Source organism: Tinamus guttatus, unplaced genomic scaffold, assembly GCF_059628265.1.
Source record: "Tinamus guttatus ecotype Peru unplaced genomic scaffold, ASM5962826v1 Tinamus_guttatus_pri_ptg000389l, whole genome shotgun sequence".
Classification (NCBI taxonomy): Eukaryota; Metazoa; Chordata; class Aves; order Tinamiformes; family Tinamidae; genus Tinamus; species Tinamus guttatus.
Genome location: NW_028288923.1, coordinates 3,896,171 through 4,040,349, shown reverse-complemented (window position 1 = coordinate 4,040,349; position 144,179 = coordinate 3,896,171). Strand labels below are relative to the sequence as shown.

General features: G+C 39.3%; 1 protein-coding gene across 1 annotated transcript; it reads right to left on the bottom strand.

Annotated features, from left to right (window-relative positions):
- Positions 1-40,312: 40,312 nt before the first annotated feature.
- CDYL2 (chromodomain Y like 2) lies at positions 40,313-95,237 on the bottom strand. Its single transcript, XM_088530883.1, has 7 exons — positions 94,802-95,237; positions 64,463-65,054; positions 55,773-55,990; positions 49,335-49,507; positions 44,559-44,769; positions 43,705-43,848; positions 40,313-41,523 (listed from the first exon to the last, which is right to left on the bottom strand). Exons 1-7 carry the CDS (start codon positions 94,823-94,825, stop codon positions 41,365-41,367), a joined length of 1,521 nt encoding a protein of 506 aa, XP_088387009.1. The 5' UTR covers positions 94,826-95,237; the 3' UTR covers positions 40,313-41,364.
- Positions 95,238-144,179: the final 48,942 nt, after the last annotated feature.

Here is a 144,179-nt window from a genome sequence, read left to right as displayed (position 1 = left end):
CTTCTAGGCATACTATTGCAAAAAGCAATGCGCCGAGTGCACTGAAATCAAATAATATGCCAGGACTCACTAGGGATGGTTGATATAATGTCTAATTGTTTGTTAGGTCTTGGCATGAATTAGAATATACTGTATGCAGGAGTTGTGTATGACACATTGCAGTGGAGAGGAAGAAAGGCCCTACCTGCAAGGAAAGTGAGAAATCTTCTAAGCAAGATGAGATGTTAATAGTTAATCATAATGTCTGTTATCTGTGGCTTTAGTCACATACAGTAGTATGTGATTATAGTTGAACTGGATGATTTTAGTGTAGTCTATTCCCATTGAGTTGAGGTCTTCTTGAGTACTTACTCCAAAAATGGTGCTCAGTGAGGTTGGCCAGGCCTGGCAAGTGTAGGTCAGTTGAGCCTAGGTCTCTGACGAGTCCTTCCCTGGGTGGTTCTCTTCCATTTTTGCAGTCAAAAAGCTTCTAAAGGTTGCACAGTAGTTTTTGTCTGTTTTATGTGAGTAACTAGGGAGTTGGGGAAGAAGGAAAAGCAGCAGTGCAGACATGTGGAAGATTTTACTAGTGTTCCAAAGCTACTTTTGAAACTGTGTTGTATATATGTTAAAAACTAGTAAAATGTGAAAAAGAAAGAAGCAAATTACAAATAGAGCCATCGTGTCGAACATGGAAGGTCTACTGTTTTTGTTTTTTCCTACAACTACTGCTGACATTGAAACCGAAAAGTAGTGTAGCAGTATGACCTCAGTGATACGGTTAAATTTTATTTTTTGAGGGTTTGATTCAGCATAAACAAGATGAAAAACATTTCTTAAAACCACGAGAGTAATCAAAATACATTACTATTCCTTTTGTCTTCTGAGACATGGCAAATAATGTACTAATTCAAGTGTGCCTGACTTGGCTTTGATAATGAAAGAAGATAAAATAGCAGTAAGTTTTGGATTATCATCTGCCTTTTTGCTATTCCTTGTACTAGAGTTATGTAAACTAAGTGCAGAATGGTGTCCTGAGTCTAAGCATCCCCAAACAAACTGAATTGCTAACGCTAAGGAAGCATGAGAATACCATATCAAAACAGCACATATGGAATTAGCCATTTTTCAGCCCAAAAGATAATGTGACTGACTAGTTGATTTGCAGGTACATATTACGGAACATATAAACTGCACAGATGCTAAGTATTTTTCTGTAAATGATTATAATAAATACCTGTATTTCATCTTGACCAGCTATGACAAGTAACACAAGTTATTTTTATTGTTTCTGTAAACTCTTTTAAGTAATTATGGGTTGCTCTCTAAAGTTAAATCACGGTATTTTCATCTTCATTTCAGATTCCTGTGAAAGTGGTGCTGAATAAATGCTTCTGTATAACCCCTTGGGGTCTGTGGTACATTATAAAAAGGCCAGAATTTAGCACATACACACAAAAATAGACTTGAGGTTTACCCAGGCTATCAAGACCCTTCATTTTAGCTAGTGATGTGCCCAAAACAAAGCTATGGAGCTACACACCTGTGAACTTAAGTTCAGAATCAGGTCTGTTTTTACTTCACTGCTTCCTCTTATCTCTGTAAGCAGAACCAAAACCACGGTTTCAAGTTGGTCTCATCCTGAGGATGAGATTTGTGGGCTTGAAATTAAAGCCAAATTTGGTCTTTTTAAACTTGTACTGGTTTCATCAATATTTTATGGAACAAAATATGAAAACCACTTTAGCAGCTGGATGTATAAGCAGCCGTTCTACCATAGCTAAATTAGGATTCTCTGTTTAAGGACAAAATACGTCCCTAGGAAAGGGTAAGACACAAAATGCTGCTCCAAGACAGTTGTGGAGGCAGATTCACATAGCACTTCGCTGCGAACCTTTGCTGGGCCCCCTCAATCTTGACTAGAAACCTAAAAGGGAATGAAAATGTATATTACTGCTGAACAGAGACTGCTTACGGCATAGGGCAATACTTACATACAAAATGCAGGAAGGAATCAGATTAGAGGCACTAGAGATTTTCTGCTACAAACAACTACTTGGACAGGGAATTTGTGATTGCGGTTGGTTTTCTGCAGGAAGGATTGTAATCTATTGCATTCTTTTAACAGCAACATTACAAAGAGTTCTTTCAATTAGATTTTTTTTTGAAACTGGTTTTAAAAAATTGAGTTTTTCAGTTTACAAATAGACATTGGAGTCAAACTAGTGGTCGTGTTTGTGTTGTTCTGGGAAATTGTTTAATTCTCTGTTCTAAGCCCTTCCTCCCTAGGTCATCAGACAGCAGTGAGGAACATTAAGTAAAAATAAAACTACTATTTTTAGTTCTGCTACATAATGTCCTATTTATAATGTTGAAATTTCAGCTAGAACCTGGCCCCTTTCAGTTCAATGAACCATATCTCCTCTGTTATCCTCCTCTGCTCTTTTTTCACCTGTCCCTTTTGATTTTATCCCTCTTTATTTTTTTTTGACGTTAGTTTTGCAGCTGCTTGACTCGGATGGCTCTGAATTCTGCATCCTGCTGGCTGCCATTGATTCAAGTAATTCAATTGCAAGCAAAGGCAAGTAGCAGCTAGTAGGGGATACTCAAAACTTGACATAACCACTCCTCAAATTTAACACTGTAAAACTATTAAAAAAATTAAAAAAGAAAGCTACACATATAACAATATGTCACCTTCTGCAATGACTACATAAATGTTTGCTTCTGGTTTAAACCCTCATGACCACGGAAAATAAGGTATTTCTCAGGATAATGGTTATTTTCTCTTTTTTTTTTTCCCTTTATTGTGTTGGTATAGATCTTAATGCAGCTAATGCACTAATGATAGACTAGCGGCTAGAGAAAAAGGAGAGCATGTATGTGTATATATATACATATATATATAAGCATCTCATGGCTTGCCTGTAAACTGGCTAATACCTGGAAGTGAAATTGTCAAAGATGTGTTGGAAACCTCTGAGTCCAGCTAAAGTCTGGCGTTCTGGCAAGTGAAAGATGCCCCTCAGCACGGGACCTTAGGAAAAATGCATTTGTGCAAAGCCGATTGTTACTCTGCCCATGGCCTTGGAGAGAAGCTGGTCACTGTAGCAATACGAATAGTACCAAAATGTATTAGGCAGCTTAAAGGGTTAGAAGAAAATGTTGAAGTGCTGTGGGCGCTGTTCTGCTTCCATCGTAGAATGGGCTACAAACCAGAAATATCACTCTGGTTAAGCAAAAACTAGTGTAGTAGAATTCCCAGTTAGGGTCTCTCTGATCTCATAGACTTCCTCTGAACTCAACGAAGGACCAGACACCAACAATAACATTTATAAAACATTTTATTTATTTCCTTCAAATGATGTATTGCGCTGAAAGTAATGAAACAATTCGTTAACCTATTGGTATTGAATAGGATGGAGTGATGCTACACACTGAGGAGTTGGCTGGGGGTGGAGTAGAAGGGAGAGTGATCCTGGTAATGTGGAGACATTTGGTAACAAAATCGGAATTTTAAAAGCTGTGGTTATTCTTGGGCAAAATTCTTGTCCCATGTGTATGATGCATGATGCCAGATGTGCTGTGCTGGGCTGTGCTGTGTTGGAAACAGAGTGGCTTGTGCAAGTGCCTTGCCAGATGCAGTAGATTTATTACAGCAGAGGTAGCAAAGTGATGGCTGGAAACAGCCATTTTGCAGGAAAATGGGGAATTGCTTTAGAAAGGCAAAAATAAGGAAACAATACAACTTGAAAAAAAATACAACCCCTCCTGCTTCCCCAGCAAATCTTGCAATTTGTGCTCCATCAGTGGCAGAGGTACAGAACATTGTGGGCATTTATATTCCATATATAAATAGCACCTTGTTCCAACCCAATTTCAGATATCTTCTGGGCAACAGTACCAAAAAACTACTGTTGTTTCTGGGAGACCTGTTTCATCTCTTTCTTTGAACAAAAGTCCAAAGAAAATCTTTTCTTTTGTTTTCTCTTTTTTCTTTTCTTTTCTTTTCTTTTCTTTTCTTTTCTTTTCTTTTCTTTTCTTTTCTTTTCTTTTCTTTTCTTTTCTTTTCTTTTCTTTTCTTTTCTTTTCTTTTCTTTTCTTTTCTTTTCTTTTCTTTTCTTTTCCTTTCCTTTCCTTTCTTTTCCTTTCCTTTCCTTTCCTTTCCTTTCCTTTCCTTTCCTTTCCTTTCCTTTCCTTTCCTTTCCTTTCCTTTCCTTTCCTTTCCTTTCCTTTCCTTTCCTTTCCTTTCCTTTCCTTTCCTTTCCTTTCCTTTCCTTTCCTTTCCTTTCCTTTCCTTTCCTTTCCTTTCCTTTCCTTTCCTTTCCTTTCTCCTTTCCTTTCCTTTCCTTCCTTTCCTTTCCTTTCCTTTCCTTTCCTTTCCTTTCCTTTCCTTTCCTTTCCTTTCCTTTCCTTTTCTTCCTTTTTAGAAATAATTCATTATATCAGAATCGCCAGCACAAAATAAAAAGTGATGTATAAATAGAGGGAAAAATATATACTATTGCTGCTTGTGTTAGTTCTGTCTCAAAACCTTCCTCTTTAGTGAGATGAAAGATTATCTTTGGAGAGAAGGCCAGGCGTTGCAATGGGGTTAGATGGGGAGAATGTGGAATTCTGTTGTATTTAGCAGAGGATCATCCGCAAGAGGAGGGAAAGGCAGCAGGCTAGAGCTCTTCAAAAGAATATTGAAGGTTGGTTAGGTGATGCTTAAAAAGAGACCACATGAGTGAATGAGGTCAACAGCAGAGTAAAGGTAGAAAATGTGGTGGGGCACACAATATACAAAGGGAGGAGGAAGAGGAGGAGACAACAGAACATCACTCTGAAAAGAAAGGTGTAGAGAAAATCCATTGACTCTATCAGCTGCTTATCACCAAAATTGAAGTTTTGGTGAGGTCTGGGTATTGGTATTTGGCATTAACTATTGGTCTTGTCAAAGGCATCACTGGCAGCTTGCAACACACAACAGGGAGATGTTGTTGTTAGATATAGAACTGAAGAAGGCCAGCAGTGATGAGCATGAGTTTGGAGCTGGAAAAGCTCCAAGAGCTCCAAGAATCTAACTCCAAGAACTAGAAAATTGATTTCTGAAAATCTTGTATCGGCTTCCTGCTGGAAGAAAACCTGTTTTTAACCTTCTTAACCTTTCCCAAGTTTTTGTCATTTCATGTCCTGTAACAAACATCCTCAAGTTATTCATTACATGACTAATATTCTTACACTTTATACAGTCATAAGTAGTGTGGTTCAGATGTGACCATTCTTGGCAAAGCTCCACACTCTGATTCTGCAAATAATTTGTCTCCTGCTTAATAAAATCAAAGGAATGAAGACATTACTGTAAGTAGTATTTTTACTATGGAGTCTTGGGAGTGTTTACTGCCATATAACATGTGTGTGTTGCATTGCATTCTCCAAAGATACGTTAAATTATAGCCCTGTTTTTCTGTTTTCTGTTTTTCTTAAGTGTTTTCTTGCTTAATGCAGACCCACCTGATATCATCTCCTTGGCTTTGTGGTGCACAGTGTATAACTATAGCATAGACTTCTTCACAGTTAATTTCAGGATCTCTTTTTGTCTTGCTTTTCATAAACAGTTCCAAACTGATGACATTTTCAAGCTTGGTGCTTGACTTGCATCTAGTGTCTTAAATGCAAACTTAGTGTAGCTACATCTGCATTTGCAATTAAATATCTTCCTTTAGAGACTGGCTTAAGATAGAAGGAAAGTAATATTGATGTGAAACTCAGAGGCAGCATGATAATCTGCTTCATTTGTGTTAAAGAACTATTTATGGAAGCAGTGATAGTTTCAAATATTTTATTTGAATTAAATGAAAAACAGCTATTGCTCCAGAGCATAAAGATGGCAATAAAATGGGTGTATATGCTACTTGCCCTGGTACATATGCATTCTGCCTATTGGGAGTGAAAGGTCATGACCAGGAGTGAAACAGGTTAAGGTGTGAGAATAGTTTGTATCCTTTTATCCTCAACTTGTTAAGGTAGTTAAAACAGTGAAGTTGTTTTAAAAAGACATTGTCCATAAGTAGAAGGATTATTTATGTATTAAAAAACCAAATGAAACCATGCTCAATAATTGCATACAGTGGTGCAAGTGTTCAAGATTGTCTATTCCTTGGATACACAGAGTAGATTGTTTTCGTTCATTGGGAACAAGTGCCATTGCATATCTGTTGAATGTTATTAATCTGTGTATCAAATTAAATTCTGGATGAAGTTCCACCTTCAGAAAATCAACTGATATAATGCTTCTGGTATATTTGAGGATATACCTGAAAAACTGCTTCAAATTTCAGTTTAAAAAAATCTTTTTTTTTTTCTAAGTGTCTAAAAAATTAGTAAGATACAGGAGAAATGCATATACTATTTGATATTTGAATATGCATGAGACAGAGAAGGCAATCTTAGCTGCAAATAAAACAGAATCTTATTCATGGCAAATTGGGAGCACAGTTCAAAGAATATATTTAAGAAAGTCAGCAGCATTGCACCAGCTAAAAGAGAATCTGTGGCAAGAGAATATTGTACTAATAATAAATAGACATACAATACTGCTGCAACCAGAAAATGTTACGTAACTGACTACCACTGAGATAAGAGAGTGTGAAGCAGAGATGAAGTAGAATTTAAGCTTGTGACTGTGACTTAAGAATGCAAAGATTGTTCGTTAAGGAATTTAAAACATGTATCTTGCAATCTGAGATCCTTCAAGATGCCTCTTCCTTAAATGTTTTGGAAAAAGTGAAACTATCAAGTTAATTAAAGACTGTTTTTTCTTTGTGTGCTTTGTCTTAAAATGATGAATCTTTAAAGTTATTTCCACACTTTTAGCCAGAAAAGCTACTATTTTTTTTCCTAAATTTGTTTCAAGAAAATGCATAGGTCAAGAAACAAGCTTATCTTGAATATACAAAAATGCAAAGCTCTTTTATGTGGACTATGCAAGTATTCCAGAATCATCATTTTTGTCCTGTGCAGATATAAACTCCAAGTACTGAACTGGTAGATATAGCAAAGATATGAGAGACGTAATTTCAATAATATGAGTGAGAGCATGTGGAGTTAGAGGTAGTATTTTGCAAAAGGTGCCAGGAAAAATCAGTATGCAAAACTAGCTAGGCTGGGTGCATAAAAATCTGAAAAGCCATAGAGACTTAATATACTTTGTAGTTGCCTTTGGTAGAGATTAAACACTCTTCTGAGGAGCCCATTCTAAAAATAAAAGGAAGGAAGATGGCAATCTCTTAGTAACTGCCATGCCCTGAGGATATTTTTGAAGGTCCATGAAAGATGGTTCGATAGTCCACAGTGAATGAGGGAACTGCTGTGGTTACAGTAGTGCAGCTCCAAACACTTCTAATGATATGTAAACACGGTAATAGAAGAGAATTTAGATGACTGCCGTAAAAATCTCATAACTCACAGTAAGGCTGATTTGAGAGACAGCTTGGATTTGAACCAGTGAAATTAGTGCAGTTTATTTGAGCTAACATTTTTATTGATGTAGAACAGCTCATTAGCTCAGTAATTGTTTAAATAAGGAAACTTTGTTAATTCTCTAGACACTTGAAGCTTCCAACCAAGTTCCTTCAGTACCCTCATGTCCGCTTTTAGCTCTGTTGAAAAAATCTTGATGCTGTATAATGATGCTGTGTAATGATTAGTACCTGTCTTACTGCTTGAAAACCACACATCTAGCATTTTTGTGTCTGTCTTGCCTGGTCTGGATGCATACTTCAGTGCAAGTGCTGAATTGGGCCCAAAACGCAGTGGTGGGAGGAGGAACGAGCTCCTGCCTGGAGCCCTTGCTAGGATACGTGAGAAGGAGCTTGTTCTTAGCCCGCTTCTTTCTGGCTGCATCCCTGCCCTCCCAGATGAGAATGGGGCATTCTCATCCCTTTTGTCAAAGATGCTCTGCTTTGCATGAGACATTCAAATGCTAATGACTACTTGCTCATTCTGCTCTGGTTTTGGTTCCGGTGAATGTTTGACACACTTTTCAATAGGTGCTGATCCTTAAAGTGGAGGGGCTGACAAGCTTGATGGTGATATGGGACCCTGTATTCTGTGCAGTGTGTCAGTCTATGTTTCTGTCTTTCTCCTCCCTCACCACTTTTCCTTTTGGTTTTCCCAAAACACTGATGGAGTGTGACCTTGCTAACAGGTGCGACAAGGGCAAATTGAGTGAGTGAAGGCAGTCAGTGCAGCCGGGTCTGAGATGCTGACCTGTGCTTATCTGTCTGTAGAAAACGGAACTAGAAACACTAATTCAAAGGAAAAGCAACAAAAACCAAAACAAACAAACAAACAAAAAGGATTTGAATGGAGAGCTGAGAGGTATCTGACTATTTGTCCTAATGATTTTGTTGATATTGGATAACTTGGCATTATTATGACTATGATGTGTTGCTGTTGTTCCAGGCATTCCAATAGTATGGTAATGAACAGCTTTGTAGCCAGCTGTAAGATGATTCCAGAACACAATAAATTCACAGATTAGTTGATATGATAAAGTGGTCTTACGGTCCACAGTCCTGGCTGTCCTGAAACAAAATGTAGCTTATTAAATTAATCTACTGAAGAAAGACACACTGACTGTCATAGCAACGTAATTGAGTTTAGTGGGGAATACACAGTAAATACTGATACCTTAAGTGTCCAATACAAATTGTTTGGAATATAGCAGGAGAATTGCATACTAGGAGTAGGTAAAAATACTTTAAGAAGGACAAATAATTTTTTTAAAAAAGCTTTGATATTCCTAGAATTCTAGAAAAGTTACACAATAAATAAAATGATAAATCTGTATATCTTCGATTTGATGATGCACAAGGAGAAAAAGAGGGGTTTGAAGTTAAAATTTAGATATACAGCTCCCACTGACTTAAAATAGTTTCTGTCTTCAGATTGTTACAATGATCCTTTGCCTTTGTTGTATACTGAGAATGATTGATGAAGAAAAATGCCAAAATTTTTGTTTTGCTTAACTACATTTATAATTTAAGTTACTGTTTTACTATATACTCTCTAGGTTTTCAATTTTCAGTTTGGCTGTCCTGACTAGCCTTGGTGTCTGAAAATATAGTGGTGGTGAGGTAGGATTTTTCTCTCAAGATAAGTTCTTAGTCTTGTGCTGGCTCTGCTGACCTTTGCTTTGCTGGTCCCTTCTATTCTGCAGATGTGTATGCAAAATTTGATCTACTTCTGGGTGTCCCAGGCTTAAATGGTCTTCTCAATTTAGTTGAATAGCAGTAAAATTACTGGGTGTACCTCTGCTTTATTCCTGCTGTGGAAAAATCTAGTTGCTCCGTCAATTTGAGTGACAACTTTGGACAAGAAATTAATCATGTTTATTTTCCTCCCAGTCATCATGTTCATTGTTAAAGGACAGGTGAGCAGACACTGCTTCTCTACTGGCAATGTTCAAAGTGACATAGAGAATTAGCTGTAAGTACAAGGAGTTTGAAATACATGTTTTTCAGTCCCTGGCTGTTGTGGTGTTGGTTGTTAGTTAGCATTTCTTTTTCCCCTTGGGACCTGTGTCACAGGTGCCTGTCAGCAGGTGCTCTGTGCATGTTTTGCATAGTGTAAGTAAATAATATGACATTTAGGCTTATACACAAACAGAATTCCGAAAACAGCTGTCCTGTTTGAAAATATTTACACCAAATTATACAATTTATTCTAAATAGAAATAAAACTAAAGTAGATAAAGATCCTCACTTCTGTCCAGTTCTCAGTTAACTGTGGCATAGGAAGTGGAGGAATGCACTCTTGATTGTTTCTTTACTTTTAATGTAAAGCAGTTACTGTCTGTTCGAATTTGGAAAAAAATGAAATTTTAACGGAATTATTCATGATATGTAGGTGCCCTCTGAACACTTTTGCAACTGCTTAGTTTTCATATATTGTCCTGAATTCTGTCTTTTCTGAATCTTAATTTTGGCCCTTTCCCCATTCTTCTGCATCTGTATTACTGCATATAAACATAAATAAATAAAGGCAAATTAAGATATTAAGTAGCATTTGATACTTGTCAGTGCAGTAGGAAAACTTCCTCTGTTGCATGGCTGTTCAGGAATTATGTGCCTTGTAATTATGGGCTGCACCAGAGTGGTGTATTTCATTTTTCGATGAGACCTTGCTGCTTTTAGCTCTTGGCATTTTGCGGTGTTTCTAGATAAGAAGGACCAGTGACCCTTTTTTGGACAGTTAGTACAATTTCCTGTGGAGATTTTTTGTCTCGTGTGTTGCTGTGCCCATGGTGGCCTCTCGCCTGCCCCCTGGCCCTTCCAGCCTGTGAGGTACATGGCCCAGCAGGATCAGGATGCTCCCTTGGATGCTCGTCCCAGTCTCAGTGCTCCCTAATTCTCCCTGTGTTGGCAAGGATTCCAGAGGCAACAAAGCAGCTCATTGACAACCATCCAGGAAGAATTGTTTTGTTTTCTCTATTAAGCTGTGAGTTTCTATGACAGAGACTGCAATGGGCTTAGTTCTAGTAAGTTAGAACAGCCTAGAGGGGTTTCTGTTCTGTACCAGCAATCTCCTGTGTACAGGGGTAACAGCCCTACTGCAGTGTAAATCGCTAGGCAGCTCAGCCTACCTTTTATTTAGCTGAAAATAAATAAACAGCAGGATACTTGAAAGAAGTAACACTCCAGAGAAAATACAATCCTAGTGCAATTAGAGCATTTCTATTTAGATAATTGCTCACTGAAATTATAAGCTTGGATCTAATCCTCAAAGGATACAGAAAATTGGCAGTTCCAGGATGATCTACTTCTCTCTCTCTCTCCTTCTTTTTCTGTTTTTCCTAATAAAGGAATATCTTTGTTTCTCAAACCCTAAACGCATTTTTTCCACATTTTTTCTGCTATAGTAAGAGTGATACTGAAAATGACAAAATAGCAAAGTACACTCTGGAAATATTTATTTGATAGAATATACGGAGAGGAGTGATGGCAAGTACAATAATTTACTGCTGCATGAAAGAAAAACATGATCTCATGCAGTTACAGAGAGGCTTGCCCTAATTATGGGTGTAGATAGGGTGGTCACTAGGGTATTGGTGAGACAGGCAGTAACCTCTAAAAACAATCATTTCCCTCAATTAAACTATTTTCTCCTGCTTTCTCCCCAGTAGGGCCTTGCTTGTTGTGATTTTTTTTATTCTTCTTCTTATTTATTTATTTTTTAGAACTGTGGCTTAGTGCTTAGATGGGGAGGTAGGAATAGGGTTGAACTTCCTGCTCTCCTGCTGACTTTGCATGTGAGTTTAGGCAAACTGACCCCACTTCTTTGCATCTTTTCCCATATCTATAAAGTGGGTATTATAAGCCATGTGCTTTGAGCTAATTTACGTGCATCATTTTGTCTCTCTCTTCTCTTCCCTTCCCTGTTTGTAGGTTTTCTTTTCCCAAAAAGCCTGTGAAATTTGAGTAAAACAGAACCAGAAAGTTGCAAATACAAAGAGTCCTCCCTGCTATGCTATGCGGCAGAGCTCTGAAACAAAAATAATTTTTGCTAGAAGAAGACTGTTTTTAAATCTTGATATGTAAAACAAATCTCCCCTATAATCCATGATACTGCTTTGTTCAGTTGCGTTTTCTTAAATCTGTCTCCTCAGTTCTTTGCTTGGAACACTTTTTATGAGAGGTTTTTGTACTTGACCTTTATAGGACAATTTGCTGCCTTCTTGGACATTTGTCAAGAGTAGAATTTAAGGGTGGAACTAGAATTGAGAGCTTAGAACCTGTTGCTCTTTCTAGGATTAAGATCATATGTTCTAAAAGTAACATTGTAACACAGATAAATTGTTGAAAACTGATTGAAGTCACTGATGAAGCAGGCTGTGAAGCCAGCAGAAGTGTGTATGAAGTGCTCTCTTCTGTATGGAAACTGGCTTTTTATTTATATGAGTTGATTCCAGGTAAGAAAAATCCTATGTTGCCTCATGTGTGGCATGGAAATCTGAATTGGCTAGAAGAGTAAAGTGTGCCTTGAAATAATTTCTTTGAACACTTTTTTTCTGTATATTCCAGCTCCTTTTTATTATTATTATTTGTTTTCACAAACACATGAAAAATGTATATGTGTTCATCTAAGCTAGAGATACACAAAGTTTCTCTGTGTTAGGCCTCTTTTTAACAGTTAAAGGATGGGAAAAAGTGGGATATGAAAGTGTGGGTGCTCACTGAGAAACTGCTCTTTAAATTGCACGGGATTGTGTCATTCTGTCTCATGAATTACATCTTCATCATTTACTTCTTAATCCTACTTTTGAATAATAATTATTAATCTAATTTGTTCTTCATTCTCCCATCACCAATTCCCATCACCAAGGACATGTTTTCACGGCCAAGGAAAGGCACGTCTCTCTCACTCCTTTTTAGTGCCATTACATTTGCCTGGCTAGCTCTGCTCTGCTCTGCTGTGCTTGGGCAAGCCTGGAAGAGCTGGGTGCGGGAGGAGAAAGGCTTGAGCTGCCTTCTTTCCTAGATTTTAATTTTGCATCATGCTGTCAGATCAGGGCACTGCAAACTTAATGGTCGATTAAGTCTTCCAGGTGTTCCAGTGTTTCTTTTGGTCTGTTGAGTGTTCACTTGTATTAGTCTAGGACACAGGCTTACGAAGTTGATGTGTTGTCATCAAAGCCTTTTACCACGGCCATTATACACCTCTTTGCCTCTTCTCTTCTGTAGTCAGGCATCTGAAAGAGCTGCTTATTGTATCCAAATGACTGGCACATCATTCAGCTGGGGTATAAACACTACTGGAGAGGGCTTCATTAGCGAACAGCATGCAAAAATCAATGTCTAGGTCTGATTCCTTCATTCTTAAACTTGTATTAGTAAAGTTCATGTTTAAGCAGTTATCTTCTGATTTACTCGAGCTCATGTGAAAGCAGATACCAGTCCAATGAATGACACTATTCATGTTGATGAAAACCATTTATATTACCACCAAATTGTTGTTTTCTATTACAGTGGCAGTGAATAAAAGCCAGGCTAAATCATAAATTTCACTACCTTTAATATGTGAGAACTTCAGACATCTTACAGTGGAAGCCCTAAATTAATTCTCAACAGTCATTTATCTTCATTATTTTCTACAGAGTTTAGCTGATTTTTTAAAATATATATAGAGATACAAGCACTGACCATAAAATATTGTTACCTTTTTTAGTGTTAAAAAGGTCTACACTGGTTAGGTGGTGTTTGTGCCAGAGAGTAAAACAGTAAAAGGGACTACCATGTTAAATTTTTATTCCTGTAGCTTTTCACAGCATGCTTTAAAGAATAAATCTCATGAATCTGAATTTAGGCTGTTAGATTTCTACATTTCTGCTGGGAATATATCACAGATGAAGCAGGTTTTCTCAGGGGAGATTATACCTCATTACTTGGGAAAGTTAATTGGTAGTGCAAACTGCACAGAAACATCCACTTCATCTGCAGACACAGGATACCTGAGCTGATCACAATAACCCAATCTTCTAGTCTTAAAAAAAAATAATAAAAAAAACAAAGAAAGAATCTTGTGCATTTAAATATATGAGTTTAACTAGGATATGTCTAAACACTGCTGAGGTAAATGATTCCCCTTGACATTACTGAATTCTGTCAGGATTCATATCTGCAGTCTCACATCATGCTACACTACTGTTCTGCCACATGGCTTTTAGATATTACGTTTTTGGGAAAGAGTCATTGTGCATGACACTGAGGAGATAATGGGTGTGTATGGATAGGAGCATGTGGTGTTCAGTGGTGGGTTTACCACCAAAACCAGCTGCAAACTTCTCATTTTTTTTGGAATTGCTAGTGAATTCTTATTGAAGACAAGAGGTTAGGGCTTGCCTATATTCAACATACATGATAATGGGAGAAAGAAAGAAAGAATTGGACACATAATTGCTTTGTTGTTTTTCAAAATATATAAAAGGGTACCTGATACAGTGTACCTGATTTTGTATTTGCATGGATTTTCCTGAACTACAGCTTATTTTTTCTTTGAAAGTCCTTTATTGAGAACCTCTGTGGGGAAGGGCCCTGATTTCTTTGGCATGCAAGCTGAATGGACATGAAAACTGAGGCTGACAGTGTCATGTCATCACTGATTCTTCAGAACAGGCTTTGAACTCATTACAGTATTTCCTAAATATTGCATTCTGAAAGGCACAAAATTACTGGTGCAGTGAAGAGACTGGATTCAAGCAAAAATAAAAGCAAGAATTTATTAAGACAATATCTAAAAAGACAGCAGAGGCTTCTCATCATTTGCTGCTGCTGCAGTTGTTGCCTGTTAGAGACAACTGGATATTACATGCCTGGAAAGCCCATAAAATTCTTCAGTGATTTTGTGAATTCTTTTTCTTGCTGCCAGTGGTTAGCGCCCAGTCCGTTCTGACTGTTTGGAAGACACCTTTTCTTGTTATAACTTGTCCAATGAAGAGACTAGCCAGGCTGATTCCTGTACTTGTAGACAGGTTTGGGGACACCCAGGGACTGCCTTTGTGACCGTCTTTGTGACCGGACAGTTTCAAGAAAAAGCAGAGGATGGGACTGAGTGCTGTCACCAGCAGCACTTGCTCTGCTTGCAATTAAAGACCTTGGTTTGTTTGTTTACCAGAGGTGTGGGGCAAGTCTAGCACTTTGCACCTGTGTAAAGTGCGTGTGAAATGTCTCTAAATCAAACAGAATACTTTCACCTGGACACATTTATTGAGATGGGGCAAAGAGCCAAGGTGGTTGTTTCTGGCCTCCTTCTGTGCTTTGTGTTGCCTGTTTTGCTGTCTCACATCCCAGTCACACAAGTGAGAGCAGCTTTCCAACACCTCCCTGTGTGTTACAGCCACTTCCAGGTTTATATCCTCTCATGCGCTTTGAAGATCACAGACTGAGGCTCATTTTGCTGATGAGCTGGTGGGAGATGAACGTGCCAGAAGTTTCTGTATTGCTAGAGAGGGAACTGTGGAGTGCTCCTAAGTAAATCTAGCTAATGGTCTTGAAGGCACCTTTGCTGGAGGTTACTAACCTGGTGGGTAGTGATGAGAAGGTGGAGGGGGGTATGGTCTTCAGCTGGATTTGGAAAAAACTGTCTGTTTCTGGTAGGCTGTGGACAGATGGCCATTTTTCAGCTGTTTCAACCTGTTTCTGTCAAATCAGAGAACTCTTCTGCAATCGTTTCACCTGGCCTGTCTGATTTGGCCCAAGCGGTTGGGGAGTGTTCAGCGGCCACATGGCTCTGTCAGCCTGTCTGAGACGGCTGCAGTGGAGGAGAGGGATGAACATGCGGCATCAGGCTCGAAGATGTAAGTTCCTTCCCTGCTATTCTCCATAATTGCCTGTTCATCTGGATAGTTGTGCAAAATTTTAGAGTTTTGGTGTTAAACTGTAAGGTCATGAACAGGCAGGATACAAGGAGGGATGATGTTGCCAAGTCACAGAGCTATTAGGGCCCAGGAGGCCTGAAAGAATGAAGAAATGCCTCACCGCCACATCGTTCCGTATGTTCCCTCCTCTCAGCTTGCTCTGACCCTCACAGAGATGGCTTCAGGGCTCCTGAGCACAGTTATCTGCTGGTAACTATAAGAAACTGTGGAGGAGTAAAGCGAGAGGAAACAGAGTGCAAAGATGGACTCTCACTGTGATCTCAGTTGGGAGGTTTCAGTATTTTTTTTGCCCCAGGAGCTGAAACAGCAGTAGCAGCAAGAGCTGAGTTTGAGCAGGAGCTGGACTACTTTGGGGGGACACAGATCAGTGACTGTGTGTTGGTAACGAAGGAGATCTGACCCTTCGGCTGGCACTTCCATCTGGCAGCTGGAGGCCAGGGAGGCTTGTCCTACAGTGGGGAAGGGACTGGTTTGCTCTGCAGAACTAATATAGGCCACTGAACTGACATCTTTTCCCAGCCGGTGTATGCTAGCTTGTCTTCCATATTGCCTTTATTGCTTCTGTGTATTGATTACAGACACGATATTTGCTCTGGTGTAAATGGCAGTGGCACTGAAGAAGTCCAGAACAGATGCATGCACACATAGAAGGACGTGGAGTCCACAGAACACGGGAGTCAGCACCAGAAAGTGGGAGAGATGTAGGAAAGAGCAGTGTCTTGAGGAAATCTTTCAGATCTTCCTTTCATCAAAAACAGGCTTCAGTGATGAAGGCTGTGAAAAGAATAGTTTTCTTATAGTAAAGAAACGGAGGAGGAGAAGTTTTAGCTAGCAAGCAAGCAATGTCTGGATGAAGTAGTCGTTTACTGTTTTGACATGATGACAGATAGTGCTCAAAGCCATGTTTGGATTAGTACTTTCGTTGCAGCCTTAGGAAATAAAAGTCTGCCCTGAAGATCTTACAATGAAGTAGATGAGGCAGAGGAATAAGGAGGCACGTGAAACAACAAAAAATTATTACCTTTTTTTTTAGAGGGACAGAACAGTCAATAATGCATGAAACAGAACGTTTTTCAGGGGGGACAAGGTGGTTATTTAAAGAGGTTAATTCCATGAAGAGCAAAGGCTTTGTTTTTTCAGGGCACTGTATTTGTGAACTGCCTAGACCAGCAGGGGTATGTAGCATATATAGTTTTCATTGATTGACAGTTAGCTCATGCAGACGAACCCTCAGGGATCTGTTTTACTCCTGTCCTCTGGATATTATTGATCCCTCTGTATTGCTACTTGTAAATGTTCTTTCAAGTTTTGTTAGACTAGCTAAATAATACTCTTCTGTCTTAATGATAATGTTTTGGCACGTACAGGATTTTATTAGCTAGCCAACTTTCAAAGTGTGGGAGCGGAATAGCGTTGACTGTGAAACACTTTTCCTAGAGCAGGATGTTACGAGGTAGGACACAATGAGTTCAGCAAACTCTGGGTATGTGGTCCCCGAGGAGAGGATTAGCATTCATGCTGCAATGGTAAGAGCTTGGATTCCAGGTACGGAGGGGAAAGGACTATGTTACGGCGTACACAGACCTCACTGCATGATAGACCTCATCCAGTGGCTTATTTGCCAGACAGAATAGCCATAGCTGCTTGAGTGGCTGACAGAGATGGGCTCTGTGGAGGACTGACCCCTGTGTAACACGTCAGTGTGCAGGGAACGGCCTTTGTTTCTCAGTTCACATCGTGCTAGCTGCAGTCAGCCCAGCGTTGTCACCCGTGCATGCTGGTGCAGGGATCATTGCTCTGGCTTGTCTTTGTAAGAAAACAAAAGTCTTGGAGTGATCTGCACAGAGCACTCTTACAGAACGGGTTAAATTCTCCAGCGTAAGATTTCTCCAGATTGCATTAAAACATTTGTTAGTTTTGGGAACAAAGAACAGAGCTGTGTGGCAAGGTTGTTATCCAGAGCAGGGGGAAACGGAAGAGCTCCGAAGGTTTTGGTCTGAGCTTGTTGCTGTTGTGTTGTGGAAGTGCAGTTCCCAGAGCTAGGGTGTAATTAGCTTTTAGGGTACTATTATAGGGCTTTTGAACCAGCTTCTGTAAAGCATGCAGCACTTCTACCTTTCTGGTTTTTGTTTCATTCATAAGACACTGTGCTTTATGGGTTAAAAACACATAAAATTTGTGCCTTTACACATGCACAATTTCTTTATTTCTTTCTTTCTTTTTTTTTTTTTTAAGAAAAAAACAACCCTGGAGCATAGACATAATCTTAAATATAGGACAAATGGTGTAGTTATCATCTGCGTAAGCAATAAGCGTAATTTTGAACATGACAGTATTATCCATTTTATTCCAAAGCTGAGAGTTTCTACACTGACAGTAGCAGTAGTAAAAGTTAAAACATCATTTCTCAGTTTCTGTAAACCAAGCTGACTGATGTGCTGTCTGCTGAAGTATACATTGCCTCAAAATTGATGCTGCTGCTATTTTTTTTTATATGTCTAAACTTTAGTGATTTGTCTTCCTCACACACAAAGAAAGACAGATTCCTTTCTTATTTCTTGATCAAACCCATGCCATTCTCTGAACTGTTTCTGGAGAAGGAAAAATATTTTTTGTCTTGGAGGCAAGAATTAATTTACCATAGGGAACTCTAAAACTAATAGCCAGGGTGAACAGCCTTGTAATTATTCATTCTGGTCCATTAGGTTTAGAAAACATAAAATAAAACAATCTGAACAGTCTTTCTAAATGGTTGCATGATAGAAGATTTTCTTGTCAGGAAAAGGACTGGAGGTCTTGATTCCGAGGGAGAAGAAGACCTGGAATGATTTTTAGCAGTTTTGCAATGTAATTAAGGTTTTTTTTCCCTGATTCTTACATCTATTTTTTAACCCTTAGAGAGGAAACATTTTAATTCTCATCAAACGAAAAAAATTAACCTGTATCCTCTCTTCAGTTTACATCCGGAAGCTGTGGAGCCATGGCTTCTTGGTTGCTTGGGTCCAGGATACACCAGGGCTGTAGCTGAAGAGGGCCCTCCTGCCTTCCTCCTTCCCCCGGGTTTTGTCCTGTTCAATAAAAAGTCATTATTTGTCTCTGTTTAGCATCCTCTGATGCCTGAAGGGGTCAATTAAGTGCTGTTGCTGACATTAGGGAGAGGAAGAGGAGTGGATTGGAGGGGGAAGGGCAGGAAGGCAAGGCCAACTTTCATCTGTCTAAGGCTTTTAAGTTTTAAAAGGCAGGTCTATGCTAATCTGGCTTGTTTTGGCTGAGGTGCTTTTGAGGCCATTTAAAACAAACAGCTGGGAGCTGCTCTGAAGAGCAGTAACCTCTGCAGCTGAGTTGGTGGTGAACACCTTGGAATAAAGCCTTTTCCGCCAGCACAGCGGTTTGCTGGGTGTTTGTCTTCACCTTTAAATACTTGTCTCTGCAGCCTTGAACTAAGAATTTAGTAGAGTTGAGTCTGCTCACTGCACACAGGCAAAAGCATTAGGGACTCTTTGCTGCTGAATTCTTCACATGTTAATTTCTTATTATCTGTAGTTATTTTCTATTCTTTCCTATTTTGCAGGTTTGGTTCTTTTTGTTGTTGTTGAATCAAATGCAGAACACACAGAAATTCTTCTATAACATGCCTGAGGAAAGCATACTATCTCTTAAACACACTGTCAGTTAAAATGTTGGCAAAGATGTATTTCATAGCTGAAAGAAATATTTTGAAAATACACTGCTTTTTATTTTCTTCTTCCCCTTTAGTTATGTGATTATTTCTTCAGGAATTAATAGTTCTATCTTCCTTCTTTTCCCCTTCTTTTGATGAAGACCTCTAAGGATGAAGCAGAGAGGACCTGGCGGGCAGAGGATGTGTTTTGCAGAGAAGACCTGGTGTGGAGAGGCTGTGTTTTACGGTACTGTCAATCCTTTGTCCTTAATTCCTAGCCAGGCACAAAAACCCCAGACATTTGTTTAACAAGCAAAGTGAATTCAAATTACAACAAAGCGTGAGCTCTTATTTCTTTTTCTCCATCCCTTTCTCCCTAAATCTTGGAGGAAGTGGGAGCATGAATGAGTACTGGTCTCTGCGCAGCACTGAGCTGTTCAGAGTGCAAGTGAAGCTGTTTTCTGCCTCTGCTCTGAAGTGGCACTGGCTGGACAGCTGGCTGCGTATCCCCAACAGCCCCGTGGCGCTTTTGCACAGAGCAATCTTGCTCCATTTTTTAAAATTGGGAGCAATGTCCTCAAGCAGGACATTTCATCTGTCCTTCCACCTGTGTGGCATGGCCTATGGAACTGTAAAGCAGACTTTTAAAACTCCGAGCTCTTGACTCTGTGAAGAGGCAAAGCCACAGCCCAGTCTGTTACAAGAATTCTTACTATGTAAACTGTCATTGCAAGAGTTCTATATGCACGGAACCTGAAACACATTTAAGACATGTTAAAAATAAAAAAAAGACAGAAAGATTTTCTCATCTTTATCACCTTCTTACATTTTTTTCCCTTTCATTGTCTTTTTCAGAAACTATTTTCCCTGAAGCTTTGAGCTTGGAATTAAATCTTGAATAAATGATTATCTAGTTAAGCAGAAATTGGCACATTAAAAAAATTATAGAAGCAAGTATATTCTACTAAAGCAGAGTCTTTTGTGCAGATTATGCTTGCTGGAATTGGATGTTTTTGTGCCATCCTTTCTGAGACTGCGTTTATATTTTTGACAGGAGATTAGTTACCAAAATGTGATAAAAATCAGTTACATGTTCTGAAATAAGCAACCTGATTTCTTCTGGCTGTTATGTTTTGTTTGGGTTCGGTGCCTTCTGCAAAGTAGCGCACACTAGAGGAGCTTTGAAAAGAAAATGTCCCAGATTTGATATTTGTATCAAGATTGAGGGGTGAAATGTTTCAATACAATTATATAATAGACAAGGTTCTCCATGGAGGTAAATTATTATAGCTCTATTGACTTTAGTAAATCACAGTACCTAGTGCACAACTTGGGAATCTTTTTCTAAATAATGATTTTTACAATATTTTATGCCATTTTTTGTCATATTTTTTGTCTACCTTTCTTGCAATGACAAACTGTACAACTAGAAAGTAATTACATTAAGAAAAAATATACCATCAGAAAAATGTTATTTGAGAGTTTGTGAGAGAAGAAATAGCAAATCCAGAGATTGTATTTCGTCTTCAGACGTTGTTCTTGCTGTGAAAATGGCAGAAGTTTTAGCCTGGATCTTATATTGATTTTAAAACTGAGAAACCTAGTCTGAGAAATTGATGTGTTCACAGCTTCCCGCTGCGTTCACTCACATCTGTAAGAGAATATTGAGTGTCAATATACCCAAATAGATTAATGTTGTTTGTGGTAGATGATACAGACTAGTAAAAATCTAGCATAGCTTCCTACAGACCAGAAGAACCAAGAAAATGGGTTAGCAAATTTTTTTATAGGATGTGCTTTTGGTTTTCATTGCATTAAAAATGTTACAACAGAGTGCTGTAGTTGGACTCAAAGACATTGTCCTTAATGGCATTTTCATCCATCGCTACAAATGCTAGAGTAAGAAGTAAAGAATTAGGTAGAATGTATTCAACTGAGCTGAATTTGGATTCTCATAAATGCTGCAAACAACAAATAGGTTTATCAGTTTGAATACTGGTGCCTCTTAGATTTGATGGACTAGAGCTGACTGTAACATGAGACTTCCAGTTAACTCTAAGTATTGCAAAAAAGACCAAAGGATCAAAATACAGGAAGCTTTAGGGCATATCAGAAAGTGAGAGTCAAAATGTTGTATTGTATGAAGACCAAGGATGGTAAATAAATAAATAAATAAATAAATAAATAATCTGTCTATGATCTGTGGTTATAGGCCTTGCTACAGAATGCCCATGTTCACGGCTGTGTTTTGGTGTACATTAGCAATGCACATATTTGTTCTGTTGTAATTTGTGCTCCTTCCTCCTCCTCTCAGCTTTAGTGAAAACCGCTCTTGCAGATGCGGGAAATACCCTACATGAAAACGTGTGTGGTGAGGAAGCTGGGGTTTCACTAGTGAGTCTGTGTGTCTCCAGGTGGGAGCATGTGTTTTCCAATATGCTTCTAACTCCAGTTGAAAAAAGGCAAGCTGGAGTTTTCAGTGTTGCTTCATAGCTAATTCTTTTTCTCTAACAGTTTGGTAACTACTTTTTCTGTAGTTGTTGCTCTGCACCTATCTGAATGAGGGGGATAGTAAAACAAGTGCAATTAAGAAAAGCCGTATCAATGGGGAAGATGTTGCTGCTGTTGTAAGGTATTTTGCAGCTTGTTTTGCAGAACTCAGAGATCAGGATTCAGAGAATATGCATGCTTCACCAAAAAGTTGTAATTTTTATTGGTGGCTTCCAATTTGCTGTGGGTTTGTACATTGGGTGAGCATACTGTTTGTGTGGTATCTCTTCTGTAAATGGATTATGTGAAATTTGAAAGAACATTGTCAGATTCAAAGCAAAGTGCCACAAGTGGAGCCAATTCATGAATGAAATTGTTGAATGATCTTTGTATATGATAACAGGGGCAGGAAGTTGTATTTTGATTTTTCAGGTGACAGACACAACATCTTGATCAATTCCGTCAGAGACTTTCTGCTCTGATACATTTGTTTTGTAATCATCAGTTATTTTCAAAACAGGCTGAGAGGTGTTTGCATCCGTGTTGTACAGGCAGTAAACAAGCACAGTGAAGTGAATGACAGCTCATACTAATTCTGGGTGCCTAACCTGTGACACACAGTGCTGAAGGGTGTTTGACCAGCCTGTCCATCTGGTATGTGATCAGGGAACATCTGCTGCTGCTGCTCATGGGTATTCAGAAATGTCCTGCCCAAACACCTCCAGTCGGTTGCTCCTAAGTTGTAGAAGTTGGATTCAAAAGATTTTCCAAGTATCATGTGAGATACTAGGATATGAAGGAGAGATGGGGTATAAATCCACACTGTGCAGTGTCCTGACGTGAGACTGTCCTCTTTTGTGCTTGCCTCCTCTTCCCAGTGCCAACCGTTTCATTTCCTATGTGCTTGTGAACTGCTTGTGATCTGCTTTTCCCTCCCATCTATGCACATCACTGGCATGAATGTTGAAGTCTGGTGAAGATATTACCAGCTGAAAGCAGAGTTGCTGTGCTGCCTTTGCCTTGGTGGCGCTGCAAAGGCAGTGAGATTTCCGTAGCATTGCTGGCCAAGCTGTGGCCCTAAGGCACCCAGTCCCTACATGGGTTCAGGAGGGAGGCTCCATCTGGCATCATGTGCAATGATTTTTTGACTTAAAGTATAAAGCAAATAACCAGGCTGGGTATCGTTCAGTTACGGAGTAACCTTGTGTAACCTCTTTTGTGATAAAAGCTGGTTAATAGACAGGCTTGCGCTGTGAGATCATGCCTCATGCTGGCGGCTGGCCCTGGAACAAGAACATTTAACTGCTTAGGAAAGCTTCTCTTAGCAAAGAGGGAGGAAGGGTTTTGTCTGTTTTTTGTTGTTGTTTCGTGGCATGAAAAGCCCAGTCTTCACTGCAGTCTGTGTGATGGTATGTTGCTGTCCATAGTCTGACATATGAAACTCTACCATGGAGACTCTATGTAATTGTATAAAATGAGAAACTTTAGTTTAAGCTTTGGCTGTATTTCTATACTTCCGCTTTCTTCAGTGCAGAGGAATAACAAAGCATCTCATCTTTTTATTGTTCAACAGTAAGTTCTCCACTCACGCAGAGGTTTCACTGTGTCCTTTATATCAAAATGTATGACTGTAAGATTCGGTTTATCTGAGGCCACTGCTCCGCATTGATCCAGGGGCTGTATTAAAGCCTCACCTCCTGACATGCAGGAGAGGATTTGTTTCGTATTAGGTTAGTATTTCAAAAATTAGCTCTTGTATTGAGTACATTGTAGCCCTAGTGATTTTCCACAGTTGTCCTCAGAACCACAATTTGCAGTGCACCCCAAAGGGATACTTAAGGTGCATTAAGCAAGAATTATTTTGTTTATTTTAAAACACTTATGAAGGGCAGAGCACAACAGAACAGAAATTTGTCCATGATCTATGGGTTTTATTCACAGCATGTTAACCTCAACAGGCAGCCTGTAGTTTGTATTTTTCTTTTATGTGACAAATTGCCCTTGCCTGTACACTTGCAAAATAGTCAAGTACAGCTAGGCATCTGTAATATTATGCTTTAACTTATGAACATTTCTATTTGTGTGCATATGCTGAGAGCTGCAAACTAAACCTTGGAGATTCATGTGCCTGGTTTTGAAGAGGTATATGTAATTTTGAGAGTATGATCAACCTGCACCTTTTAAAAGCAAGACAGGAGAGAGTAATTGAAACGTGTTCTTGAAAGGGTGGAAATGTTGAAAGCTCCTGGTAGCTTTACTTTCCTTCCCCCCTGTGAAGATGAAGAATGTGTTGGGACGAATGAATAACGAAAAACTGAATAAACTGCCCTATCCCCTTGCCACTCACCAGCCCGTGGGAGCCAGTTAGGGGCTGTTCCAGCCATGGCAGCTGCAGGGCAGTAGATAAGAAGTTCACAGCTAATCTAGCCCACTCACGGTTAAAACTGCTTCCCCGCTCTTTCAAAGGCATCACTGCAAACTCGCGTCAGGATTCCAGGAGGCCTCATAAACAGTTACTGTTTGTGAACAGGCAAACATAAGAGAAAAGAGCTCCGTAAATCAAACTGCACTTGAGTGCTGCAGATAGTTCTAGGGATGTTCACAGATATTTGATCTATCAGTTTGGTGTTTTCAGGTGTATTCTTCTCAAGTGTAACTTCCCCCATAGGTCCTCCTTCAGCACAAGAGTTAAAGTAGCTTGGTGCAGGAAAGAAGCAGAGCTTTGAGGTTTAAAATCAGAGTCTGGATGGGATACATTTCTGTTAAAGGTAACCTTTCTGGAGTGTGATGTGATTTAAAGTCTGCTTGGTAGTGAATGCTACAGTTACAGTTAAATTGATACTTGCATGTAATCCTGTTTTATAAAAATATTTCTCCTTAGCTGATTTTTTTTTTCATCTTGGAATATCATTTTGTATGATTTTAGATTCTGAGCAAGACTGAAGAAACTTTCTTTTTCTCTCTTATGTCCAGACTTCTTATCTACATTTAGTCCAAATAATAGTTTCTGAATGTTTTAATATTCATCAGAGTCACAAGCCAAACCACATGGCGGATCTCTTTGGACATTTTGTTCCCCAAAACTTCTACCTCCTTTCATTCTTCAAATCTTTTGGCCTCTCTCCTCATCCTGCTTGCATGGCTCTTTCCCAGGGGAGGCCTCTTTCTGCCTTGGATACATTTCTTCCAAGCCATTTTTGCCCTTCCGCAGGAGAAAAACTGGAGAGCTTAGAAATTCCTTAGGAATGTAGAAATGCAAGCCAAGTTCTAGAATGCCTTGAGTGATGTAAGTGATGTCATTTGATTCCCTGAACTTCGCTGAGAAGGCCAGGGAAGTAGGACTTGGTATACCTATAATAAAATAACTCATTTTAAGCAATCTTTGCTTTCCATTGTGGATTTTCTTTCTTTCAGCTAAAATTCACTCATTGAATTTTGTTGAGAAATTCTAAAGCAGCAAAAATAAATTTAGATTTTTTGGATATGTGATTCATCCTAAAAAAATCTACAGTATTTTAATTGATCATCTCTAAAAATAATCGCCACAGTCATTTAGTATTCATAAAATCACCTTGTAATGAGGGAAAAAAAGACATAGCTCTTGTATATCTCAAATAAGCATGCAGTTCATATGTTCACTACTGCATACTATGTGCATGTACATACCTAAAAAAAACCAAAAAGAACATTAAAACATGAATACTGTATGTAAAATATTTCATAAACAGAAGTTAGATTAATATTTTCTAATTTCCTGCTTTTTCTCTGACAATCTCTTTTAACAGGATATTGATTCTGTTTACAAAAAAGAACCAATTTATTAATATAAAATTGGAATTGTGCCAAGATGAAAATACTGCCATGCATTAGGAAATAGGCAGCTATCTGCTTTCTATTGGAGCCATTCTATTCAGCCACCTTTCACAAATGGTATCTAACTTAATAGTAAAGATATTCTGCAACCTTTTTTCCTTCCTCTTAAGTTTTTCTTAGATATATTTTCTTGGATATTTTTCTTAATAAACATAAAAGGCTGATCACTGCTTAGCTCATACTAAAAAAGTCTGATCTTTCATAGTACCTACATCACAGTCTTGGAAGCTACCAGTTATTCAGAAATGAAGTCAATGTTTGGATAAATTGTATTGGAAGGTTTCCTGTGGAGATAACATGATTGGCATCTGCTGAGCATGTGGTCAAGGGCAAGTGAAAATGTTGTGCTTCTTCATGTGGGGTCTGAGGCTGCAACACTGACCTGTGGGAATCAGCCTGTGCTTTTGCCCTGAGCTCAGTCCATGCCCCAAAGAGATGAGGAGGTTCCAGTCATGCAATAAGTACTATTGTTTGCAAACGTAGTTATTCAGTGATGAATTTTTAGCCACTTTGCTTTGCATTAACTTAGCTGGAGATTAGAGTTTATTTCAAGTGTGGATGAATGGCTAGTGTGCTTGATGTGCTTCAGTGTTTACTTTTCAGAGGAACTTGGTATCCCACAAGGAGACTGTGCTGCAGAGTGATGAGTTTGGAATGTCTCCATTCCTCTCTGCTCCTTGAGCTCTTCAGAAGCTTTACAGAATTACTGTCTGTCTTTAGACTTGATCAATTCTTGGCTTCATGCATTAATTTGGGTAGAAAAAGAAACATATGGTGAAGTACTTTATTGAAACAATTCAGTTTAGGCAATTTTGGTGACAGGTACCTAAATATCTTTGCTGACTTAGACCAAAACCAGTTCCTAGGTGACACTGGCCAGTTGTGCTGGAGCAGAAAATTGGATTTTTTGTAGCTAAGGGCAACCCTAACTAGTTACTGCCTTTTTTTTTTTTCCTGTGTAAGATTTCACATACAATTTTACTGATTTAGAAATGCACATATAAGCAGAAGAAAAGTAGATAGATTGTAACTAACACATAATGCAAACAAGGGAGAGCAAATGACTTCTGCCCTGACGTGTGAGTTCAGCTATCTCAGCTGGAGCTTGGTTTGGAGGAAAAGTAAATTTATCATAAATATGATGAAATGATGTAATAAAGTATCTGATGCTGTTGTGGTAAATGCCTGGTAATGTCGCAAAAGTTCCTAGTCTTCCACCCTCGCATCATTCGAATGCCGTCAGTCCCTGAGACTTTACGATTGCCTCTAGCGCTTTTACAGGAGCTGTTTGGGAGGCAAGGCTGCTCTGGAGATAAAACCAGCTCTTCAGCTTGCAGCCCCTATTTGTTTGTCTTTATATCAGTCACTGTGCAAGTATAAGTATATTTTGCATACTCTGAATCAAATATAGTTCATAACACTGAACAGGAAGATCGATCGCGTGAAACCCACTTACTGCTCATTTGCTTGCTCGTGTCCTTGTGCACTCAGGCAACACTCAGTTTTCTATGTCCATAGAAAGTAAGGACTTTTCTGTGGACATTTACTTTTCTATGGAAATTTCCACAACAGTTATTAACCAATTTCAAAATACTGTGTAAATTAATGAGTTCACTACTCTGCCCCTCATGTTTAGACTAGTTTCTACTTCCATTCAAATCACTAAAAACTCTCTTCTGATATGTCCCACCATGAAGGCTGACAACAAATCCATAAATGCAGTAATAGAAAGTCTAAATTTTGAGAGAAACATTTTATTTCCCCTTAGAACCTTTAGAAAAAATACACACAGCTGCCTATTCTTGTAACAAAGCTCAACTTTTGATTTCTTCACTTATTTTTATTTGCTTTGCCCTGTTGGATTTAACTCCATGTTCATGAAGTTGTTTCTCTATTCTTCCTTGGAGAGAATAGTTTGTGTCAGCTGCTAACTTACCGCTGTGCAGCTTCCTACTTACTTTTTTCCCCTGTTGCTTCTTGATCCTCAGCCTCGAAATCCATTTTTACATCTCATGTACAAAGATATTGTGTCACTTACTGCTTTGTATTGATCCTGAAGACCTCCTCCTACTGCAATGGTTATAATAAACGAGACGATGTCTGAAGACCAGGTGGAGTCTGATGAGCAAACCTGGCATATCCGCTGTCTCTGGCCTTGATCCTGTTCAGTGCAAGTTAGTGAAAAATATGCCATTGATTTTAGGACAGCAAGGTACTATATTAAATATAAATGATCGCTGTCTGGTCTCTGACTGTATGCATGTATATTGCCATGGACCTTTTGTCAATTTGTGATGACAGTCTGATTATGCTTCTGCTGTTTGGTTTTGTTTTAATTACAAGACTTGGTATTTACTAAGCAGTTTGGGAAGGTTCCTTGAATTTAATTTATGCTGCCAGTTGACATGTAACATCCTGCTTTCTAACTATGCATGCTACAGCCCTGGGTATATTCTCCTTTATTTCATGTGGTATTGCATGACTCCCTTAAAAACAGAACGTTGAATTCCGCAGAACAACGCAACACCTGGGCTCTAGGGGCATGTCCTGCAGCCTTTGCTCAAGTCAGAGCTTCCTTCTGCAAAACCTGCAGAATGAGTCCATGAGCTCAACTTACCCAGGGAAATTACATCTTTTGTTTGCCAGCGTTACAATGCCTGAATCCTAAAGTTTAAGTAATCTGCACCAAGGTAAGTGCTGAGGTATCTAAACAAGAGCTAGATGTCCAAGCAGAGGATCCATAACCAAGCAGGCAAATATCTAGAAAAATGTAAAAAAAAAAAACAGCAAAGACATATTCTCCACTTCTATCCAATATCATAGCTTTTCCCAGAATATGGAAGATGAATGTGCAATTCCTTCATCTGTTTGAGAAATCTAAATCTACAACTTGCAATGTAGAACCCAATCCTAAACAATGAGCAGGGTATCTAGAAGTGGAGAAGGGCTTTATCAATTCCTCCCTTTGAAACTGTTCTGCTTTGCAAGGAGCAGTTCCATAATCTGCAGGCTGGTCTGGGGACAAGTGTATTGCTGTAACTGAGTGACCGGGGTGCTTTTCTGGGAGGGTGGGATTTCGGTTTCCAGCCCACTCCAGCAGTCCCTTCGTGGTTGCACATAACATCTGGGAAACAAACTGCTGTGCGTGTCGTATAAGGAAAGTCTTGATCGGAGTGTGGTGGTGAAGCTCAAATGGGTTTGAGTAAAAGGGCAGCAGCAGATGCAATCTAATCTTCATTTCTTGGCTAGGGCTGCTGCTCAGCAGTCTCCTTGATGACTCAGTTATATGGTGAAATCAGCTTTCTGAATCCAAAGGAAAAAAATGGCTTTTATTACACGGGAAGGCTCTTTCTTGGTAATCTGCTCACAAAGTAGAACATTAACCTGCTGCAAATCATAGTCCTATAATATAAATGTCATCTTCCTTAATGTTCAAGGCACAGTGAAAACTGGGAGATCTTACAGAATAGAAATGTTCTCATTTTCAAGTATTAATTGGCTTTTTGGGTGAGAATCTCACCTGAAGCATGTGGGCATGGCTTTTTGACTTCATAGGTTATAATTCCTATTTTTTCATTTGAAGGTAATGCATTTTTCTAGTGTTTCAGCAAATGTTTGAATCATTAAAAAATATACTGCTCTTTTTGTCAAATGTGTAAGGTCTTCCCAGTATTTTAAGAAATCATTTTTTTTTCCTAATGTGCATATTCTATGATCATAGTTTTTTATTGAAAAACAAAAACAAATCTATGATTCAGTGTTCTTATAGATCATATGCAGGTAATATGCAGGCAAAACTAATTCAAGCCTCCTCAAATCCAATATTGCTCGGTCTATTTTAAGCGTGGGGAGGTTATGCATGTGGGTTCTGACTGCCTGAAAGCTGTGCTACAAACACATGCTCCAAAGGCGACTTGAGGGTGCGCGCTGGGTCAGGCATGTCGTGCCACAAAAGCATTCCCTTTGGTGGGTTTGCTTAAAGGCTTTACTGGCACAGTTCTAAGTGCACAAAGAAATAGTTTGAACACTGCCAGGGAACTTTCCTGTGAAGACACAGAGTAACTATTTTCAAAAAGTAGTTATTTAAATTTGACATTTAATTCCCATTGATATAAATTTAGAAAAAAAATGCACGAAGATATGCTTCATTTTCTTTGACTTGGAAGAGGCCTCTTATTGCCATGATGTGTAGTATGGTCATTCCTCAGTTTTTAAAACATGGGGAAATATGGCCAAGCAATTCTGTGGGATTTAATGGTGCAGAGATGTAGCATTCTAGCTTGAGAATCATAAAGTAATCTAGTATGCCAAGCTTTAGTTCAACATAGACTAAAAATAAAATTAGATTTTCAAAATTACTCTGTGTGTTTATAAACTATCTGTCATCATAGTATTTGTATGAATGTTACTTAAATCTGATTTAAGTGAAAGCAGTACTTCTGTGAAGCTGTAGAGTGTACGTTCACTGCAGTCTATCATTAATCTTAAAAGACACTAGTGGCTATTACTGTGGAATATAAAGATTCTTTGAGCAACTCTGGGACATGTTAAGGTGTCATCTATTTATTGCATTTACACCACAAGCAGAGAGCTACTGTCATCAGTAAGAAGGGCTATTAGAAAATCAAAATTTCTCTGTATTGTTGGTTGTTATCTACCAAAGATAGTTTTTATCTATTTTTTTCTTCCAATTCATTTCATGTAGTTTCTGTTCTGATAGCAGTTTTGTGAGATTATACTTGAACTGGACCCCAACTTACTTTTCCTGATCCCTTCCTTTATTGACAAAGTTTTTGGTTTTAAATACTATGCATTTTCTTACATTTGAGATTCTTCCTGGCTATGGCAAATTTCTTTTTTTCCAGTAACACCTTTTACTTGCCCATATAGAATAGCACCTTTACAACCACAGCAAAATGTTTTGGTGCAGCTACCTCCAAATTCACTTTTGAGTTGAATACTCTACTTTTTACAGAGTACTGCTGAGGACAGGCTTCTGCCCTGTGACCCAGTGGGCTGTCTGGCATGTATTCTGGGCTTCCTGATAGCTTTACCTTTTCCCTTTCATTTTTCCTTTCATTTTTCCTTCCCTTTCCTTCCCTTCCCTTCCCTTCCCCTTGCCCTTCCCCTTCCCCTTGCCCTTTCCCTTCCCCTTTCCCTTCCCCTTCCCTTCTTCTTCCCTTGCCCTTCTCTTTCCTTTTTTCCATTATGACTTTGCAGAAACAGTTGTTGGCCTCATTTCCAATGTGTATGTGTTTATTCTTTTGTGTGTTAGGAATACAAATCAGATTTCCATTTGCAGACTAGTTGCTGTGGAACTTTGTGCTTGTGAGTGGTCTTATCCAATGCTTTGGATATTTAAATCTTCATTTTTCCCTTTAAACTTCTGTAGTTTCTATTAGAGAAATTTAGAAAAAGTCTGCTTTAAAAAAAAAAACACCCCTACCCTACACAGTAAACAAAAGCAGAAGTCTCATAGCCTATATATCAGTCATGGTAGGCAGTAGATGGCTAGAATCCTTTCTGATTTCAAATGGTTTTGCACAGTGTATGAAAATTAAATATTGCAGTCTATTGTAGAATTTCTTTTTCACATTTTTTAGTAATTACGTGTTATTATTGTGCAAAATGGTTTAGAGTTATATTAGTGTTTTACCACTTAAGTAACAGATATTGCTGAGGAGAGTCTCTGTGCTGAGATTTATTTCTACTTAAGCATCCATCCTGATGAAATTCATTTCCTATTTGAAGGAATATATGGCGTTCTGTGCAATGGGTTTTTTTGGTTTCCTTCCAGAAAATGAGCCACTTATTTGATGCAGAGTATCTAAAATGTTTGACTCTGCTTGTGCATTAACATTCTTACCTGCATGAAGAACTTTTATACAACAAGCTGCTAAGCTGTAAAGCTTGCAGATTTTTATGCTGCCTGATCAACAAGTGTGTCAGTCACCAATCTCTGCCATTTCATTTAATCCCTTTCTCTCCTGCTTGTCCAATAATGTTGCACCTCCTGTGAGCTGATATAACCGTTAGCATTTCACAAACGGAGATGTGTGTCCTCACACCAGAAAGGTATTTGGGCATGGGAGCGCAAAAATGGGTAAATTGTTTTTTATTTGTAACTGGTAAATATTATTTGTAGATGGAAAAGGCACATGGATGCCAGAATTAACCTCTGCAAAATAATAGTTCAGGTAATGCTGCCTCATGCAGCACAAATTCTTTCTTCCTGTGCTTTTTAAGATAATATTTGGCGTCATAGCATTGAATAAATGAAATGGTGCTCTGCAAAGTTCCATAGCTCTGCAGGGTTCCTGGGAATTAGTGTTGGAATAACGATGGAAGAAAACTTAGAAGTTGCGGCATCTGGGAAAGACATGCCGTGGTTTTTGTCCACGAACTGTAGACTTAGCATTATGACTTGGCTGTCTCACTTCCAAAACTGAAGTGCTGAGGGCTTCATCCTGTGTCACAGTGTGTAACCATGGGCCAGAGTCATTCATGGTGAGTGACATGAGCCTCTCAACAAAATTATTGTTTGCTCGTATTTGTATTTCCAATCTGCCAGATGATGGTGGAGGAAACAGAGAGTTTGCAGAGACGACTGCTCTCTCCTGTTGCTCTGGCTTTGGCAGGAAGTTATCGTCTCTCTAGGATCCCAGCTTCTTGTCATCCATTTGAGCTCACAGGCAGCTCAAACTTAGCTTATTTGGTGCAGATATAGTGTCTAGTCTGCAGGCTCTGCTAGACCCAGCCCCTAACCACAAGTTCACCACTGCTCATTCAATGGGGGGGGGCTCTAAGTCCACAGCCTTTCTATAAGTGCCTTTAACTACCACCATGAAGATAACAACTAGAGGCTGGATTTTCTGCCCCGTTTACTCCCTTCCTACACAGCTTCGCAATGTGGTTATTTCCACCTGTGAAGAGTGAATAAGAAAGCAGGTATAAAATGCTGCTGTTCTGGTTTGGCAGTGTTTTAACAACCTTGTAAACGAGTGTTCAGATTTTCAGATGGATGATTGGGTTGGTCTTCTTGCAAATCTTTTTTCCTTTTTTAAAGGAAACACTCTCCTATCTTTTTATATTTTTTTATATATTTATATTTTTTTATATAAAGAAAACACTCTCCTATCTTTTTATATTTTTTTTTCTATCCTGCATAGGAGGTCTAGGGTGATCATGCAGAATGATGCATAAGCGGAGAATTTTAAGACAGATTAATTTTGAAATGTTTCAGGAATACTCATGATTCATCAAACCCTTCACAAGAATGCTGTGAAGCCAAGCAGCATGTGTACACACTCCTTTGGGAAATGACCAACCATTTGCAGTGCATTTTCATTAAGAAAATGTACTCTTTTTTGTGTCCACACATGTATTCAGTATCATAGATCTCAATGCTCTCACAAAACCATCCTGCACTCAGCCTTCAGGGCTATCAGTGGGAGTTTTGTCAGAGTGAGGATTGTAGGACTGGATTGATTTTTGTCCATGAACCTCATTGCCATTCTCTTTGCTGATTGCTGTTTCCTTAAGCATTTCTCCTAAATTAAAATTTGAGAGCCATTGTGAGTTGGAGGAAAATGACAATGGTTGCCTGTACTAATGGAGAAAAAACCCACTGAATTCTTTCTTTTTACAGGATGTTTTCCTCCTGCCCATAGGAGAAGCGTGGTGTGGAGCGTGGTTTAGACGCGTTCATGGCACTCGGTTCCCTGCGCCGGGGCTGACTCATCGTTTCGCGGGCATGTGGCCCAGCGCGCGGTGTCTTTACCAGTGCCTTGAATCCCTGATGGAGCTGTGCTGGTGGATTTTCTCCTACTGAGAGTCAAGGTTTCACATCAGCTGCACTGCAGCCTGTTTCTTTAAAGTTGAGTTTAAGCTTATAGTAATGTTAGGGAAAGCATTTTTTATTGGAGAAACTTTTTTTAGAGAGGAGCAGTGTCTCTGTGTTCTGGCTAGCTACAGCTGTGTAGGATGAATCCTACCATGGCTGACAGGTTAGGAGTCTTTCCAGTAAGCACTAGATTAATATCTAGAAAAATACCTCTATTTATTGGATCCTGTTATATGTAAATACATAAAATGGACAAGGTCTTGCTCTTTTGGTACAGTTAAGATGGTCGCAGGGTGATGCTGGAGATGGAATGGGTATTACGAGCACTTTTGTGCTTTGCCTTCTTGAGATGGGCCTGGTCAGGGGCATAAGGAACTTAGAGGCTGCTTTATTTTATAGTTAACAACCTATATTTTTTCAGTTATCATTGCAGGGAGCAGCCCTGTGCAGAGGAGTGATGAAAGGTCATGATGGCAGGAAAACCCTCGGCAGGCTGGAGCGCTGATATTATTAAGGCTTGCTTTCAGGAATAAAGGGAGGATTAGAGCGGAGCGCTTGTTGACTCCGAGCGCCGTGCTCCGAGCACGCGGCACGCTCTGCCTATCAGCCGAGCAGCGCTCGCCCGACCTTTAGCCCTGCAGCAGCAGGGAATCCCTCGGCGGCTCAGCTGGCAGCAGTTTGGAGTTGTTGCTCATTATGAGCCTAATGGGCAAAAAGTGGACTTGGAGGGAATTGAGTGCCGGAGTCTGCCTCCCTGACAAACAGCTCGCTGCAGCTGCATACAAAATAAACAAATGAGGGGCTAAGATAATGCAGATCTTGAATAATTAGGCATGGGAAGAGTTTTATGTGAATGCCTTTATCCATTTAATGAACCTCTTGTAGGAAGTGAATACCCTGGAGCTTGGTAGGCAGCATATGTAATCACTGAGCAGAAGGCTGGAAGGACAGCGGTACAAAATTGCTGATCTTTTTAGTGTAACAGAGAATGCAGCACTTATTTACAGACGCATCAGAAACGCATTTCTGGATGACTATGAATAACTTATTTCTAGATGATAGTAATTAACTTAATCCTAACAAGTCAAGATTGCCGCTTAGTGTTTAAATCATTTTTCGTTATAGACACTCTGTTAGATGCAGCTTTGTGTCTAACATCTCGGGCGGCAGCAGCAGTTCAATACCTCGTTTTTCAAACATGCCTCTTACTTGCAAGGAGCATTTTCATCTCTCTTTTCACAGTTGTGGACCAATCATATTTCTGCCCATGACCAATGAATAAAATAAATTACACAGACATTTAGAATTGAAGTTGATAAATATGACTGAGGAGTGGAAGAAGGTTAAAATATAATAGAGCATCTCTTTTTACTAACAAGAGTTATTGATAACATTGGAAATGGTGTATTTTACTCAAAACTTCTAAGCCATTGCTGTTAAATTTTGAACTGAGATATGGAACTGTGCCTTCTGTGCTAGTTAAAGGTTTTTTAAATTTTTTTTTGAAGTCACCCTCACCATTACTGACATGCTGTAGCTGCTTTGCGCATTGTGGGAAGAAGTCGTGAAGGCTGAAGTTGCAGGTTTTCATTGGTTTTGCTTGCATTGGCACGTGGAGTCACACTGAAAGTACTGTACATGTTACATAGAGAGGTTTGTTGAAGGACACATGGAACAGTAATCGCTAGGTTTGTTCCCAACTCCTTAAGTAGTATTGTAACTTTTATACTGGGGCTTTCATAAGGATGATATTCTGTACATTATATCATGTTAAAAGCTGTTGTGTAGGTGATTAATTCCTTCCCTAGCAATTAGGCTTGCTTTGCCATGAAGTATAGCTGGAGTTTATATATATATATATATACACACACACACATATATATATATTTAGATACTCCTGAATTGTAGTAAACTTAATTATTATCCTTGTAGAGAGACTTTCCTTTATAAAAACTCTTGATTCTTTCTTCTGCCTTTCTGGCCTTTGCTTCATGCTCTGTGATAATTCGTTTATGCTCTGCTAAATAATAAATTGTTTCTTTTTTTCTGAAAGGGAAATTGCATTCTTTCGCCCATAGCACCTTTTGACAGTTCCAGGTGAAAATTACCATGTCAGCCCAGATGGACGTAATAATTGGAATCCAACAAAGCTCTGAAGGGCTCTACTTTTATTATACATCTGTAATGAGCAAATTTTGTGAAACCAAGGACAGAGGATAAATTAAAGCAAAGTGTTGCTAGTACTATTCAAATAGTTTGAATTCTAGAGCAGGTTGTTTCTCAAGCTTTCTTATTATTATTTGAAACTCTCTCCAAACCCCCCCAAACAATCCCCCAACCTAGTACTATAAGATAGATAGAAAATACTAACTAAGCACATGGAAGTAAAAAAACCACCTTTTTTAACCTCTTTTGCAGGGCTGAGAAAATGCTTTAACTTGCTTAGTTAGTTCAACTTAACAACTAATTCTGATCTGAAAAGTCAGTTGTGAGTTACAATGCGTTTACTTCCCCCTGTTGTAAATAAAGTTCAATTTGAGAGAAGATATTCTAGATCTAAAATCTTAAAATATTTGGTCATTAGAAATTGTCAAATTAATTTACTAATTAAATATAGCTATTTTAGTAAATCATTAAAAAATAAACTTAGTTTTGGTAAATTCAAAGGAGATATATATCGGATTATACTATCAAGATGTATTAACATGAGAATGAAAGAGGACAGAGATCACAGAAAGATCATATTAATCATCTCTATTTTTAGCACAAGCACTAGCAAGGAAATGTGTTTGTATACAAGTTTTAAGTTTATGGTACCTTTTTAACTGCATGCTACATAAATGTCATACTGTGTTCATCGTGTGCATGTTGCCTGCGGTCCAGTGCAAATTACAATAAGTTAATTATGACAAGAGTCACTGTAATAAATTATAATTGGATTTGTTGATGGTGAAGCAAGACTAAATTTCTCAATCCTTTGCTCTAAATAGCTCACCACATTTTTTACTAAGTGCCTGTCATTTTAGAGCTTAGCAAGTTGATCTATGGAGCATAAATATAGTGCCTCAGATCAAGCGCTGTTCGCTCGTCGCAAACTTTGCTGCACAGGTGGTTGGGTAACACCGAGCCGCCACATAAAATATCCATCCCTTTCTTCCCCAGAGAAACAGTCATTTCCAGTTACTTTTCTGATCATGGGAGACACATGAGTGGGAGCAGCGCTCAGGGTTGGTGTGACGAAGCCCTCGCGCCGCGTCCCGGCGAGCTGGCGGCAGGCGCGCAGCCCGGCACCCCACACGCTGCCCTGCGGCACGGGGGCCTCCACAAGAACCAGGCCCCGGGGAACCCCCCCTCCAAAACCCGAGGCCCTTGCGTGGAGCTGAGGTGCTGCCTGCGGGAGCTGCTTCTGTGCACGTAGTGCTCTAGGTGACCTCTACATGTCAAAACAGTCGTGCAAGTGATGAGAGTAGAAGGCAGCCTAGAAACACAGTTCTCTATGGTTTCCTTTGATTAAATGAGATCCTTTGATAAATGAGATCATTCCTGAGGAATGATTTCAGAGAGTCCTTCTCTGAATGTTTGCAATGTTTCATAATACTCTATTTTTTTACAGTTTTTAATGAATACTTTTAAGTTCCGTTTCTCTCTTAAGAAGGATTTTGTCTTCCAATCTTCTTTCAAAATACAGGAGTCTGTGGAAGAGCTTTAGCATGCTAAAATACAAAAGAAGAGTCTGTGGCTACTATTTATCGAACTCACGCTGATGAGGGAAAACTGAAAGTCACTCCCTTGAAATGAAGTTTCAATGTTTTTATTCAAAGCAGCTTCTCACAATGTATAAATACTGCATATTAACACACATGAAAAATACAACTTCTAAGGCACCCAGAAATGTGTCCATACACTAGTTACAGGACCATCAACAAATAAATTGTGTACAATTTGATCTAGACAGTCAATAGTTGATATATCAGAAGATACAAGTCCCTCAGTACTGTACCAGTTTCAGAAAATATTTACAACACTGTGATATTGGGGTGCCTGTACCCTTATAATATTATAATATGTACTCATCATTACAAATATTAGAAACTGTTTTAGTTTGTCCCATGGCATCCTGACAAAATAACTTAAGGGCCTAATTTGCAAAGTACTACAATTAATTAGTTGTGCAAGTTCCGAAAATAAATTTACATTGACATAATTTGTGAATTTTTGGTTCTTTGCTTCATCTCAGAGGTTTGGTAATAAGCCTTACCAATAGACATGCCACCCTAGCTGAGCATCACTCTTCACAACAAGTCAGTGGATACCCCCTACACTTGGTGCAGTGTTTGTAGCAGAAAGAGACTATTTGATCTTCAGTACAAATGTCAAACTAATTCACTGGCTAAGTAACTAATGCTTTGTTAGAATAATGCAGTTCTTTGGTCCTTTGTTTTTATGGAAGGCATAATATTTTTTACTCACTAAAAATCGAAATCCTGTCTGTGAGTAGGTAAGCTAGCAAATGACTTTCAGTGTAGTATTTAAAGTAGCAGTAAAGAGATTTAATATGGCTTAAAACATACGGTTAATTGGGCAGACACAGCTAGCACATCTAGGATACAGCGTACCCAAATGTACTATGATTAAGATTGTCTATAAGTCTCTTATGTAAACTTCTTTAGCGTCTCCTAAAGAGTGGTGGCTTTAGCCAGATTTGACTTTTATAGACCCAGCCACACAAAGCCTGAGATTAAACTATTGTGGTTGGGAGCACAAACGCACAGTTTATATATACCAAAGCCCATGCTGACAAGTCTAACTATGTTGTTCAGAAGAAACAACCCGTATTATCCTTTTCACAAGAAAAACTTAAGGCCCTGTACTCTGATTTTACTAACTTTCTTCCAGCAATTACTTGGGGAAGTCCTTAGTGCTACATGTGCAATTATGTAGCTTTAAAGATTTCTTGTACCTAATGGTAAGGCTTATTCACAAATGCATTACATTTACAAATTACATTTAAAACTGTAAAGGCTGGCAAAAACCAAACCAAAACAAAATAATAAAAAAAAAACAACAAAAAAAAAACAAACAAACAAATCCAAAAAACAAAAACAACCAAAATTGTCTGTTTATCCCTAACATTAAAAGAGCATTTTTATTCTAATGAAAAACTATTGGCACAAAACCATTATAGATTAAAAGAACAGTTAATAGTAGTGAAAAAGATTGCCTAAAACGCATACCCTAACCTACCACAGAAATATAAAAGTTTATATTCTGAAAATATATACTGTATTAAAGTTTATAAGCGTATTCATTTAAACAGAAATGTACTGAAATAGTAAACTAAGCAACACTTATCTACAGCAAAAATATACATGCAGGACAACACAAAATAAATTGCTTACCTTTAATATCTACAAATGCAAAACTGTAGATTTTTAAAGATTGTACAAAACAATTTACACAATAAAATAACATACTTAACAACAAATTGCATTTATAATCTTAAATACTGTGAATATTAGCAAAGGTACCCAGACTAATATGTACAGTACATGTAAATATCTGAATACCTAGTAAGGACAGCAACACAAGAGAGAATTGATTCTGATCTTTAAATACTGAAAAAGAAGCTTTTGACATTGTTACTACTCTTTTCTTGAAGGGAAAATAGATTCCATGAAAACTAGATTGTAACTGTATAGATATGAATAATTAAAAATGTTAACTATGTTTAGCTCTTGCTTTAATGGAAAAATAATTATAGAAAATGTATTTCAATCATTCCTTTGTCATAAAAAATGCTAAGATATATTTGAAAAATCGGATGAAATGATGCAATTTGAAGGTCTAACAACTTATGATTCTTTATTTGAAAATCTCATATGGAAAGCATACCATCGCATTGCTGAGCTATTCTTTTCTAAATGTATCTACAAAAAAAAAAGCACTGAAATGAACTTCCTAATATTTTATTAACACATTTAACACATGACTAGGAGTTATGGCTCTCTGGACGGGAATAAAGAAAGAAAAAGGAAATTGAGGAACCATGGTACTTTCTATTACTTTTTTCTGAAGTCATATCCCAGAGGCCTGATTGTGCAATCACGGAGGCCAGTGGATATTTTTCCCTTGAGTAATCCCTCTGCTTTTAAGGGGTCTGCCCTACTGATGACTCACAAGTGCCCACAGACAGAGTAGCAAGGTCCGTGGCATTGCTGAAAGGTTGTGGAAATAAGCAACTTTTGGTATAAAACAGGTGGTTTCACTGCAAAGAGACACAAAAAAGCTCCTCTTTGTTTTAGACATTTAAAAATAAGCCACTTGTTTTGATAGTGCTCTTTGAAGATGTTTAAGCTGGCTAATTTGAAGCCAGATTTCATATTTTTTATGAAGAACTTCCATGAAAACTGCCTTTGGAGTAATGATTTCTTTAAAAACAGTGGTACAGTCAGGCCACAGAAATAGTGCTTTTATATATTTGTGAAAAAAAGAAATAATACATAGATGTGTCGAAGGCTACTGTAATCGCCTGTTTGCTAACTTCGCCCAGATTTGTGGAGACTGTCATGGAAAGACTGCGAGGGAGAAGCCAACCAACCTCCTTTGCAGTGGTCCAACCCATAACCTAGTCACTTAGTTGCTGAGAGCAAATGCACGAATTTCAAACTAAACAAACGTGCACAGCTTCTGCTTCGAGAGCTTTGGATTCAGGCATACTAACATGGCAGCTGAAGTCACCGAATGGGTTTGTGCTGTCTCCATATTAACTGCCTTACAAGAAAGACACGAGAGACATCCAATGTTCAGAAGGCGGTCAGTGTCACTGCCAAATCCTCGGATCCCATTCAAAAGTATCAGATTGGATTTTTATCACTTACCGTGGACTGCAGTTGTGGAGAGCTGTAAGATCTTGCAAGCAGAGGGTGGTATGACCACATGTGGAGAGCTGGGAGAAGCAAACGGAAACCTCTGCCGCCGCTTTGACCAGGACCGAGCACTTGTGTGAACTGGGCCCATCCAAAGCCCCCAGAGCAGAAATGAGCTCACCTGAGCAAGCAGGCAACTAGACTAAGGCTCAGAAAGATTCATTTTTAGACTTCAGACCAAAAGAGGATCTTTAAACGTGAAGAACAGTAAGAAGCCACATAACGGCACCGCTCACCCTGTTACTGACGTCCGGCTAACAGGAATAGAGTAAACTTAAAGAAAGCATCTTGTTGGCAAGCCCTTCAGTGCTCCTCAAGAAGGCAGGAAGTGAAGAGAGGCTTAGGGGGCCTCGCTGTTTCAGAATCCCCTTTTCTTATCCTTAACCCTGGCAAATACATCTTTGTACAATTTTCTCGCATACACATGGCTGTTTCTGTTAGTGCCCACAGCATACTGTGTGTTTTCTACATAGTCTTTATATTCTACACAGCTCGCTGCTAAAAATGTTTGCATTCTTATGTGATACCATTAATTCAGTCAAGGGAAGTATGAAAATAAGATCTTTGATCACCCAACAGCTGAATATGAACACAAAATAAATAAGTTAAATAAATTCAATGAAGAAAAATTCTAGTACTTTTGTAAAACTAACTTTACATATTATACATATAAATTATCAGATTTTTCCATTACACTGGTAGAACCTAGAAAAAAATATTAAAATATTTCATAAGTGTGGTGGTTGGGTCTACAAAATGTTACAATGGCCCACTTTTCAGATCGAGCCCTCTGGGTCAGCCCAAGTGTGTTGCAACAGCAAGAATAAGTTAAGAAGGACAGACAAAAATCAGTCGTTACAGACGGTGCCTGTTTGGGCCTCGGTGGTGCTTCTCAGCACGTGGAATGTGAACGTTTATCTTCATGAGCAGGTGAAAGACGCAGCCCTCTGCAGAGATTATGTGCACTGAGCAAGCCTGCCTACATCTCTGTTACACAAAATCAAACCAGCTAGAAGCAGCTGTGTAACTCACACGGAAATGGACACAACCATATGTATTAAGATACACTGCCACAAATTCCTCAAGGATGCATTGCCTCTGCTTTTCAAACACAGGTAATCATGGGCTCTGTTTACAGTCGGAGCATTTTCTCTTAAGTTAGAGAATGACATCAGACTTCATAAATTTTGTCTTGCAAGTAGCTGAATAATGAATCCAGTCCTTTGGAAGAACTCCACAGCTGCTTTAACATCTGGCACTCTTTCTCATTCACATCTTCCAGTCCAGATTTCAGGAAGCTTCGCACAAGGCATTTAGACTCTTCCAATACCTAAAGCCAAAATACTGCTTAGTATTTTATTTCGAATCTAATCAAATTATTATGGATAATGGTCTGAACAACATTTTTATACTACTGACTTTTACAATCTAACCAGCTCCTTTGGGCTGAGAAATGAGGTTTGGTTTTCAGCTGCAGTTACAATTGCTCATAGTGTCTTTAAGAATTCAGGACTTTTGTGGTTTATGCATTAATGCCAACATTTTCAAAAGGAGAGAGGGATTCAGGAGTACCTTATTTTATTAAAGCTCTGCCATGAGGTCCTAGAAGAAGATAAATTCCCTCTTGTTGAACATGTTGCCTTGAAATGAAGATTCGTGAGGTTTGATACATCAGCTACCTGCTTTCTGCAAGGTTATAGGTCTTTTAGGTTATAGAGTTTTGACACTTCAGTGTGGAAGTCCATCTTTAACCATTTTTCCTCATGCATTATTTAATTGTCAGAACAGAAATGAATAGGAATGTGCCTTTACCACAAAGACTTCTTCAAATTTACTTGTTTAAATGTTTTCAAAAGTGAAGTTGCATTTTATAACAGAAGGGTATTAAGTGAAAGAAGCTGACTATTCTGGAACTACATTTTCTCCGCATTACAAAAGAGGTCATAACAAATCACTTGAAGTTTTTACATTGAAAAGAACAACCTCAAGTCTTAATAATCTCCTAATAATTGTTGTTAGTTAGGTATGAACAGCATGTCCATGGTTGTGTGCACAGTTCAGCTCTTGTTTCTCTCGGACTACTTTTAAGCAGAATGAGATTGTCTCCTTTAAAATTCTTTTTGAAATATATAACACAGATACATACCTTGCAAGAAACGCAGCTATTCAAACAAAATCATTAATAATTTATACAGTATTGAATTTTGGGAACGGAAGATTTAATGTAAATGAGCATCCTCTTTATGGCATGGAGGATGCATACTTGCCACTCAGCTTTGCCAGCACCTACATTTAAAGTCCAGTTCCTGTCTGTTAAAGGTTATAGCACTGCACTATTCCAAAACTGTATTTCTCTTTACTAAGTGATGCTTATTGTAAGTAGCTGGGCCTGTGCATTATTCTGTTGTGAATGTATGCACAGCTCATATTCACTGTTTTTGTGACTTCAGCCTGATTTGCATTTAGGATCTCAGAGCATAAATCAATTTTAACTCTCATCTTTGTCCACAAGTTAGCACCAGTCTTCTTTCTAACAGGTTACAGGAGAAAATTTCATTGCCATTCAATAATAGTGAAGGAAGGAAAGGGGAAGGCCCAAAGGTTTTCCCAGTTCATATAATGCATGTTATATCAGCATGATCAAATAAGCTTATGCTACCTTTCCAGTGAATTTCATTCTGAATGTCTATTGTGAGATATAATCTTCAATGTACTTAATTAAAAATCTCCTGTGCCTCTACCTTGTCTTTTACAACATATCTTTTAAATGAAACTGAGGGATGCTAAGATAGTTTCAGATACACGAAGCATAACAATAACCTGTAGCAATTTGTACGTTTGTCAGTACAGTTTCATTGCAGCCAGTATTAGTTTCTTCAATGCATTTCTTTGAAGCAAGGATGAGCCTGGAATAGGAGTCTATCTGCCTGAAGCAAAGGGGCCTTAGAAATTAAAGCTAGGAAAGGATTTTCAATAAACTGTAACATACACAAAAGAAAAGTTACAGTACACTGTATCCACATGCTGTTCAGATCCATCTATGACTGGACCTCACCTCTTCTTCACAGCAGAGCTTAGGTGCATTATTATACCCTTCTGGTGCTCTGTGCAGAACGTTTTGCAGCATCAGGAACTATGCAGGTGCAGACAAGAAGGCAGAGTCAGCTGAGACATAGTGGGCCAGGGCAACATGAAGGCTCAATATCCTGCAGAGATGTCCCAGTACTGTTCTACAGATTACAAAGAAACACTATACAGCTATGCCTTTTTCAAAGCCTATAGCAAATGCACTAGTACTAAATAAATGTGGAGTTGGGGAAATAAAACAACCCTTCCTCTTCCTGAGAAAAGGAATCTCTGAGCTCCCTGACCCCTCTCCAGGTTTGCTCATGCTAACCCTTCTTCCACAGGTATCGAGAACTGAGGACCCACCTTTCTGATGTGATAAGCCTTTGCAGCAACCTTGCCTTTGCAAAGTGTAATTTAGTCACAAAGCGGTGTGATTCCTTACCACTGCACTGCAGGATGCCATTTCCTTCACTCGTAGCATCACCTCTTGGCTGAATGTTGTTGGCCAAAATACTTGTGACACGAGTCCTCTGCTGCAGGCTTCCTGTGCTGTCAGCTTTCTCCCACAGAACAACATTTCATTTGCCTACAAAAGCAAAAATTACTTGAGCTCTTAAAACTTTTCCTGTGCTTGCCTGCTATTTTCAAGATTAAATTTACAAATGTTCTCCTGTATCTTTCCATGCTGCAGAATACTTGAAAAGGAGTTTTGGTAGCTATTTAAGGATTGTGCAGGTGGCCAGAGCACAGCATGGGCTTCATTTAAAAAAGAAATGTGCTGGCATGGATGATGAATCTATATTGCTGATTTTACAAGAGTAACTGTCAATGATACAGTGATACAGAACATGGTATGAAATACTTTGTGGGTCAAATTCTACTTTGTTTCAAGGGTAGAAGCTAAGCAACACTGCCAGAATTATCTGGACTTTCTATAGAAAAGAAGCAAAGAACAGTGTTTAACTCTGTGACCGCACAGTCTTAACAGAATACAGGTAAGGACTTTGTAGCATTATTCTGTCAATCCATTTCTTCTCTTTTCTACCGTGATTTTGGCAGTAATCACTCCTTCAACTAGTGTTAAATCTTTCTTGTATTCTGCATGTGGAAAATACTGAATTCTGAGGTCATTTTATGATAAGAAATAAACAGGAATTAATGAACTTTCCATAGATTTTAATTTCCACCCCTGACAATTGAGAGAAACACATTTTCAGGTTTGCTTCTTAAAGACAGAGAAAACAAGAGCGTGAAATTAACACAGATTCTTCAGGAATTTTAGAAGGAAAACCTTACCAGTGCAACACCCAGTATTTGTGGGAATGTATATGATGAGCAGCCAGCTGGAGTGAGTCGGATTGTTGCATATGGTGTCTGAAACCATGCCTTCTCACTTGCCCAAACGATATCACATAGTGGTAGAATAGAAGCTCCTAGCCCGAGAGCAGGGCCGTTGATAGCAACCACAATTGGCTTCTTAAACTGAATAAAAGCTTTTACAAAATCCCTAAAATAAAAAAAAAAATCTTGAATACAGAAATAAAACTTAGATAAATTCCAAGCCTAATATACTTAATCTGAAAACAGAATAGAACCTCAGATGAAGGCAATAAATGTCATGGCCCAGTTTTATGAGGTCGGGATTTCACTACTTCACACATGGATAATTTCTCTCATGTTAGTTACTTAATTTTTCAGGGCATCTGGGGTATTAGTTTTGTGTACTGTGTATTAATAGAGTAACCAAAATGTACTGACTAGTGTAGTGTCTGCAGAATGGCTTGGTTAGGGTTAGTTTATTTCTTGACCAGTAACTGTTGAGTTTATATACATAGCATTTCTCAGTTTGTTCCAGAACTAGTGATTCTGACAGCCTGATCTGGCTAACATGGTGAACATGTTTTAGCATGAAAGAAAAAGGAAACTGATAGGTGTTTTCTGCACATTTACATTTTCAAAAAGCTCTCTTAAGATCCTGTGTCAAAGATTTCTGTACATCCCATTAATGTATTGGGAAGTAATGAATGCTCTGTAGCAGCTGAAAGAACAAGACCTGCAAAGGGAGAGTCAAAGAGAGGGAAAATAGTTTAAAGAACGAGAGATTTGTGAGCGTGATCTGTTTGGTCATTATTGCAAATGCCCAATCTAAAGCATAACAAAGTAGATGTCCATGCCTGCCTACAACAGTAAATGTGAAGCAATGGGAAATAATGGGGGAAAGAATACGATTGGATTCATCTGGATGAGTCAACCGGAACATGTTAAATTCTGTGCTATTAAGAGATCCTCCAAACAAGTCACCTCCACTTAAGAACTGTGGGAAGACATCTGTTGAATGGAAAAGTCTACATATCAATTAGGAAAAAAAAGCATGAGTGTGATTGTGGGCAAATTATGGGCTCCAGGCGCTCAGTGCACAGCAGGTATATGAAGGCAAACAAGATTCTCAATTACATTAGATAAAAAGACATATATTAATCAAATTCAAAACAAAGCAGGTGATTTTGTAACTGCCTTGTGGATTTGTTAGATCCAGTGTGCATCATTGCTGACAGACTACATGAAAGAACATGACTGTATTTTGTTAAATACGTCCTTGGATGTGTTGCAGATCTCCCACTGAGGTCAAAAAGACCTAAACTTTCACATTGGAAGACAGAACATTAATCTTGCCGGTTAGATCCTGACTTGGCAAAAAAACTGAAAGTAAACTGAAGATAAGTATTTTACTAGACTGAAGTGCAAGGAAATTGTCTGTATTTCAAATGAAAAAGAAGAGTCTGAGGTAACCCAGAACTAAACGCTAAATGATTGAGTTCTGTTTTTCTGGCTATTTAGTAAGGAGTTGATTTTTGGTAATGAGAAAATAATGTGTGTTCAGGCAGCTCTGTTTACACAATGAGCAATACAGCATAAGATCTAAGACATGACAAAGAGAGTGAAAAAAATATCATGTGCTCTAACACAATTTCTTGTAGAGGAGGGGAGGATTCAGAAGAGTTGTTCTTTTTTTGTTTTGATTGCGGAAGCAATGCTATTCCCTTGTCTCATCATTTCTCTGGTTATTTATGATGATGTAAGGATTGTGGATCACTGCACCTGATCCATTCCTGAATTGTGGGAACAAAAGTGGTTAAGCAAGTAAGTTTTGCAAGTAGCACTAAGGGTGGGAAACAGGTATGTGAAGAATGAGAGGCAAAAAGAACAAACAGTAAGATGAATCGTGGCAGTGGACCTGAGGGCTGTGTGGACACATGAGCTGGTAAAAAGACGTGGAAATAATACGGAAAAGCAATGAGGTACATAGAGAGGGAATGTTTGCATGATGAGGAGGAAGGATGAATCAATGAAGAAGAAAGGATAAAGAAAATCTCCATGTGATCCCCCCATGGAGCTGGGGAGGATGGGGAGGGAGTGGAACAGAACGCTGAGCAGACACTCTTGTCCTTGGTCATCGGGTAAGGATGGAGAACATAAAGCATATGGCACAATGGATGGGTATGGAATGTGTCACCTGTAGAATGGACTGGAAGAGGGAACAAACACCTACATTTGGTGCAGTGCACATACAGAAGCTGCACTGTCCAGTGCTCTACTTATCCTGCTTGGCACATTGTTTCTGTCAGTGAGCGCTCTCTGTCCTCAGAACATGATGTGTTTGCATGTCTCTAAATTGTAAGTTCACTGAAAGTTCTAATAGCAGCACAGGAGAATGTGAAGCTCAAAAATCAGAGAAAGTGTTATGTGCAGAATGCTTCTGTTTTCACTAGAGGAGATCTGGAAAGTTGACCACTGGATGCACTTTGGGATGTTCAGAAATTGCTTCTTGGTCATAACGGTCTTGTTGAAGGTTACGGCCCATGAACACATCAAAGGCTGTAAACAAATCAAGGAAATGCTCCTTCTTATTTTTCTTCTGACCACATCAAGAACTCCATGTATCAGGTCATGTAACGATGTCTCACTGATGATGTCACACGGATGACCGGGATGCCGGGGATGCCCTCCAGGGAGTCACTTCTGAGCACATGGCTCTGTAGGCCACATACGTGTGGTTGCAGTGCAGTCTCTATACCTGTTTCCTGCTCCAGGAGGCCATGCCAGACGTGTTTCTAGATGATCACAGCTTGAGCTGAAGAGCTGTGTTCCCTGCCTGGAGATAAGCTTCAAGGGCAGTTGCAATGTCTAGAGTCAGTAGAGGAGGTCAGGGGCCAAGTGATTAAACTTTTGATTGATGTGATATGAGATCTGACAGGAGTTTAAACTTCAGTTTTATCTTGTGATCAGAATATGGGATCCATAGTTTAGAAAGTGAAAACACACTGTAATGAAGATTCTTATTTCATGTTGATACATCAGTCTAACTGGATGTAGAAGAGTGAAAGCAGAGAAGGGTTGCTGTGTACTAGGACATCCTAACCACTGAATAAGTGAAAGGAATGTTTTTCCTATGCTTATTACAGTATATTTTCCATGGGTCAAGTCCTTTGTTCACAGAAAGCACTGAGAGAGTTAAATGGAAAAAAACAGTGTACTGTTTCCAGAAGTACAATAGAAGTCTACTTTCAGTGGGCCTGAATTCGACATTCTTAACAAGCAGAATTACATTGTGCGAGTACTTCAAGAGTATTCCATGAGTCCAGGGATGGAAAAACTGCCTAAAGATATCACCATCTAGCTTAGACTCATTTAAATGTTGAATTGATAAGTATATCTTAAGTATATAATGTGCATATATAAATATATACCTATATAGCAATACCTATCTACACAATATTTAAATAAGTAATATTGTATGTGTCTTTCCATACAGTGGGAGTGTGCTCTCAGACAAGAGTAGTAATTTTCTTTCTTCTCATTCTTTTTGGTTCCACATTTTTAAAGATCTCTCATATTAAGTAAATTAATCTAGAATCTGTCTCTCAAAGTGGTTTTCCTTTCTCTTCTTTGTTAATATGACTAAATGATATTCAAGCATAGCTGGACTTTTAAAAACAGGTAGTGATTTTTTATATTAAGTAAGTAGTACATTTTCATTCTTTTAAAATAGTTTTTACTTCTCTGAGAATTTCAGAAGTATTGAACCGAGAATCCAAAGTGAGCTGCAGTAGTTGTAACCAAGACAACTGATAGTTAACAGGCTGAAGGTCACTATTCTGAATGTCTTAGCTCGGGAAGTGAAATACATAACAACAATTGTTTTTACGTTATACTAATATGTCCAAACTATGGATCTGTTATAAAACGAATTCATTAGCATTCCTTCATAGAACTGTTGGAATGTGCTGCATAGAATTTGAAAACTCTAGAAGAAGCATATTTATATGTAGGAAGTAAAAAACATGGACCAAACCCTCAGCTGGTGCAGATTGACTTTAGTGGAGTAATGCTGATTTATTTTTGGAACATCTGCCCAATATGCATATCATGTGGGTAATGGAAATATTTGGTGATGTATTGTGCAGATTGACTGGTAGACATATTAAAGTCTAAATGTCATAAACTCTGAATTTCTATTAAGATAACCTGATATATGTAAGGAAAGTCACATTTTAATTATGAAATAAAACTAAATTTACATGTATATTAAGTAATTTAAATTTAAGAAAAATATTGGAGACCCTTTTAATAAGGTTCTGAAATACAGGGAAGACAACTATTTCAACAGAATATGACTAAGACATGGATTCCCAATTGTGCTGAAATTCATTAAAATGATGAACATTAAAACAAATAAAATATCTGCCTTTCAGGAACCACTTTAGAACATGAAACCATAGCTAATTTGAAAAAGAAAAACAACAAAGTTGTATTCAATTTTGGAGGAATAATTTGAAATATTAAATACATATAAGTGGAATAAAATAAATTGCTGTGAATAGCAGCACTGGAATAAATGTGCTTTTTTTTTTCTAATAAGGAAAGGTCCAAGGTTCTTCCACTAAATAAATTTTAGGATTATATTAGAATGCAATAAACATTTAAATATACAACATTTTTGGACCTGATAAATATCTTTATAATCACACACTGCATTTCATAATTTAGAGATCATAGGTAAGCTTGGGTCACCTTATAGCTTCTGCAATCCTAGTGCTTTCCTTTCTTCTGTCATTGGATAACCTGCCAATTAAATATGAGTAATCTAGGCCACTACAGAATACACTTCCCACTGCGCTGAGAAGTAAGAGTTTACTGTCATCAGCTGATGCATTGCACAATGCTCTCCGAACTTCCTTCATGATCTGTGGATAAAGAAAAGTAAACAATTCGACATGCATGCCGTTGCAATATCATTTCCCTAATTTTACAAGCCTTATTGATTTGGAGTGACTTAAATTTTGGGCACTGTTAATTAATACTTACATAAATTATATATAGTTATATAATTTTAATATACTTAGAATGATAACACTGAGAGCTTACAAAATGTTTTATATTTGGAAGTGCTTTATTGATATTTGCTAATTCAAAAAGTGTTTATAACTTGGCTGTTCTTTGCTTATTCTGTGGGAAATTCTATCTACCTGACTGAAACTATTTGATTGTAATTTATAGTTTCAAATATCACTTTTTGTTTAAAAAATACTCAGTGCACGTCACTGTATCCTTAGTAACATGGTTAGCACGACAATAGCCTATTAATCTCCATATGTTGTAAGCAAAATCTATAAACCCCGTTTTCAGTTCTTCAGCTACTTTGGTTTCAAATGGCATGAACCAAAGCAAGGTAAGGATAACAGGACTTCATATACATCAATATGACAAATACATTATTCATATCATTGTGGTCAGTGATATGGTCAAAGTCTACAAAAGTTAGACCAAAAAGCCACTAGAAAGACCTTTTTATTCTGTGATTTACAATCAAATCAAACAATTTCACTACAAATCAAAACTAATCAAGATCCATAGACAATTGAGCTGCTGGTATTGTAAGAAATGTAAGTTCCACTTGAGTGGAACTGTTACCCTAATGATTTTTAAAAGGAAATATTATTTCACAAGCTTCTGAGAGGTAATTGCTTGTTTGGTCTCAATTCAGTCTAGTAGGTAAGCCTGGCTTACCCTGCTTAGCCCTGCTGACTTAATGATTTCAGTTTTGCTTCTCCTGTTATCTTCAATGATTTGCTTTTCATTTTAGTAGAGTCATGATTTTATTTAATGTGAATACTCATACACACATACACATGTGGCCATGTCATTTTTATATGCAGGGGCCAGCTGAGTCATTTTTTTCCTCCTTTGCATTGAAAGCTTTGCTGTTAGGGCAAATTTTCAAAGACAGCAACATGTGGCTGGTGGATCAAATACAGTTTGCACATAAGAAAGAAACAAGATTTGTAGCTTGCAATTATTTCTGTTCACTTCTTCCTGTTTCCCAAATTCCTTTACATCTCTGAAATGTTTTACATCAGAATTCTCCCTGAGCAGAGAACAGCAGTTTTGTTTATATCCTTTAAAATAGGTAGGCTTTTATTATATATTCTGTGGCTTGTGAGAACAAGCTTGGACTTGTATTTTCAAACTATGCAGTGCAATGCTCACTGCCTGCTTTCCATATATGATTGCACAGGAATATCTGCCTTCCATTGGCTGCTAAGACCTGGACATGAGAAGTCAGCTGGTGAATTTATAGAAGCTTCTCTTTACGTGCGCCCTCCGCAGCGCCTGTAATACCGGGTATGTAACAGTGGGTGGAAGGGAAGCAATTAAAAGCAGGAGAATTTGGAACTGTATTTGAAGTTCTTGTGCAGGTACAAAACTGTCATCAGTAATATTACAAGTATTGTTTATTCTCTCAGGCCTCATGTGGTAAAAACATGGGTAAAACGGCATATTTTATAAAGGGAGGAGAAATAAAATCTCTTTTTAAAGTTAACAAAGACACTGTAGAATATAGTAGACATTAAAAGTAAAAAATACAATTTTTGATTTAATTCCATTTGAATAAAACATTGCTCTCTTAATTTACTTTCCTCAAAGTCTACTCTTTCTAAGGGAAAGTGTATAAATAATATTAAAGAATAGTCCTTTTTACATAAAATAAGAAATTTTGATTTATAGATTGTGCCATGATATATTACATGCAGAGAGCTTTTCTTCTCTTCCTCTTGTGATGTTTGCATACATACCATCTCTTTGATGTTGTCTCTGTTGTCCTTCAGATAGATAATCCATTGCAAACCTGGCATGTTTTCATCATCCCCTTTATTATTTTGGATGTCTAAAGTAATCTAAAACTACCTGCATGTACATATGTGGCTTTTCAGCAGAAGTTATACTACATGGAAAAAAACAGTATTCCACCATCATCTTTTTTGGGGGGTTTAGGAGAGGGTGGTATTAAAGGTGAATTATTAAAAATTAATTTCTCAGATCTCGCTGGAATGGGAAGGCTATCCAGTAATCTGGATAGCATTTTTTAAGTAAGTATGAAAATTTATTTACACTATTCCACTGGTTTCTAGTGAAGGAATATAGCATCAGAAACCAGTGCCAGCCAAGTTAGTTCCCATTCCCTTGTTCTATGGGACGGTTCCTTCACCTGTGCAGCCCAAAATTCATGTGGCCACCATGGCTCTTCTCTAGGTTACAGCTAACGCTGCTCTCCACTCTTCACTTAGCCTCATGGGCTTCCCTGACCATTTGTGTATGGGTGTTTTCCTCCTGATGTTTATAAAATTATAGAAAAGCTACTGAAGATTTGTCTGTTTATCTCCAGCACTGTGTATTAGACTGCAATACTCTAAATGTAATTTTGATTCTGAATTTGCTGTTTTCAAGTGCAGATTTCCATTTAATGCAGTAGTGAGTTCACTTAAAAGAAGAAAAAAGATATGGTGTGTATTTTTAGTTATGTTCCTTTGCAGGACTACATATTCCTTTTTCTCTCCTTCACGGTGCTTGAACCTTCCCTCATTTTTGATATAATTATCTTATTTGATAAGTTAAATTTTATTTTCTCTAGTGAGACAGATCTAATATTGCTATTTTTAGGGCTCCATAGTTTTATTCTCCAGTTCCATGTCTTTTCTTTTAATAAGCTTTTCTTATGGTCAGTCAAATTCAGTCAATTTTCATTTTGGGGGATTATATTTTTATTTGTATTTGACTAAAGTTTCTCAGGAAATTTTCAGCTTATAAAAATCTATCGAATTATAAACTTAAACTATCTCTAATGCTTCACTTACTATTTTACTGAAACCAAATGTATAATAAAATTATGGCTCTTTCAAAAGTTGCTCATTTTATAATCCTTTTAAGACAAGAAGGTGGATAGTTTCTTAATGGGACACCTTATACTCCAAAATAAATATAAACGTGGTTAAACTGAGAGCTCAGTTTAATGCCTTTCACAGGAGGTAGGAGGTTTCAAAAGGCTTTTGGTGCTGTTTGGTTTAAATATTGCTTACGTTCTGGGGAAATCAGGAAGTTGGGAATTTATCACCTTAATTATAGAAGAGTCAGTAGTCTCTTGTCCATATAAATAGAAATATTGGTTTAAAAGATTAACTTCCCTGAACCTCTAAAGATTCATTGTTGATACTCTTGCAGGAAAATATTCTGTAAATATTAGAGTAAAAGGAAAATATAGAACCGTTCAGTTGTTCCTAGAACCTCTTCCACAAGTCTTACCTTTTTACATAAATACTCTTTTTATTGCTTATTGACTCTTCATGCAAACAGATTCTGAGTTCTTTTCTATATAAAAATGTTTGATAAATAAAAGATGCAAGAACCTGTATAGCTCTCTTCAGGTATATGTATTAGCCAAAGAAACAATCTGTCTTTGTACAACAGCAAAAATACACATAGCAGTAAACTTGTACCGCCATGTTATCTGATAAGTCAGGAGAAGTTGAAAGCAATGAAAAGTGAAGGCAACACCAGTGCTCCAAAATACATCTTGGAGAGCCTGTAATTCTCACAGCTGGAAATTTGAAGCCTGGTGCTTCTGCATGTGAAGTGGTTATATCAGTCCTTATTGAAAACATTATCTGTATGTTTTTTATGTACTTTTAATTCAATGGAATATTAATTCTTAGCTATATTAACAGTGTAAAGTAAAAACAGTGAAGTCTTGTAAAATGTAAAAAAAAATCTAGCGACCTAAATATTTTGTTGAAAAAATGCCATATTATGGCACTAAGCCAACTTCAGTCAGTGCAAATGCTGCAGAAAGGTGCATGGGCACATCTTATGCTGAAATCCCCTGCACAAACCTACAGGTGTGATGTGGTTACCAACAACGGAGGATGAAGGCACAGGCAGACTTTTCTAAGCTTTTTTTTTGGTATCAGTAAGCTTCCTGAAAATAAGTTGAGTATCATGTAAATGATAAATTTATCTTATGCGGCAAAAACTTGTTTTTCTCAGTTTAGACATATGCACAGAATACTGTGCTGTAGCTCTTAAGTTGTTAGTTATTTTAAGCGAACGGCCACAAATAGCAGACAGCACTGATTGAAACTATTAAATTTTGTCTGAGGCTTAGGATAAAACACAAAGGGAAGCAGAGGTGTTTAGTGGTGAGTGTGTTTTGGTATAAGATCAATTTTATAATGATTGTGGGCAGTGCAGAACTTGTTTTCTTTCCTAACATCTCTGGCCTAGAATAACCAGAGCAATAATATTTTAACCATGCCAAGTAGAGCTGCTGTAAGTTCATAATTTTCTATCTGGCAAATGTAATTTACTGAATTTCTATTCAAGCTTGAAATTAGTGATTCTTTTGACAGAATGAAATGTATTTTCTTAAACCTTGTAGGAGTTTTGTGGTTGTGTATTCGGTGATGGTAAAAGGTGTCAAACCTGAAAAAACTTAAAACTTTCCTGAATTACTCTGACAGTTTTTCTCATCTATGGTTATGAGAAAAAAAAAAGGCATTCAACATATTCCTCCTTTTAGTCCCTTGAGTTTTTACTGAAGTTGCTAACAAGGGTGTTGATCCTGGAGGTGCTGGATTTCATAGTGCACACGCTCATGGGCTGCAGCCTGGATTGAGGCCAAAGTAGTAGTTTCACATTTGCCAATGAGCAGCATCCAGAGGGTAACAGCTTTCAATTGCTCTCAGCCTGGATGAATTTTAAACAGACAGTCTAAACGTAGAGAACTCATTACCTTGCTTAATTCCTGACCATCCAGGTCTTAGTAATGTAGCTTCCTAAAATACCTTTCATAGTTTTTGCATGATCTTCAGCAAAGCTCTAGAAATAATCAGTGCTGGTGATGCAAGATGAGGAATATTGCATGTTTGTGTTTTATTCTTGCATGGTGATTGGCTGCTGGCATACTGAGAATTTTCAAAAAAAATGGAATGAAGCAGTTTGAAGAGCTTGAATTAATTCACTAGTTGGTGCATTTGAACACTGCTGATGTGCAGTAGCAGGGACAGCAACACAAAGATATGCCTCTTCAGCCCTAACATGGTTTAAGTCCTTGATTTCATAATTTTCAGGCCCTTGAGATCTTCATTTAAATTTCATTTGGCATCTGTCAGTGGTAGCTTCTTTAATATATAAGTAATCTCTCTAGTAATACAAGGATGAAATGATCTATTTTATCTAACCTAATACTTATTAAGGATCTAGTATTAAAAACAGGTGTTTGGTGTTCAATGTTAATTACTAAGATAAAATTTTAAAATATTAAATAGTTTAAAGCCTAGAATGATATGTGTATGTACCAACAGTTTCAACTGTTTGGCATCATTACGTGTAGCAGTGTGTGTGGGTGCATGGAGCAGGACTCAGGCCTATTGTCTGTGTCCTGATGCAGACATTTCCATCTCTCTTGTTCTGACATAGAAAAGATACACCAGGACCTTGCTGTCCACTCAGCAGGGATCACAGGGAAGGAGGCACTTCCAAGCCGGCACTTCCAAGCCCTTTCTGTGACTCATGTGTACTTGATAGTACAAGTATAGCTGCAAGTCTGACCCTAAGTGTACAATGCCTGGAACAAGGGAACTCGTTAGTATCATTTATATGTTCTACATTCTTAAGCAACTCAGCTAAGAAAGGAGCCCTTAATAAGACTGCATAAATAAGAGTCATTTTAGAAAATAAGCAGTTGGGTATCAGAATGCGTTTTTAAAATCATTATCTCAGGCCACAGCCTGAATTATACATCTATATGCAACTACCGGAGCACCTTTAAACATTAAAATAATATCATGAAAGAGACCAGATTTTTTACTAAGGATGGTAACTAGCAATAACTTAATCATGTGAACAAGTGCTTCTTACAGCTCCGTGCTGGAAATAATGTTGTCATTCCTTTCTTTATGCTTAGTTTTCTGTTTCAAAGATGTATATGAAAAATGAATTTCATTGCATTCTTTTTGACAAGACTGCAAGCGTGGAAAAGTCAGGTATATCTGAACGCCATACTTTCTTTTTTAAGTAAGTTAATAATTAGGTGCACAAAACGCTGTTTAAGTGCAGTGCTTACAACATCCCCACATATCAGGCTGGTTTTCTTTGGCTTTTATGGTACATGCTTACCTCTGGAGTCAGTGCATTGTTATCTGAAGTCTGACTGGATAATAAAATGTGTGTGAAACCATCTTCTTTTCGCACTACAATGTCCCTGAACCGGCAGTTACTTTCATTTTGACGTACACTGTATCGTAGTCTCTTATCGAAGACATAATCTTTCTCCCCATCTAGTTTCCTTTTCACAGTGCTGTGTAGGTTCAAGCTTCCATTGGCCAGAGAAGAACCTGTCAGATGGAAATAATCAAAGCATTACTATGTCTGTACCTTCAAAGAAAAGGAGTTGTATTATTAGGTTAGATATATCTCAGTATTTACTATAGCCTCTGTGTGATGAATTATCAAGAATAGTCCTGGCTAGTCAAACGCAGTCTCTAGCCACTCTCGTTATTCTATAGAGCTCTCGTTATTCTATATTCCAACATGCATCTTTTGTTCTCTGATCAGACAACCACTACATGAAGTGACTTGCAGCATGTAGGACTGTGACTCTTAGTGTGATGGAGTTCTGCGTTGGAGGTGAAGGCAGCTGTATCATGGTCTTTCGTAAGTATTTAAGGTCATCCTCAAATTTGGTGGAAAATTCTAAATCAGCTTTAGAAAAACTTGACAAGCTTCAGCTTAGCCTTAGCAGCAGCTCTGGTTCTAAACTTCTGCTCATTACATTTTACAACAACAATTGTTGCTGACTTGTGACTAACAGATACAGTATTAATATTGGACTTTGTGCATAAGAAGTATTAATATTTGATGCCATTTCGGAGAATACTCAGCAGTAGGAAAAAAAGAACAGTGACCAAAGATATGGTTCCTCCTTAAAAACAAAAGCAACAATAAGTCAAATTTAAGAAGCTGTTTATTCTGACTTATACTTTGCATGAACAGTAAGCTCTTCCTTTGCTCATCTTTACAATTTTTTTGTAATGAGCTGGACTAGAATTTTGATAATATCTTTACAATTTTTGCTTGCAATACTTTTTTTTCTAATTACAGATGTTTCACACTTTAGCCATTAGGAGTAAAGCATAACGTGTTCAGGAACGGGGATTAAATTAACCCTGTTCATTGAAATAATGTTCTGAATGTTTCTGTTTTTGAAATAATCTGTTTTTTTTGTTTATAAAGATATGAAAGAATATATTCTATATTCTTTCTCTATTCTATAGAATATACATTATATTCTTTCTATATTTAAGAAAGGATGAAGTAGCTGAGAAATTTTACAGGGGAGATGATATGAATCTTAGAACATAGATTGAAATTTTCGAGGAATATCAGAACATGGATTGAGATTTTAACTGATTATCATTCAGTTAAAAATGCTCTGTTGGAATAGACTTGAATGATAAACTGTTACAGATTACTCTGTAAACCAAAACCAGTTATCTTAGTTTCATAGAATGTATATTTAAATTTACTTAGTGTTTATGCAGGTAACTGAACTCTGTGGTTAGCTCCCAACTGACTGTGGCCCAGGGAATTGGTCACAGTAAGTGAATTGCCTGCATGTGTGTCGCAGGTGCAGTATGTGATGTAAAATACATGCTGAATGCTTAATAGTGTTTAACTGATATATCATTTGGCCTCATCATGTAATGTGCATACATGTGGGTATACATATATCTACAGACAAAAACACATTTGCTAAAAATACTGCTATTTCAGTCACTTGATAAAACTCTTTTCATAGCTAAATTAAAAGATCTGATCTAGAATATTACCTCTCTTACAATAAATTGGGCATTTAAGTGATGCCAAAGAATGAAAATGACAAATTGTGTTAGCTCATTGATTGGAAAATGTATTTGAAGCCAGCAGAATTTGAAATTTCTTTTCTTGACAAGAATTATCTGCAAGTTTAGAAATTACCATGCTTCAATTTACAAACTACCATTTATTTTCTTATGGAAAAAGTATTTTTTATAAGCTTTTGTTACTGCATGTATTTTCATATGTATTCTTATAAACAAAAATCAACCTGTTTGTAATGCAAACTTAATACTATTGGGAATAACATATTATAGCAAATTCATTAGTAGATTGAAGCAAACATTTAAATACTGCACTCTTATTTACTCAGTTCTTTCTATATTGCTTGACCATATGAAGAGATAAATCTCCTGAAAAAGTCTGAAGAACTTAAAAAAATCAAATGCACAAATAAATGGGAGTTGTATCAGACTAGCTGTATTGGTAATCTACCTAGTGTTGAAGATTAAGCCACATCCTTTTTGGTAATACCTAATGGTATTTGGTAATACCTTCTACCTAATGGTAGAAGATTAATTCTCACAGCTAATCCAGCTCAAACAAAAGTCTCATAATTTTATTTTAATTGTTTGTTGCATTTGTTCATGTAATGTATTAGTTCGTAAGTTAAATATATGACAAAAGGGACTGCAGATCTTATTCTAATATTTTAACTGTCTGCTCACCAGCTGAAAGAAATGTAACCTAGGGAAGGGTGTTTATTAAATATGTGAGAAACGTAAATGAGAAAAAGTGATTTTCGAAAAAGGATGTTTAACAGGACAGCATATAGTGAGTAAAGTGTTGTTTTGAGGACTAGATGGGTCCCTGTAATCTTGTGTAATCCAATAACTGGAGAAAATGTCCATCAAAATCTAAAGATAACACTCAAGTGAAACCAGGCCAATTTAGTTTGTCTTTTGCATGGATGTGATGGAGCTACTGACATTGCTCTCGAGTAAACTGACCAGATTGTCTTTGCACGAGATTGATAGTTAGCGCCTGATTATGGCTCACAACGGGACTGGGCCTTATTATGTCCAGATGGAAAATGACCGTGATACAGGAAAAAAAGAAGCATATACAAATCAATCTATAATGCATGTGAAGCAGATTAAAGACGTCAAAAATGGGGAAGTAGTCCTTCCTCTAGTGGGAGTTTAATTTAATTGTTACCTAGTTTTAACCCTGCAGAGAATTTGTGAAGGTATCTAAAAACAAACTGATATTTAAAGGAAATTGTAATATTTCTTAAGGGAACTTAAGATATTCCAAGACCAGTAGTCCATCTAGTACTTCTCCAAGAATGAGGATAAAGGATAAGGATGATAAAGGATGTTACTTAAGGAGAAAACACAAGCTGGGCCACTTTCTGTGGTCCTTTTCCCTAGTATCATCCATAAGTCTTGTATGGGGATATGGGAAGATTTATCTTCGTTGTTTCCTTTAGTATTTGCTCATGGACCTTTTCATGCATTTCTCTAATCCCTTTCTGAGCCTGGTGATACTATCTTGTCTCCACAGTCTCCTGTGGTAAGAGTTGCAGAAGTTTAGCAGCCACTGTACAGAGAATTTTCTTTCATCTGTGCTTTTATCTGAAGTAGTTCTCGTTTCAGTAAGTGGCCCCTAGTCTTGCTATTGAAAGATTTAGTAAACAACAGTTCTGCATTTACTTTATATGAGGCCTTGATGATTTCGTAAACTTTGATCACACCCCTCTCTGTCTCGTTTTCTCCAAACTGAAGTCTTTACTCTTTCTCTGCTTGTAATCCCCTTCGTCATTCCAGTTGCCTTTCTAATACTCCATTATCCTTCAAACGGGGCAAAATGTAAAGATGTTACTGTTGCTGCTGTTGGTACTGTGACATGCCTAGGGCTTCCAGGTCGAGCCTGGGGCTCCACGGGGCTTGGCACTGTAGAAAACACCTGAAAATTTATAGTCTGAGAAGATGAGACAAGCAAAGAGTAGGAGAAAAAAAGAGAGAAAATAACAAAATGAGTGTCAGATTACTCAGCGTTTTAGAGGGCTCAGATCTCCTCATCTTCTTCCAGTTTTCCTGGAAGCCAACATCATTTTCAGATGTATCTTTTCTTGGAATTTTGCCGCAGTTCCACAGCAGTCTCCATGCAGCCCTGCTGCTTTGTGGGTCTGCGAGCCAGGACTCGTGCCCAGGTAGCCACCTGGGCGCTGCCTGGAGGAACTGTTCTGGCTGGAAGCTCACTCGGCAAAGCCCCGGTTAATTTTCAAACTGATCCTGCTCCGGTTCACCTTGTAGCCTCCAGAGTACAAAACCAGTGCAGAAGGGTGGGAATAACGATGAGGATATTGTTGGCTGGACCGCTGCTTTTGTGAGCAGTATACTTTTATGCTGAATGAAAGGGATCATGGAGCTATGGCTTTAATTTTTCTAGGTGAAACACCCCATGGTCCTTTATTCTCCCTGGTAAAACAACTTGGCATTCCCTCGGCCTCCAGGCAGTCCTTCGCTGTCTCCATTTTGTCTTTCTTGTGGGTAATGGTTAATACTGTACATATTTAAAAGCACTGTGCTGTTGATAATTTACTAATAATTTTTGACTTCTACAGCTAAGGGATCATCTGTAAGATATCTAAAAGCGATGAGTTTCTATCCAAACTGAGAAAGCAAGCATTTCTGGGTGTATTTTACTGCCAGTATTGCTCCAGAGTAAATAGAACAAGCTAAAAAAACAAGAGGAAGCAGTGACTAAGTTCACAGAGAATATTTAAATTAAGGGTACCATGAGACTACAAAGGTTTTTGTTATGGAGAAAGACAGTGGTTAGTGATACATGACAAGCAGAAATTCTTCAGCAGATGGTACAGAAATAGAGCAACACAGAAAAGGGAAAGAGAAAATTAAAAGGGGATGTTTCCGATGCTGTCAAGAAACTTGACAGAGCAATAGCTCTCAATTACAGTGTCATCAGAGCAATAGCAATGTGATAACAGAAGACACCACGTGCCATCAGCAGAATGATCGTGTTAGCTCCCGGGATGTTCTGACACAGAGATCTTCCACATTTTCCTGTTTCAGACCCTTAAATAACTGCCAGTAGTGATGGCTCCACTCTCTTAGGGAAGGGAAGTGTAGACAACAGAGAAGAGATCTTGCTAAGAAAGGTCGGTCCCAACTTTACTAAAACCCCAGGCCCCGCCAGGCCGCATTACAATTTTGCATGCACATCTGCAGGTATATACTAGTCTTTGGGGGGATAAAGGGCTTACTTTTACTGGTTCCACTAGGAAACACTTTAGCAAGTAGCTGTGTATACAAAACCAAGCATAGGCTGGTGGAAGTCAGATCTAGGAGCCTTTAAAAAATGGCTTCCAAACAAGTATTTCTTATTTCAGCAGAACAGCCAATGTAGGGGGCATGCTATAGAAAAATAAAATGGATATTTTTGATTAGCTACGGATCTGCTCAGTATACAGGTTAGTAATTAGATTGCTTGGTTTAATACACTGGTGATTAAACATTATTATAATATGCAAGACTACTGCTTCAGATTGATGGGTTAGAGAGGCCTTTATCTGTAGGCCAGCATGGTAGCAGAACTGGGCCTAAAGCTGGATTTTGAAAAGGAGGGAATTTCTGAGTTTTCAAAACCTAGGCTTTGCTTCTGCAAGAAAGGCTTAACTTTATATATACATATATATATATACATACACATACATTTTCTGTGCAGCCCTATACCTAGCTCTGAAATGAAGCTGACATTCCTTTGGGCTTCACAGAGCAAGCTCCAAAGTGACACAAATGGCCGTGTGACTTTTGTGACTACACATGGGGCTGCCCCAGAGACACAGATCTGGGAGCTAAACCCAGGTCCTCCCGGCTCGGTCTGTGTTCCGCATGTAGCGCCCGGGAGCCGTGCGAGCGCTCGTGGGACATGCCAGGCTTTTGGATTCCAGACTCCATGGCAGGCAGCCCGAAACCTCTGGCATAGCTGGCTGCCTCCAGGCTGAACATGGGAGCCCTGCCAAGCAGGCTGCCACAGAACTCCAGAACCCCCGTGTCTCAAGGGACAGGGCCTTGGGACCTTGGCTCAGATCTGGAGAAAGTTTGGAAACCCAAGATGTTTAGAACAATCCTCCTGTTATTCAACAAATTGGCATTTTTCTCTGAAACTTTCTTCATTTGCAGTTTGTAAAATTCTAGACCAGTTTTAGTATGACTTCTATCTAGTTTCAAAGGAGTGTGTGATCTTCTGCGTTACTTCCCTGCAAGTGTGGATACTCAGGGAGTTTACTAAATTCACTGTTGGAGCTGGTGAACAGTAATGGAAGTTTCTTTGATTTGACAGTAGTCTCTTCAAATGATGAAAAACTCCGCATCAGGAAATGTGACTTCTTTCAAGCCTATAAAGTGATATTTAGAAAAAAAGCTGGTATTTTTTTTCTGTCTCCTTCTCACTAATTCCTGTTTACTCTTATTTTGGAAGCTTAATCTGTCCTCTTTGTAGTTCTCTCCACTGTGTGATGTGTGGGTATCACATATCAATGTGTGGGTATCACAAAGCAAGACTGAAGGGGCTCCTGACCTTGGCTGTACTGCTGAGTATGGATTTCTCGGGGGAGAAACACGTAGCAATTTAAAGATCTCTTGTTTTTGCTTCCAGAGAGGCCATCGTGCAAGGGCAGAAGGGTGCAAAGTACTGAGCAGTAGTGAAGGATTTCAAGAATGAAAAACCTTCATATACAAATATTTCAGAAGAGTTGAATACATCAACTGCTAGGCCAGAAGCCCTCTATCCACAGCAGAGCACCTGGCTGCTTCGGCAAAGTGGCCTTGTCCTGAAATAAAGCTCTCTCACAGGGTTATTCAGCCCCCTGGTAGATACCACTCCTGTGGTATTGCTCCTGTGGGGACAAGTGAAAGGTTCATTTGACCTTGTGGTTCTTTATAGTTTTTGTTTTTCATTAAAAGGAGTTTTTAAAATATGGGAATAAATACATTTAAAGGATGCATTTTGTACTGGAACCTCCCTGAAGAATAACACAAATGTTTAAAAAAAAAATAGAATAAGAAAGCGAACAAAAAAGCTTTATATACTTCTGCAACTAGATATACTTTTTAAGGAAGCAACTAATTTTTTAAACAGATTCATATAGGCACAAAGTAACCAAAATATAGAAGTCTGCAGTCCCAATCTGAAGTGTAAGGTAGCATCATTGACATAATCTGGGCTACGTATATTTTGCTGAACTTGGAGTCCTTATTAAGTTATTTGATGCTTGGATTGAAAAGTCCTTTTATCACAGCAGTTTATAGGATGTCACTGGTGAAACTAGGCAAGGACAGTTTTGCTTTTAAAATCAGTAGTATTTGTTAAGTGTGCTGTATAGTGGATAAAGGAAAGCTGGGCGATATGATCTATGTTGGCTTTAGGAAAGTTTTTGGCAGGGCAATTCACAAGAAGCTGTTAAGGAAATGAGGCTATCGTGGGCTACAGAAAGTGGCTAATAAAAATAAATAATAGGAACGAATGGCTACTTTTCATCATGTCAAGTGGTTGTCTGCCCCAAGGACCTGCACAAGGATTAGTTTATTTAACATATATATTAATGAACTGGGAAGAGAAGTAAGAAGTGTGATAGGAAAATTTGAAGAGAATAAGTACAGTAAAAAAAAGTAGAGTAAAAGCTAGGAAAGATTTTGAAACTCTCCACAGAGTCATAACAGAAAGGTGAAATGGTAACAGTAAAGCAGATTAAATGCATAATGACAAGAATCATACATATAGCTGTGCTCTAAATTAACTGTAATCAGGGAGGAAAAATAACTAAGAGCAACTGTGAATGAAAATCTCAATGAAAATCTTTGTGGTGTATGTAACAGCAGAAAAAATAATACTCAAAAGACTGTATCGCCACTGTATCAGTAAGTGGTAGGAACTCATTTAGAACAGTTCATGCTGTCTTTTATTTATTTATTTTTTAAAAAAACACCACTGAAAAAACAAAAGCCCAAGAGAATACTGAGAACCATCAGGCATCTGGAAAGACTTCCATGTGATAGAAAAATGGAAAAGGTTGGCACTATCTACAAATTGACCAGGCCATCTCTCCCTACATCCTTTCATATAAGGAAAAAAACTTAACTGATGACAGTACAGTCAGAAAAAAAATCTAATCAAATAAACAATGCAGTTGTTAATTCTGGGAAACTACTGCCACAAAACATCATTGAGACTATAAGATTAGTAGGAAAAACAAATAAATAAATAAATGGATTGGATTCATATAGATATTGGCAAGCTACTTACTTGCATTAAACTGCATAGGATTTTACAGAGAATATAAACCTTAGTTCACTGTGAAAGAAGCCAGTCTGTAACTATTGGGGTTACAAAGAAATTTCTACTATAAGTCATGTCATTCACTGCAAGGCTTTTTAGAACTTCCAGTATTACATATCTTGTCCCCTCGCATGTCTCCAGTCACTGTCAGACACAAGGACCTGGAACTTTTAAGGAACTATTCATGCATAGGATTCTTTAGCAAGAGTGGTACTAATTTTGTTTCTAAAATAGTTCTGGTCTTCCTAGACCACTAGGTCTTTGCACACATAACTGAATAGTGATTTGTTACTTGGTAATATACGGAAGTCCCAGTACTGTACATACCTCAAGAGTCATTCGTGCTCCATGCCTTGTCATTGTTTCCCCACAAGAAATCTATATTGCATGGAGTAAAGCCCACATTACTTCATGTCATTCAGTAGGAAACCAGGAAAGCCTGGGAGAAAATGGTGTGATTTATGGGGAAAGAATGTGAAACCTTTTAATGTTCTTTTCACCATATTACTTGGGTAGCATAACAGTGGTGTTTTCATAAGTAGCTTCACTTTTTACAGTTGCTGCAATTAATTCCCCACTCTGTACCTCTCGCCCCCCAAAAAGAGACCACATTTGTTTAAATCACTTACCAATTCCATTCACAACAGGCGAATCATTACTAACTTCCAAACCACTAGGCAAATTGTGTTCTCCTTCATGATCATTTAAATCCATGTTTTGCTCTTGTGAGCCATTCCCAAAGTGTCTAGCATCCTTTTCATGACTGCCATCTCCATTCTGCAGACCATTCTGTGGCTTTTTCAGCGGGATGATCTGTAAACCACTGGGAGTAGTTCGGTAAGTCACAGTTTTAGCGGCCCTGTCACTAGAAGATGCTGGCTTTGCTGTGTATCCTCTTTTCTGCTTTTGAAGAGATGGATTAATTCTCTTTCTTTTATGTGTTGACCCTTTAGACTTCCCAGATTCGGTTCTGTGGGATATTTTTTCAACAGATGACCCTCGACTTTCCCGTAAAAATTTTGGAGTGCCAGCCTGTTTCCCATGTCTTGATCGCTTTTCTCTAGTAACATGTAGTCCATTGAACTCATCAATAAATTCCTCACAGTGCAGGAGATGATGTTCAGGTTCCCAGGTGTCTTCATTGCTTCCATAGCCCTTCCATCTGATGAGATATTCCCATTTGCCCTTCTTGTTCTTCCTTTTGTCTACAATTCTCTCAACCTAACAGAAAAAAAAACATATAATATTAGAAAGAAAATTAGTTTTGTTGTTTACAGCTACAAAAATCTCTTTGACAACGTAAAGGTGCCTTAGTGGTCATGAGAAAGAGCTCCTAAAATGTGTTGCCTAAAGTATGAAATGACTGTGACATTGAAAGTCCACCCAAGCTAGGCAGAATTTAGCACTCTGGCTTAACCAATTAACACTCTCATAGGATGCAATCCAACATTATACTCTCACTGGATCTATATAGACCATGCTGACTGCTGATGAGAGCCTAATTGGCTTCTATATAAAACTGCTTGACACAGGGCTTAGGAGGCACAGTTGTATGTTTCTGTTTGACAGAGAGCTCCCATGACCAGATCTGGCAATGCATAACACGTGTGTGCTAGCCCCAGTGGTATTTTGTCAGGATGGCCATTTCCACTTCTAATAGTATTAGAAAAAAAGCATAAAAAACCTAATCAGATCTGATCGGCGAACCTGCAGTAGTCACACTGTGAAGCAATGAGAGCCTTAAAAACAGTAATAAAAATATTCTTTCTTCGAAAATCTGTGTGTAAAATGAGGCCTTTACTGTTACCTTCCTCAGCTACCTTTTGTTTGAAAGAGCTAAATAAGGTAGGTTTTGCACTATTGCTAGTTACTGAGCAGTCGCCTGAATTCACACATGCATTAGTTATGTCCCCATAAATGTCCCCATACTATTTAATGTCTTGAAGCTGCCTTGAGCAGAGGACCAATTATTTCAAATCATGTTACAGTCTTTTACTTCAAAAAATCTTATTCTCAATAGGACATATGGGTTTCACTATTTCATAGCTTACAGGAATTCCTATTTTTTGTGAATGCAGTAAATGCAGTGAAATTTGAGTGCAAGTATTTCAAACAAAGAATGCAAACCAAAAGCACAAAAGCAAAATTCTTATGCGGAAAAAATGAATTTCATGAACCTGTGATAAGGAATGGTCTGCGCAGAGGGAGAAGGGGCTATACTGGACTGCAAGCTGAATGTGAATTAACAGCATCACGCTGCTGTTGAAAACAGAGTATGGCACCACTGAAATCTTTGTGCTATCTCAGCACTGGCAGGATCTCAAATAGAGGAAGAGTGTATATGAAAACCCAAGCACAATTAGTGATCTATATTGACTGCTGAGCGGAACTTGAAGAGATTTAAGGTGTTTACTTCAGAGAACAGGGGAGACATACTGATGTCTTCAAGTTAAATGTAGTAGCAAATAAGAAAGAAGTAAACTATTCCCTGTGGATTTTGCAAAAAGTCATAGGTTTAAATTGCAGAGAGTGAAATTTAGATCAATCATTAGGATAAACTGTTCTGGTAGGGATAGTGAAATACTGGATTGGATAAGTTTGAGAGGTTACTGAGGCGCTCATTCAAGCATTTGCTAGGAATGGTTTAGTGCTGGAATCTCTCTGGAATAGTCATTGCTGGGACATGCATATGATTAGAAAATCTTTTCTACTCTCTCCAAATTTTATTATATATATATTTTTTTTACTTTTTGAAAATTTGGTTTATGAAGGATAAAGCTGCCACTCATAACAACAAATTCATTAGTGTTAACAAAAAGCATTATTGTTAATATAGAAAAACAATAAGTGGATAGCCAATATAGTAGTTCTCATTGGTCTTCAAAGACAAACTGTCCCCTGTGTAAAGAACAACAGAGGAATCTGTATGGAGGATTTAACCTTGAAGAGCAGCAATTACAGTAGCGCAAGTAATTGTTCTTTTAATGTCCCCTGTTAGACCAAACCAATGGATTAATTCTGTTGGCCAAGCGACTGGAACCAAACATCCATACAAATCTCGGTGTGTCCCCCAAAGGAGTCTAATGCCATTAGCAGCTAAACACCACATACTTCTATCCCAATTCATTTACACGAAAGCTGTGCTCAGGTGTCCGTGTCTGGGTCGGAGTGGACAGCTCTCCTCTGGGCACTCCACTGCAGCTTCCCAGGCAGCTCCGTCCTGGGCTCTGCCTTATCAAACATCTGCATGGAACCACTGCAGAAGCAAAGCAAGGAATCACCTTCTTCTCTCTGAATTCAGCACAGGCCCCCTCAGAATTGCTCAGTGTGGCAAGACGATTAGCTGAAGCTTAATCTAGACAAGTTTGAAATCATTTGTCTGAAAAGAGGAAAGTACTGACAAAAAATGAACTAGCTTTTTTTTTTTCTGTTGTTCTCATTTGGGATGTGTGGCTTTCAATTGTTAAACTAATAGACTTATTATTATGATCTTGTTGAATTAGAGTGAATGGATGTCCATATTATCCCTGACTTCTCATCCTCATATCTGAGAGTAGCCAGAAGACCTTATAACACATACTGTGGAGCTCTGCAGCAGCCTGTGGGGGTCTGTGGATATGTCACATTAATTACTGCAACCAGTATACTAAAAACCAAAAAACACCTATCTCCTAGGGAAAAAGAATACTTTGCTACTAAACTCTGCAGACCACAGCTAACATTACTGTAGAGAATCAGGTCTAGCACCCTTCTGCCCATACTAGCTATTCAATAGCTGACCTCCCCTTCTTACTCAGAAATTTGGGCTTAAAACACAGACTCTGTGTCAGGTTGATGCTACCTGGGAGTAACTTCTCTCTTTGATACGTTACATCCATTGTATTCCACCAGAGTTCGGTCAGTGAAGGAAGAACCTCAGGAAGTGCAGAGAAGCACCTTGCTGTTTTCCAAAGCACATAGAAAAACATATCTTCAACCTAACCTTTTTTCGCTCATTCTAAATTTAACTATACAGACTATTCAATTTCATATTATTGCTTTACTACAAGGAGTGACAGTGAAGAGAAGAAGTTGCTTGGAAAGCATCTTTTAATATGGGGAGGCACTATGGATTTCAATTAACAGGATAAAAGGAGAAAGCATGAGAGTTCTTTGTTCCTAGAGACAATAATACTGGCAATGAAGAATGTGATTAACCAGTTCAACATGACACATCATCAGAGAGAATAAAAGTATTTATGAAATTGGGTCAAATTTAATAAATGGCTTCAGAAAAAAATAGAAAGCAAATATATTTGGGAAAGACTAAGCATTTTAAGAACAAAATTATTAATGCTTCACGTCAAATTTAACCAAACGAAACTAAAATGAAAAGGTTAAAGAGGGCTTAAAAAAACTGAAGACAGACTGTTTTGTTTCAGATCAAACCACTCTTCAGTTTATCGCTTTCCTGGAGAGAAAAGCACAAAATTTTGGTTCAATCCAAAATTACTTGTTTTCATCAAGATTTTTGGTTCGGCCATCATTCCCAGTGGCTTGACTAATGATGCATAAAATCATGCATCACGAGCCTGCCTCGATATCTGCCTCATCCTCATTACTGTCACATTGTTCGTTGCTGAATGCATTTGAGGGTAGCATCAAGCATACTTGACCTCCCCACACGCCTCTTCGCTCCGTCGGGGCTCTCACTTCACCACCGCTATTTATCCCCTTCAGAGCACCACCACGTTCTTCCCATGCCCACAGGCAGGTGCTTCAGCTTAGGCAGAAATTTGGGGGTATTACCCCTGTACGTTCCATTTTCCTTCTGTTCACTGTCCACAGTAATAACAAACAACACTGTTTTTATGATGTGTGTTTGCTCAGACCGATAAATGAATGAGCTATCTGAATGTACTTCAAGTTATACAAAATCATATGAGCTTTCTTAATGAGTAACTATTCTGTCACAACTGGTTGTTAGAATAAATAATATTTTTGTTCCTGTGCTAGAATAACCAATACACAGTTATAGGGATATATGCAAAATATCTATTGCTTCGCTCTCTGATTTACCATTTCCCCTTCCAGGTCCGACTTGAGTGAGAATTTAACAAAATGTAGTGACCTTATTAGTCAGAGTTTGACAAATCCCTGAATTAACTATATTAATTCACCATTCATAATGGAATTTTAACTGTGTGAATTAAAAAAAAAAAAAGTCCAAACAACTACGGAACTACGGTACAAATAAACAAACTTACTGTTACGATCTGGTGATCAAGTGCTGTTTATGCAGAGGACACATAAATATTCTCTTCCTTCATAGACAATTCAGGGTCTAAATCACTCATTTATTAACACTCGGTGTTACTATCAATTTACCCCCCAAAATGTAGGCCAGGTTAAAAAAAGGGTAGTTCCTATTGTATTATTTATATAGCTATAATAGTAAAATCCGAACACAACATATTTGGCTCACAGTTCAGAGCATGAGCTCCACAAAGCATAAATAAAAATGCTCATGCTCCCAACAAAGCACATTCCAGAAGATCAGCCAGCTTCCAGGAAAGTTTGGAGGGTGCCATATCTGCATACTCATTTCCAAAATAAGCACGAGTCATCACCACTTCTTTGACCATGTATATCTCTTATGTAAATGATTAAAACTGTCATCTGTGATGCTTAGATAGTGTCTGTTAGTGGAGCATCAGGCTGATCTCGTGGCATGCTCCAGAAAAACTGCTTTTCATTACTATTAATTGCAGCACTTGTACTGTTTTGTGAGCTTTCCTCATTGGAGATCTTTGTCCCATGGCTTGCCTCAGGGTGTTGGGAGGGATGTAGAATGGTATTTGAAGAAAGTGCCAAGTAAAGAAAGGCAGTAAGATTTCTGAGAGAGATAAAGGCCATCAGAGTCAACACAGTTTGTCTTCTAAAAACTCATTATTGCCCTAACTCCCTCCTTTTAGTTATCTCCCTTTTAAGAAGTATTTTTTCGATTAATTTTATATCTCTTGGTTGCTTGCATTTGTGACTTGTGCATCTCTTGTATTTGCATTTAATTTCTCAAAAGCTGGTTATCAAAGCATTTGTTCCAGATGTAACAAATATATGGGACTGTGTCTTCAAAAGTGATCAATCTTCATGTTAGAAAAGTAATTGTGGAAGGGACGTTGGGCCTGTCTTCAAAGCCTAGCCCACAGTTTAAAAAGTAGAGTAGATCCAATCCGTGTGCAAGCTACAACCCCCTCCCCGCCAGTAGTAAGTCTGTGTAACACCTGGAAGGACAAAATGAAAGAGAAAAGGCTAGATAGTCATAAAAATGAAAGAGAAAACATTCCTGGTCTGAATCATTCACAGGGGATACATCAGATGACATCTTTCCAGGAAGATCAGTGAACACCTTGTTAATGTTAAGATACTGCTTTTTCTTCTCTTTCCTCTTTCTCTTTTTAAACACATGGAATTCTAAATTTCTACGATCTTCTCAGAATCAGCAGAAGTGTTAAAATGGCTAGTGAAATTCTGAATGTTCTGCATTTCCACTGGAAAACACTGAAGGGCCTGATATCAAATAACGTTGCAAAGTATTGCATTAAGTTTATACATCCTGCAGCACATACGTATGAAGACCTAAGGCAGACCAAATGAGTGCTGTAAAAACTCCTGCTGCTCCCTGTATGTTGGCCTGCAGCTTTGATCTTCCTGCCCTCATAGACAGTAGCATCACAGAGCTTCCTGCTATGCAATTTGATGCTACAGTTTGATGTAGAGAGGCAGAAGTGCACTGCAAGTTAGTTATGCTTTACAGTATTGATGAGGCAATCAGAAATTATTCGTGAAATGCAGCTTTTGTAATCCTAAGATTATTTTATTTGAACCCAGTGTTTTGCCTGGATAAGCAAACTCCGTTAACTATCTTCCCGTGCATCCCATTACATTGACGAAAACAGGAGCCTAACTCTGTGTTCTCACAAGCAACATGATTTGCTCCTTGTGGAAGGAGTCTTTGGGCAGAAGGAGCTTGTACTTATTACCGGTTTAGATTAGACGACGTCTTGGCTCATAGCCTGCAGAAAAACAGCCAACCACAGCTTCCATGTAAGCTCGTATCTCTAGTCACCTTCTGCCATTTTTCGTGGAAGTCCCAGCTTAATCTGGAATTCAGGCTCACTAAAACTGAGCTACTGGTATTGCCTCTCAGTTGCTCTCTTTTGGTTCTTTCTGCATTTTCCTTTGAAAAATTGCCCAATTCCCCATCGAAGGTCTGTGTTTTCCCCTTTGATGGTTTGTCTCCATTTCTGACTTCTAGAAGAAGCCATTCTCATGTGTATGTCTTCTTTCATTTTGACTGGTCGTAGCTTAGCATGCTCCCAGCCTGGGACAGCCATGTTCCTCTCCAACACTAGCTTAAAGGAGGTGTTCCAAATCACTTTCTTTTACTAGGATATTTAAGTGTATAACAACATCTATGGTGTAGGTACCCAATTCACTGCTGTTTATTTATACACAAGAATCTTGTGCTGGGAGAAGGGGATTTTTGTGCAGGCCAATACTGCTTTATGGGAAAGGATTGGAAAAGGGAAATTACAAGATGCCACAGGGACCAAGAGGGGACTTCTGGGCAGCATGTGTAACCCCTGTCGTTGCAGGCAGTTGCATCATACAAACCCTTTCCTGTTGTATATTTTAACGATGCAGAGCATATTTCTGCTTTGGTGACAGGTTGCATAGCAAACAGCTGGTAATTCTTTAATGTAATCAATTTAGAAACAACATTGAAACTTTCCATTTGGAAAGCAAGTTAATTTTCAAAGGCCCAAGAAAAAGTATCCTTTAAAATGAGAGATGCTCTTTTGGGCTAGGTTAAGTTTATCTTGACAACTTTTATGTAAGAATGATATTTTTCTTTTACAGTCCAAATATACACCACTGCCATCAAAAGAACTACCAAGCAGTGGGGGAGGAGATCTCTTTAGACCTGTCCCTCAGTAAATAGTTCAAATCTCTTTCAGTTACCAACACTAATCAATATAAACAACATACGTGAAAATCCAGAGAATGTGGGGTTTTCCATCTCTTGTAAAACATAATGGTTGCATTTCCTTTAACAATCCACTGCTTTCTTTTGTAGAGTAAGTTAATATACAATTATGTATGGTGTGCATACTTCTTCAGAAAAGCAAAGCAAGCAGCAGGACTTACCAAAATCTTAATATCTGTTATGTTCAAAATTAGTCAATTCTGATCACACGCTCTACAAACTTCATCATACAATTTAATTTAGAATGAGTCTGTTAGAATTCTATCCAGAACATTTGAGTTTCCAAACGTTGAGTTTGATGGTAAATGATTAGTTTTATTTCAGTAGCAAAGTATAGCTGGTGATTTTTTCTATATCGCTAAATGAGTTTTGCACATTATAGCTCAAGCTTTAGATATTGAAACAATAGCTCTATTCCTGTTATATAGACCTAAAAAGTAAAAAATAACTGCAGTTCCTACTTGCTGTCACAAGTGGGACTTAAGAATACAGTTAATATACGCCAATAATAGAAGAAAATCAAGGCGTGGATGAAGTTTGCTTTAAGCAGAACTGTTCCTGTAAAGTCTGTTTTTGTGACAAACACAGATGACTAAAAGGGGAATGAGACATCAAAATTCAAGGAGACAAAATATTTTCATAAGCTCTACAACGAGCTGCATGTTTTGGTTGTATATATGGCGCTCTGCTTTCTGACACTGCACACCACATCCGCAAGTGTTTCTGTGCTGAATTCTGTGGGATTCTCCAGTTTTGTACCCTCCGAGAGAATGTGTATTGGAAAGAGAGGAAGAGTTCAGTACACTCTTGTAAGGATGTGATTCTACCTGTGCTTCCTTTACAACACTGCAGATCAGTAGGATTATTTCCAATCTACTTAGAAGCAAGTGAAATCAAAGTGGGAAACCTGGGATTTAAACATACCACAAGATATTATATTATTACTTTAAAAGCCATTTATAGGAACAGGAGCAGGACTTCAAGAGACACTAAGCAGATCAGTGTTTGTGTGAATATATACAGTTCTATCAGCAAAAGTGGCATGTGTTAAAAATACTTGTGTTTCTAAACAGATGTAGAAATGTATAAGCACCAGTTAAATATATATATATATACATATATATATAACTTTCACTAAAGAAGCTTTTCACTGACCTTAAAGCAGATGCTCAGGGAATATTTTGCAATTAATCTATGCAAAAGCTGTACCTAAGGTCATTAGAATTAATTAATGATGTCTGTTTACTTTTATGTTCATTTGGAAATTGTTGTTCTGTCACTGTGTGCAAGTCTAGCTTATTTTAGTGTTCTCTTATAAAGTTCACTCCAATTTTTTTCTGCCATATGGGCTTTATTCAAATTCAGCTGAAGGCCAGGGCTTCAGCTGGGCACTCTTACAACCGTCCCAAAGCTTAGCCAAAAAGAGAAAAAATACAAAGGTTCAGCTATAGCACTGTGTAAATAAATATTTGAACTGTGCTGTACTACCGCTCAATGACTCATTGCTTTACAAATGCTACCAGTACTACTGTCATAAAATAAGCCACATGTTCTTGTGTGGTAGGTAGAAAAATATTTCCTTATCCTTTTCACAGAAAAGTGCTAAATTAGAGCACAAAGCCTAGTTTTGGGGAGCTGTTCTTCACTTGGTGAGTTCCATAGGTGCTTATGGAACACAGATATTTTTCAGAATTCAGCAGAATTCTTCATTTTCTTGGTTATACAAATGCATCAAATAGGAGATAATGTGATGGCAGAACACAGAAATCAGCCAAAATGAAAGGTAAAGAGGAAAAAAAGAAACATGCTTTAGACTACTATAATGGCATGATAAGAGCACAGAATTTAAAGTAAGTATCCAGGAGACCAGTACAACATGCTAGAAAAATGTCACATAAAACTCCAAAAATTGTCTATGAAAGAGGGATTGTCAAAGAGGAAGAATAATACAACATTGTGCCCTCAGAGATACCATTCAGATGAACAAGGTCAGTAGGCCAAACTCTAGCCTCAATTATTGCACTGGTTTTCACTGCCAATTTAATTTGTGTGCTTGAGATCTGAATTCTGGCCAGTGTAAAACCAACTTACTATGAGTGCCTAGAAGGAACAAACTATATTACGGACAGTAGTAAAGGTAGTCATGAAAACTGTCAGCATTCGTCAGACTGATGCCTCTTAAAAAGCCTCATAGTGAAGCTGGTTAGAAAACTACATTTAAAATGCGGCAACAGTGCTCCAGATGCAGAGGTGCAAAGGCGTGAGAGCATACTCATGGTTTAACATGTGTGCTTTGGAGCAATCAGATGGACCCTGTGTGGGGAGGACAGGTTGCTCACAGTGTGAACAGTGTGGACATCTGTGCTGGTCCAAGGTGGATATGTCTGTGGTGAGTCAGACCCTGAGAGCACCACACTGCACGGCAGGCACCAAGTTTTATTTGCTGTGGAAGTCCTGCGGCACCCGGGGATTCCCTTCTGGAGGTGGGATCACAGCAGCATGCGGCCAAGGAGCCGCTGTCTCCTGCTCTAGAGCATATGACTGGCAGCAGATGTGCCCCATTTCTTGACCTCAGCCTTGGTAGTACACATAAGCTAAGCAGGTGGTAAATTTGAGTTCTTCCAATAGACGCATCAAGTTCTCTTAGACCCTCGTTATTGCTGAGGAGGGTTTCAGCAGAGTGTTGGAAGTGCTTCCAGCAACAGGGGCTGCTATAGGACGGAGCCCGATGCTCCTATAAAGAAGTCTCAAAGAAGAGCGCTGGCATTTCTCAGGCAGGGAGGGACAGATCCTGTCACCTTGCTCAAAATGCCTAAGGGCTTCCTGTAAGGGTTATGCTGGAGCATGAGCCACATCGTCATGTTGATGCTTATCTGCTCTTTCTTTGACTGAGCATACAGATGTACCAAGTGTCAGGGTGAGACAGGAACTTTGATGAAGCTGAGGATCCATTTAGAAATGTCTGTGCTTGAAGCAGTATGGAATATGTAAGTAGTGAATATATTACTTAGGAGATTTTCCATCCATTTGTTAGTCAGGCGGGTGTATAATATCTCAGCCGCTCCTCGTGGTGTGCACAGCGATGGTGGGGGAGAGCGCTCCTGGACCTCCCTAGAATGGGACACTTCTAAATGTGGGATTTCTTGGATTTATTCCTACATTTGTCTCACTGGGATTAGGCTAGTGTATGTTCCCTGCATGGCACTATGCCAGTCACAAACTGAAGCTGTAGAAGGCTGCAGCTGTCTGCTTATTATTAAGTGAGGGTTAGTGCAGAGACCAACATACACTGGTACTCCAAGACTTCCCAGTAGTTTATGAATGGAAGCTTAAATTCATGCTTCAATTTAAGAAACTGCTGGCTCACATTTAGTATCAAGATTCCACTTGCAAATGGTTTATGAAATTATGAAAACGAGTGTTAACAAATGGCTAATAAACTGTCCAGAAACTGTTATGGATTCAGCACCTAATCTGTCTTCCAATGAGTCCATTATAGTCTTCTAATATCCTCACCATCACTCCTAACACAAGCTCTGCCCAGTTAGACACTGGGGCAAGTGCCTAGACACTGTGGCATCTTGTAGATACTCAGCATTTGACTGGACAAGACTGTGAGATACCTAATTAAGTTGATATTCCTTTGAGCAAGGGGTTTGGATTAGATAACCTCCAAATTATTCTATGATTCTATGATATATAAATTTTCCTTAAAATGTTTTCTGATAATTTACTAATTCTTTATTAACTCTTTTCCACTTGGAAAAGAAGTTTAGTTTTGAAAAACAAGTTCTATACAGTGTGTGGAAGAGGGTGTATGAACTGACTCAGTCAAGCTGAATTTAGATTTACTAGGCTGCTGGAAGGGAGTTTCCCACAAGCAGCTCTGAACTTCCTTCTTCCCTGACCTGATACCATCAGGAGGTGCTGACTTTGAGGTCATACTGCAAAAGTCATCTACTCTCTGAGACGTGATAGGGAGAGACGAGTTGGAGGTCAGCTGATCACAAGGGTTTTAAAAGCATCTTCTTTTAGTCATTTAATGGGCATTTTTTCATACTAAATGAGATACATTCTGAAGTAGTAATCCCCATTTGAAGCTACAATTTAATAAGATGTATTTTCAATGTTTGTATGAATTTCCAGTATTTCCCGTATGAGCAGAACAAGTGAATATGCGGTGAACTAGGGTGTGAACATGCAACGTACTCCATGATAGCAGCTGTGCATTTGCTGTTCATCCAATATGAAGGAATTAAAGTCATCTTGAATTCAAGAAGGCTAAACCACCGCACACTAGCCACAAAGCTAAGGGGAAACATGCAAGTCGTTCTTGCACTGACAAATACTGGTGGAAGTGTTTCTCAGCTGCAGCCTAATATGAGCATTAACCTCATCCTTGCTGGACATTTATAGGGACATTAATTACACTTCTAGATAAGCAGAACTGTACTTTAGGGAGACGTATTGAAGGTTTCAATATGATATGCACATGGTTAAAATTTCTTATTTTAATTCCAGTGAAACAAAAAACTACTTTAGGTGGTTGCAGGTGAATGACTAACACTGAAAGTGGTAATTTGTCTTCAAATAATTGAAGAATTTCCTAGAGAGTTTGCACTTCCCCAATTACTACTCCGAGTTACTACTTCTGTACAAATCTATAGTACTTCCTGGATACTAATGATCTTTACTGTTATTTAACAACATAGCAGGAGAACTTAGAGCAATGAGCATTTGCTTTTAATGTGTAGTTCTACTTGTTCATTGGATGCAATGGTGAGAATATGCCAGTAGCAAAAGGCAGTATGGAGTAGTTGTCAGATCAGTGTTCACTATTGCTAGTGAGCAGAAAAAGCAAAGATGCTGGCTCTGCACTGTAAAAATACAGTGTTATTGAGGAAAAGACCTTGCCCTTGGCCGCTGAATGTCACGTGCGGTGTTCAAAACACGTACTGTGCAGCACAGGGCAAATAGAAAACATGCAGTATCATTTGCTACACTGTCTTTACAGAATGACAATTTCTGCCTTGTTGATGCCATTGATGCACCCAATTACAAGTAGCTAGTGCAGATTTAAAAGGCAAATTTGAATTTGTGAATTATTTTTAAAGGGGATCTGAGATGTTTTACAACATGAGTAAGGACAGGTGCTAGTTAGATGACAGCCATTGGAGAAAGAAAAATGGAAAGTTCATCAATTTTCTTTTAACTGCAGAAGGAGTTCTCTAGAGGAGACAGTGCAGGACAATGATGCATGTGAATCATGTGCACACCTCCTACAATATGCCCCAAATTTGTCTTTTTCAGATGAACATTCTTCAGGTATTTAGTAACTTCCTCTGATGGCCGTATTATATCTTTTTTTTTTTTTTTTGAAGATGACAAAATAGTCTGAAAATTTCAATTTTAAACTGTTTGCTGATGTACTTCCTTATTTCTTAATATGCTATTCACTAAGTGATAACTAGGATAATGGTGAAAAATATTCATGTTTGAATTCGAGGTTTTTAGCTAAGTTTATTCTGTAGTGAAAGTCTGAAAATTAAAATACAAATGTATTTAAATAATAATGAATCAGAAAGTATGACATGGTATCACCATTTCCTTTTGTCCCTATTTTTTCTTTATTTTTGACAAAATATTGGTCTCTGGTGAATTCAACTTCTTGATAATGTTTTGACAAGAACTAGAGCACAGAACTAGAATAAATTCTATATACAAAGGCATAGAGGAAGTAGCCATGCCACCAGAAGTGACATTGTTCATGCTGGAGGAACCTATGTTCCTTCACAGTGTGATGGCCCAGATGTGATTATTTATCTGTCACGACAGCACTTAGAGACTCACAGATTTTAAGGCCAGAAGGGACAATTATTTTCATCTAGCCCGTTTTAGGTTACAAAGGAATCATCTTCATTCAGCAGTTCTGCATCAGGTCCCAAGTTTTGATTTAGTTAAACCACATCTATTAGAAATCATTGTATCTTAATCTGAAGGGATTTGTTAAAAATGCATCATTGCTGTTAGTGAGGTTTGCTAAGTGCTATAAATAAAGTATTATAACCTTAATACTCAAAGGGCATTGCATCGCTAATTTACTTAGGATAAACTTCCAGCCACTGGATTCTTTCATATCTTAGTTAGTTAAATTTTCCAATCCTTAAATTCTGCAGAGTAGTATGCAGCTAACTGAACAGATGGTCTCCATATTTCATAAGTTTTGTAAAATTTGGGCACTAATATGATGGCTTAGTCTAAAATTTTATAGCTGCTTCAGAAGCCATATTCCAAAACTCCATCTCACATGTTAGGGTTCATCATCTGTGTTTAAAGTTCAAACCAATGAATTTTATGCAATTTTGAGGGAGAACATTTTTATTGTGTGCATGAACTATGATATTTGCATTCAACAGATCAATACTAGCCACTTGTTTTCTTTGTTTTATTGCTTAGGAAAAATAATGTACCTTTTAAAGAAGGGATAATATTGACTAAAAAGTTAAATTTAGGTAAAAGGGAAATATTAAGTTTTCGATTCTGTATCCCAATTTATCTTGCTATGCAAAAACAGTTCATTACGTATTGTCTTAAATCTTTACCCATGTGTTCAGTCATATGGACAAGGAGAACAGTTTTCCCTGTGCTATACTGGATTATTGCATATAGCCACATAATTGCCCACATCTGTCTACAAACTGCATAAATACATACACCTTCTTTCTGAAACAGGACAAGAATATTCTCACTGGTTTGTGAAAAATCCAAATGCTAAATGTTTATCTGAATTTATTCAGAGTCATAATCTAAGTGCAAAACCTTAAAAACAGGTCATGTATGAAAGTCACATATGCTGTAAAAACTAATAATCTGCCTTCAAAGAATAAACATGTTTAGTGCTGGGCTTTTTAAAATACATGCTACGTGTTTAAAAATACTAATTAAACCAATTAGAATGCAAGTAGTTGCTTTAGGAGTGTGTTGAAAGGATTCATATAAAGCACTAATCAAACATAAGGAATGAGCTTAAAAGATTTGAATTTGGTAGGTTTGTTTACTCTTTTTACTAGGCTAAAGTGCATTCAAGACTTGTTAGCTTGAGAATTGCCAGAATTGATGCCCCAAAATATGAGGGGTGTTGTCCGTGCTGACCCTCAAAGCATTCACCAGACACATAAAATGGGCTGAGGGAAATGAAGACGGAACAACACTTTCTTCTCAACCCTCAGTCTCGTACGAAAGTTTGTTGAGACTGTTGGGGTATGTAGAAGAGCTGCTGTCACACTTCAGAGCAGACAGTGAACCAAAAACTACATAATTTGCTGAAATGAAATTCATGACTAGTGAATCAGCTTCTACTGAAATACCGCAGTTCTGCATTTCAGAGATCAGGGAACTCCATGGGGTGCGTTCAGTCACATGAGTTTTATTTGTTCAGGACACCTTTGTGTGAATTATGCTTTAATTCGTTGATTAAAGTATATCAGCTATGCTTCCCTAGCCCTAAATACATTATAGAGAAAGCTTCTTAATTGTGAAGCCAAGTCTTCCAAGACAAAGCTGAGGACAACCTGTCTCCCCTTGGCTGGAGGCGGTACAAAGAGGTGCTGGAGGGCCAGAGCGGGCAGTGGGATTGCAGGACTGCCCGATGACTTCCCAAGCGCAAGGCCGGCAGCATCCAGGCCAGCTCCACGCAGGAGCATGAGGGCAGGGGATGATGATGGCTGGGAAGTACATGGAGAGGGCTGGGATCACACCAAGAGGTTCTTCAGAGCCTTCAGAGCACAGTGAGCGAGTCTGCGATTAGAAATGACTTTGAAATTGCTGTAGATATTGCCTAAATCATACATCCCTGCTAGTAACAAAAGTGACTCTTCTCCATGTGTGTCACATGGGAGATTTAGTAGTTCCTTGAGCTGCACGCACAAAAAACTATGAGCAGCACAGATCTATTGTAAGGAATGGCATAGCAATTCCCCTGGCTTCCAGGGTGCCTTCGTTTTTTTGTAGTAGATTAGACTGCCATGACCTTTTGCACCATGAAAAGTCATGGAAGCTGTGAATATTTTCATTTAGGAGCCAGACCCTCAGGTATTTCTGTTTTATTTTTAGACACCTGAAAATTCTTTTAAAGAGACTTCAGAAAAATAAAGGTAAGATAGCTTTAATGGATAGCAGCATAACATTTTTAAAATATATGTAAATTACATATTCTCCCACGTAACATGAGAACTTACTATATCAGATCTTTCCCTAATCATCTGTGTTGAAAACTACAGATTGTGCTTAGTAAAAGTCACAAGGCATTGCACCACTGGTAGATTCTGATACCTTATTTAAACAGTGCTCTATGCAGAGCTATGCACAACCCAGTCTCTCCAGCACCTTAAAGAGCAAGGTCAACCTGATTAGCTGAAGTTTTGTATTTCTAATGACATTTATAAAAACATTTAGCCCCAGGGCTTTTAATTTTCTTGGTTTGCCTGCCATACTTATCAGCTTTTGGTATTAAAGCACAATGAAATATTTTATAAAAGTTTTTTTTATTATTATTTTTGAGTATTGCAAAGTAGACGGACCAATAATATATAATTTACAACTTGTGTCCATTAGTAAAACTGTCCTGTGGCCAGCAAATAGGTATGATAGTACTTTTTTTTTTTTTTAAAATGATACCAGTTCATCATTCTGAGTCATTTTTAGGTTTCTATGGTGAATGGTTTTTTCTGCCTCAGAGTTTGCTGCCTGGCTCAGTCTTTCTTCCAGTGCATTTTCAGCCCTAACCATGACTGGTCTTAGAAATCCTTTCCAGAAGCATCCTATAATTTTAGGGGGAGAAGGTGTGAACCCTGCTCATTTTAAGGATCCAGAAACCACCTCTCTCAATGTGATTCTGTGACATGACTGTAGAATTAATGACATAGTAAATCCCCTTCTATCCTGCTTTCCTAAAAGTGAGATAAATGGTGCTGTGATATATTTTGCCTTTTGAAGGTCAGTATCCATACAGCACGTGAAACCAATCGTTGCCATCATGTTTTGCAAGAACAGTATTAACATTTAGCTTTACCATATGATGAGTTTGCTTAATAGAAATGCCACCCCCTGTCTTTTTGCAAAGAAAATCAGTTTGTTTCTGCATGAGTGTGTTCCTCCGGGCTCCTGTCACCTCATTGTGGTGACCTGGGACCAAGGAAGTCATTCTGTTCAGTGTCACTTAAGCTCTGCTCGAAGCAAGTCTAAGCTCCTTCATGATGAAAACAGCTGCTGAAGGGGAAGAACCGCTTACACTAAGGCTACTGGTACTGTGGAATTGGTGCTGCTTAGACCTGGTGCAGTTTTTGTAGCGTCAGGAGTGTGCAAGGCTCAGCGGTCAGATGGAGAGCTCTGCTTTGCAGGACTGAGAACTCTCTAGAGAAACTCTCAGTTCTCGATAGGATTTATTAAGCTCATTAAAATAACACCCAGTCCTAAATGAGCCCCAGCTTTACTTACTCTCTGTTGTGGCTCACGAAACTCGCAGGGTGCGATTCCCTCGCACAATAGCAGCGAGAAGCCACAGATCGAAAGCAGCTGCCCCCCTGCTTGAAAAGGGGAACGTCCTGCCTGCTCACATCTTGCAGTTTCTGTCCCAGAAGTGCTACAGCTACCAGTTCACCCCGTTCAGAGATGTCTGCGTTTGAGTCAGAGATTCAAGAAATTGTCTTAGAAAGGGAGCTAAACACTAGTTGCTGCAAAAGAAAACAATAACAGCAAAAAAAGACTGTAGAGAAGTCTTATTTATGTTCTGTCTCATTCAATTACACTGCATTTGGTAGTGCACGGCAGCATTACGCTGCTGAATAATCAGAGGGGAAATAAAAATATAGGTCTTGCTCTCAGTTCCTCTGTTAGACCTGAGGCTTATCATGCAGTTCCCCTGTTAACCTTGAGGCTTACTACTCAGGTTAAGTTACAAATATTGAATAAGTCATGTATCAAATATTAACCATCCAGCAGACAGTCCCAAATACCCCCTCATGCATACATTTGAATATATATTTATGCATTTAAATAGACATCCAAGGCAGACCCTTGCAATGCTCAGAACTAGAAAAACATCCTCAGTGCATAACACTGCACGCAGCTGCCATGAGCTTTCAGCCTGTGATCCACACAGACGCTTGTCATGTTGCAACAGCCGTTTATGGAGGTAGTAGGATCAAGAGCAGGTGGACGTGGAGCAAGAAAGGTGTTTAGAGGAAGTGCTCTTAAAGCTATTCTGAACTGCACAAAACCTTAAGAATTTAACATAGCAAACTAGAAATTCCCAAGGAATTGTGTCTTGGGGATAAAACAGCTTTAAAGAATGTTTTCCTTGGTTTGTGAACTGTGCTTTGGATACATATCTTGAAAGGGACTGTAGAAAATCAAAGGGTGAATAAATACTCTAAGATAAAACAGCAATGGAGTGTGGTTGCATACCCAAAGAGAACGAGTAGCCTACACATTTTAACTGTTCAGTAGGCAAGACTTTTTTTCATGTATCCTAAACAGGCTATAAGTGCAGCTGTTAACAGCACATGAGAAAAATTGCATTATTCATGGTACAAATAGAAGGTCCAGTTCATGGTAAAAAGAGACCTGTCTTTGTCTTCTAAACACAGCAGGTTGTCAGTGGTATTTGATATGAGCAGATGTAGCAAAGAAAATAACAGCAGCAGTTGTGGAACAATTCAAATCACAGCCCACAGCAGCTTGTCAATAACTGGAAACCACACACACATGGCAATATTTGACACCACTTCTTTGAGAGAGGTGCTATCACTGGCACTCACTGGAAATAACTCTTAAGTAATGTCAGGTCAGAAAGCCAGACTGTAGGATGGTCAAACAACGTAGGGCACAGACCCGGCATCCTTTGTGGTTCTCCTGACAAAGCTGATCATGTCATGTTATTCCATTAGGAGAAACAGTCTTCCATCAATTCTAGCCATTCCTCGACACTTTCTGAGGCCAGTAAAAACAACAGTTCATAGAAGATTATGACAAGAACTATGACAGGCAGTCCACACACCGAGCAGGGGATGTTCTGTTGGTCTAACGAGATTGATGAGAATCCAAAGCTTCTGATGTGTACAAGGGAAAAAAGTATAAAAAAAGAAAAAAAAAAAACTAGGTGTCTTCCTGTTGGCTTGGAATTTTTGTTATCCTGATTCATTTGATAAATGCCATGCAACATACTGTTTGTGTAGGCCTTAGTCAGCAGGGAGAGATGACAAGGCCACCTTGGCACTCGGGCTTTAATCTGTCATCTGATGCAAGTGCATGCCAGTGCATGGGAAAGGCACCAGAAGCCATTCATTGGTGGGGAGAAGGCAGCAGGGGAAGGAAAACGGGCAGGAGATGGATAAACCTCCTTCCAGGGGCATCTGCACGATCCTTGCTGGCTGGGGACACGGGGACAGAACCCCCAAGCAGCCTGCCCAGCTCTTAGGCTGATGGTGACTTTATACTTCAGCTTCCCTCATCTTTTTATGCTGGTAAGAAATGGAGCCTTTGAATGGATAGAACTTAGAAAGAAGCTATTTCCCTGGCATATAAATACCCCAGCACACAAATTCCCCAGTACAAATACAGTGCTATCAAACACAGTCTTCTCTGGGGTTCCCAATGCATCTTTTTTGTGTCATCAGCAGACACATGACCACATGATTGGGGCTTCTGTTGTACATTAGGCAGTATTAGGCCATAGGGGTGAGTAAAAGGAACATTTCAGTCTCAGTTGTGCGGTTTATGCTCGACTGTCTAAGTCTCATTCTCTATTCTTATATATAAAGATGGAAATGAAGTCATCCTGCATTTCTACTGTAGAGTCTAGTTTCTTTCTTTGTTCATTGACGGGTTACCATCTCCACACAGTATTTCTTACTGCTCTCTCGTCCCCTTCATCATTTCCAAAAATAAGTTGTAATCTTATAACTTCTCTGATGCCCCTTCAGAAGCCACGCAGCACGGAGTGCTGTGTTTATTGCTCATTTTTTCCTTTAGAGGCATTTTACTCCAAGTCCATTAATTCCTGTACATCAATATTCCTGGAGATTCTCCATTTTTTTTCTCCAAACACATGTATTTTTTGGTCTTCCTTTTGCTGGTCACTGAATTTCTTGCTCTTCTGCAAGTTGCATTAATTAAATTTTATCCTCTAGTTCTTTTACATTCTATGGCTGCTTTTTACTGTAATGGTTCATGTTTCTATTTGTCCTATTTGTTTTCTTGTGCCCTCAAAATGCCTCATTTTTTCTATACCGTCAAGAAAAAACATGTATTTTAAATCTGGACTGTAATCTTTGCTTGGGATGTCTTGGTCTGCAGTGCTGCTGCCTTATACACCCTGGAATAGGGACCTCTTGAACCGCTCATATCTAGCTCCATTGGCACTCTTGGGACTCTTGTGGTACATCAGTTCTGACATTTCAGCACAGAAGTAAATTATGAGCCAGATGTAGTTTTTAATTGTACAAGAGTGGAATCTGATTTTCAGCTGTTATAACAACTTTGCAAAAAGACTTGAGTTTGTGGACCCAGACTCTATTATAATCTAGTTCTCAATTACTTTGGTCAAAGTGTGAAGTTTCAGTTGTCCCTCATCAGTCAGGATTGTTATTATTGTTTCAGGAACTTCTGCGTTATTTCCCTTGGAGTTTTGTGGAGACATTCCCATTAATAATTCTGCTTTTTGCTATAATTCCTAGTATTTAATTTGTGATGCAGAATGTCTCCATCCTCTTTCTTATAATGATTTTTTGTTGCTATTTAATTTAAGCAACACTCTTAGGTCTTGCCATAACTGAATCAAGAATGTTGTTACTTTCTCTGCTTGGTTAGAAGAAATCACATTCAACTACTCATCCAAGAAGACCTTCTCACACTGTATCATCCTAAACACACGCATTTATGCTTGGACTGAACTCCACTATTTTGCTTCAAACACCAATAAGTCTGTGACCAAAATATTTTGGATTCAATGAGCCTGAAAATCTAGCCAGCTATACTGTGCATTTTGCTTGAATACTTAGCAGAAATTCTCCAACATCATGTTATCATATTTCTTACGCTAAAATATCTGATAACCTATCACAAATAGATTTAAAAAATATTTTTGTAAGAATAATTCATCAGATGCATTACTGTGATAATGTGATTTTGTATTCTGCTAAACAGCACCCCCTCCAAAAGCAGAAAAGATTGAATAATTTCAAAAATATTATTGTAGGAAATTTCTACTGCATAACATTTCAAGGAAATCCATTAGAATAGTCAAAACAAAATATATTTTTAAAAAGCTATATAACTTCATACTTCATTCTGCAATCCCCTTCTTAATACTAACACTAAAACAATACATAAGCAAAGCTCCGTCCTTCATTGTTAAGCCTGACATCTGAGCACAGTTTACATCACCACTAGTCATAGCAATGAGTGCAAACTGGTGTCAAAAAAAAAAGTTAATTTTGGTGTATCTGAAAGGGCTTGACAAGTAGAACTGGTCAGTTGAAGATTAGACTGTTTATATTTCATTATATTAGTAATCATTTACAGGAAAAGAAAAAAAACAAAATTGCAAGTTAGTGGCTTTATTAAAAGTCAGTGACTCTTCTAAGTAAATTCTGATGAGGCCTTAAAGGTTAATAAGGGTATAAAACAACCCTATGCAGTATTAGGAAAACCTATGAAGATCATCCAAAATACAAAATGTATAAATTTATGAATAAGCCATTTTCAATTTTGAAATGATTTCCTTACAAAGTAGGAGCAGCTATTTTCATTCATTAGGAATATTTTCTTTCACTAATGCCAATTTCTAATAATACCTATTTGAGAAGTTGTTTCATTCCATGCGTTTGCTCAAATATTTTCTAATTTTCTGTCATCCCTCTTACCCCAGCTTTAGGCAGAACTATGGCAAAGGGCCCACACTTTTTTTTTTATTGTGTGTGTTTGTTTTAACCATACTTCATCACCTCCTCCATTCTACTCTTTCATTTGCTTCTTCCACCTGTTGCATCTTGTTGGAAGTCTAGATCGTAGGGTCTCTAAAACAGAAACTGATTTTCTCTGTGTCAGAGACTGAACCCACTATTCTGATCTGTCCTTTAGTTTGCCATGCAAACTAAATTAGCAGTGATCATCTATTACAATACCAGAGTACAACTTGTCAGGCAAGTATGTTTGTGATCTCTGCAGACTGTATCAACACCTTAGTCAATATTTGTATTTGTTTAATGACTGCCATATATACAAAACTAAGAACTGCCATACAGGGTCATACTAAAGGTCCATCTAGCTCCCCATTTTATATATTCAAATAGAAATTAGTATTGGATGCTTAGGAAAACAGCATCTGTAGCATAAGCACTGTCCTTGGACTACCCTCCCAGCTCCCAGCAATTAGTAGTGTAAGGATTTTTTTGTGCTGAAAGGTATAAACGGGTCTACCTTGCAAGAAGCTGTTTTACCATTGTTTGAAACCACTTAGAGTTTTGATTTCCACAGTATCCTGTGACAATGAGTTACCCGAATTAAATGCTGTGAAGAACTATTTCTTTTGTCTTAGTTATTTGCCTGATCATTTCATTTGCTGCATGTCTTTTCTTGTGTAATAAGAAACAGCATTCATCACTGGATTAACTAATCATCTCCATTTGTCTTTTCCATGCCATTCATATCTTCCTTGATCACCTTGCCCGCCAGCCAGAAAGTCATTGTAGGGTGTCTTTTCAGTGGCAGTCAGTCAGTCATACCTTGCAAGGCCTCACTTGCCCTTCTCTGTGTGGCTTCTGGTTCTGCTGTGTTCCTGAAGATGTGGAAGCATAGTGGTATTCCCCAGTGATGTAATGATGATTTTCTTCTCTTTCATCTTCAGTTCTTTTTTTCATAACTCCAAAATTCTGTTTGTACTTAAATACCAAGATGTTTTTTTCAAAGACTGCATCTGGATTAGCAAGTAGCAGCAAACCCATAGAATGAAGCAATCAGTCCTGAGGACCTGGTATTTCCACCACACAGAGCTCAAGAGGTTAACCGGATACCCGGCTTATCCCAAGGACTGGATATCCGTTAGGAACTGGAGCACATTTTCCAGTTTGGCTTCATCTGAAAGGAATGCAGTCCCTGCTCCCCAAGACTGCTTGGTGATGCGAGGAGAGGTGCAGTAAACAGCGATCAGAGGGAGATTCACTTAGAAAACATGCACCTGATCCCAATTAAGTCCCAGCACAGACACACCCAAAGACTTTTCCCACTGATTCCATGATCTGCTCCTGAATGGTAATGGCTACTGTAGGAAGGACTCATTGCTATGCACATATAGTCAGGATTGCGTTTCCCCTGATCATTTGCTTGCATTTATAAACACAGAATTTCAATTGCTACTTTATCATCCAGCTCTTCACTGTCGACTTTCCTCTTGACAATGCTAATAATAATCTGTAAATTATCAGCAATAAATGCAATTATTTTCAAATAGTTTACAATTTTGTTGCACAGTGCAGGTCCCAGCACTGTCATTTGGGAACTCTGTTATACTTTCCCTTCATTGCTTCCTTTCGTTCTTCTCTGTGAAACAAATAGTCCAGACGACCAATCCTCCTGTGCCACAGTTTTGGTTTTTTTTTTTTTTTTTTGGTAGGATGTTCTTCTTTGGGATATTGTCAAAAGGTTTTTTGAAAATCCACTTACACCATCCAGAGGCATTGAGATCCCCATGTTCATTGAGTCTAGGAGGTCTGAGAGATGTGACTTTCCTCCAAGACGTCATGTTAACTCTTTTCCAAACCAAGACACATTCCCATGAATCTGCTGACTTGGTTTATTTTTATAGGTGCTGTTAATTTGCATACAATGGTGCTCAGGCTCCCTGCTGTGTAGTTCCTTGGATCTCTTTTTTAATCCACTGAGTGCTGAGCAAATGTATGTGATTACATTACTATAAGAAAATTCTAAATAAAATCTACTAATCTAAATAAATATGGGGAAGTGCATAATGGAAGAGAATATCCACATTGTCCCCATTTTGTCCCTCTTTAGGAATGGGCTGTGAGCTTTGTGGATGGTCTCTAAGAAATCTAGCAAAGCCAAGTGGGGCAACTGTTATTTTCTGAGAGAAATGTATTTCTGACAGATATTGTGTTTAATGATTTGTTGTAGTCTGCTGATGACATTGCTACCATTCACAGTACAGCACTAGTCAATCTATTCCTCCTTCTTGAGGAAGCCACAACAAGAATAATTTCTTCCTATACAGGTCAATCACATCCATATCTCAAGAAAGTTTTTAGAAACTGAATAGATTCCTGACTCTGTTATATCCTGATCGATAATGAGATAATACTAAAACCTACATACTCTCTGTGTAATGAAAGAACACATGTAAATTTCCCTTCAGTCCTACAATATTACCAGCCTGGAGTTTTGATAATAAACAAAGTGTATGTGACATTGGTATTAAACAGGCCAAAAGGACAATTTTCCTTTTGTGGAAAAGAGAAGAATGTTCTTATTTTCCTGAATGTAAAGCAAGACAACATTCATATGCCTCACTACCATTTCCCTTTATATTACAAATATTTCATATTAAGCTGTTTGATATAGTAAATTGCACTAAAAGTTTAGACATAAAGAACAGGTTACTCTTTAATTAATCTATTCTGTCAGTGTCAAGATGCCAGAGTCATAAAGTGTACTGCAAAAATTGTTTGAAAAATATATGGGTAGGGAGGGAAAAAAAGGGTTTGATGAAAATGTACAGAGCCAAGAAACTGTAACACAGCTAAAAGTCAAATGAATGGACAAAGAAACACTATTTACAGCATAGTTAGCCATCACAATTACTCCATTGATGTAAAAAAAAAAACTGCAGCCAATTTTTCTCAATATTAGATCACATTTAAGTTCTGCTATTATTTGAACTAGTCTCTCCAAATATTTTAGCTTTCAGAAACAATTACTGAATAATGGCTTATAATAAATAATAAAACTACTGGCTTTGATACTGAACTAAAGACCAAATCCAAAGTAAAATGTGGTTGCACAAAGCATTACAAAAAGTTACATTGATTTTATCCTCTGATAGCTAAATGGGGTCATTGAACCTGGGCAATGAAGGGAAGCCTATACTGATCAGTGTCTTTGGTTGGGAGAGTCTTCATTCCACATAGTTACAGGTACGTGCGTGTTCCAGAGTGTATTTTCAGTAACTTTTCCAAGCCAGAGATGCTTGTGATGGGTATTTTCTTGAGGTGTAAACTACTTTTGATTGCCTTTCAGTGTCCCAAAATAAGCCAAGCAGTCTACAGTGTAATGAGGAAGTTGGAGTAGTGGTAGCACAGTGACGTTGCAGGTAAACAAGACGGTCATTATGTGCTTTGCAATGTTCCATAGGCAGCTCCACACTGGAATTTCATAGTAAGATAATGAAAATGGCCAGACTTATCCAGTAACACTTTTGAAACTCACTCGGTAATTTTAATATAGGGAATTGTGGGATGTGGGTCAAAGGAGCCTCAGGTTAACTCTGTATTATGAGCTTTATATCTCAGTTTAATCTATTGGCCAGATGATTGCTCAGTTTAGGATTAAAGACCACTGTCTGCACTGCATGCAAATTGCACTGTATGAAACCGCACTGATTTGGAACTGAATTCTGGAAAGTTTCTTGAAGCAGTGAGACTTCTACCGAGGATAGCATTGCTCAAAAGTTACCTTATTTTTTTATTATCATTATATTTTATATATATAATTTTATATGAAGACCAATTATGTGAAGACCAATTATGTGAAGACCAAATGTCTTCATGAAAACTGATTTTGATAATAATTCTGTAAAGAGCTGATTCTTCAAAATAGCTGTTGATAAAGCTTTTCCACTAGAAAAAAAGCTATGGTGTTACCTAAAGAAAAGCAGATGCTTGGCTGTTGGGAATAATTCTAATATCACTGAAGCCAGCATCACATCCATAGCTTCCCATTTTATAGCAGGAGCAGATCCTAGCACTGTTCTATATCCCCTGCACCCCCTTGTCCTTGTTTTCTGCTTGTGACATCACTCTTGTTCCCTCAGTACTGAACCATTATGCCAGGAAAGTCACTGATTTAACTTGAAGTTGCTCTGAAATAATAGTGTCTACTTTAAAATCCTGCTTTCTTGCAAATCATCTCTGCTATAGTGGATATATGTGTGAAGTACTTTAAAAATAGATTTCTGCTTTCCAGATTTCTTCAATAAGCAGGTTTAAGTATGACTCTCTTCTAAAAAGTGACTCCTTTAAAAACAATGTATGATGGAAAGCCACAAAGCTCACCAGCTTGCACTACCCCACTTTGTAAAACAAAAATATTTTCCAAGCTCAGCTTCTTCAAACCAAACCTACCATCTAAAAGCTCTGCCGTGTTCTCTCTGATGTGCACGTTCGCACATGTAAGGATTCAGCAGGCCAAATTGTGCCAGTATTATCTTCAAGTTTTGACTTTGCTGGTACCTGGGAGCAGGTATAAAGGAGAGATGTTGTAACTTATCTGGAAATAAGCTATCTTTCTGCAGGATCACATGAGCTAAAATAAACTGCAGCTCATTATTACACAGCTGCATAAACAGACATAAGATTTAATTGAAACTTGTCACTATGGTGGACAAGTCTCCTATCCATGGGCATCAGATAACTTTAAGGAGAAGATGTCGTTTTTAAAAAAGTCACTTCTCCAAACAGAGAACACTTCAATGAAGAAATTGTTGAGTTTAGAAAGTGATTTTACCATTGCGATCCAGAAATATAGGCATTTGACAGTCCATTTCAGAGACTTAGCTATAATCTTTAGATCACCCCACTATGGTGTTGTAATATAATCTGACACAATGTTAAAATAACACTTTAGATTTCAACATCATAGTGCTTGAATGTATAATTTTGTTTATTATCTAGAGAGAAATAGAAATCAAAACATTAAATTAAAAAGTATCAGCTTCATGAGCATTTTTTTTGTATTGATAACTTATTCATCAATAAACTTGAACTTTATTGCACTAAACAGGATGCTCCATCTTTTTCCTTGGGAAAAAGAATAGGTGCCCTGTCCATATTAAATATTTTTTCCTGTAAAATTATGTTACATATTTTAATACTACAGCCTTTCTGAGAGAATTGTTTGTGTTAAGATTATTTGGGAACCAAATTCAAGATGGAGAATTCAAAATGTTACTCCAAATCACTGGTAAAAACTTTAATATAAGTCAACAAAGTTATTATTCACTTTTTCACTTTCAGACACATTACCATTTCTGCTTGTTATAAAAATTAATCAGATTTTCTATCAAAACACCGCAAATGTATTTGAATCATAAAGTAGAATAGGAATGTCTTAAGGAAGGCCACTGCAGATACCTTTTGCCAGTCCTGTACTTACAGTTTGTTAATTCTAAGGAATATGAAGCATAGTACTTAAATATTTATCAGATTAACTCCTATAAGAGGGACAGGATGAAGGAATATTCCATGACTTTTCTACCCATTCAGAAAAGCTTGAAGTCCCAAGGACACAGAAGTCAAACAAAGTCAAACCAACATTTTATACAGCTTGAGAATTATATATAAATATGTATACAACATTCCCTTTTGTTAAGGTAAAAACAGGCTTTATATTTATCCCAAAATAAAACTTTTTGATTTTTCTTTCAAAATTAATATCTACCTTTTCACACATAATAGAAATAATTCTCTTCAGATGGAAAGGGTCCAGGTTCTAATACACAAATCTAGAACTGACTACCAGTAAACACACAATTCTCGATAGATATTCTTTAATTTCTAGAATAATTGGTAACTATTTCATGGTCGACCACTTCATTAGTAACACATTTCAGAAGATTTGAAGCCACTTCTAACTGGAAAAGGCACTCAATTAATAGAATACTTACGTTATTTTGTCTGTGGTCTTAATTAGCTTCAATATAAAGATATTCACTGAATTTAACTTTAAAAGACTGAAAAATCTTCTAAAGCAATATGACAGTATAAAGTAGATGGACTGATAGGAGAAACAGACATTATTTCTAAAATTTAAAATTTTATATTGAATTAAGTTTCTTGAGTGCCACCAATGGATGAACAAAAATTAGTGTGGGTAATGCACACTCTTTCTAATGTGGCTTATCATAGCTCCTGGACCACGACCTTCTATAATAAAAATAATTATGCAGCCAGCATTAAATACTCTAGATTGCAGAGGAAATTAGTATTGACTCGTTGCTGGAGTTCAGTAAGAAACCTTGAAGGACACAGATGTTGCTAACAGAGTTGAAGAGGAATCAAGCTTTGAAATACTCCATAAACTTATCCTGGAGAATAACATATTTCAAGATAAAATCTTGAAACCATTTATTGGTCATCCTGCCATCCTTGTAATTTTTCAGTTGCTCAAAAGAAGGAGAGAAAACAATGGTGTATCTGAGCTAGAAATGAGGTGTCAACTCTGAAAGCGTAAAGCGTTGGTGCAAACAGCTTAATCTCATGTGTGGTCTAACTGGTATTGGACATCACCTCCTGTACGAGCGCCTTTCTAATGAGTTCCTTTGGAGAGGTTGGGTTTCTGGGATGGGAAGAAGCGAAGTTGAGTTGTTTAAATAAAGCTGCCATCTGCAAACTTGCTACCTATTAGGCATAAAAATGCTTCAGCTTTCTAGACATTTATTTGACCTCTGTCAAAAGAACTTCATAGCGAGGTGTGGAATGTAGCTGGATTCATCATTTGAACCCTGTACATAATTTTTCCACATGTCTGAGAGGCAGATGAAAATTTTGTAAAGCACACCACATATGAGAAGGTCACATTCACTCCAAACATCCCAAATGAGAAATGAATAGCCATATTTCCACTTACCTGTGCTGGTGGATACCTTCTTCCACATTACACAATGATAAGCAAGGATAAATGCAAACAAAATAACAAAGAAAGAAGGTGATGCCATTCACCATGTACCCAATAATGGCTTCACACTCATCCCTACAAATGCCTGCAAAATGACTGGGCCGAAAACTGACTGCAGCAGAGTTCCCGGTCAGAAGTCTGCTGCCTCACAGAACATCTTCCTGCCATGTTACTGCTTGAGCAACATCACTTATATGCCATAAAGCCCACAGTCAGTTGCCAAATATTGTCTTGTAATAACTCAAAGATCTTAAAAGATCAGAAATTTAAGACAATGAGTAGGAGCTGAAATAACATGGCTACCTTTAACCCAAGAAGTACTAGCTTTATTTCTTTCCATAACTAAGAAAATCTAAGAACTTGGACAAGACCACGCAAAGATCCTCTACACATCTCAGAAGTTCCTGACATGCAACTGTATCACTAACTTTTTCTGGTCAAGGTTGTTTCTCACTGAACTTCTGGTGGCGCCAAGGGAGTCACAACAGCAACATCGTTGATACACGGTATTCTTACAACTACCACCTTGTGTGACAACTATGGCAAAACTGCGAGGTAAAAGGTCAATGGCACTACTCAAATCATCATGTGCTTCTGAGCACTTAACACCACTTTGGAGAGTGTAAGTGCTTTTCCCTTCAGAGAAGGTCCATGTCCCACTCAGCAATATAAAGTCCTAATAGAGCAATGTCATCTTGTAACCATGAGCTTTGTTAGAGACTTTGAAGGATTGCCACAAAGTAAAAACTTTATCTATGTGAAACCCACCAGATCCTCCAGTTTTCGCATTTAGGACCCTATACCATATCATCAATACGACAGTAAGTCCAAGTATGTCTACCGCAACAGCAATTCCACACCATGCATACCCTGGCTTTTGAGCGGTGCCTGAGCATCGGCACATGGTCCCAGTGGGTCATGGTGGCTTTTGTGCTGACCTACCAACCAGAGGAGCAACTGGGTGTTCATCAGGAGACAGGGAGCCCAAGGTGTCCTGCTCCAAGAGCTGGTGTAAGGCATCTACCCTCTTGGGCTTGTGCGGATGGTGGAGTGCCACTTTGGCTGCATGGACTGGAGCTAGATATGTAAAACATCCAAGCAAGGTCTTACTTCTTTTTCTTTTATTTTTTTCTTTTAAGAAAGAAAAGGAAGAAAGAAATAAAAAGATCTGTTTCTCTTGCTCTGTTTCCTGGTGCAGCAAGAGCAGCCAGACTTGTTCCCAGCTTGGCCATGAGGACCGGGTGCCGGAGGTCAACGTTTGGCCGGGCCCCCCCGGCCCAGGCGCGGCCTGTGGCTGCCCAGGCCCCCGGCGCTGCCGCCCCCCGCGCACCTGGGCCGCCCGGCGCGGAGCCGCGGGGCCGCGGCCGAACTTGGCGGCCCGCCCTGCGGCGCGGAGCGGGGCGCGGGCGCGGCCCCCCGCGCGGCCCGGTTCGGTTCGGCCCGGCCCAGCCGCCGCCCCCGCCGCCCCCCGGGCGCGAGGTGAAGCAACCTGGCGTCGGCTCCTGCACTTTGCACAGCGGGCGCAGAGCCGCCTCCATCCCTGCGCCTGCCGGCAGCGCTACGGCGCATTTTTTCGCACTAATTTGCACATTCAGCACGTCCAGAGCGCCTATGACTTTACCTGGACTTTCTCCACTCTACGGGCTCATCACACTGCGATCACCTCCCCATCCTACCGCTAACTCTCTCTCTCCTTCACTCCTTCCTCCTTCTCTCTTGCGAGGCCTGCTAAGATCGAGCCCGATGGAAAGTAGAGAGAGAAAGAGAAAGAGAGCGGCAGCGGGCAGGGAGGGGAGCCGCTCCATCCCTGCTGCCCCCCCGGCGCGCACGCCGGCCCGTTCCGCCCGCGCCAGCCCTTCCCTCGGCGCTTTCCTGCGCTCCGGGGCAAGTGGCCGGGCTCCTCGGAGCGGCGCCCCGCGCCCCTCGCCCCGCCGCCCCGGCCGGCGCCCCCCGGCCGCCCCCCGGCGCCCCCCGCTACCTCGTAAAGGTCCCCCGAAGCCATGGTGCGTTGCGGGACTGGGCTCCGCCGCGCCGTGTGCCTCTCGCCACCTCTCCCGCTCCCCCACTCGCTCGCTCTCTGTTGAGTAAACTGTGTTTTGCAGAATGACAGGCTCCGGGGCCGCCTGTGCGCAGAATCAGAGGCGAGGAGCGGCGGAGAGGCAGGCGGCGGGGCTGGCGTAACCAGCAGCGGCGGCGGCGGCGGCGGCAGCAGCAGCGCCCAACGCCGCGTCCCCCCGCGGCGGCGGGGCCGGCGCCCCCCGGCTCGTGCGCCCCGCCCGGGGGGCACGGCCGCCCCCCTCCCCGCGCCCTCCGGCAGGGAAACTCCCGGGGCCGCCGGCACCCGGCCTCCGCTTCCCCCCTCCCCCCCCCGCCCAAGCCGGGAGCGCTTCAAACTCTTTCCGCGGCCAAAAAAATAAAAAAGAAGGAAAAGAGAAGCCACCCCCAAAAACTAAAAATAAAGGGGGGTGTGGGGGAGGGCGAGGCGGCGCGGGGAGCCGCGGCGCGCAGGGCCCGCGCCACCCGCCCAAGGTCACGGCGTGCACGGGCGCGGGGCCGGCCACGCTCCGGCTCTGGCTCCGGCTCCGGCCTCGGCCTCGGCTCCGCGCACAAGCGCCCGCTCCGCGGTGCCCGCGGCGCCTCCGGGGTGACCCCGGGCACGGGAGCCCAGGCTGCGGCTCCCGGCCCAACTTGGCGCCCCACCGGCAGCCCCGCTGGGGAAGGAGCCGTTCCTGCAGCTCCCCTTCAGCCATTTTGCAAATTGGCCAGCCCTCTGAAGGAAATGGAAGCTGCCTGCCTCCTCATCCTTCTCCTCCTGGGTCCTTGCGTAGACGCGCAGGGTGCGTAGACGTGCCATCATGCCGCCAGGCATGGTGGCACGAGTTGAATGGGGCTCTCCACTGGAGAACCTTCTAGACCATCTTCATCAGGGGCCTCACATGGCCATGTGTCCCCAGAGGTGCTGCAGGCCCTGGTGGCTTCCTGTTGGAGAACCTTCCAGACCGTTTCCAGCCTTGCATGGCCATGTGCTCCCAGAGACGCTGCAGACTATGGTGGCCTCCTGTTGGAGAACCTTCCGGACAGTCTCCAATGGTGGCCTCACATGCCTGTGTGGCTCCAGAAGCACAGAAGGCCTCAGCGGCCTCCCCACACAACAGGTCCTGGCTCAACTGCAAGGCCACTCGGGCTCAGGACATACTTCTGCCCTCGAATGTCTCCTGCTATCCAAGCTGAGGAGGTTTTTCCTGACCAACCAACCTGGCTGTTACTCAAGATGAACCTGCAAGTTGTTAGCTCATTCCAACAGATGTAGCAGAGACTTGAGACAGAAACCAGCGTGTGGGAGCGGGCTGGCGCAGCTCTGCGACCACGAGCTGCCAAAGGACAGGGCTTCTCCGCGGTGGAGTCCGCTGAAGTAGCAAGCACTGCAACTCCCCAGGGAGGATTTGTGCCGCCAGGTAAAGCACGAGCCCCCTCGCAGTGTTAGCTCTCTTGATAAGCAAGTGTGTGATCCGATCTTGCTCTGATGAGCCCTCCATGTCTTGGTCCATAGAGATCCCACTGTAGTTCTTATCCGCAGTTAGACTCCATGTTTTCACTTCAGGTTTGACCTGCAAGAAGCAGTTGTTGCTTTGGCCTGTGGAAGCAACATTGAATGCCATGCAGCCTGACTTTGCTATGGTGGTAGCTCATGTTCATCTTCATTTTATTGGCATTTATCATCTTTTGATTTCAACTCTTTGTACGACTCTGCGCTGTATGTTCATGTGAGACTCGGCACTGTCCAGGCTATTATCAGAATTGTAAATTTGAGACGGTTAATGAGTATAAAGCAGTTGGTGTGAGTTTTTGAAATCTTGTTTACAACCAAAAGTTCTAGCAAATTCCACCAATGGTAAGACTGAAGACTTCCAGCTGGAAGGATTCCTATTCAAAATATTGATAATGGATATTTTGAATGCTGCCCCCTTTTTTTCACAAAAGCAGGAAATAGCTTATATACATAAGTGTCTTGGTTGCAGCAATCACCCAAACTGTGAATATTACCTTTGGTGATTATGAACTTGCCAGCTAACCAGTTTAGTATTGACTTATAGTTCGATAAAAACTATCTTACAGTAGTTGGGAGCTTAGAGACTTTTATGGTTCATGTGGTCTGCTGGATGATGCGATAATGTTGAACTCCTAAGGACAAGCAACTCTGCTTACATAAAGCCTAGTAGTTTTTTATCTTAACTAAAAGAGCTGGAGGTTTGTTCTCCACTTGCCAATTTGCCCAAAAACTGGATGTTTGAGATTTTATATTTGATCAATACAATGTTGAAAGGACTAAGATATATAAACTACCCCTACTTTTAGTGAACTTAGTAATTAGTGGAGCAAAAAATTCTTAATTCACAAGAAATGTGAAGAAGTTAGTGATCACACCCCAGAATTTCTCCTTGATTCTATTTCAGAAAACAAAATGATTATTTTGACTTGTGATAAAGTGAGGCCTTTTTTGTGTGTGTGTTTACAGTGGCAAATTAGCTCTGCAGAGTGCTCATTGAGCAGACTATTTGTTAGATAAGTAGACATGTGAATATATTCCTCTTTAAAATCTGCTTTACACCTCTTTTGCCTCTTTCTATAACAGTAAACAAAATGGCAGTCAAATCCAGTGAGTCATTTTTTGAATGGGCTCCAGAATAGCCCTTTTCTAAAATCGTTGCCTTTCCTTACAGTTGTAACTGGCATCAAAGATGTCTTGAACAAATTAAGACATATACCTTCGCAAGCTCTAGAAGAGTATATGCCCTATCATTTGGGATAGGTCTAATAATTTGCCTGGACCATCTGGGCTCTATATTACTTCCTTCTCAAACAACTAAACCAAGAACCAACCTTGCACCTTATCGGAAAAAAGTTCCAGGAGCTGATCTGTATTTTAGAAAAGTGTACGTACTTTGTGTACCGTGTTTAAATTCCATTAACACTGTCAATATTGTTGCCATAAGATTTACAACCCAAACAAATTCTAGTTTGGAAGTTTTGAATGCTTTAATGCATACTTTGAAGAGGGGAAACATCTTTTTCCTGATTACTCATTCCCTGTTTGAGAATACAGTCCCTTGGGATGCAGTGGTGTGTGAGTCAATAATGAGGAGTGGGAAGAGGACTTTTGTGATTGTCGAACCCAGGAAAAATAGATTGCAATTTTGGTGTTTTTCTCATTCATATAGCAGAAAACAAAGTTCTGAATTTTTAAAAAATCAACAAGTCTCTATTTTAATTTTAATCAATTCACACCTTTGAGTCTCTTTGGGAAAAATAGAAGGAAACATTATCATATTGTTTTTTTAGGGGTGTGTGTGATGACAGATTTTCTGGAAAAAATATTTACAAATTTTGCTTTCTTTACTCTGCAATGAAATTACTGCAAAATCCAGATTTTTGTTTGTCTAAATTACAAACTCTAAACTGAGCATTTTTGTGAAATATGTGATTATTCATTATTCTTATTGTTTTGCCGCCTTCTCCTATTTCCCACCCCAAGAGAGCAATGCAAGTGAGGGAGACATTCCAAGTGCGATACATCACATCTGAACACTGATTTTGGTGTGGTGGATGCTCTGGCATTAATTTACAGGCATTAATTACAGGCAATAATGCTTGGATTGAATACACTTAAAATGAAACTATTTTATTTCAGAAAGCTAAAAATACTGTTATCATATCTGTGCTATTAATTTATTATTGATTGTTTATTCAGTCTTCCCAGTGTTGTGCAAATACTGGAAATATTGTGTAGTCAATAATACAATTCCTGCCCCAAGGAGTGTACAGTCTAGTAGTGCATTTTGGCAGTGAGCTCTATAAAAAGTCCCCATAAAGGACTGCATTATGTCTTAGGGAGGAAGCTGGATGATGGGGGAGAAACAAAGAAATTGAGAGAATTCTTGTTTTAGGAGGCAGGAAGGTATGAAAATTGAATGAAAGAAGGGTGAAAACAAGGTATGGGTGAGTGGAAGGAGAGAAGGATGAGGAACCAAGCATGATTGTAAAGAAAAAGCTGTGCAAAGCCTTGGGTATGCAGAAGAATGGGAGGCACAAGGGGCAATTTTAGCAGCAGCAACTGGAAACGAAGCAGTGAATAAAGGGGAAAGAAGTCTGTCCCAAACCAAAGAGGGGAGGATGGGCAGAACCTGAAGAAATGTCTTGTCAGACAGGGTAAAGATGAAAAGAAGTGTTTTAGTGAGTTCATGAAGGAAGGGCTGTCAGGAAATGGTGAGTATCTACAGCAGGAAGAGGAGAGTCACTTATGACGCCACTGCTCTGGCTGGGAGATGGGCAGAGTAGTGGGGTTCTTGGTATTGGTGGTGGTTGGGTATTGTAATGGCTATGGACTCACCCTTAGGTCTGAAAGAGGGCTAAAATCCCCCCGGAATGTTTTCAGAAGAGTTATCAAAAATGCAGCATCAAATAGGAGTTGCAAAGCAAGTTAAGGAAGTGCTCAGTGTGGAGATATTATATTACCTAAAAATTGGAGAATAGGTGTTTACAAAAGGAGAATAAGAAAGCACAAGTTTTAGAATATCTGATGGCACATTTTGTCACAGGAAGAAATAGACTTGGGAGAAGGTCATTATATTTTGTACTGTGCCCCACTGTCTTTGAAAGCAAGTAAGTAATTGTGATCCTTTGGTTCTCATGCTAAACTACAGCACTCTCCCAGCCTTTCTTTGAATCTTATAAAATGCAATTATTTATCATCAAAAGGAGGCATCTGAAGTACAATAGGAAAGACCGCAGTTTATAGAAAACAAAGTAGTGGTTATATGTCGGTGTACAGTGTATGCATCAGAACAGAACTTTTCCAGGGTTCAATATATAATTTAATGGCAACTGTTCTGAAAACCATCTTAGTTCCTACCAGATGATGACTTTGAGGATACATGAAAAAAAAAAGAAAAAAAGTCAACTGAGATATGTAGGGGAAGACATATCTACCATGGTTCATATTTCAAATGAGCATTGCTCTGATGCAGTTGTGTTTACTTGTCACTGCCCATCTAGATTACGAAGTAAGGAAAGCCCGTGTTTAACACATATTTAGTAGTTGTATCAGTGGGAAATACTTTATAATAGATACATTATTGCCCTTACTCTGTGGGTTAATTCATGCGATCTATTGATTTTTAACAGATCTCTGTGCAAATATGAGGATCGACTCATTGTGATCAGCTTAGCAGATTACATCAGAGTACATCATGTGAGAAAAAGAGATGGAAGAAAAAATGCTTAAAAAATTAAAGTATGGAAGGAGTGTCATAGGAGAAGGAAGCAGAAATGGTGTGTACCATTGTCAGATAAATAAGCCAAGCACAGAAATGACCCCGGTAGAGGAGACTTTGCTGTCTGAACAGTATTTTCCTAAACCAGAGCAGGCAGCATTCGGTAACAGCAGTCATTGGCAAGAGCAAGAAGAAAACCTTATAGTGAGTAAGACTTCTCATCAGATAGAAATGGCTCGGAATTGGTTTCTGATGTGACTCAGCAAAGGTATGTTGTTGATGATTTATATTATTATTTTAGCCATGTAACAGCCACTATAGAGCACTCTTTATTATGATATAAGCTAATACTACTTATTCTGGGACAGAAATGATCACGATCATTCCACAGTCATGGAAATCAGTGGAAGTGTCAAAGTGTTCATTTGCCCTTTGTGATTTTTGGTGCCTTCTACACATTTTCATCTTTCCTTTTCTGGTTTGTCTTGCATACTGTTGTATCACTCAGAGTTTTATTTTATGAAGCTAAAACCATTATCTGGCAGCAAGGATTGAAGCTAGTTGTACAGTCTTCTCTAATGTTGAAAATAGTCTTTGTGTAAACACATTGGTCTTTTTGCTGTTACTTCCCAATGGCACCAAAAATCCATATTTTGCTCTCTCTTGTTTGCAGATACTGATACTGCTGTTTCTAACCAGCATGTTGTGATAGATAATAGTCAGGTGCCAAAACATTCCCGTTAAAACAGAAAGATTTGCTAACTTTCCTACTCAGTAGGAAACATGGAAAGGTGTAGATCATATAGAAATCAGTTTCCTATGGTAGACTGATACTCTTGGCTATATAGAACTTTCAAAATTGACAGATGGATTTTCACCAGATTTAGGAAATCCTGATATACACCAAGCTGGAGCAAATCAAAATCATGATTTTCATGTACTCATCTATATCTCAAACATCAGGCAAGAGTCCAGTGTTAGAGACATTGGTTTGTGGTCTCATTTTTATGTTAGTGGTGGATGTCTCAGGTGGTTTCTTCTATTAAACAACAAATGAGATTATGTAAACACTTAAGAATTATGGAAGTTATAATGGAAAATGGCATTTGAAGCTTACATAGTGTCAATTAAAGGAAGTCAAGGTAAGTTTTGTGGTAATATCTTGACAGGGCATATTGGAATCATAAAAAGAATCCAAACATTAAATTTCATAAAACTGTATTTAATCAGTTTCTTCTTCAGGAGATTTTAAAGATACTTTCTAAAACAAGAATTATATTAGTATCTTGGACACGATGATTGGAAAGCTGGATTGTATCAAGGCTTGACGATTAAGATCACAGCGATTGCCCAGTCAGGCATGGAATCCATCCTTGCTTCAGCAATTGATTGGGTTATCTATGTTACTCTTTCTGATTATGTTCTTTAAAGAGAGCCTTCTATTTGCAGTCAAAAGAGTCTTGGTCCCTGGGAAATTATGTTGGATTTCACTCAAGAAAATGCATGTATACTACATTTGAGTATCATAACACAGCTAAAAAATATTTTTATTATGAACTGGTAAGGGATTAGCTATTCCTTGCCTGAAATTTTAAAACAAAGATCATTTAGATATGGACAAAACAAGAAAAGTCTATTGCAGTCTAGCGAAAAATAGTGTTAATTTTGTCTGATGCACATTCTGAAATTCATTCTATGACTGATTATTCATGGTCACTAGCTACATTATTTTTTCTTTTTTTTCTGTGTACGTATATATATGTGTACAAGAGATTTGTTTAGGAGGAGCATATAAACTAAAATTTAAAGGATTTTTTAAAATGTATTTTACTAATATCTTTTATATTTTTAGATAATATCTGTTAGGTGGTGCCTTATAGTGCAGTCTGCATTTTTAAAATATGTAATTAAAATATGCATATTGTTTATTTGTTATTATAGATGCCTTTAAATACAAGCTTGTGAAACTCTCTGTTAACATACAAAGGCCATTACTGGGTTTCATAATGTCTCGAAAGAAGAGAATTATACCCACTATGAATGAATATACAACAGGCTGTACATTACTGTACATACTTAACTATGCTAATCCTTAGGACTACTTTTTAGAGTAAGGGCTACAAACAAGGCCTTAGGGGACCTAGTATTTGCATTGCATTTATTTGCAGGAAAAGTACACTTCAAAAGCATGCTTATGCAGTTTTTGACGAAGAATTTGCAAAATGTTAATATCTTGTTCTCAGATATTGTGCTTTTTATATACTCTCGTTTTTATTTTAAGACATTAAACATTTTCATGTAACTTCAGAAATGTCAAGAATTTTACTCTGTTTTTGCATCAGAATGAGTTTTAAAAACTTGAACTCCATTTGCAATACTAATTTACAAATAATGAACTGTTAAATATCCCTTTAGGGTTTCTAACAGGGTATAGCAGTATAGATGAGGTGGCCATCAGCCCACGTGTGTTAGGCATGGACTGGTCCAGAGCTGCTGCATGGGGCTTTTTTAAACCAAGATGGACTGACCTCTTGGAATGAGAATTAAAAGGAAGTTAATGGACAAAAAGGACCAGTTTTATTCTGAAAGACTGATTCACTTTACCAGTGTGAGTCAGAAGTATTCTTTAAAATTCAGAGAAGAGTCAGATGTGAATCAGGTCTGAACCTTTACACTCAAACCCAAATTTCCTCCAGTCTGGCTGGAGCAAAGCAAGTTGGAACATATTAAAAGCCACAGCCTGAAAGCTGGACCTTCAGTGAATTTAAAATAATTACTTCAATACAACAACAGCAATTCACCTTCCCTGAAATTTTGGCCCCGAGTCTTCAACTGGAGATAAATCATATATTGGTGGGAATCAAAGAGGTGGTTTGTTCCCAGCTCAGCTCTCATCGCTTAGTCTTACTGCATGCTATACTAGTTCCACTATAATAATGCATTAATCCTAGTTCTTAGTCTTTTCTTTTGCAACATGTCAGTTCTGGTTCAGAATTCCCTGAAATCAGAAGTTGTATTTTTGTTTCAGTTTAGCATTCTGGTCAGTTGTAGCTGTAGTTCTCATTGACTTGTATTACTTTGTGTTCCCACTATGGTTAAACGGTTAAACCAAAGCAAATAACCCCATCTAAATTTGTTATGTGGAACTAAGAACTGAGTTTTGTCTGTAAGTTCATGCAATATAGTATTTGTAAGTATAGTGTCATTTTCATACAAGACACAGAGAGGAATATTAACACTAATATTATCTGATAATACTCTTGTTTTGTTTTTGTTACCTTGGTCAGCCCCTCACATTCTTGTGCACAAACCCGTCCATTTTCATTCTAATTCTGAGTAATGAAGCACATAATTTTCTGTTCTAGTTGCTATGTTAATAACAATTCAGTTTCAGAGCATGTGTCAAGTAGGAAAATGACTTCCCAATTCCTCATGATTTCTTCTGGTCATTTTTCCCCTCTAATACAAAGATCTTTGACACCTTTCTCCCTGCCATTAATCCCAAGAACGGAATTTGGTTCTGTTCCTACCATAAGGTCCAGTGTCTTAGGTGAGCATCTGGACAGACTTTTCTCAAAGATATATGGCAAAAAACCCTAAGGTTGTGGTCAGAAGGTACAACAAGAGAAATTTTGATTGGGCAGAAGGGAATTAAAAAATCATAATGAGAGAGATTAAATGCTGGAACAGATGCCCAGAGAGCTTGTGGAATCTCTCTTTTTAGAAAACTTCAGGATTTAGGTGGACAAGGTCCTGGGGAACCTGTTCTAGCTTTGAAGTTTGCCCTATTTTAAGAAAGAGGGTGAACCAGATGACCTCGGGAGGACCTTTTCACGCTCGACTATTCTGTGATTCTATGAAATCAGAAGAAAAGACCTGTTTTTTTTTTCTGCCTGATCTTTAACTGCAGTTCTAAGGATTTTACTCCTTGAAATTTGCAACTGTTAACATCATGTCAGTACATAGTTATACGAAATAGAAGTGCTCAAATTACCTTGTGTGGGTGGAGGTAATCTGTGCAACCTTGAACTGCAAATAGTAATTAAAAAGGGTGGTAGCAAAATGTATCCTGAGCGAGAGCTGCTGCTATCTGCGTTGCTCTGTGCTCTTCCCTCACTGCGTTGTGTGCAAGTGCCAGGGCTGCCTCAGCCGCAGGCCGGGAGCAGGGAAAGCTGGAGGACAATCCAGAGCTGCCTGCGACTGCTGTGGTACCGATGCGCAGTGCTAACTTGACTTTCAGCTGGGAAAACATCCTTGCAGTTGGGCAGTTGTTGTGATCTGTGAGTGGCTAGACTCTGTTTTCTACATCTCCGTGTTCATTCACATGCCCTTAGTTTTCAGGCTACTTCCAAATCCATCTCGAATCTTTCCGCAATGTTAGCAGTACAAGTCCATCACAGGGCAATGTAACCCAAGGACATGGTCATTTGATAGATACTTCGTGATTCTTGTACACACCTGCCAACATCCGACATTCAGAAAGTGGTAAAGTTGGCAAATATGCTTGGACAGTCCTTCTGCCGTAGTGATCTTGGCAGTGTGCTTGGTTAGCAGCAGCTGCAATCTGAATAATAATTTTAATATATGCTGGGCCTCTTACAAGAGCTTCTTGGTTCCTCTAAGAAGCACTTTAATGAACTGAGAACTATCCTTTTGATGAACTGAGAGCTATCCTTCTCACCCACAGGAACCGTACCGTATTCTGTGCTACCCCCATGTGTCCTCTGTTGGGAGATCTCCACCTTACTGGGTACTTGGGCTAGTGGCACTGGGCTACCTGGAGGAAAGCAAGTCAGGATCAGGACTGATGGAGCTATGCCCCTCCAAAGGTGCTTCCCTGTTTGGCTGGGCAGAGTCCAGCAGCAGTGGCCAAAGCGTGGCTGTCATCTCTGTCACACACCAGCCACCTCCAGCACCTCCCTCCCTGTCCACGAGTGTCATCCCCTGCTGCCCTGTCCGTAAATGCTGCCCGTGCCTGTCCTGCCCTCATCTCACCGTGGCCAGCAGTGCCCTGGTGTGTGGTGCTGGTGGCTGAGATGTGCTTGGAGGTCGTGGACAGTCTGAGCTGAGGACTATGCTTGACTCACTCACGTGACTGTGTCAGTGCCAGTGACTGCAGCAGAGACAGAGATGCCTTTGTCCCCTTTTGGTGCAGCTGGTCATGCTCTGTCCATGGCTCTATCCGTGTCCGTGTCTGACTCTGACCATGCAATCAGGAGGAAATCTGAAAAAGCAGTTGGAGGAAGGCTCAAAAAAGTAGTAGTCTGCTCCAGACTAGAACCTGAAAATATGCCCCTGAAACAAGATTTGGAGTCTGAGTTTCAGGTCTAAATGAACTGCTTTGCATGTCACAAATCAAACATTTGTCTGGTGGTCTCAAAAAGTTGATACTGGTGGATATAAAAACAGAACTTCTCCATCATCTAAAGCGGTGGTCTGCTCAGCTGTCTGCCTGTGTGAAACCCATGGGTCTGTCTCAGGCCCTAGAGCTGTCAGTGGTAGCTGTTCTTGGTAGGTGTCCTTGTTGGAGCCTACAATGAAACTGAGGAGTAACAGATTAAATGTTTCAGATTAAATGTTTCAGATTAAATGTTTCTAACTCAGGGGGACTTTTAAATCAAATAAGTGAACAGCTATGTTGGCACTTGCTCTGGAAGCTCCTCTCTCTCAATTCTTCTTTTTCTTCTCTCTCTCTCTCTTTTTTTTTTCCCCTCCATGGGTCTATGCTGAGGAGCCGACGTACCATTCTTACGTAGGTTAGGTTCTGAACTGCACTATTTGTCAGGCAAGATATCCTGCTCTTGTCCTACTGTGGTGTCTTCAGAAGATATTTTATATGAACCACAGTAGTGACACATTGCACTTGATAAAGCTAGAGGTAAAGGATTAATTTTCTGTTTTATACATCTGTCTTTGTGTGTGTCCATGATAGATGATGTGACAAGAGAGTCCCCAAATGCGCTCTGATTACTGAATCATTCATAAATGCCGTTGATGAGCATCCCCTCGTCAGGATGGCGAATGCGATACCTTGATCTCTGCCTCTCTCCAATGCTTCTCGGCAATGGGCTTGGATGAGCACTGGTGGATTGGTGCTAAGTCTGCCCTCAGTGCTCCCATTGCAGTCCCAGACATGTTCACGGTGCCAGAAGGAGATGTTGTGCTCCTCAGATCATCCTGGAATTCCTCTACAGAGGAAAATTCAGGGTAGAATTTATAAGGAAATCTAAAATAGGATATAAGCAAAAATATCTCAGAAATAAGAGAGATTGGGTTAAAATCCCCCTTCTCTGATACTGGCTATCTTCAAGCAAGTAGGTATGTTCTGCCTGAATACTTTGTCATGTACTTTCCAATGATGTCCACTGTTTCCCGGCTTTCAGGCTCTAAAAATCTCATCATTAAGGAGCTTTTTCTAATATTCAGCCTAATATTCTATGTGTCATTTTGCATTAAAAAAAAATAACCTCACCAAATGTGATTAAATACCTACTCAATTTTTCCTCTTTCCCATAATCGGTGCTGTGGTTTTCCCATTTCTTTTTCTAGAAGTAGATGTATTGTGTCTGTCATGGTCTATGGACGATATACTTGTATCAGTCTTTGTGAACTATGTTGTTGCGAGCTGTGACAAAACTTTTCAGACTGACCTGTTTGGTCTTGGGTAATTTTTTTTGAGAACTTATTGAAAATTCAGACTGATTTCAGTGGCTTTTGATGGGAAATTTAAGAACCTTTTTTTTTTTTTTTTTGATGTATTCTGGTTTTGTTCTTAGATCAAATGGTTCAGGAATTATCCATTTCAAAAATGCCTGAGAAGTTAAAAATACAACCAGGTGCTGTTCCCTGGTGGTACTGAGCTGCATGAACAGGGGCATCTTCAGAACTCATGCTTTGCCTTTTCCATTCCTGGAAATGTTTGTTTCACTTTTCTCTTATTTTCTTCTTCTTTCCATGGCTTCTCTCATCTCTCTTGCCTGCTCCTGCAATCAGGAGAAGCTTTTGCCTGCCGTGGTGCCCGCTGAAGAGGACATGCTTGAATATGGATAGGGAAGAGCGGTGGGGCAGCTCTAGGGGAAATCCCTGGCCAGTCATGGTCTCCGTAGGTCTCTGGGGTTCCTTATATAACAAGTACCTCTGCTTTTGTGACGATGCAGACCTGGCCATTTGGAAAGTCTTTGGAAAGTATTTGCTGTGCTCCTGAAGCTCACTGGGGGAGTGTTTTATGGTAAGGAAGTTCAGCTTGTTGGCATAGCCTGAGAAAAGCTGACGGAGGGTATGGATACATGAGGGAATAAGTATAATTCATGGGAAATAGCTGCTTAGGATAACGGGCAACATTTGTCTATAAAAAATGGGCATAAACATCATGAGTAAATTCTGGCTAGGAATCAGAAGAAGGTTCTTTAATTTTTTGATTCTGGAACATCCTGCAAATGAGGTAGTGGGTTCAGAAAAAAAAAAAAGTAGTGGATTTTGTGGTGGAGTGCAATACGTTTATGAAAAGGATTATATAACATGGTGCCTAGGGACATCATTCGGTGACTCAGGAGGTCCTTTCCAGTCCTATATTCCTAAATATTTTTGAGCAATTCAAGCAAAAGAAGAAAATGTCAATTTTAAACAATTTGTAACTCAGCTGAGCCCAAGTACAATTTTCTGGGATAAAGAAAAGGCACTTCTTTCGCTTTAGGGCATTCTGCCTTCTGCATTTCAAAGGCCGATGGCAAACCATAGTAGCTTGTCAAAAATAGTTGTAAGAATCTTTTAAAATATAAAATTTTAGACATTATAAATCCAAGGCTTGCTAATAGGAATAGTGTTTAATGCCTTTTAAAAAAATTCTGAATTAGAAAAGCTAACCTAGGGGAGGAGAAAAACAAGGTCCATTTTCATAATGTGTTGAGGGAAGGATTGGTGTAATCCATTTAAGTGAAAATGAATTGTACTGATGTGAGTTATTTGCGGCCCAGCGCTGGTCTGTAGCAATTATATGTGCAGTACACAAGCACTGTGGAGAGGCTTGGCTGCGTGGGAACTTGGAAGAAATCCTCATTACTTCGGTGGTAAAATGATTCATAAATTTTACAGAGAAATGGTGTTACATATTCTGGGTCCAGACCATGGGGTCACAAGCTAAAATCTCCATGCCCGTTACACCAACTTGCTTTGTTGACACATACAGCTTTTGTACTGATCGGGAATGTTGTGGAAGCCTCTAATAAGTCTGAAAAGAGTGGGAGAAGATATGTATTAAATCATGTTCTTGTTGGCAAGCTTTTCTTTCAGTATTTGGGATTTTTTATGCACAGTCTCACTGGAAACTCTTGCTCTCACCTAGAGTAGTTCCTAGAAGCAGGATGCCAATTACTCGATGTTTGTGATGAGGAGTCAGCTGCTGAGGACAGTTGGTATCGCCTCTGCACGGGCTGTTTCTTACGAGCCAAAGCCTCTCCGAGATTGCGGTCCTCACCTGCAGTCTTACCAGCAAACCTATCTGAGACATGACTAATCAGTGCATTTGCCTCCCAGCCTAATTGCATTTCTCATGAATCAGCTAAACCCACTCTGGGACTTCAGCAGCTATTTCTGGGTCCCTGAAGGGAGATGGGGATTGCAGGAAGCTTGCAGCATTGCTCTGCTGCTGCCAGCAGGTTTTTTCTTCCTTTTTTTAAAATTATTTTTTCCTTTTTTTTTGAAAGTAAAATGGCTTTTCAATTATATAGCATTAAATAAATTTCAACTAAGTAGGGTGGGAGAAGAAGAAGTTTTTGTTGCTGCATTTATTCCCTTTTTCAAATATATAAGCATATGAATGTTCTCAATTTTGATAATCAAGTTCATGTTTTGTACAGAAACCCCCAATTTTTAATAAAATATTTTTGTCTCCAATTTAAACTTTCCATGAGAGAATAAATATGGCTTGCTAGCTGCTTTTTCTCTAAACTGTTTGGGTTTTCACACATGGAGTTTGTCTAGGAGAGTTCTGAATCCTTTACAGCTGCAATAAATAGTGTAAAAAGTACTTCAGTATTTGTTGAGCATCCACCCATGCTCAGTTTTAGCTAACACTAACCTACAAAGTCACATTGCAAAAAAAGCTTTAGAAATTTCATGTCTGTGTTGTTCTGTAGTGTGGTGTTGGCATATTCTATAGTGAAAAGGTTAGCTTTTTGTATCCTGTATTTTATGTGAAAAATAATCCTATTTTCAGCTAAGCTGTGATGACAGAGCTCTGACTTGTCCTTTAACATCTATTACAAAATGTAAGAATTCTCAAAATGCAGGAGGATACTTAATGTTGCTAAAGACTGACTGACCTTTTTATTAACACCACTTCGAAGACACTTTAGTGGCTTGCCTCTTTAGTGAAATTAATATATTCAAGAGTTTCATTAATGAGTATTTTGAGTCATAGCTCTACTTTAAAACATAATTAGTTGTTACTCATAATGTTGCTTACGCTCCAGTATATTCTCTTTCTTCATGTGAGAACAGGGTCTGTGATGTAGCTGCAGTTCCATTCTTTTTTAATCCCTGAAGCCACATCTTGAAATCAGTGGGGCTGCATCATTGCAACAGGAAAGTATTTGGCACTGTGTTGTCTGAGAGGCATTGTCTGTTCTCTGCACATTGTTCTTGCTGTAACCGGAAAACATATGTCCCACTACTTCTATAGTGGAAATATCAAGTAAGATGTGTACCATAAAGTGCCCTTGTTGGGAGAAAGCCCAGTGGCACCCCGGGCCCCTTGAACATGCCACCAAACCCGAGGAACCGCCAGCCGGGTTCCTTGCTCTAGTTCGGTGATAAACAGGAAAAAAATTCTGAGACCAAATATATGGTAAGCAGTGGATCTTTCCTGGTACAAAACTTACACTTTTCTTCCTAAAGTTGTGATGTTTCTCTCACTTTTTTTTTTTAAGAAAACTGTTGTTTGAAAATATCCTGATATGCTTTTTTTTTTTTTCTGTTAGCAAGTACAGAGCTCTCATTAAACTTTCAAGCAGTCAATAAGAAAGTTATGTCTTTAAATGTTGTCATTATTTTTATGTGAATAGGTAGAACATTTTATGCAACTGCAGCTACTTAACCAAAATATTTTCTGCCAGGCCTTTCTTTCATATAACTAGACTGAAACATTCATGAGTCAGCAGTGCTTCCTGAATGACTCAGCAGTATTCTGGCATAACTGGTACAATTACAAAGAAAAGGCTGCAGAAATGGAAGCATCCAACTTTATTATTAGCACTGAGTTCAGACAAAGTGCCCTCCATAAGCTGTTATCTCCTCTGCATTCACAAAACACCAAGGGGAGATAGTTATTTGGATGGTTCCAGCTCCAATCTCAGCTCCTTGTCTGAGTTTTTGGCTGGAATCTGTCTCATTGTATCTTTAGTGACATTTCTGCAGCACCAGTTGCTACCAAACAGTTCGGCCTCGCTCATACAAACAATTTCTCAGTCAGTCGTGTTTGTGTCCATCATTGCTCATTTGGCTGGGTCAGAGAGGAGACCCGTGTGCCCAGGCGGGTTTTGTGCCTGTCGATTTAGTCACGTGTGTGTGTTGGCTCCAGCACTCTGGGCCTCAAGTGATTTGGCCATGAGAGGTGCGTACGCCGGAATATGTTTGTATGTGGTATCTTCCATCCAGTGTGGCCCGCTTGGAAGTTGAAAACTAATTTCCTTGCTGGTAGATGTATTTTAAGCATCAATTACACTACAGGTGTAATTTCTTTTAGATTGACTCCTAGTGTTTTCAATGAAGGGTTACTTCTAATTCTGCAAGGTATATCAATGAGTCTTTCCTTTTGTTCTTACTGAAATTATAATACTCTGCATCCTGCATCATAAACACTTGCTCTGGTAGCTCTAACAATGTCATGGGGAAGGTCAGCTGCATTAAATTGTTATGGAACACAGTTTTTGTCTAAGTCTGCACCTTTTCATTTTAAAGCTCACATGATGACAGCAGAGATCAATAAACAGTTAATGTGTTATTTTTCCTTGGTGAGGAAAAAGCAGATTAAGAACTGCTATAAAAAGCAATTGTACTTTTTCAATGGTTACAGCTTTGCATTTTGACTTGGGGTATTATTTATGCAATTGCCATATTCCCATTACTCACTCATAAATGAGTTGTGAAATTCAATAGGGTATTCTAGCCAGGTAAATAAATGGAGACAAAATATTATAATAGCTTTCACATTTTGTGTCCTATGTGTTTTATCTCTGATAAATAGGCTCAATAAATGTTACAGTATATGCACTTGTGCCACAAAGATTACATTTGATTCCTAATGGGTCATAAAGTACTTTTTGCAAATCTTCAAAGAAATGTCAGTCTGTTCTATGGAAAATATATTTCAGCACAAAATTTACTTTATACTGTTTTACCCTGTGAACTTATTCCTGTCTTACATTTCTAAATTATGTATATAGTAAAATTTATGTTTTGGATTTGATCTGCCTCTTGGTTACACAGATCTTAATTCCACTGAAACGAAGTGGTACGGACTAGATACTTTGCATCCTGTTGCACTCAAATATGTTAATAATAATATCATTGCCTATTATAAGCCACATGAACTTTATTATTTGAACATATAGAAGTAATTTACAGTGTTGCATCAGAGTAAGCCTAAATTGTGTTAGAGAGGTCTCAGAGTAAGTTATCAGTATTTGTCAGTATTATGTATAACAGATCTTCCACTGAAATTCAGCACAGGATGACCTTAAATAAAGCAGACAATAAAATAAGCTAAAATGATGATGCCAAAATAGAGGATTGATCCAGCATCAGCTGTTGTCTTGCGACTTCTGCTCATTTGAGTGAGAATTCAATTAAATTTTTTATTAATACATTAAATGAAAGTAAGCTTTATTGAGGGTAGGTTCATATCACTTATTTGACTGTAGTCACCCTTTTAGGTGACTACATTAGGCATTAATGCCTAAACCAACTTTGGAAGTTACAGAAAAGCTGAAAATGTAACTTGGTAAAAAAAATACTCTGTAGCTGATGTGAAATCAGTATCTGTTTTGTCTGAGACCAGAATTTTGTAGGCATGTCTCATTCAAAGACAAGAGCTGTTAATTTTAATTAGAATGCATCACATTTGATATGGCCAAATATAGAGTTTGATCTAGATATGTTAGTTCCCTGTTTATTTTAGTATTTAGGGTGATGTAGTCCCAGATGATTCCATTTATGTATAATGGGAAGTTCCTATAAGCTTCTGACATGAGGGGCTACTACATCACTTCTCTTAGAGGTTCCATACAGGCTGGCGCCAGACTAGCTCGCTAATATGTGCCAGATATTGGTAAATCTTGACTGCACAATATAAAAGCAGCAGAACTTAAGCTAATGAATATCCATCATATTTATATTGATGTATGCTAATGGGGATTCCGTGTGCATTATAGTCATGCTCTGTGAATTATTCCTCATCATAGCGGATTTCTGAGCTGAAGAAAATAGGTGGCTAAAATGGCAGTGTGGTGAAGCTGCAGCTGGTCTTCCACTGCTCTCCATCTGGAATGATAAGAACCTCCAAAGCAGTTTTCTTAATTGTTCTGAGCTGTAGAAAGTTATTTGTCATTCAGAGTCCACTAACACTGAGAGAGAAAATAAAACATGTAGTGGTACTTGGCTAAATATTTGTGTAGGTAAGTGCAATGACAGCGTATAATTTAATGGAGTTAGTTCAAGGAAGCATTAGAACCACATTCAATACCAGCAAAATCTTTGAAAGATATTTTGTCAACTGGAGTGGGACTGAGCCAGATCCTTTGGCTAAAATCTTTATTTAAGCGTATTCCTTAAGCAGTAAATTTCAGCAAGTGTCAGGGGAACTGCACAGAAAAAAAGGCATAGGAGCGTTGATATTTGTACTTGGGCAGATGACACGATTGTTTTCAAATTAAAATTCTCTCTCTGAAGTCTAAATGAGATAATTATGCTGTTAAATCAGCTCAGTTAATACAAAAGACTCTCGAACGATATTTGTTGAACAATAAAATCAGAATGGTAAAAAATATATATAAGCAAACAGCAGAAGTGTGACCCTGCCTTGGATGTGTCCCTTGTTCTCTTCCCAGGGAGACCTCGAAGGAGGGTTTACAAGGTAAATGCTGCAGCTGCTGCTGCTGCTGCTGCAGCGGCAGGATGGTGATTAACCTTGGCTGGCTGCTGCTAGATGTGGTTCTTTCTGCCATACAAGAGTCATTTGTTTAAAGCCTGGCAGAAGTTTACTGTTTTAATAAGAGAGAGATTCTGCAATCATAATAATTAAAGCGTTACACACTTCTATATTGGTTTTATACACACACACACATTCTAGAAATAATTTGTATACAGAAAGTGTCTCTAACTAACCCTTTTGAGGCCAGTGGCATATTTCCCAATCCCTTTTCAAGGCTAAGATTTGGTGAGAGGCAATGATAAAAATTTGAATTATAATGTGAATTGCAGGGCAATTACCACCTCTCCCAAAGATCATGTAGTAACTGTTGCTTCAATTAAGAAAAAGAGCTCAAAAAAATCAGTGACAGCACTGGTTTGATAGAACAGTAGAACAGTATTTGATTGCTGTTCTATACAGAGAATCATAGTTTCCTAAATAAACCGTGTTGAGACCAGTGGCTTTCCAAACTCTGCCCCAGTTTTGTATGGTTTAGACAAACAACAAGCAGAGAGGACAGGGGACACCAGGTTTGAAAAAGCAGGTTAGAAGCCTGTTTACTTTGGTTAATTTGATGATGGTTTCTTTTTGTGCTGTAATGGCTGAAATAGAAAGGTATTGCCTTGACTTGCCTGAGCAGAAAGACAAAGAAGTTGTTTCTGTTTCCAGTTATTAATAGGGGACTTTATATGAGGTAATAGAACAGTCCCTGGTTTAACACTGTCAGATCTCCTTAGGATGATTTAGGAAATGCAATTTCCAAGTTGTTAATTGCTTTTTCTAAGCACTGTGTGTCTCTGGGCTTCCCTTTCTTTTTCAATGTAGACAGCTTCAAGAGTCTTGAAGTTTCCCTTGCATTAAATTCCGAAGGGTTCTATGCAGAGTTGGTGGGAAGGCCCATCTCTAACTTGTTGTTATAGGTAATAGTTTCAAACTGTGTATCCTGCATCTCTGATAGACTTGGGTGGTGAAAATCTGAAAATGTCGTGTTCCACTACAGTATGAAATTCCATGAAAAGTAAAACACCTTGAAAAATTGTGTTGTCTTCCCAATCATTTAGTTTTAAGGAAGAAAGAGCTCAGAAAATGTCAAAACTCAGGAAACTCATAATGAGTTTTCCGATTCTGATACTGCCATAATGCTATTTAAAACCTCCATAGAAGCTTCCTCCTATTTTCTAGTTTGATTTTTTTTAGGGATAGTTAATACACATTGAAAGCTTGTTCTTAACACAATGCTGTCTTTTAGCTTAGATAGACTTTTATAGTATTTAGCTCTTTAATGTAGACAGTTAGGGCCTCTGAGCTGGTATGGATGACTCTATAGCCTTATGTTGGATGTTATTTCTCTCAGTTTTTCTCCCTAGAACATTTTGAAATATTTTGGTTTTTGTTAGATTCAAGTTAAATTTTAAAATCTTGAAATTCTGGGGTAATTTTAATTCTTCTTAGAGCTCAAGTTTCTGGAGACTAGTCGCAGTGAGAAGGTCTGTTGAAGAATACCATTTTTATGTATTGCAATAGTATAACAGGTCTGCCACTTGTTCCCGTCACTGTTATAATTTCATTGAGTTAATTAGGGTACCTCTAATTTACATCAGCAGAAAAGAAGGAGAGCTCTATTATCTCTTAAAAGGGTGAAATTAGAAGGACATCAATAGACACAATCCTGTGTATTTGTACAAAAACATACTTTTTTTCCTGAGATGGTTCAATTTGCTCAGATCTGTGTCATCCATAAGAAGTAGTAAAATTGCTTGTGCCTGTAGTGTTCTGAGTTGGCCTGGAAAAATGGAGTAAAAGTTAATTAAGTTAATGGCTGAAGGCTAAATTCTACTTCACTTGAGTATATTTTCATGGGTGTGACAGAGGCTGAATGCTGTAATATGTGAAGAGCACTTAGATTTGCCAGGAGTGAGGACTGGATATTTTTATTAACTGCATGGAGGTTAGATAAACCTTAGTTGCCCCGTCTTTTCCAAGAGCCTTCCCTACGAGCGTGCCCTGCACGGACGTGCTGGTTTTCCTTGTCACGTTGCAGGCTTTCTCATCCTAGTAACTCGATATCTAACCTCACAGACATGGTATTTTCAGCTAATGTTTATGCTTTATGCCTTTGTGGACTGAGTGGAGAAGGGTCATCAACTTTAATCTTTTTGATCATTTGTGGCCAATAATAGATTTTTTTAAAATAAAAATTAGTATAGTGCAATCTGATCCTGCTGCTGTTTCTCAAAAAAATGTCCTACTCAACTGAATTGGCAATTACCAAACTAAGTAAATAACTACTTCTATTTAAAGACAAAATATGTCATACTCTCTAGCTATTTTAAAAGTTTACCTTTGAACGTAATGGGAACAAACAGTGAAAAATATTAATGTTCCACCAAAAGTGTTTTTGTGTTGAAGCATTAAGTTTTGATTTGAAAATCCTGTCAGGGTACCTAATTCCCCATAATGACTTCTGTGAGCCCTATTTCTTCAATTTTCCTCTCATGGAAGTATAACACACTCAAAATATGAGTGTCTGATTCACATGATGATAAAACTTCCAAGCCCTCCGTGTATTTCTGAGTGACTTTTCTGAATGAATCAGCATTTTTTCCAAGGAAAGCCAACTTTTCCAAGGAAAGTTTTTTGGAAAATGCTTCCGTTTTTTTTTTAGAGGAAACCTGAATTCTCCATTTAAAACCAGATGCTGTCACCCGCTTCATGGAAGGATGAAGGAAAGAAGTATTTTACTCATGTTCTGCTCTTTTTTAAGTGTTACCTTTTGCCTTAGGCAGACTGATCTTACAAAGTTCATTTGTGGTTCTTTAAGTATAACGTTTTCCCCTAGCTTATCAGATCACACAACAGTAGTATTGCTTGAGACAGCGAGCAGCTGTATATTCCTTAATTCCTGGTCCTGCTCTGTTTTCTCTCTTAACCTGCATCATCAATGGAAATTGTCCTAAGCCAGTCCGGCAGTTTCTCCCAAGTCATCTTGCTTCTTTCCTGCCGAGGGTCTTATAAATGGCTTTTCCCTGCTTGCCTGTTCCAGCAATTATTTCCTGGTTTCCAGCCAGACAATGATTCACCCAGCACATAAAGGTTTCATTCCACTCTGTTTTCCATTTTCAACTTTTTGGTGTTATCATGCAATTGCACTTGCAGAAGTCATGTTACCTTTTCTCTTCCCTTATAGCCTGCTGCTTCATTCCTTTTACCTTTGTTTATGGGCTTCTCCACCTCTTCCTTTCACTCTCTTAGAAGAGCCTAGCTGGAGAGTTTAGAGTCCACGGCAGCTTGCATTTAACTCTTTGCTCTTGAAATTTGTTTGCATTTACCCTGGACATTTAAGCTTCTGAAATCCCTTCTGTGTGGAAGAAGTGCTTGGCCTTCCAGCAGAAGACCTCCTGGCAAAGGGCTCTCTGCTGATGTGTGGCCTCAGCTGTGCAGAAGGCAAAGAATAACCCAGCTCTGCTGGAGCTCCTGCTTCTGAGGCCTTGCCCTCAGCAGCAGGGTCTGGGTGCTGCTTTTCCAGGTAGCAATGCTGTGTACTTTATTTTTTCCCTTATTTCCTTTGCTTTGGAAGCAGCACTTGCAAACAATATCTGCATTTGTTATTTGTCACAATTCAAATTTGCATACAAATCGCAGCATGGTGTTTTCAAGTAAAAGCAGCAAATAATGATACTGTTCTGTTCAAGAAAACAAACTGTTTTCCAAACTGATAATCACAGAAGAAACCTTTAGAAACACATCTGCCGTAGTGTAAGGCTGCAGCCTTTAAATGCAGTGTCCAAGCACTCAGTAGTTCCATTGGATAATTAAGTAGCATTTCATTGGTGAAAGCAAAGGATGGAGACTGAGTTCAGTGCCTCACAGAATGACAGCAAACCAGTCTTAAGCAAGAATGTCTTTCGTGGAGGAGGATCCTTTCCTTACTGCCATCTCCCTGCTTTTTGTATAGGAAACTGGACTGAAAATATAGTTTCTAATTTATTATTAACCAATGTTTTTCTTTCTTGATTGAAAAGAATCATAGCAAAACTAACTTGTTTGTGATGAAAATCACTGGATTTTTTTCCTTGCAAGGAGGATAAAAGCAATGCAGGAGTAGAGTCTGTGAGTCTATTGGCACTAATTATATGGTAGCAACTTTTATGTGTGAGAAGACTGAAGTCATGCTTTTATCAGAAGCATTTAGCTTAGTATTTCTTTCCATGGGAGCTACACGAGTGACAAAATGTTGATGTTCCTTAAGTTATTTTTGGTTTATTATGGCATTGATGTTATTAATATACTATTGTTATGCTAATGTGTTACTAGAATTTGTGTCTCAGGTTTGTCCACAAGATATACACTGAATGGGAAAATGTGTGAAGTACAAAAGTTTTAAGATTCGCTGTTTTTTTTTATTATGTGTGAGATTAATATTAGATATTCCTATATATGCATATTTGGAAATTAAGAAAATAGTTGTGAAGTTACTACCCAACAAATGAACTTTTTCTGTGAACAGTGAAGCAGAATCCATAAGGAATCCTTTCAGTAACAAAACTTGCCATTCTGCCTACAACTTAGGAGTGAATATTTTTGTTTTCAGCTGAGTTAGAACTTAATGGAAAAAAAAAACAGTCGTTGAAGAGTTTCCACTGATTTCAGTGGCACTTTCCTGAAGTTTTTACTGTTTTTAGTCATGTGAAGGGCCAGACTTTGCAGAGAACTCCAACATCTTCTACAAAATGCTGTTGTCCCATGTTTTGGTAGACATTCACAGATGGTCTTATGTGTAATACCCACCTGCCACCTGAAATTCTTTGGATTAGTCCCCTTATGATGTTTGTATGCCAGGAGGGAGAAACCTATGCATGCTCGTGAGGCAGAGAGGGATCTGACTAAACCATGATAAATAACCTGTTTGAGGGTGTTGAAAAATGTTTTCCATATTCTCATTGAAGACATGGCCATCCGTACAAAAGGAAGCAAGGCCAGAGGAAATTTGTTCATCTGTTACATTTTTTTTCAAAAGACTCCAAATCTATCATAAACTTGGTAAGGTCTCACCAGCAGGTACCCTCATCTCATTGCTTGAAAAGAGATTCGTTGTGATGTTGCCTGAAATGCAAAGCAATGGTGATTGATAGAATTATGCGGTAACACAAGATCAAACTCATTCTTTCTGGTACATTAGGCTAATTTCTGTAATGCCTTCCCGTGTGCATATAAGATCCCTGATGCATGGAGTAGCGCTGGCATAAGTTATTAGCTCAGTGCCCCGATTTGTTTGTTCATCCTGGATAGTCATAAAATGTGTTCGTTTCAGACTAAAGCCTTTGCTTTCCAATTAGAGAGTTGTAAGCTGTTTTCTGTTTGCCTGGAGGTCTTTTTCATATGAGGACGTTTGGCGGAAGAGGCTGAACTATTTGGGCTTTTCAAATAATATTTTCAAGAATAAGGGCTTAGGATTCATTACAAAAATGTAGCTGTCCATGTCTGTACAAGATGTGTGAAAATGCATTTTTGTGATAGCAAACGGGTCAGTTGAAAACTTCAAGCATAGATATTTCCAAAACTATGGTGATCTGTATTTACTGTTATGTCTGGCAATGTGTTACAAATTAATGATGACTCAATTTTTCCCTTTAAATTCATTCATCAGAATGTCCAAATTAGATTATACTGACTCCAGGCTTTTGCTTTAAAAGACTATGCAGCCCCCTGTGGAAAAATGCTATGAAATTTAATAGGAACAAGAATGGTAGGATTCTACAAGAATTTAATAAAGTCCCATGGAAACTTTCAGAATTACCCGCTGAAATGAATGGTAAATGATACCTTAGACAGACTTTTGAAATAGCTTATAAAATCGTATAGCAGTAATATAACTCTCCAGAAAATTATGTAGGATTTTGGGAGAAAAAACCCTCAAAGCATCGAAAGACTATGATTTTTTAATTTCCAAAAGAACGTTTTCATACAGGAATATTGAAGTCTAACCTATCATTACGATGTCAGATCTATAATAGAAAAACCCAGGTAGCACACAGCATCTTTTAGTGTGTGTTAGTTATCTTTTTCATTCCAAGCTCTGGTATAGACCTTAAAACAGTAGCTGCACCTTATGAACAGCTTGAAATGCTGAACTAACTTTGGGCTTCAACTAAGCTATTGGAAAGATTATTTCTGATTATTACCTCTGGTTTGAGATATGCTTCCTCACATGCAAGAAGGCTCCCTTACTCAGACAGTTCTTTGCATAGAACTGGTAGAAATAGTCAAAGAATTGTAGAAATAGTCAAAAGAAGAAGAGGGCTCCTGTAGGACAAAAACGAAGGACTTGGAGAACAAGTCTCTGAGACACAGCAGAAGGAGAATGAAGATTGCTACTCACCAAGAAAGGGTTAAATCCAAAGGGAGTTGGAAATATCCTCGTGCTGTCCTTTTGGGGGGCGGTTTATAAGGCAGACTACACCAGCAAAGTGATGCTTAATCCCTAAAATGGTGAGTTCCACCCCAAGCTCGAGCACAGAACAGAATAACCCTGCTCTGCTTGGGCAGATACCGCACGCTGTGATGTGATAAGCACTGAGGGCACGAATGTGAAAACAAACCAGAACATTTTCTATTGCCCAGTGGAGCTGAGATGAATCACGCAGCTGGGTGTGGAAGACTGACCTTAAACCCGAGCGCGATTTCTGCGCTGAGAAACTTTGCAAAGTTATGCTTACAAGTCAATTACCGCGCCTGGTCATCCAAAATACCTTCGAAACACAAAGAGTCACTTTGAACTTGGCTTCTAAATCATTGCTTTCATTGTTTGTTGAGCAAGGTTGTTCATATATTGTTGTATTTGATTTATAGTGTCTCTTTGATATTACAGGAGTCATAAATGCTCTGATTTTTTTTAGCCTCATCTTCTAAGTGTTGTGCACAATCATTGCTCATCTGGGATGAATTTTGCTGTCATGTTTTTAGCCTACAAGATGATGTTGCTGTGTTGTAGAACATGAGTTTTCTGTCCCATATTGTTCCATACCCTACAACAAAAAGTGTTTGAACTCCTTTTTGATATGACACTAATCACCTTTTCCTTTTCCTTGGAATGGTTTTGAGATTTTTTCACCTTTCTCTAAATGGCTTGAATATTAAGGAGGTGTTACTGCATTTCATTTGTCTGTGTTATTTTTATATGGGAGTACTTCTATACAGCTGTAGTTTTTAAATACCAGCTACTTTTACTGTTGCTATTCAAAGAAGATGGTTTGACCTATAACTGTAACCTTGACTCCTGTGATCACTTATGAAAATTTGCAGGCAAGCTGTAAGAGATTTAAAAGAAAAATTGATGTCCATAAATCTTAGGGAGACATCACTGATTTGTGCAAGTCTGTTATATGGCTTTTCCAGCTAAAGAAACAAATGATTTGGTATTTTTTATTTTCTAAAAAAAAAACCATAAAGGCTATAGTGGCACTTAGAATCTAACCTAAATTAAAGCAAGTTCAGCAAAGATTCATGAGGTTCATTATGAAATCACAATTCTTTTTTTTTTTTAATCACCATGTTGCCAACTGGAATGTTATGAAGCTAAGACAGGTCAGCATTTGGTACAGTTGGTTTAAAGGGTAACTCTTACTTGGCAGACTCTGGCAATAATAAAAGCTTTCTCTTCTGTTTTGTCTATACTTTGGAGAATGCTGCAGCACAACCACAGTTTAAGCAGTAATTACCTACTTTGAGATACTCCCAGAACATTGCTCACAAATAAGAGTTTTCACATGCTGGGAGGAAATGGCAAATAGTTTGAATACATAGTGGGAACTATACTAAGGTTTCCATTAACTACTCCAGTAGAAGAATGTTTCAGTGGTCAAATATTTTGCTATTAAAGAGCTGGATAACAACAAGGAATGTGGTTCTACTAGATAGAGCATCTATTTATAGATTATGAGATGTCTGCTCAAAATCAAGGATAGAGGATGGCACTTGCCTAAAATCTTGGTTTTGGTTTAATTTTTCTCATTTAAGTCAGTGGTAGAATATACATGGTGACTTCAGTGTAAACATAATGCATCCAGACGTAGAATTCTTTAGAAAACTTTGACATGAAAAGACATGAGATCCAAAAAATATGCAGCTAGTATAAAATTACTTTTAATATTAGACTAACTCCATGAAGAAAGATTATTCAGCTTAATAAACATCCTGTCTAATTTAGATAATCTCTTAATTATAAAATATGAAAATAAATTTAAAGGATTGAAAACATCATACATAGTGATGTAAGTAAAACATTCAAGCCAAAAGCATTCAGATAGTCAGCTTTCTCATACATACTGAGAATGATATTATTGGCATTTCTAAAAACTTAGTAGAAATTAATATTTAATTATGCATGACCTGCTCTTTTATCCTGACTCTGCTGCAGTCCTGCTGTTTGGAACTAGAAAAGCAGCCTCAGTGGAGGAAGGAAGGTAGGCTGGTTCACACTGACTCACCTGCAAAAACCTGAAGCCTTCAGGGAAATGCCATCAGCGGTTAGAAAGCATGGAAAAATGAGTCTGCCTGTTAATTGGTCTCCAACACGATTCCTGGGTTTGGGTTCTGATGTTCTGGTCTGTATGTGCCATTACATAAAGGGCACGGGCTGTGGCCCCTAGCAGAGAAATCCTCTACTGCATGGAGACTCCCTGCTGGGGCTTCAGAGCTGGACCTCAGCCCAGGATCTCTGTCCTTTGCTCTGTCTTCTGCACCGTGTGGGGTCTAATGAGGAGAGGATCTGCTTCTGTACTGCCTGGTGGTTTCTTTAGTGTGTTTCTAGGACTTCACTGTGATAATCTATACAAAGGGGAAAGAAGGGTTCAGAATCGTATGTCTCCTATGACCTTATTTTTCTCTCCAATAGTGAGTGTTAAATATCTTATCCAGAATTTGAATGCCAAGGTTAAAACAATTTCTTCTTGAACTAGTTCACTATGATGAAGTAGAATTGTACAGGAGACAGATTGCTCTGAGAACAGAAGATTATTAAGTGCAATTCACTCTCTTAAACTAAGTAATATCCATTGCTAAATTGAGCTTTTCTAATGCTGGGTGGTCATTCTTCTATTTGCATGGTAAAGAGAGGGGATTTGAACCAAATTCCCTGCTTGGATATGATCGTTATGTCAATTCCCAACATCTGAGCGCCTAATTATGATTTATTAAGAATTTGGCATGAAGCCCAGATCTCCTAAGGAAGCAGAATTGACTTTCCTGCCTCGATCATGCTGACTCACATGTCAGACCACATCCTAGGTGTGGATCTGAGGGTGAGCCCATAGGGTTGTGTGAGAGGGACACTTTTTCACATCATGACCAATCCTGGCTATGTTGTGTTGGTTGAAAGAAAGGCCTATCCCAAGAGGTTATTGCTGGGATGAATTCCTGTGCAAGCGTATTGCCCTGCGGCTGGGCACTGTCCCAGCCTCCGCCCGATCCCCCTGCCCACAGAATACGGAGCCGGCACCTGCATCCTGGGATCCTGGAGCAGAGGAAGGGCTGTGACAATGACCTCTGCGTGTCCTTAGTAGTGAGGGTACCACAGGGAGGCATGAGAGAAAAGCCAAAAGATGAATTTTATATTTAACATGTGAAAATTGACATGTCTAGAATTGAAACAGGATGAGTTTCCTCCTATCTTTGCAGTGTTCTTTGCACTGGCCATTTAAATTGTTGTCCAAACACTTCAGTGTAGCAGATTTATGAATGAGCCATGGATATTGATAAATGCTATTTTATTTTCTGGTAGTAATATTGGGGTCATCCCATCATTCTTCTTCCTAGTAAGCTGAAGCAGCCAAATATTTTTGGATAATTTTATGGATCGAAGTTAATTATAAAGAGCTATGTAGGATGGTTTTCAAAACATTCCTCAGATATCTAGCAACTCATAGCACTACAGAGTCATTATCTCATTTAGTTACTAGGTACTCAGTAATGGTATAAAAACAAAATAGATAAAAACTCCTTTCCTCACTTCAATAAAATTATTCACCTGAATTCTCCAACTGGTTTTGTGGATAACCATCATGACAGTGAACTTTCCAATTTGTATTAAGTAACTACCTTATCAAGTTCAATTTGTTTTAAAATTTATGTCTGCACTATTAACATATATTTGAACATGGAAAGATGCAATCTCCTTTATGAGAAAATAAAATATCAGAGCTCATTTGGGCCTATTGTAAACAGAAGGAGATTACTCCATTCCAAGGACTGACTCCTTTGGAGCCAATCTCAGTGTTTTTAGCAGCAGAAGAGGATTTCTTCTGAACTGCTGTAATGGCTCCTGCAAATATTACCCTGTAAGAATTTGGCAGCAAGATGAGATGCTTTAGCTGACTGATGCAGAACTGATACTCTGGACTGAACATGTGGAGCATAGTCATGTATTCCAAGTTCCTCATGTTTTCTACCATCATTTAGCTTGATTGAGTTTTAATACAACTAAATCATTTTACTTGCCAGAAAATGTTTGTATTTGCAAAGCTGACTAACATTTTAAATACCTGCCTTCCTGTATAGTCATATAATGGTTCTCTTGGAACCATGTGGTCTCTTCAGAGAATGACTTGGATTTATAAGCTTCTGGAATAACTTTGGTGTAGTCATAATACTAATATCTAGAAGCTGTGGAAATATCAGACTAAATATTAGAGGTATTTTCTGTTCCTACCACAAGGCCAGTTCTGCCCTTCAAGTGATGCAGGTGACCTCTATGCAGCTGCAGGACAATTTGACCTTCAAACAGTATTTTTTTCAGCAGTGACTAGGCATCTTCTTTTGTTTTTAATAAAACACTATTAAATGACTGCCATAACCAAAAAAATAGAAGAACTTGGCCTTCTACTTAAGTGTCTTGATCCTCTTGTTCCTGAGTTCATTGAAGGAAAATATCGTGTTTTTCGTCATAGGGCAGTAGGCTGCATTTCGTATCCCTCCCGTCCTTGAGGCAGTGGAAGGCTTCGGCACAGCCAGCGTTATGGCTCACCCACCACTGACATGGATTTGAGAAATTCCATACCCTTCCTCCCTCTATATGTTGCTTTGTGCTTGCTTCTGCCTTGAGGAAAAATTAGTTTAAAATTCAATTTCTAGATGGAACCATTTCAAGTCTGATCTCTACCTGACACTGCTGTACAGAAAACAACATTTCATGGGATCATCTAAGTCCCAGGATTGGAACAACAGGTCCTGTGACAGGAGCTGGCGACGCCTATGGAAATGATACCAAAACTGTGCAGTATTTCCACTATTGGTAAATACCATCTTCTTTGTGGAAAAATCGTTTAACCCACACCTTTTTACTGCTGCACTTGTGAGAACAATTGAGAAATTGTAAATAGACCGAAGTTAAAACACTATCTAACTTGAAGCTTAGCAAGTAAAGAATAGAGGTGAACCAGTATTGGATTGACACTTCAGCACTGACGTTTCAGGCAATGGCTGCTGAAGGGGTTTTAATGCTTTGATTTCTGTACAAGAAACTCTAGGAGTTTCATGCATTCTTGAATGCCAAATCCTGTGTTCATTTCAGAGCCACCCTCCTCTTTTCCAACGTGCTCTCCTCCTTCTCCACAGTGTTGCTGTTTCACAATTGTGTTGCACAGTGCACAGATTTCCTGTACGTTGACACATAATGTAGGTCTTCGGTGAAATCCAAAAGCAGGCTTGTGTCCGCAGTTTTATCCTTTGTGAAGATTTGACTTTTGCGGGCGAATGATGTCTGTGGAGTTTTCCCTTATTTGGCAATGAGACGATTAAGTAGATTGTGTTACAAAACTAGCAAGGCTAAATAAGTTGATTTCACAGGTGTAGTTGGATTTCTTCAAACATATTTTCAGGGCGAGCCTGTCTAGGGGAGCTTTGAGCAGGTAACGATTAAACCCACACGGCACACCCGTGCCTCTCCCACACTTCCCTTTCGCGCCCTTTCGGAGTGGAGATGCGTAAGCAGTGTCAGCCCGTAAGCTCGGCGGTGCGGCCGGTGCCAGGTGGAGCGCGGCGGCGGTGGCAGCCGCGGTGGCAGCCGCGGTGGTGGAGGCGGCGGCGGTGACGACGACGGTAGTGACGGACCTTCCCCCCGCGCGGGTGACTCAGCCGGCGTTGCCGGCGGCGTGACCCAGCGCTATAATTAGAGCCTGATGTAAAGCCCGGAGCTAAGCCCCGACTGCTGCTCAACTTCCATCAAACTGCTTTTGTCACGGCCTGGCGAGCGCTGGCCTGCGCCGCGAGCAGGTAGCAGGGCTAACCTGCACCAAAGCGTCCGTAGCTTGGCAGTGACCTCCAGAAAGAACCTGCAAGGGGTTTTATTCGGGTTGGTCAGAGCTCTTGGTAGCTCATTAGACCCATATCACTTGGCATTTGCCTCCAAAATGTTTCATCTAATATCCCCAACACTCATTTAATACACTTAGGATAACATAAGACTCTCTTCCTTCCCATTTAAAATAAAATCATAATTCAAGCTTTGGCTTGAAACAAAAAAGAAAGGAATTGTTAAACTATTTTGACTTTTCAAGGATGAAAATGGCAAGGTCTGTCTTTATCAGAATGGAAAAATTGCTGCTTAGTTGTCACTTAAACTCTAACCTTTAAACTTTGAATATCCCAGTGTTATGTTGTCTGGGGCTGTAGCTATTTTCAAATTACCTTTGTGAGAGCTGAAAAGCCTGGAGTCAGAACATGTGTTAGTTACAGAATTAACTTAAAACTAATAGTATTCTGAAAAAATAAACAAAACAAAACTAAGCTAACCTGCTTTTGAAAATAGTTTGAGAATTAAACTGAACAAATTAAAGAGTAAGAAAAAAGCCAAGTGATTTGGAAAGGAAGTAATTTGTATAACTAGAAAATATTTAAATAGAACGGGACTATTTCCTGCAGGGTAGGATCCTTTGCAGACTGTTTCAAACAGTTGAACTCACAACAGGAAGTAATTTGCTGCTGAAAATAAGATCACATGAAATTCACTGCCTATAGTGATAAAAGGGAAGTGCTCCGCTTGGTAAAAGTGCTAGTTAAAGGGAAGGCGTCAGAGCACTTAAATGACATTGTGTGTTTTAAATTACTTTGGAAGTGGGGAGCGGGAGTGGAGAGAACATGACTGTCACATGTAGGACATGTAGGAAGCAGCGGCCAACACCAGTCTAGATGAAGGAGCTGCTCGGAAACGTCTCCGCTCAAAATGTGACTCCGAACAGAAGAGGGTGGCTTAGGCATGTACACTGTCACACGTACAACCCTGGTGGTGCTGTTTGTGGAGGACACAGAATAAAATTCTTTTGAAATTCCAGGGCAGGCCAAGTACAAGTGTGGATCTGTAAGTAGAAAATTAAACACACGGAGTGTAGTGATCTGCATGTTTCCTCCAAAGGGACCCCGGGAAAGAGGTCGTTCTGAAGAGACCTGGTTATGCATGCGGAGACAACGAGCTGCGATACTTCATTTTGAAGTATTGCTCTTTAGAATGGAAATGGGACCAAATTTTACAGAGACTGAGGAAAAAAGTCAGTTCTTAGCATTTATCATTGCAGAAGGATTTACATCTTTCTGGAGTTCATGCACACAGTCATTCCTGTCAGCTGTATCAGCTATCACCCGTATCCATTTTGCTAATGATTTGGATAAGGCAGAGAGTTTTTTTATAGACCACTTCCTGTTTGACTTTGTCTGCCTTGTCTTTCCTGACTATGCCAAGTCCCTCTTGAAGGACCTCCGAGACTTTAAAGATTGTAACTGCTGCTTGACCCACCTTCCTCATACTTTTAAAATACTTAAGGCAAGATCAGTACTTTCCAAAACAGCCTTTTTTCTTAGAGAGTAGTGCCAAAATTAACAGGAATCTCTCTGTAGACTTTGGTAGCCCTTGCATCTAGCTATGATGTGTTGAGTACATCTTTGTAAAGAATCATTCTCATAGATCACTTAATTTTACCCGTTCATTCTATGGCGCTACCAGGCAGAATGTGCTGTATTTAGGTGGGAGCTTGGCCATTCAATGCCAAGCATAGGAATAGGGTCATCTGCTGTAATTTGTATTTAATTCACAACTGTGCCAATGTGACACGTTCCTGACACATATATCTGTGCTTGCAGCACCCTTTTTGATTTATAACAAAAGAAATTTAGTTCTATGCTTCAGTGTTAAATTATTATTACAATCTGAATTTTAATTAAATCTTTGCTACATAACTATGGCATCTTAATGCTCTTCCTAAGTAATAAAATAGTATTTTATTTTAGATAATAGCTAGAAAGATGTGATAATAATGGTTGAGGTCAAGTATATTTGCACACATTTGGAGAAAGGGGCTACCACAGTAGCATGATTTATCAGTTTTTCCTCTGCTGTGTAACCATACCTGTACTTAAGTAAAAGTAATTTACATCTCTAAATTAGTCACCAGTGCCTTTGCAGTGTAAGTGCTGTTGCTTAGTGTCAGGGTTTGGTTTTGGTGGGAGTCACACAGGATCTCGCTGAGATCAGTTGGGGTTTGGTAATGATGTCACTTGGAAGGGCTTGACCCTTGATTAGATACTTCCTATATTTGTGTAGGGTGGTAGGACTGGAGGTTCATCTTCTTTCTTGGGACATTACAATGTAAGTGCCCCATACACCTACTGAAGATTAAGAGGATTCCACAGATAAGAATTTTGACCGGTCTACAAGATAAGTAGTCCACAGAAGTCAGTGGCCAATGGGCAGACATGCACAGTTTTGTGCTTTTTAAGAAGTTTGGCTCCTTTTTGTTACTCTACTCCAAAATCACAAAACAACAGGCTTGGATTTGGCTACTAAATTCAGTTCAAAATACATATTAACTAAAAACTAAAAATTAATAACTAATAATAATTAATTAACTACATATTAACTAATTAACATATTAACTAATTCTGTAAGGTCATGCATAGCTGGGACTGTTATTAAGGTAAAGGCTACCAGTACAGAGAAACAGTTTGAAGTTTTATTTGTCAGAGCTCCTGATAATTTTGCAATTTCTGCTCAAAATAATAAATTTTCCGATAATCTCTTTTAATCACAACATGCCATGCTGACACAAGTTATTCCTTAGTAAGCATGTCATACCTCAACAGTTATGCATATTCATGGAAAAGCACAGAAAAAATATGATGTAAACGAGTTCAGATCCCAGCAATCACAAGCATGCTGATAATTTACATGTGTATTACACCGCTATTTATTCAGTTTATTCAGCCTTTATAGGGGAAAATATCAGTTACCAAAGCAACTGCTATACTGTGTGCTATGCTATTTTTAAGATAAAGAACATTGGTAAGGTGCACATATCGGTATCTCTTAGGAACAAATACACACTTTACAACTGGGAAAAACACTAGAACTATTAAAATCAATGAATTTGGAAAAAAAAGAAAAAAAATGGACCCATTGGCTATGTATTTCCTTATGATCAATTCTTAACACCACTTCTACAGCATTGTAAAATACTTACAAAATTTTGGGGCACTATTTGGAAAAAAAACAATAACAAAGGGAAAAAATGTGAGAGCAGTGATGAAATCAAGCATGGCAGCGCTCTGGCTAAGTCAGGTGGCTCAGGTCGCATTTGTTGTGCAAAGCGTGCAGGCAAAGAGGGGCGGCGTTGGTGCGAGCACTGAGCAAGGCTCTGTATAAACACGAGCTCCTGAGAGTTCCCTTCCCTTTTTTTCTGCCCCACCAAGAACGCAGCTCTGTGAGGGGAGAACATAATGTGCTCTGTATTCCCTGCCACAGAGCCAGTGCTAGGGACAGAAGATGTTTGCATATCTCTGTTATGGGCCGAACAACTATGATTCTGTGCCACAGTGGAAAATAATAGCACATGATGTAAGCTTCAGTAAATCATTTTCATCCTAAGTGCTCTCATAACCAAGTTACTGACTCTTAAAATGCCTGTTCCTACTCTTTGTTTTGGCAGTCCAAAGGACATAGGAGAATGTGGTCAGTTTAGGAAGAGCTGGATTTTATTAATCCTGTTCCAAACCTTTTCTGCTGACAATTTGTTCACGAACAGAGTGTTGTTTCTTTGATGCTGGTTGTGCTTGAGGATTGTTTGTAAGATAATAGTCCCTCCCCAAAAGGCCTGTCCATGGTTTGCAGTGGCCAGTGCTTTGGGAGTGAGTTTAGTGGGTCTAAACGAGAATTTAGATCTTCTGAAACAAACAGTTTGGATGTGGGGAAAAAAGGAGCTATGATTTGCCCTAAGTCAGTGCTGCTGCCTATTTGCAGACAGTGCCGAGGCACCTCTCTGAAGGACCAGCCCACTCAGAATTACTGACATGCCCAAAGATACACATGTGATTCTGCAGCCAGAGAGTGGGACCCAAAATTATCACTCAAGAAATGTTGAAGTAATGCAATACACTTAAAAAATGAAAAAAAGGAAACAGAGAAAGGTTGCTGGGTTTTATTTTATTTTCATTTGCCTAGACCCCTTCCAATGAAAGAAGTGCAGCTGTTTTTTTCCTACAACTCTTAGTGATCTAGACTGTGTACTTAAAAATGAAATGTAAAAAATCCATGGGAGATTGTGAAACTGTCCAGTAAGTTCTTCACTCATTTATGCAGCTGGCTGAAAAACGTAGAATTGTCTCCTGTCGTATTTTATTAATCATGCTATTAATGGAATAATGGCACTGTGTGGGCCTGTTGCAGATGTAGGGTTAGTCTTGGCTCACGTGCAGTGCGAAGTCTCTCTGCCCGAGGGCAGCCCCCCATAGCTCTGGGTTTCGTGGGGCCGCTCGCCCCGTGGCGGGACGCGCCGGCGTGGGCCTCGTGCGGGAGCAGGTGAAGCGGCCCAGCCCGGGCAGCCGGCGTTCCCCGTTTTCTGTGTACATTGTGGGAATCCTATCGGCCGTCGGTTGAAAGTAAGGCTGAAACATGCAAAGATACGTCGTTGCATTTAATGCAACGGAAGTGACTAACGTGAATTCCAACAGTGAGCCACTCAGCAAAGAAGTGAAGATGTGAATGAAGGCGGAGAAAAGACGGATCTGCTTTAATTTCTCTTTATTCTTTAACTCTGGATACTCTGGGCTTTTCCTGGCTCCCTCTGCTGGCTATGAAGCCGGCCTAGCGTGGATTTTTTTATTTCCTCCTCCCTACAGTTGATTATTTTTGTTGATTAAAATAGCTGTGGCAGCTTTCTGCCTGTCTCGGCTTCCCAGCCCTCAGTGTCCTGCTCTACACATTCTTCTGTGCCTGAATATGCGATCGTTCTTATGACTCTTTGCTCTCCTCCCTTGTAAGCTTGCTGTGTGATTCATATTTAAAAATGAATCCATCCTTTTAAAAAGCAATCAGTTGCTCCAAGCACATAAACACAGGAATGTAAAAAGAGAAAAAAATATAAAGTTCCTGAAATATTAAGCAGTAATTTCCAGTATGAACTGAGTCTTTAGCAACATGGAATTTAAATAATGAAAGAAAATATTAACAAGAGAGCAGTAGCTGAAGCCCAGCCACTCAATGTTTGTATTATGCTTTATACAATGCCTCTTTTCTAATCATCTTAGATTTGAAATATCGCATCTGCTTTATAGTATTTAAGCTACAGTAATACTTTTGCCTTACACAGAATTTCCATCTCTAGAACACTTAACTGCAATCTGATTAAATCTGATAGTTCTGCTTCGGAACAGGTCATAAATATCTCTGCAGAAACATCCCAGAACATCCCCAGCTTACAGAAGGGACTACTAAATGGTCAAGATCAAGCAAAAATACAGAAGCAACCATTGTTTAGATAATGATTTTTAAGTCTGAATTTCCCCATCTACCCCCCATTTCCTACTGCATGTGTAACTGAACACAGTTCCTTGTACACATGTAGAGCCCTGATATGCACAGCACATGTTTTTGGCATTTCTATGAACAGTTGCAATTTAAAAACCATTGCAAGAGTAGCTCAGTTGGCTGCTCTCGCCTCCAGCCATTGCAAAGCAGAGAGCAGGGTGTTTTTCCATGCACTTTTCACTGTTGTTAGTGAGTTAGCCCAAGTCCTGTGGGTTTTCCTAAACCCTTTAAGAGTTTTGAAAATGTCACCCTATACCTATGGTGCTCATGGCTTTGCCAGTGCTAATGGGTAAGCATGTTGGTGGGGCACAGAAAATTCCACCAAATGTTTTATGTTACTCTTGCTACCATAGTATATGGCTGCTGCTGAGATTATATTACTACTCAGATTAGAAATTTTGTGGGTTTGTATACAAGCATGGGCTCCATCCAAATAAGCGGCTGCTAATAATCTGTGTGGCAGGAACAGCTTGGCTTGAGCTGGTCACCCACCCTGGCGTTGAGGTGAGCTGCTGCAATCCAGCCTGGAGGCTGCACTCCCTTCTCAAATACAAGTTCCTCTTCTCATAAGACAGTTTTGGTTGTTTTTATCCCCATTAACAAGAGTTTTGAATTTAATCTTAGCAATTCTTCAAAATTTTCTATCAAAAACTTCTGTTTTCTATAAAAGTGATTTTTTTCTAAGTGAAAAATTTAATCTTTGAATAAAATAAAGTAATACTAATCAAAGTGATGAAAACATAAATCATAGTAATCAAAATAGATAAAACTAATTAAACAGTTTGGGATTTTTTGACAAAAAGTCTGCATTTTTGGTTAGAAAGGGATATAAAGAGAAAATAGCATTTCTGATATGTTCTAACTAACCGTTCACTTAAGAATAGTTAATATTCTGAACCATAAGAATATGGAAACAAGACGGTTGTATGAGAGATATCAAGAGTAAGAATAGTCTATCTTCCAGTAAGGTGAGTTTATATAGACGTATATAATTTTGCCTTTAAATTCATTTTAATTTAAAAGGAGGATCATTCAGATATTAAAATACTTTTCATTCAGTCACTGTTTTTTTCCTGCTCTTTATGCTTTTTGTGTTGCATAAAGCTGCCTTTTCATGAGGCTTCCCGTGTGACAGATGATATCTGTGTATCGCCCTGCCATTTAATGTGAGGCAAAAGGACTGGCTTATCTGACGTGACAGGTACAGCCGGCCCATGTCAACGCCGTGACAGCGCTGACCGGGGTTACGTGGGCGAGCGGCCACCGCGAGGCCTTTGCGAGGCCGTGGCAGGAAGGTGTGGGCCTCATGGAGGGCCTGGAACGGCACCGCGAGGTGAGACCTGCGACAGGGGAGAGGGACTGGATACCAGTGGGATGCATAAGGATATCAGAGGCTGATGAGTAAATTAGGATAAAGGTTTTGGGGGTGGGGGCTGTAGGTGAGTGCAGTGAAGGATGTATGAAGTATGTACCTCTTGGAACACCCAGTAGGCTTTATTTGCAATAAAATAGAATGTGAGAACATTTTTATGTAGTTAGATGTCTATGCGGACTGGTATTCAGCATTATGTGTGAATCAGTGGAGGATTCTCCTAGGGATAAGACTAATAAGGTGACTGAACAGTCAATAGTGTGAGATGTTTTACTAAATATAATTGCAAAATAAATGAATCAAATATAAACAGATTAAAAGTTGGTTTGTTATGTGACTATCATGAGTACAGCACTGTCCAACTGGAAACGAGGGTGGTTTTACAGTAATTTTGATATAACACACATTTTTTTAGTGACAGATGAGTTTTTCAAAAGAGTGCTATATTCATGGACATTCATTTGGAAATTAGCTACCTTTGGAAAGGTAGGACCTGCTACACAGAACCAATAAATAGTGTCAGAACTTTTGAAATGTCTATATAAAGAACCTGAATGTGTAATTTATGAAAATTGTATATGTGGGTTGCAAGCAGAAGGAATGACATATTTAATATATATGGTAAATGAGCTTTTTCATCACAGAAAAGGCAACCAGTGATAGCTTTGAAAAGGGAAAATGTCTTCTTTTCTGAGAAGAGGGTCAGAGAGAAACAAAAATCCATCAGTGATCTATGTTTCAACAGCAGAAGGAAGCCGCTGAACATGCTGATGGCTCCACTGCTGCACAGCAGAAGAGATTCAAGAGCACACGAGTATGAGAGCCCAGCAGGCTGCAAAGTTGCATCAGGTATTTTCTTAAATCCTCAGCTTCTGAAGTCATACAAATGTAAAAAAACACAACTATCATCTACAGGAAAGTTAGTTTTTTTCTCTGTAGTGGAACTTCCAGTGTTTAACCCAGTAGATACCTTTCATGTGGCTTAAATCTGTCTGATGATTCGGGCAAACCTGTCACACACTTTTTTTTTTTTTTCCAGTGGGTGGCATTGGCAGTAATGGTTACTTTTTAATTTCCATCCCAAAGGCATTGCTATATAACACTGTAGAGATGTTCATGGTTTGTAAAGATGGTGAATGTGTGCAGGATGTCCGGAGAAATGATGTTTCTTCATACCTTTACTGGCCTGGTAAGAGTTTACCTACATCACGTGCTGCTCAGCATTTCTTGAGGAAATGAAGCCATAAAATTGGCCCTGGGTTGTTTCCTAGGGCTGCCCTCCCAGTCTGGATCCCCCAGCCTTACCTGAGTAGCTGCTACTGCTCTGTCAGCAAGGTCCTGGGCTGGAGGAAGCAGCAGGCAGGCAGTGCTGGCCCTGTGCTTCTGTTAGATACACAACTTTTCAATAAAAACAACATGATTGTTAAATACAGGTTCCTTATACCGTAGTGACTAGAACAGCATCAGTGCACTGTGATTATACATGGGAGCATCTGTAGGGTCTGGGAAGGAGAGATGAGTTGTCTCTTTTCTGACTATTTTTGGCACTGTTTCTTGGTATTTCTTCTGTTTGCAGGCCCTCTGTGCCATTTACTGATGACAAGATCCATCCCTGAGGGTACAATTGATATTAATGAGATGTAAATGACAGATGAGGTGACAGATTACAGTGTCATCAGCCAAAGCAATAAAGAGCTGTATCATGAATAAGCATAGAACATTCACAGGGCAGAAATGAACTGTAAATAGTATTGTTGGACAGGTTATTTTTTTGAAAGGTAATGCATTGGAAAAAAAAAAGATAATCAGAGCATGAAATATTAGCATGAAATGGCTCTGACTATTGTAGCTCTTAGCAAACACTTTTTAAGGGTATGTATTGTAGGGGATTGAGGAAGAGAACGATGATTCATTTATTTATTTAAGAGTGACAATGAAAGAAGACATGAGAGTGGCAATGGCAAGTGGCTATGATGTACCTTCTCTCTATGAAAGAAAGATTTGATGTTTTCATGGGTCATCACATGAATAAAGAAAGAAAAGAAAAGACACTCTTTAGGAAAGGTAATGAAGACTTTAGTTCTGGGAATGTGTGACATACGTCCTGATGTGTGAAATAACTAGGAAGCCTGCTGGAATGTGAGATCTTCACCTATTTTTATGAACTAATTAATTCCTGTCCAGCCACTGACAAATCTGCCTCATTTTCCAATCACTAGAACATGTAAAGGCTGATGTCCAACTTACTGGTGCCTGCAGGAGCCCAGAGTTGAGAAATGGGCTGAGCGTATGAGGACACAGGCAATTCATTTTCCCCCTCATTGTGTCCTTCAGTCACGGCACATTTTGGCACAGTGGCTTTTAGTCCTTTTTTTGGCGGCTGGTCCTTCCTTGGTTCCTACAGCCTCCTGTCCCCGGCTCTCCCTGGTCCTTCCTTGGTTCCTACAGCCTCCTGGCCTCGGCTCTCCCTGGTCCTTCCTTGGTTCCTACAGCCTCCTGGCCCCCGCTCTCCCTGGGCTGGCACTCGCACATCTCGTGCGCGAGGCCTGCGCGGCTCCTTCCTGGGGCCGCCCCGTGTCTGCTCTGCCCAGGGCTGCAGTGCTGCCGTTTGCTCCTACGTATCCCTCTGCATCCTGGCGCTGCCCTCGACTGCCGCTGCCTCCGGAGAGGCCGTGACTGGCCTGATATCCATGGACTGTTCCCAGGGCCTTGGGAGGCTCCTGTTCTTCTCATGGTCATTGCCCTGCAAATGACCTAATAGTTACAACTAGAGAGCAAAAACAAATCTCTAAGGACACAAAAAGCCAAACTCCCTTTTTTCCTGTTCTTTCTGTTTTTCTCCTGTTGCTCAAAGAAGTCACTTAGCAATTGCTGTTCTTTTTCTTCTCACCTTGCCTTTGGAGCAGAGCAGTTTCCATAACCAATGCAGTAACCTATGTCTTAGCAGTACATGATCTATCAGTAAACCACGACCTTAACAGGAAGCATATGCTCTTGTAGCAGTTGTACAATGTATGGAAATATCCTCATGCCCTGCCCTCTTGTTCTTTTACTTATTTTCATAATCAGTAATGACTGTGTTCAGTGCCTCATTGATGCTTTTGTAATAGCTCCCTTTTTTCAGGTGCTTATCATTCTTTATCAAATACCTCTTCAGCTGAAACTTCTTGTGCACAGTGTAAGCAGAGATGTGAATTGTTTGGGAAGTGTTGAGCAACATCTGGTTTGTATGTATTTTTGCAGTGTGGGATACACAATAGTTTTCCTTTGCAAAATGGGTGGAAAAAAAAGATGCATTTCCTATGATGAATTTTTGTGACTCTGAAAAGTTTATTAAGGACTAGTGAAGTTTGGATCAATAGAATGAAGAAGGAAAAAAAAAACCAACAGTTACTGGATGTAGCTGAAGATCTGCAGTTCTGTTATTTCTGCTAGGATGCGATCAGCTGGATCCCACCGCTGTGCTGATTCTGGCTTGAATCAGCTGCATCAACAACTTTCGGTGTAAGTGGGAGTTGGAGTGGGTTTGAGTTGCATGAATTGCTATGTCTAGATGGCAGAGGACAGAATTTTAGTTCACTTTGTATTTCTTTCTTCCAAAAACCAGATAGATTAAAGGAATATAATGCTATTAAAACTTCCATTCTAATATTTTACTGTCAGGAGAAATGCAAGCCACATTTCATTAGTTCTTAGTCTGCATCTTGACAGCATTTCATTGTCCCTATTTAGGTTTTGAAATTGAAATTGTATTACTTGGACACATAGGCCACTGTCTCTCCAGTTGGAAGACGACAGCTTGTTTCTGATGTGGGTATTAAATTAAAAATTCATAGCTCTCATTTCTCAGATATTCTGCAACATTCCGTTAAAACTCAGTGTTCCAGCGAGCAATCTTCATGTGATACAATATTCATGGCAAGTAATCACAAGAGGTTGCAGTGTAGCCAGAGCAGGTCTGTTTGGGAGTTCAGTGCCATTTGTTGGGGGTGTTTGCTGAGAGCTCCTTGCTGGCTCAGCAGGGCACTGACGTCCCCTGTCCTGCTCGTCTTCGTCATGTCAAGTTGCTCTCAGGCTGCTTCCTCTGGTGTTAACACACTGTGTTACTCAGCATCCTGGCAAACAGGCCTTCAAAAATACTTAGCTGAAATACTTTGGCTTTCTTATAGTAGGTGCATGTAATAAAACGTGTTTGCTTTGCTTTGGTCGCAGTGTGTTTCACTGCTGGACGGCCTGGTTCCTGCTCCAGGCTGCCAGGTCACCCTGTGTGAGCAGCAGAATGACTTGATTTAGCTGGAACTGGTTGGCTTAAAGGTGGTGGGTTTGAGGGGTAGTAATCAATTTAGGTACAACTGTTTATCCAACTTGCATTTTAGGGAGTTCTTTTTGGCACTGGTGATAGGAGAAGAATACAGCAAAACACTCTGCTTTTTCAAAACACCCCTTGAGCTTCTGATTTGTCAAAATTAGTGTTGAGAGAGTTTTGTTGCAGGCCTCCTGAAGAAGTTGGCACCCCATTCTCACTCCCCCGGAGCAATAACTTGAGTGATTTATATGAGTCTGTGTAGCTGAGTATGTGGGGAGATTAGTTCTGACATTCCTGGCTTGGAGAAATGAGGCATTTTGAATGGCTGGATACACTAGTTCTCAGGTGGTGCTAATTTTTCCTGTGTCAAATATAACAAGAGTTAATAAATGTTTTCACATTTAATCATTTTAATTTTGTTTTCTAATGAGAAGTATCGTTTTCTTGCTGCTTGAAGGGTTTAAGTCATTGTGAGGCATTTCAATTACAGGTGTTTAAAGAGGGAGTAAGGCTGAACTGAAGGCTGTGCCTGCGTTCCGCCTTCCCTCGCGCGGAGCGGCCCGGCCTCCAGCCCCGAGTCCCAGGGAGTTGGGCTGGGAGGGCCTCACGGCACCCTCAGCTGCAGGCCCCATGAGTATCTGTAGACACGGTGGTGAGGCTGCCTAACACCTTTGGAAATGAAGGTGAACTCAAGGGCTTTTTTCCTTTTTTTTTTTTTCTTTCAACCCTTAAACTATGAATCAAGTTGTTTATTTGGGGCCAATATTTATAAATACTTTGGTTCTATTTTTTCCTAAATTAATTGTTGCTCTTTGTCCTTTTGAGTAAAAAGCATGTGATTTCCTTTCCTACCTTGACCGTTGCAGATGCTTTAGAGGTTTAAAGCACTCAGCAATTCAGCTCCCGCAGCCCCGCGAACGAGGAGGCTCTGAGGCGAACGGGGCGCCAAGCAGCGCTGCAGCACACCGCATAGCAGTGAAGTTTGGATGAGGCATAAATGAGTCATTTAAAGCCATTCTTTGTTTTTTCTCTGAATCAAATGTGTTTCTGAGCTGAGAGAACAAATCTGACATAAACCTGGAAATAAAACTCCAGCTCACTGTGGCTCTACGTGGTTTTGCTGCCGCTGCCGACTGCTTGCGGCACGCGTGCTGCACAGTCAGGAGGAGGTTTCTGTTTGTCTTCACGCTTGGAACCAAAGCAGGCGGCTTCCCTGTTTTGTTAACACATGATCAGCAACGTAACTCTTGTTACGCTGCATATGTAACACCCATAATACTGCCAGTTGTGCCCTGCCGTGATGCGTAAGGACGCAGCCGATCGTTTCCTCGGGAGCCGCAAGCTGGCGAGGATGACGGGCAGGCCCTGGCGCACCAGAGCTCTCCTCTCCACGCTTGAAACACAAGAGCTGAGTTTCTATGAGTGTTCTGGATGAGTAACTTTTAGGTAGAATAGAAAACCAAAGGAGAGACTGTTCTCCAGGCTGGAACAGAGAAATGTATGTTGAGGCAACATAGAGACACATGCTTCAGCATAATTTCTATTATTGGCATAATAATAATATTGCATAATACTTATTATTGTTATGAACTTTGCAGTGGCAACTACAGTGATCAGAGAGTTACGGATTGACATTAGTGTGTCTGTCAGATAAATGCAGTATATAAGCAGTATTTGTTAGATGGAATATGGCAGTGTCTCTATATATAATACTCTTGTTATTATTCAAATAGTTACCAGAAACTTCAGGTAAAATTGCGCTAGGCAGTACACGGGTGACCAAACTGCAGCAAAACGCACCGTTTCCTCCACGATGTCAGAGATGGAGCTGATGGGGCAAGGTGGCTCCCAGGTTCTTGTTGCCACGGGCCACACCACTCTGGTGTTCAAATGGTGGCTGCAGGAGTGAATGTGGGAGAAGTGTGTGGTACCCAGCCTTACATCTTTACAGCAGTTTGTAAAATAGGAGTTTCCGAGAGGCTAGTAGATGTATATCTGCGTCTTTCATCTTAAAAAAGAATATAGCTCATTTGGTTGCTAGATGGGCTGTGGAGATGATTTTGGTGTGAAGTCAGGGCTGGCAGGAGGGCAGGAGTGCCTGATTGTAAGATTAGGATTTGTTGGCTATTTGTGAGTGTGTAGAATGTCCTACACTACTTGCAGTGTTTCATTTGCTTGTGTATTTTGTAAAAATAAACTATGCATATTCCACCACAGTGATTATTTAGTGATTTTGTAATACCAGGATCCTGGTATTCTGTGGTTTAGAAAGCTCTGGAAAATGTGATGCACATTTCAGATGTTGGTTTTATTATTTAGAGAAGCAACTAATGAACATGAGGTTGTGTCTGGTCATAACAGGAATACGAGCATATTGCCCAAGACAAGTTAAAACAGGGAAAGGCAAATGATAGCAGTGAGTCAGCCTTTCAGAGCAGATAAATGCTAGAGACCTTTACTCTTGGTGACACTATCACAACACACTCGACTAGAAAAGTGCTCTACCAGAGGCCTTTTTAGAAGATGTCAGAGAGAGAAAAACACTAAATGCAGCAGCCATGTATAGTCAGAAGGATCAAGGGACGATTTAAGAAAAACTAAAGAGCTGAAAATCTAATTTCAGATGTGAGGAAAATCTTAGACACATAAATAAATTATAGCTCTGGAGCATTTAAAACTACAGAATTAATTATAACCTTAATAGATGGCTGACAGGGAGAGCCCACTGTGAAGGCATCACAGTGCTGATTAAGGCCAGTTGCAGAAACAGAGCACTTAGTTACTTGCAAAATTTCTACCAAATGGCACATATAAAACTGCTGGTGCATAAACCTAACATGGAGTTAAGCAACCATGTATACAAAGGAAAGACACATACCAGGGGCCAGGCATGCACCCAGCTTGTGAGCGATACTGAATAGTTAGGGGATAAATCTAGGAGCTGATCTATCTACTCTTCTCTAAAGAAGAGCTTGGAGTTGGCTTTTTGAGTTAAATATTTTCTGTGAAGAGGAGGGGAACTATTAAAATCCTTACTGTTGTTCCACAGTGCAAATTAAGGTATGGGCTATATTAAGTAGAGCCTAATAAATGGCATTTTTTTCAGGAGATGATGTTCCTAGATGAACTAAGCGCGTCTTTCATGCTCTAGGTACAAGACTCACTTGTGTAATTTTACTCAGGTGATCCGTCTAAATTATAAGTTTAGAAATGAGTAGGCATCTGTGGACAGTATTGGTGTGTGATACTTCCAAGGCTCACATCAAGGATGGGGTGGTGGTAATGATGGTTAGTGTGATTACTGTTCACTTCTGCTCGTTTATTTGGGACGAGAATCATGGAGTATGAAACAGCTGGAGTCAGGATAGATGATGTGGGACAGACTCATCAGTAAATCTGAAAATAAGTTTTGAACGTAGCTGAGCATCGTGAAGATGGTATGAAGGCTGTTCCAGCTCAGTTGTCCTTTTCAAAATTTTGTATATATCTTGGGATTGGCTGCAACTGTCCTGGTGGTACTATCACCAACCTGAGCAGATAGAGAATACACTATAGATTTTCTCTGGAGATAACTGGACCTATGCTTGTGTTTTCCATTTTATATTATTTTATTTGAGAGTTTACACTTTCAGTAGTGTCAGGGATATTAGGGCATTTGGACAGCAGCTGCTGAGATTAGGTCCTGTTGCTCACAGCAAAAGCTGAAAATTAGCTGAAAACATTTCCATTTCTAATTACAGCAGAACACTTATTCTGAGATAGACTTGTACACACTACTCTGCTCTGCAGGTTTCCCATTTTCTCTGCTAACATCTGTAAATAACTTTCAGCTTGTCCCTATTGATTCCCCAGCTGCTCTGCCTCCCCTGTTGCTAGTGGCAGAGACAGATGAGTTTCGAAGGGAGCACAAGGAGACGGGAACAGAATGGCTGCAAATCCCTGCGGAGCGTCGGCACGTCCCACTTGGTCTCCGGCCTTGTGCTGCAGAGAGCCCGCAAGTTCACGAGCGCACAGAGGCTTTCTGGAAACCCTCCCTGAACATTTCTACCTGATCAAAAGGAAGAGAATTTAAGACTTTGCTTTGTGTTCAGTGGCAGATTGTTTTCCTTTGCCTGTTTTATTCTGATTCCTCTGTAAGTTTTGTCTTCCCCTCATTTAAGTTAACAACAAAAGTCAGATTAGCTTATAGGGGACAAGATCAGTGTCCATGCCAGGAGGCATTATCTTAATAGGGTAATAATCTGACATTCAGTGTTTTATGTAATTATAGCAAGATATTTTAGGGAATATATTTACCTATGAGTTCCTTTTGAGTTTATGAAGCAGTTGTCTGATAATATTTGCCACTGTGGATTGCAGTCACCTGCCAACTGTGTTAGGTGTTTTACAGACTAGTGAAATTAGGGGGTCACCAAGCACTGGAGCCATTTCCTGTGCAAGCAATGGGCAGCAGAGCAGCTCATCACTGAATAAACATGACTGTCAGAGTGGTCCTCAGATACTTAGAAGGTGATAATTGCCCTGGAAATAGGAGTGAAGACTATTAGGCCTGGGTCTCCAGCATGACCTTTGCCATCCAGGAAGGAATGGAAATGATCTTGGAGAAAGACACATGGAGGGGTTTGCCTTGTTGGTTTTAGCTGTAGGACCGGCTGCAGAGGAGGGAACTTCCTTGCCTAAAAAGAAGAGTGAAAGAAAGTCAGTGCAGCTCAACCAGCAGGGAAACTGCAGGCAGGTGGAAGGAGTGAAGTGCTGTGCGGGTGACGGAAGGAAGCGCTGCTGGAGCCGCGGGCAGCGGCGGAGCTGAGCGGTGCCACCTGCGCGGGCGCCCCCGGCAGCGTGGGGCTCCCCGGCTCCGTGCGCGGGCCCAGCGGAGCCCCGAGCTGCTGCCCCTCGCGCACGGCTCTGCGCCGCGCGTGCCGCGGGGCTGCGCCCTGCTCTCCTCCCGTGAAATGGCCATTTGCTCAGGGTGACCCACCATGCCGCAGCTTGGACAGTTCTGCCCAGCCAGGGCTGGAGGCAGCAGAGGCAGAGATTTCCTGCTAGAAGCCACGGACTAGTATTGGCGTTGGGATCGGCAGCTCTGTGTGAGCTTCCAATGCAGTTGGGGGCCAAATGCGGCTGCGTGGGAGCCCTCCCAGGAGGAAATACCAGTGCAGCCACTCACCAAGTTCTCGACCTGCAGAGAATGGCAAGACTGGGCTCACAGAGTCCTTGCTATTAGCTGGAGAAAAAGAAAAGAAAAAGAAGGTTGGATGAAGGTCAAACTGAGTAATAATGCATTTGGTCTTACAGATGCCTTTTGCTCAGTCATATTAAATTCCCTACCTTCTCTCTCAAATTTGTCTAGTCATCACTGCCAGCTCTCCTGTTCCAGCTTTGTTCTTTCTTATTCCTTTCTGTTTTCCCTTCCTCTGCGTATCCACAGGCTCCGGCTCTTCCTTTATACTCCTCTCCCATGAGCCAGTAGTTCTGCAAGCTGCTGCATTCCTATGCAACAGGGTTTGCTTTTTTTTTTCCCCTTTTCTTCCCACCATACCAGGAAGGTGAGGCCCAGTGCGACTGGAGATACACATGTCAACAACTGGTTCTCACGAAAACTGCCGAGCTGAAAGCTTGCTGCATCTGCTTTTTATTTTAAACAGTTTACTGTCTTGTACAAGTTCCTGCGAAAAGCAGGGTGTTCTCCTTGTCTTTTGAGTTTCATGGACACTCGGAGTGGGTCATGAGCCAGATTTCTATAGTTAGGGCTCGTGGGTGAGTGAATAATATGCAGTTTAATAAAAGGTGAAGCAACATGGATAGTAACCAAAAATAACAGCACAGAAACGGGTTTCATGGCGTTCATCCAGTGTTCATTAGTCAATGGGAATTTTTTCATTGGATTTTATCAGGTCTCCTGAGAATACTGTACGAAAAGCTACCCTCAGACAGCAAGCTTTATAATACACAGGACATGAAGTGAAGTAGTAATCAGAAAGAAATATTGAGCTGAAGCCAACGGCAAATGGAAATCAGGTTATTCAGGTAGGGTGAAACTGTTCCATATGTCTGATAAATGGATGCACATGACAGGATGTTCTACACAGTCAGAGACTCCCTGTGTAGCTGGGGCAGGTGCCTTTTGCAGAGGCCTTGCGCAGTTGCTACACGAGTTCCTCAAAGACTTCTCCAAATGTGAACTCTCAGCACACATTGACTTTAAATGCACAGTGTCACAGACTAGTTTAAGTTGCGAGGAATATCTGGGGTATTTTGAATCATTTATTGAATTTCTTGCCACCAGATAGGCATGTAGCACAGAATAATTTGCCCTCTTGCTTGACAAGCAAGAAATGTGTACTAAGTATTGTGGCATTGTGTTGCGATTAGCTAGTTTAGGAACACCTCCCTTATTTTATTTCCGTATCTTTTCTTGAGGAAAGGTAAGAGTTTAATGCAGCAACTTAATCTGTTCTCTGCCTTCTACAAGGTGGGAAACAGCACAGCCAGTAAACAGAAGTTTAGCCTAGAAAAGTGGGATAATTCTTGGTTTTTAAAAAAGGATTAGCCAGTGGTTTGCAAAAATAGTTGCAGAAAAATTCTTTTTATGCAAAACTGAAAGACTAAACATCATAGTCTGTCTTCAGGATGCCTGGAGTTGCATAACCTGATGTTGTGTTTAACGAAAAGGTTATGTGTCTGATTTGTGAGATATAAATATGCCTGTTCTAGCCACTGTTGTCTTGAAGGTAAAGGTACATAACCCAGCTCGAGGATCTAATGATGCCTTTGAAAGGTGCAGACAACCGAGCCATCAGGTAGCTTTTCAATATACCAAGAAGTGTGCCAAGAGTGTAAGATATTATATTCAGTATAAAATGTCGACAGTAGAATTTTAAAACGCAAAACATGCTAAAAAAAAATCCCTTTTAAGTAGTAAAGTGGTAAAAGTGCGTGCATGTGTTTATGTGCATGTGTGTATATGCATATAAAGGAGTTTATTGCTGCTTTGGAGTTGAGAAAAATAAAGCGTAGACAAAACTAAATTAATTTCCTGCAGTCAAACAAGGTGTCAGCGACAGAATTGATAAAGAAGCCATCAGCCCCGTTGAGATAGGCTGAGCCAAGCTTTGGCTCGGGGCTCTTCCAGCCACAAGCCCGCGCAGAGCACGGGGGCGGTTGCTGCACTGCACTGGTCTGGGCAGCCCTTCTCCGGACAACGGCAGCTGCGTCGCCTTCCCGTGCAGAAGGTCTTGCTGGCCACGTGTGACTGGGGCTGCTGGCCCCTGGCCCTGGGCTGCCCAAATGTGGTAGCCACCAAGCCCCCGGTGCCTCCCTGCACGGAGGCTGCTCTGTCCGGCCCTGGGGGCGAGGGTGGAAGGTAGCAAGAGGTG

Excerpts from the sequence above, each read along its gene's own strand:
- CDYL2 (XM_088530883.1), bottom strand. The coding sequence starts at position 94,825 with ATGGCTTCGGGGGACCTTTACGAG. Across the intron at positions 65,055-94,801 it reads CTTCGGGGGACCTTTACGAG|GTTGAGAGAATTGTAGACAA; the intron begins GTAGCGGGGGGC and ends TTTTTCTGTTAG. Across the intron at positions 55,991-64,462 it reads GCCTGTTGTGAATGGAATTG|GTTCTTCTCTGGCCAATGGA; the intron begins GTAAGTGATTTA and ends TCCATCTGACAG.